The sequence below is a fragment of the Rhinoderma darwinii genome, chromosome 9 (genome assembly GCF_050947455.1).
Source record: "Rhinoderma darwinii isolate aRhiDar2 chromosome 9, aRhiDar2.hap1, whole genome shotgun sequence".
NCBI lineage: Eukaryota > Metazoa > Chordata > Amphibia > Anura > Rhinodermatidae > Rhinoderma > Rhinoderma darwinii.
This window is the reverse complement of record NC_134695.1, coordinates 1,798,671-1,942,849: the sequence shown is the minus strand read 5'-3', so window position 1 is coordinate 1,942,849 and position 144,179 is coordinate 1,798,671. Positions and strand designations below refer to the sequence as shown.

General features: G+C 43.0%; 2 protein-coding genes across 3 annotated transcripts; both read left to right on the top strand.

The window, feature by feature from the left end:
- The first annotated feature begins 30,062 nt into the window (after positions 1–30,062).
- POLA2 (DNA polymerase alpha 2, accessory subunit) lies at positions 30,063–103,306 on the top strand. The gene is made up of 19 exons (XM_075837181.1): positions 30,063–30,583; positions 30,707–30,841; positions 34,698–34,819; positions 37,981–38,066; positions 38,179–38,236; positions 66,072–66,181; positions 68,977–69,173; positions 69,878–69,966; positions 71,543–71,698; positions 73,982–74,044; positions 83,992–84,034; positions 95,005–95,129; positions 95,213–95,251; positions 97,073–97,146; positions 97,819–97,927; positions 99,884–99,990; positions 101,111–101,173; positions 102,005–102,131; positions 102,723–103,306. Exons 2-19 carry the CDS (start codon positions 30,760–30,762, stop codon positions 102,870–102,872), a joined length of 1,800 nt encoding a protein of 599 aa, XP_075693296.1. The 5' UTR covers positions 30,063–30,583; positions 30,707–30,759; the 3' UTR covers positions 102,873–103,306.
- Positions 103,307–106,217: 2,911 nt separating this feature from the next.
- CDC42EP2 (CDC42 effector protein 2) lies at positions 106,218–133,590 on the top strand. 2 transcript variants are annotated; one of them, XM_075837179.1, is made up of 3 exons: positions 106,218–106,407; positions 131,409–131,480; positions 131,583–133,590. In XM_075837179.1, the coding sequence occupies exon 3, from the start codon at positions 131,656–131,658 to the stop codon at positions 132,196–132,198; it is 543 nt and encodes a 180-aa protein (XP_075693294.1). In that variant the 5' UTR covers positions 106,218–106,407; positions 131,409–131,480; positions 131,583–131,655; the 3' UTR covers positions 132,199–133,590. The 2 variants fall into 2 exon arrangements, with proteins under 2 accessions (XP_075693294.1, XP_075693295.1); XM_075837180.1 differs by lacking the exon at positions 106,218–106,407 and adding an exon at positions 106,677–106,864.
- The last annotated feature ends 10,589 nt before the right edge of the window (positions 133,591–144,179 follow it).

Below are 144,179 nucleotides of genomic sequence, written 5' to 3'. Positions count from 1 at the left end.
TTCTTGCTCTTTTAAAGGTTATTGTTGGCTTTATCGGTAAACTAGTACGTAAATAAGGATCGACTTGCAGAATATGCCAGTGTTTATTCATGATGTCTCTGATGCTTTTGTGTGCAGAATTATATTTAGTAACAAAATTAAAAGCAAACTTATTCTCATAATTTCTCTCTAGATACACAAGGACACCAAAAACCCCCCTGGCAGACCTATCATATCGAGCATACAATCGCCCACCTGCCACCTTTCCCATTATCTAGATCTAATCTTTCAAAAATATGTGGTGGAGCTTCCAAGCTACTTAAAGGATTCCACCCAATTGATCAAAGATTTAAATAAAATTTCTGTTAAAGAAAATCTACTATTTATTACACTTGATGTGAGCTCACTTTACAGCAATATTGAACACGAAATAGGTCTAAAAAACGGAAATTGATGTTAGATAGAGATATAGACCTACAATCCCTACAAATTGACTTTCTATGTAAAAGCATGGAATTTATTCTAAAAAATAATATATTTACATTTGATCACAATATACACTACCATTCAAAAGTTGAGGGCCACTTAGAAATTTCCTTATTTTTGAAAGAAAAGCACAGTTTTTTTTTTCAATGAAGATAACATTAAATTAATCAGAAATACACTCTATACATTATTAGGCCCCATGCACACGACCGTAAAAAACCTCCGTTTTTGCGGACTGCAATTGCGGTCCGCAAAAACGGACCCATTTACTTTCATTGAACGCGGACACCTTTCCGTAGCACTACGGAAGGGTGTCCGTGCCGTGGAAATGTTCCGGGAATTATGGAACATGTCCGTTCTTTTGCATTTTGCGAGCCGTGCTCCCATACTTTGTATGGGAGCACGGCCCGAAAATGCGGCTGTCAGTCGGTGGCTGGCCGTGCCCGCAATCGCGGGCCGTGATTGCGGGCACAGTCGTCTGCATGGGGCCTTAATGTGCTAAATGACTGTTCTAGCTGCAAACGTCTGGTTTTTAATGCAATATCTACATAGGTGTATAGAGGCCCATTTCCAGCAACCATCACTCCAGTGTTCTAATGGTACATTATGTTTGCTAACTGTGTTAGAAGGCTAATGGATGATTAGAAAACACTTGAAAACCCTTGTGAAATTATGTTAGCACCGCTGTAAACAGTTTTGCTGTTTAGAGAAGCTATAAAACGGACCTTCCTTTGAGCTAGTTGAGAATCTGGAGCATTACATTTGTGGGTTCGATTAAACTCTCAAAAGGTCTAGAAAAAGAGAGCTTTCATGTGAAACTCGACAGTCTATTCTTGTTCTTAGAAATAAAGGCTATTCTATGCGAGAAATTGCCAAGAAACTAAAGATTTCCTACAACTTGTGTACTACTCCCTTCAGAGGACAGCACACACAGGCTCTAACCAGAGTAGAAAGAGAAGTGGGAGGCCCCGCTGCACAACTGAGCAACAAGACAAGTACATTAGAGTCTCTAGTTTGATAAACAGATGCCTCACAGGTCCTCAACTGGCAGCTTCATTAAATAGTACCCGCAAAACGCCAGTGTCAACGTCTACAGTGTAGAGGCGACTCCGGGATGCTGACCTTCAGGGCAGAGTGGCAAAGAAAAAGCCATATCTGAGACTGGCTAATAAAAGGAAAAGATTAATATGGGCAAAAGCACACAGACATTGGACAGAGGAAGATTGGAAAAAAGTGTTATGGACAGACAAATCGAAGTTTGAGGTATTTGGATAACACAGAAGAACATTTGTGAGATGCAGAACTGAAAAGATGCTGGAAGAGTGCCTGCCGCCATCTGTCAAGCATGGTGGAGGTAATGTGATGGTCTGGGGTTGCTTTGGTGCTGGTAAAGTGGGAAATTTGTACAAGGTAAAAGGGATTTTGAATAAGGAAGGCTATCACTCTATTTTGCAACGCCATGCCATACCCTGTGGACAGCGCTTGATTGGAGCCAATTTCATCCTACAACAGGACAATGACCCAAAGCACACCTCCAAATTATGCAAGAACTATTTAGGGAAGAAGCAGGCAGCTGGTATTCTATCTGTAATGGAGTGGCCAGCGCAGTCACCAGATCTCAACCCCATAGAGCTGTTGTGGGAGCAGCTTGACCGTATGGTACGCAAGAAGTGCCCATCAAGCCAATCCAACTTGTGAGAGGGCCTTCTGGAAGCATGGGGTGAAATTTCTCCCGATTATCTCAGTAAATTAACAGCTAGAATACCAAAGGTCTGCAATGCTGTAATTGCTGCAAATGGAGCATTCTTTGACGAAAGCAAAGTTTGAAGGAGAAAATTATTATTTAAAAAAAAATCATTATTTCTAACCTTGTCAATGTCTTGACTATATTTTCTAGTCATTTTGCAACTCATTTGATAAATATAAGTGTGAGTTTTCATGGAAAACACTAAATTGTCTGTGTGACCCCAAACTTTTGAACGGTAGTGTATATCAAGTGAAGGGTACAGCAATGGCGACCCAAGTGGCACCCAGCTACGCAAACATTTTTATGGGTATGTTTGAAGAAAAATATATTTGGCAACACCCATGGGCAACTACTAACATTATACTTTTTAGAAGATTTATAGACTATTTTTTATTTGGGAAGGGAATATACCAACTGCCACATCCTTTTGTCAATCGTTAAATGACAATACCTGGGGGATTAATTTCACCTTCAATATTCAAACAGACGAGATAGATTTCCTTGCTAGAACAGCAAAATAAATTATTACACGAACACACTTTAAAAAGATGGCCAGCAATAGCTATTTAGATTTTAACAGTGATCATTATTCAAAATGGTTAAAAAAAATATGCCGTACAGCCAGTACAAGAGAATAAGAAAAAATTGCACACTAAATACAGATTTTAAAAAAACAAAGTCGCATCTTTTATAAACGCTTCAAGGAAAAAAAAACTATCCACATACACTTCTATTAGATGCTTATAAAAGAACTGAAGGTTTGAGTGAATTAGATTGTTTATCAATCAATAATGTAGGCGGAAAATAAAACTCAAGAACTAAAATAAAAGAACAAAGTACTCTAAAGAGAAAATATGAGAATAAGTTTGCTTTTGATTTTGTTACTAAATAGAATTCTGCACACAAAAGCATCAGAGACATCTTGAATAAACACTGGCATATTCTACAAGTCGATCCTTATTTACATATTAGTTTACCGATAAAGCCAACAATAACCTTTAAAAGAGCAAGAACTATTAAAAATATTCTAGCTCCTAGTCGTGTAAACTTTCCTAGCAAACAAAAGATAACCAAACAAACTACCTGTGTATATGCACAATTACACAAAAAAGGTAGTTTGAAATGCGGAAAAAAGAGATGTCTATGTTGCTCTACCAACACCGATCCTTTTCAATCACATCAAACTAAAAATAAATACCAAATCGACACCCAATTGAATTGTCAATCAAAATATGTTATTTATCTATTTATCTATTCAACTGTGAGTGTGGTCTTCAATATGTGGGAAGAACAATACAACCCCTACATTGCCGTTTGAACAAACATCAATCGAACTGCAAAAATAAATTTATTTGACATAGTATTTCTAAACAACTGTGTTACGGTTTGTGGGTATGTGGACCCACTAGGCCACACCGTCGTAGCAGGGAGTCAGCTGGCCAAACAGGGAACCCCAGAAATACAAACTCCCGCACAAGGGTACCTGAATAGTCCAGACAGTGGCCACAGCTCTGGCACAGATGGAGGTGGGTGCAGAAGTAAAGCCAGACATGGCAGATGACAGCAGGTGCCGCCCGACGTGGTGAATCCCTCAGGTCGTGGCAGAAGACACTGGACGTGGCAAACGACAGCAGGTGCAGTAGACACGACTCCAAAACTAGAAGGCACAGGAAGAACAACACAGCACGGGCTACAGGAACAGGTAACTGAGCACGGGTAACAACTGGAACGAGAAACACTAAGGGACCATTTGCAAGACAGACTTGGGATATACTGACAGCGCTCAGGCAAGGATCAGACGGGCTGGTGCCCTCTTATAGTCCAGGAAATCATGTGTATTGATGTTGATGATTTCCTACATGTGCGCGCACTGGCTCTTTAAAAGCAGGCACGAGCATGCGTGCGGACCCTACGGGACACAGCGGACTGGAGCGGAAGATGGGGACCAGCGCTAACAGATCCATGGCTGCGGGCATCAGGAGGACCCGATGGCCCGCGGCCATGGACGCTACACACTGTACTCTTGTCCACAATAATATTTTTGAATGTTTTACTATCACACCAATTGAACAAATAGATGAAATTAGAGCAGATCGGTTCGATTCACTGTGTAAACGAGAGATAAATTACAATGGAGACCATAAAAGAAAAATTATATACAAAAAGGCATAATTAAAAAGTTTAAAACCACATTTTTCTTGCAACATAATACACCCCTCTGATATAGGTTTTTGACATAAACGACAAGAATTTATATCAGAAACAGATATATGATTGGATGTATATTTTTAAAAGATCGTATTCCTATAAAGTTTTGGTAGTAAAACTCTTCACCCATTGTTTAGGGTGACCATTAATTTCCATACCAACTAACAAATGTCAAAACAATGATATCTTAAAGAGGCTCTGTCACCAGATTTTGCAACCCCTATCTGCTATTGCAGCAGATAGGCGCTGCAATGTAGATTACAGTAACGTTTTTATTTTTAAAAAACGAGCATTTTTGGCCAAGTTATGACCATTTTTGTAGTTATGCAAATGAGGCTTGCAAAAGTCCAAGTGGGTGTGTTTAAAAGTAAAAGTCCAAGTGGGTGTGTATTATGTGCGTACATCGGGGCGTTTTTAATACTTGTACTAGCTGGGCGCTGTGAAGAGAAGTAACATCCTCTTCTCTTCAGAACGCCCAGCTTCTGACAGTGCAGACCTGTGACGTCACTCACAGGTCCTGCATCGTGACGGCCACATCGGCACCAGAGGCTACAGCTGATTCTGCAGCAGCATCAGCGTTTGCAGGTAAGATCGACTTACCTGCAAACGCTGATGCTGCTGCAGAATCAGCTGTAGCCTCTGGTGCCGATGTGGCCGTCACGATGCAGGACCTGTGAGTGACGTCACAGATCTGCACTGTCACAAGCTGGGCGTTCTGAAGAGAAGAGGATGTTACTTCTCATCAGAGCGCCCAGCTAGTGAAAGTAGTAAAAACGCCCCGATGTACGCACATAATACACACCCACTTGGACTTGTACTTTTAAACACACCCACTTGGACTTTTGCAAGCCTCATTTGCATAACTACAAAAATGGTCATAACTTGGCCAAAAATGCTCGTTTTTTTAAAATAAAAACGTTACTGTAATCTACATTGCAGCGCCTATCTGCTGCAATAGCAGATAGGGGTTGCAAAATCTGGTGACAGAGCCTCTTTAACTTGACTATATTAGTATTAGCAAAGAATGCGCGAGGAAAAATCACGAATACGAATTTAGCGGTATATTACCATGACGCTATACAGTGAAGATTGAAATTGCAGTCACATTTTCCCAACACCTTTCAGCTTTTAAATATATTTTAATCCAGTCTTTACTACACAGAATTTTTTATTATACAGTTTTTATTACAGAAATATTTTATTACTGTTAATAGGGACACTATAAACCGATCTTTAATGTATTGTATAATATATTTTTTAGATCATTTTTGTCTACGTATCCTAGTGTAGACATGACCTGTAAGCTTGACCCGGTAGCTTTTAGCCTAACCGACCTCACGTTCGGTTATTTAACCTGCACTTCACCTACCTTTGTCATTTGTACGCTACCTGAGGAAGAAACCAGTTCGGTTTTTAAACACTTTGTTGTTGTTCTTTGTACTAAATAAAATCCTTTTATACTTAACTTGTCTACATGACTGGGATAAATGAATAATTCTGACCGTGGATCATCCAAAAACCAGCTGCGCCAGAGAAGTATCTGCCTGTTTCTTCGTTACTCCTGCTGTCCAAATATAGAGGCTTCTTTTAGCTCTCAAACCGGATCTCAGGCTGCAACCGGACCCAAGTAACTACATCCCAGATGAATTTTGGAAAATGCTACACTGGATGTTATGCTCCTAGCATAACTTTACAAGGTCAGCACAACTTGAACCCAGTACACACTAAACCTCTTTATCGTTTCATCCACTATTTGTACTTTGTTGCTTTTTATCTCCTTTGTCTAGGGCCAATTTGATGGCCAGTAACTCCCGAACCCCAATTGAGTAGTTGCGTTCTGCTGAAGAGAAGAGCTCAGAGAAATATCGACATACCATTGACTCGCCCTTGGAACCTCTCTGGAACAGGAGTGCACCAGCACCGACAGAGAATGCGTCCAGCTCTAACGAGAACTGTAGAGAAACAACTGGATGATGGAGGATAGAGGCTGACATAAAGGCACTCTTCAGGCTATTGCATGCGGACTCTGCCTCAGGAGTCCACACCTTGGCATTCATGCCCTTCTTAGTGAGGTTAGAGATAGGAGATGTCAGTGAGAAGTTTGGAATGAACTGTCTGTAAAAATTGGCGAATCCCAGAAAGCGCTGTATGGCCCTCAAGGCTTGAGTGCGTGGCCATTCCAGGACTGACTTTACCTTTTCAGGATCCATCTTGGGACCTTGATTCAAGACGATGTAGACCAGGAATGGTAGAGCATCTTTTTCAAACACGCACTTCTCAAACTTGGCGTACAGACGATTCTCCCTTAACTGCAGCAAAACTTGACGGACATGTCTCTGATGCGTAATAGGATATGGAGAAAAAAAAAATCAAGATGTCATCAAGATTGACAACACTACAAACAGAGGAGGTCACAGAAAATGTCTATAACGAACTCCTGGAAGACCGCGGGAGCATTACACAGCCCAAAGGGAATTACTAGATATTCACAGTGTCCATCACGGGTGTTAAATGCAGTCTTCCATTCGTTACCCCGGCGAATCCAGATGAGGTTATAAGCCCCACGCAGGTCTAGTTTGGAAATCTTGGCACCACGTATACGATCAAACAGTTCTGAGATCAGTGGCAACGGATACTTATTCTTCACCGTGATCTGGTTGAGACCCCGGTAGTCAATACAAGGACGCAGGGAGCCATCCTTCTTGACGAAGAAGAACCTGGCTCCTACCGGGGAGGAAGCCCCTCTCTAAGTTCTCTTTAACATAGGCGGACATGGACAGAATCTCTGGCAATGAGAGAGGATATACCCTACCACAGGGAAGGGATGCACCAGGAATCAGGTCGATAGGAGAGTCATACGCCCGGTGTGAGGGCAGTGTCTCCGCCTCCCTTTTGTTAAAGACATCTGAAAATGCAGCATAATGACCAGGCAATCCTGCCAATGACCGAGGCAGAGGAGGCTGAGCCGAACGAATCTGCACTAGGCAACGGCTGTGACACTCAGGGCCCCACTGGAGAACCTCCCCAGAGTTCCAGTCCAGGACTGGGGCATGTAGTCGGAGCCAAGGCAGGCCCAGCAGCACGGGCTTAACGGCCTTGGATAAGACATAGAACGATAGAAGCTCGTAGTGGAGAGCCCCTACTTGGAGCCTCAGCTGTTTGGGCACAGCTATAACTGGGTCTGGCAGAGGTAGTCCATTTACCAGAGGAGTAGTGGGTAATTGAAGAAGGTCCACCAGGTCTCTAAAATTGAAATTAGCAGCGGATCCAGAGTCCAGATACCCGATGCGTTTTCTCAGCGGAGACTATGGTCACGGGTATGGACAATTAAGACGGGTGTCCCTCTTTGCCCAAGGTTGTCTCTCCTAGCAACCCTAGGTTTTGGGGACACAGACGCACAAGATGGCCTCCGAGGCAGCAATAAAGACAGAGTCCCGAAGTGCATCTGCGTTGTCTCTCCTGGGTAGATAGCTTACATTAGTTCATCCTCACAGACTCCTTAGGAGGATCAGCATCTAAGGGCAGCAGGGGTTGTTGCAAGGTAGGGCCCGGACTAGGAAGCCCTCCCGACGAGTCTATTGGAGCCGTTCTCGGAGCCTTCAATCAATCCGGCCGGCCAGAAGGATGAGGTGATCCAGGGTAGACGGCAGATCTCGAGCGGCAAGTTCGTCCTTAATTTTAGAAGACAGTCCATGCCAGAATGTAGCCACCAGGGCCTCATTGTTCCACAACAGTTCTCCCGCCAGGGTGCGGAAGTGGATGGCGTACTCGCCCACGGAAATGTCTCCTTGGCGTAGGTTCACCAAGGAAGCCGCTGCAGAGGAGACTCTTCCATGCTCCTCAAACACCGTGCGAAATGTCTGGACGGAGGAACCCCTGGAAGTCAGGGTCTCCGGTCCTGGACTTTCCCAGATAGGGTTCGCCCATGCAAGGGCCTTGCCAGTGAGAAGAGAGATGATGAAAGCGACCCTAGCACCATCAGATGAAAATTCCCTTGAACACAGGCTGAAGTGGATCTGGCACTGGTTCAAAAATCCACGATATGTAGCATTTCCATCACAGTGGTCAGTAAGTGGCAAAGAAAACGAGGATCAGTACTGCCAGGAGGTGTAGTATGAGGGACGGCAGCTTGTGCCTCCTGCCGACGTGCGAGAATGTTCAAGGCCTGGAGGAGTTGGTCCTGTCGAGACCGGAGGTCTAGCATATCCGTCCGCATCTCTTGTGACGTCATCTTTGTCTTGGATCGACCAGCAGGGTCCATGACCTGAGCGTACTGTCACGTTGGGTTCGTGGACCCACTGGGCTGTACCGCCTTGACGGTATGGCAGCTGGCCAACAGGGTGCAGGTCACAATCTATAGTTCATATAGGGTACCTGTGGCAGCTCGCACAGTAGCAAGACAGGCTCGGCTGGGACTAGGCAGCAGGTAGACGTCAGGCGTGGAGTAGCAGGACAGGCGTGAAATACAGAACAGCACGGCACTTGACCAGGATAGCACGGGATACAGGTACTGGGAACTAGAAAACACTAGACCATTTGCATGGACAAACTATGATACGACAAAACGCTCAGGCATGGGATGAAGGGGTTGGGCTCTTCTTATAGCCCAGGGTGCTCTGGGAGCAATCAGCTCAAACTCCCACCTGCGTGCGCTTTGGTTTCTTAGGTCTGGACTGAGCTCATGAGCGCACCCTGGTGGTCACTGTGGAACAAGACGGCCTTATCTGCAGACATCTCTGGATAGAAGGGCGTCGACTGGATGGAAAGAGTTTGTGGTCAGCAACCAGGGACGTTACAACAGGCCAGTGTCTCACTGATAAATGTCTTTCCTTATCCTTTTTTTCCACACTCCACACCTTTGCAGTTTGGGGAATTTTGCTGGGAAAGTGTTGTCCTGGTATAATACGGGCACCCTCACTTCCAGCAGATATATTTGGGCCTGCCCCTTCCTGGTTCCCTAATTTTAGGGCCTTGATAATTTGCCTCTTGAAACAGAAGAAATGTTCCTCTTGGGCCTGCACAACCGCATACTTTTTTCTTTCCTGGCTTATTGGAGCCTCAACTAATTTTATTTTTTGATAGACGTAGTGGTATGAGGACTGTTTTTTCTCGAGACGAGCTGTAGTTTTTATTGATACCATTTTGGGGTACATTCAACCTACTTTTTGGGAGGCCATGTGATCAGAAAACTGCAATTCTGGCATAGTTTTTTAGGGGTTTTTTTTATACACCAGTCACCATGCGTTATAAATTACATGTTAACTTTATTTTGCGGGTCAGTTTGACTCCGGCGATACCTAATTTATAGCACTTTTTTATGTTTTACAACTTTTTGCACAATAAAATTACTTTTGTAAAAAGTAATGTATTTTTTCTGTTGCCAAGTTGTGAGAACTATAACGTTTTAATTTTTTTGCCGACTGAGCTGTATGAGGGCTTGTTTTTTGCGAGACGGTATCCTCGCGTTCTCACAGACATCACCCGCATGCGCCGTTTAACCAGCTTCCATTGGCCGCGAGTAAACCATCTGATTATTTTTGTCCACTATATAAACTGGGTATGGACATAGTAGATGCACCCCTTGAGAAAGCTGTATTTGCGAAACGCGCGTCGGGGTGCTACCTCACCATCTGGGTCACGTGACTACGCCGCATAGTATGGGTAAGATACTAACTAACCACTCCTGAGAGTCTGCATGTGTTCACCTAGTTCTCCACCTCTTATAAATGCACTTGTTATTTTACGACCATTTATTTGTGTCAACAAAGAGGCGTTTTTTTATTTTGATCGGGTTTATGACGCATGTAGATCAACAGTGCTGGTCTTTTGCTCTGGCAACAGAGACCATACAAATAACTTATACATAACATTTGTGTACTGCATTACAATGTGGCTATATTGTTATATATAAAAGGTGGTCCTGATACACATTCTATTTTTTAGATCCTCTGTAGTTCTTAAATGTATTAAATACATTTTCTACTTTTTGATAAATTGTAGTAGTTGACTCCTTTTTTCTCTAGTATAATATATTTGTGTCAGAGTTTCTATTTTTGAAATAAATGGAGGTGGTTGATAGCCTTGTCTACCACCTAGCCAATAACGTGTCCTGTGAGACTCTTTTTGTTAATTATACATTTTCTGTGTGCTTTCCACAGCTTCTGGCTCCAGTCCCATTATGGACTTTCGTATGCGAGATCAATCGTGGCTCTCGCAACGGAATGAGGTTTTTAAAGAGGATCTAAATTTGCTTTTAGATACTAATGGCAGAGACATGAGGGATTCAATTAGTAGGCTCAAAGAGTTATTCAAACAGAGGACCAAGGTGCGGTGGAATAGAGCTTATCTAGACAAATACCTGAGTAAAGGTCTCATTCCTAGGGGGCTTAGAGTCCAAGTTTTTCCCTCTTTCCCAATTGTTGATGATGGTTTTAAAAATAAATGGGAGGAATTGTCCTCCGTATGCTCACGGGGCTATATGTGTTTATTAATCCAATCAAAGCTAAACACTCACTGAATTGGAGAATTAAATTGAGGAGATACAAATAAAAATTAAGAAAGATCTCTCCAGTGAGGCACTGGATAAACTGAACACTGATCTTGATCAGGAGTTCCAGAAATGGGAACAGGAAATATGCTCCACTAAAATAATAAAATTCCAGAGAGACACCAACGATTTTCAACAGGATAGAGTCTATAAATGGGTACATTCCTTATCCCGTTCAAGATCAGGTTCGGTTTCTTCACTGGGTTCTAATGATGAGCTCCTAAGGGATAGACGGAATGGAGACTTATCCCTAAATCTCCAAGAGTCAACCTATCCATGGGGAAATAGGGAAAGGCAAGCGACCAAACGCAAGACTACAACTGCATACCAAGGGAAGAAATACAAAAATAATCTTGAGGTAATCAATTTGTCTTCTCATATCCTCTCTGACACACAGTGTTACATATTAAGTTGATTTTCTCCCCTTGTAACTCCTTTGATATTTTTTTTTACAGCACTGAAGGACCTACATCTGTTCTCACGTAAATTGATATTGATAAATCTCCACAGTAGGGGAGAGGTAGATGTGGGACTAAATAGTGCTATGGAACAAGAAGCTTTACTGGCCTTTGAAGACTTATTACCGGAACAAACTACCGAACAAGGTATTTTCCTACGATCCGTATTGCCCAGATTGACGAGGCTTCCCCCCTTGTCCATTTGCCCGCAAGTTGAGATTTTCACCAAGTTGGTGATTAATGACTTCAAACAAATCTCAATTAATAAGCAATACGATAACTTGACAGCATCTCAACGTATGGCTCTTAAAGGGTTACAATCATACAACATCCTTTACAAAGCAGCGGACAAGGGGGGGTAACATCGTCGTCCGGCCAATAAAGCAATACGAAAGGGAAGCATTTAGACAGCTTAGAGATAGACTTACCCACTCCAAATTGACACATAATCCGGTGGGCACCTTTTCCACTGACTTGGGGAAAATTTTGAATATGGCCCTTGAGAAAGGGAAAATCCCTAAAAAAATGTTGAAGGTTTGACTGAATTATCCCAAAATCCCAACTTTCTACTTACTCCCGAAGATCCACAAAAGCCTTGTGGACCCTCCTGGAAGACCGATTGTTTCTGGTTTAGGAGCATTATGTGATCCTGTGTGCAGATTTATTATTATTTAAAACCGATGGTTAAATGTATGCCCTCCTATGTGAAGGACACGACTGGATGGGATATCCCTTGAGTCTGATATGTTCTTAGTAACAGCCGACATAGAGTCTCTTTACACTAGTATTAGACACAACGATGGCCTTTTCATGGGGATGAGCAACTGGGACAGCCAGGTATGTGACCTTATAGTGGAACTTTTGGAATACATCCGGACTCACAATCGGTTTGTATTCAAGGATGTATTTTACCTGCAGAAGCAGGGCACTGCCATGGGGGCGGCGTGTGCACCATCATATATGAACCTGTTTCTCGGAGCCTGGGAAAGGCAGGTTCTTCATGGTGGCGGTGCTCACGCCGTGGACCATGTGCAGTGCTGGATACGTTACATTGACGATCTATTGATAATTTGGCAGGGGACTGAGACACAGCTTCTGCAGTTTATGCGGGAGTTGAATGTCAATGATCTTAATATCAAACTTACATACATCATTAGCAAACAAAAAGTCGATTTCCTGGACATATCCGTTGAAGTAGACACCGACAGGGTGCTACAGACTGATGTGTTCAGGAGAGAGATATCAACAAATTCCTTGTTACATGCTACGTTGGCACATGTATATTCCACGGTCAAGGCTGTCCCAGTTGGCCAATTTCTCAGGATGAAGTGGATCTGTTCATCGGAAGCTAAATTTGAGAACCAAGCAAGGGACCTAGAACAAAGATTCAGGGAAAGAGGGTACAGTCAAAGATGCATTAAAAATGGATATAGGCGAGCAAAAAATACAGAACGGAAACATCTACATTCTATAGGAGTTAGGAATAGATTGAAGGATAAAAACACCATCAGATTTATATAAACTTTTAATAACCAATGGCAATCTATGCGGTCCGTTCTGAAAAAACACTGGCCAATATTATAGACAGAACCGGCATGGAGGTCCACTCTACCAGATAACCCTCAGAAGACAGCTAGGAGGAGCAAAAATCTCAAGGACATATTAGTCAAAAGCCACTATGTACCCAAACAATTGAGCCCCTTTTCAACTAGGGGCCCTACCCAGGGATGTTACCAATGTTTTGATTGCGCAGCGTGTGCAAATATAATTCGAGCAACCTCTTTCGAACCGGCCTGTGTTGGACGGACATTTAAGATCTTACAATATATTTCATGTAGTACTACCCATGTGATTTATTATGCCACATGCAGTTGCCCCAAAATTTATGTAGGTCTAACATCTAGAATTAGAGTTCGGGAACATGTGAGGGACATAGTGGCTGCAAAAGAAATTAGGGATGTAAATTTGTTAAAAACTATCCCCAAGCACTTCAAATTAAACCTTGGGTGCGACCCAAAAAGTTTCAACGTCATGGGAATAGATAGAGTACACTGTGGTGTCAGAGGAGGAGATGCGAAGAACCTACTGGCCCAAAAGGAATGTAGATGGATTACGACCCTTGGCACCATGACCCCATTGGGTTTAAATGAAAAATTGAGCTTTGCGGCATTCCAATATTGCCTCTGCCCCTTCTTTTAATTTTAACTCTGTTATTCTTTAATTTTTAAAGGACGAGTGTCACAAAAAAAAAAATTTGGATATCAATTTGCATTTAGTGTTTTATTATAAAATCTTTTATTTATGTGTGTGTTTGTGTTTTACTTTTTTCTAACTTTTACTTCACTATGGGGGCTGCCATTTTGTTTTTCATCTCTGTATGTGTCGATTAACGACACATACAGAGATGGAATACGGCAGCTACAGTGCATAGGAGTCAATGAACGGGAGCCGTTCCATTGACTTTGCTCTATGGCTCTGTACTGCGCAGACGCAGGTCAGAGTCACACAGAGCAGAGCAGCTGTTTGCAGGGAGAGAGCAGACGCCATCTTGAAGACCAGCTGCACTGCAGGTAAGATGTGTCCCTGCATGTCCCACTCTCTATCTCACAGACCCCCGCTCTCGTGACCCCCGACGGGCCCCCCACCCCCCCCCCTTGTATGAAGGACACATGATGAAACTGTACTGGGAAAGCCCTGAACGATAAATCTTTAGTTGTGCTGAGACTGTTTGGGGATGTGACTAATGAACCTCTCAGTCTCAGCACAATTAGAGAGATTTATCGTTCAGGGGTCTGGGAAAGCTGGGTGACCACCATTACCCCTCCTACTGGAGTGTGAGAGGTTCATTAGTCACATCCCCAAACACACTCCAGTATGAGGGGTATTGGTGGTCACCCAGCTTTCCCAGACCCCTGAACTATAAATCTCTAATTGTGCGGAGACTGAGAGGTTCATTAGTCACATTTCCAAACAGTCTCAGCACAACTAGAGAGATTTACCGTTCAGGGGTCTGGGAAAGCTGGGTGACCACCATTACCCCTCCTACTGGAGTATGAGAGGTTCATTAGTCACATCCCTAAACACTCCAGTATGAGGGGTAATGGTGGTCACCCAGCTTTCCCAGACGCAGATATAACCAGGAAAGGGCTGGATGGACGGGCTGAGGGTGCACAGGGTTCTTGGTGATCCCCCTCTGTCATGTGATCGGACCTAGGTTACCGGTTCATCAGACGGGGTTCATGTGACTATAAATCTGTCCATAACAAGAGACAGTGCACTCAGGACAAGCCCTGCCCTCATGCCGTAGTTGTGTGGTTCTGTCTGCAGTGATGGCGGTGGGTGGCTGACACCCGCCTCCCCCGTCGTGTCATCTCAGGACAGAAGGGGTGTCCGGATTGGAGACACAGCGCCGCACCTGTCCTCAGGTTGTGTCTGGTATTGCAGTTCACCTCCATTGAAGTGAATAGGACAGAGCTGTAATACCACACACGACCTGAGGACAGGTGCGGCACCATGTTTTCCTGGACGACCCCTTTAAGTCTTTTCCCGTGTGTGTGTGTCAGAGCGGAGTGTGCACGGGCGCCGCTGATACTTCATAGCCGCTTATCAGCTGTTTTGAAGAATCAGCGGCGAGCACCACACACACGTGTAATTAAGCGTTTTTTATGTGTTTTTTTGCACGTAAAATGTGCAAAAAAAAAAACTTGTCAAATACACGGCGTGTGAACCGGTCGACTGAAAAGTCATTCACTTCACTTTCATCATTGTAAGGCTGGGTTCACACGACCTATTTTCAGGTGTAAACGAGGCGTTTTACGCCTCGATTTACGCCTGAAAAGACGGCTCCAGTACGTCGGCAAACATCTGCCCATTCATTTGAATGGGTTTGTCGACGTACTGTGCCGACGACCTGTAATTTACGCGTCGCTGTCAAAAGACGGCGCGTAAAATAACAGCCTCGTCAAAGAACACTTCTTGGGACGTAATTGGAGCAGTTTTTCATTGAATTCAATGAAGAACAGCTCCAAATTACGGCCATAATTGACGCCTCGCAAAACGCGAGTACGAGCAATTACGTCTGAAATGACGGAGCTGTTTTCTCCTGAAAACAGGTCCGTCATTTCAGACGTAAATGCAGTTAGCGTGTGCACATACCCTAAGGGTATGTTCACACACAATGTTTTCAGCTGAAAAATTAGAAGCAGAACTCCTACAAGCATCTGCCCATTGGTTTCAATGGGAAACACGGCGTTCTGTTCCGACAGGGCGTTTTTTACGTGGTAGTTTTCCAAAAACGGCACGTAAAAAGACGCCCGACCAAAATGAAGTGCGCATCACTTCTTGGGACGTTTTTGGAGCCGTTTTTCATTGACTTTATAGAAAAACAGCTCCAAAAACAGCTCCAAAAACGGCCGTTAAAAAAAAACCGCGAGTTTGATTAAAAAATGGGTGAAAATCATGAGCTGTTTTCCCTTTGTTTAGTAAGCGTGTGAACATACACTTAGCCTTTTGGTGTGTCCTATAACTTCTTCCAGCTGCAGAATCACACCCAATATGGCTGCCGGACACTGCTTAGCAATTTGATGACACCTTTACCTGGCTTGTGAGAGAGGGGGGTGAGGTTCCCTCCCACATTTACAGCAGCTGTGAGTCAGGTTGCTTTGCCTTATTCACCTTGCTGTAATTCTGGGAAGTGCTCCCCCTGGTGGCCAACATAGGAAAACATGTCAAATTATTATTTAATTTTTAATACTTTCCACCATACGGAAAAAAAATAAAATAAAAATACAGCAAAAAACTTAAAAAATATAATAGAAATAAGTAACGACACTTAAAAAAAAAAGGTTTAATTTGCGACACATTCCCTTTAAATACATTTCTTAATGCTTTACTTTATGCTCAGATCTGGGCTCCATACTTACAATGCCTTTTCGGTCTTTACGATGAATATATGATTATGCTATCATTGGGAAGGATGTCGGAACAAAATCATAGAAGAAACTCACAAATAAACTAATTATTTGTCCTTTTAACCATTTGTTTCTTTAATCGGCATGAATCTGCAACTTATAGATTGTTGTAGTGGTTTCTGATCCACCAACTGATATATTGGAGAGTAATATATATAAGGGTCACTTTAAGTGGAATGTAATGATATTATTATATTATTTTTCATTTATATCCGTTTTTATTTTCTTACTCTATTTTTTTTTGGTTTCTCCTCTATTGTGCTTTTTTGGCACCTTAAGGCCTCATGCACACGACCGTAAAAACTCCCGTTATTACGGGTCGTAATTACGACCCGTAATAACGAGCTCATAGACTTCTATTGGCGACGGGTGCCTTCCCGTTTTCTCACGGGAAGGTGCCCGTGCCGTTGAAAAAGATAGAACATGTCCTATTTCAGGCCGTAATAACGGCACGGACAGTCCATAGAAGTCTATGGAGCTCTCGTAATGACGGGTGGCTACATGTGTGCACCCGTCATTACGGCAGCGTTGCTAAGCGACGTCAGTAAATAGTCACTGTCCAGGGAGCTGAAAGAGTTAACTGATCGGCAGTAACTCTTTCAGCACCCTGGACAGTGACTACCGATCAGTATAAACCTGTAAAAAATAAAAATAAAAGACGTTCATACTTACCGACAACTTCCTGCTTCCTCCAGTCCGGTCTCCCGCACGTTGCCTTGGTGACGCGTCCCTCTCGACATCCGGCCCGACGTCCTGGATGACGTTTCAGGCCATGTGACCGCTGCAGCCAATCACAGGCCAATCACAGGCTGCAGCGGTCACATGGACTGCCGCGTCATCCAGGGATGTCGGGCTGGATGTGAAGAGAGGGACGCGTCACCAAGACAACGGCCGGGTAAGTATGAATTTCTTTAACTTTTATTACAGAAAAGGCTGTCCCTTCTCTCTATCCTGCACTGATAGAGAGAAGGGGCTGCCGATTAGTGCAGTTCTATTTTGCCGCCAAAAACATGCTCGTAAATACGGGTGGAATACGTGTGACACCGGACCCATATTTACGGGCACGGGTTCGTAAATACTGGTGCAAAACGGGTGGAATACGTGACACCGGACCCGTATTTACGGGTGGGAAAAAATACGGTCGTGTGCATGAGGCCTAATACCGTTTGCTTTATCCGCGATTAAGTTATCGCCTTATTCACCTTATTTTAATAATTACACATGTATTTTTACTGTATTATTGTATACTTTTTTCACTATTGCATACCTGTTATTGTTTTATCTTATATTTTGCACTAACTTTCTACCTGTGTTTTGGCTAACACCATATACTTTATTTCTTTGCCCACTGTATGTATATTTTAATAATTTTTTGGGTAGTTCCTAAAAACACTTTTTCAATTTGTTTTGGTATGTTTAATTATGCCCATTATTGGTCATAGATATACAACCTGACCCTATATCTAACTACTGGAACACAATTCATGCTGATCTGATACTTCCTACCAATTAAGACATCACAATATACTCACGTTCCGATCCAAGGCTGGGGTTTGCGCATGAGCGGTGATGTGAGGCGCTGGCTCCCTACGATCGTCACTTCGCACTCCCTGTGCTTGCATGGTCTCCCTAGTGACGCGTCCTGGGACACACGCATGCGCAGTGAGTTGAGACGCTCGATGGCGATATTCTTGCATTCTCACGCAAATCACGCGCATGCACCGTGTGACCAGCTCCCATTGGCCGTGAGTAAACCATCTGATTATTTTTGTCCACTATATAAACTGGGTATGTACATAGTAGATGCACCCCTTGAGAAAGCTGTATTTGCGAAACGCGTGTCAGGGCGCTACCTCACCATCTGGGTCACGTGACTACACCGCATAATATGGGTAAGATACTAACTAACTAACCACTCCTGAGAGTCTGCATGTGTTCACCTAGTTCTCCACCTCTTATTAATGCACTTTATTTGTGTCATGTGTCAACATAAGAGGCATTTTTTTACTTTGAAAGGGCTTATGACGCATGTAGATCAACAGTGCTTGTCTTTTGCTCTGGCAACAGAGACCATACAAATAACTTATACCATATACATTACATTTGTGTACTGCATTACAATGTGGCTATATTGTTATATATAAAAGGTGGTCCAGATACACATTCTATTGTTTAGATCCTCTGTAGTTCTTAAATGTATTAAATACATTTTCTACTTTTTGATAAATTGTAGTAGTTGACTCTTTTTGTTAATTATAGTTTATATAGGTACCATTTTTGGATACCTGCGACATTTTGATCACTTTTTATTCCAATATTTATAGTGCAAAATGAAGAAAAAACAGAAATTCTGGTTGTTTTTTACGTTTTCTTTTTATGCCGTTTACCACGTGGAATAAATAACATAATATTTTTATAGTTCAGGCCGTTACGGTCACAGCTATACCAAATGTGTATGGTGTATTTATTTTTTCCAATAATAAAAGGACTTGATAAGGGAAAATGGCGATTGTATTTAATCTTATTACTTGAAACTTTTATTATGTTTTCCAACTTTTATTTTTTTTAAGTTTTTGAATGTGTTCGATTGGTCAGTCAAGGTACAATGCACACTAAAAAGTCATTATCCAAAGATAGATTTTTAATATTCGTAATTATGCCAGTTTAAGTGTGACGTTTCGGTCATCTCTGACCTTCATCAGGCCCTGTAATATCCTGGGTCCTGCGTAATGGCGCTTAATGTATGGCGGCTTGCCGCATGTGTAGGTGCATTAAAAATCTATATTTGGATAACGACTTTTTGGTGTGCATTGTACCTTTCTTATACTACACGGGTTGGGCCCCTACGCATGCACCCATACGAAACATAGTGCGGCCTGAACACCTTCAAATTCAGATCGGTCAGTCATTCACCGTCAGCAAGCAGACTAGGCTTCGCCTCCCGGCGGGGTCTAATCGGCTTCCATAATGGCAGAGCAGGAGGCCATTGTTAGGCCTCCTGTTGCCATAGCATCTGCTAGCAACATCTAAGATGCAGCGATCGCTGCATCTAAGCGGTTAATGGCAGGGATCAGAGCTAGCTCCGGTTCCTGCCGTTACAGCTGGATTTCAGCCTTAACATACAGCTGCCCTCCACCACTGACAACGGCGGCTAATCACTTGAGCCGGCGCCATCTTGCCGTTTGCTAAGGAAGGCTTTCAGGCCCGCCTCTGGGCTGGCCTAAACGACTTCTGAGCTAGGCAGACAGGGAGGCCAGTATTAGGCCTCCAGTTGCCATTGCATTGCTGGGGTGCCGATGAGAGGCAAACATCTTAAATACAGCGATTGCTTTTGATCGCTGCATTTAAGGGGTTAATGGCGGGGATCGAAGCTAATTTCGGTCCCCATTACAGCCGGATGTCAGCTGTAATACACCGCTGACATCCGGCGATGATGGCACCGACTTCTGAGCCGGTGCCATCCATTTGTCGTATGGATACGGCAAAATGCGGGAAGCACTAGCTTTCCATGACATATCCATACGACAAATTTCGGGAAGGGGTTAAAGAGTTATATTTTTCCACCATAGGCATATTTTCAATGTTACAACTATAATGTTACATATAGTATTGTATCATGCCCAATGATAAATGACCGATTTTGTTAAGTGCTTGAGACTTTCATGATCTTATGCATATTTATGGTCATGTGTCTTCTACTTGCTGCTCGGCCTCCATTCTACCATATTTGTGGTTATCATCTCTACTTTTTATGTATGTTTTTAGATTGATATTCAATAAAATGTATACTTTTTATATTGGTGGATTTAGACTCATTCATCTATACTGGAGGTTGTCTAAACACGGGACACAAGCCTAAGGTTAGGTTCACACAACAGGTGTGTGAAGCAGAAAAATACAGGGCTGATTTCATAATAAATCAGCCTCTGAAAACCAGACATTTTCTAAGCAGATTGGCCAAGTGTTTTAAGTGTTTTGGTTTTTTTTAAGCGTTTTTGTCATTGTCCATTAAAAATGTTAAACATCTGCTTCAAAAACATCCCAAATTCTGGTGGGGATGGGAAAAAGACTCTAGGGGTTTCAGCAAAGGCAAGCTTTTTTTTTTTGTTATATGTCATGCACATTTTTCCATTGTTTCTGTGTTTGTTAACTACAACAAAACTATTTTTAAAAAAACGTCTCAAGAAGTGACATGTCACTTCTTTTTTACGAGGCATAATTGTATGCTGCATTTTTAAAAAAAAAAAACATCAGCGTAAAAGTACGCCTCGTATGAACTTCACAGTTTTTCACCATTCAAAAAAAAAAAATAGAAAGCTGTTTGCAGATGTTTTTGAGGTGTATTTCGGAGGATTATGTGATAAAATACACCGGATAATAAGCAATGTGAACATGTCCTAAGGGTGGTTTCACACTCAGCATTTTTTTTTTAAATTTTGCCGTTTTTTGAGCCAAAGCCAGAAGTGGTTTCAAAAGGAATGGAAAACATAACGGACAAAATTATACTTCTCCTTCCTGCTGAATCCATTTCTGGCTTTGGCTAAAAAAAACTGCAATGGCGTTTCTGAGCGTGAAACCGGCCTAAGTTCTTTCCACATTTAGAATGCCCACATTGAATCTGACGAAAACAGAACCACAGTTTGTGTCTTTTGGATTCTGTTATATTAAGGCTAGGGCTCCAGGTGATCTTTTTTTTATATCTGGTGCATGACACTGGGTAAACACACCTGAATACATATACTATATACACGCTGGGCGCAAGGCGGAGCAATTTTTCAAAGCGATCTTTGTGCATGTGACCAGTGTCGCGGCCAAAGTCGCCGTGTGTAGCCCCAGCCTAAAACTGTACAATACATAAATATATATGATATGAAAGATATAGATAAAGAGATAGGTATATTTGAAGAAATCCTGCAGCACTCCAGTGTAGCAAAAATAATGTGGTTTATTCAAATCAACATAAAGATACAACGTTTCTGTCCCACCTTGGGACCTTTCTCAAGCATGAAGGTTCACCAATCTGATGAAGGGATCTGTCCGATTCTGAAACGCGTAGTCCTGCAATAAATGTTTACAAAGAGAAAAAACACATCTATGTGAAATATTTACCTGCCATGCGCCATGAGTCAAAAAGCTGCAAATATTTACTGCCTTCTTCTGAATGTTTCATTCTCCCCGGGAACAAGGGATTCTACCAGTGATAGCAACGGGTGGCAGCCGTCATCCAGACAAACTTTGCAACCGAGAGCAACGCCAAGCAGTAGCGTTGTGCCTATACATGCACAACTCGACTAGAGGAGCGCCGTTTCCTCGTCGCTCTCTTCTGCGTTTAACCCCTTCAGGACCAAGCTCATTTTGGCCTTCAGGACCAGACCCATTATTTCAAATCTGACATATTTCACTTTATGTGGTAATAACTCCGGAATGCTTTTACCTATCAAAGAGATTCTGAGATTGTTTTCTCGCGACACATTGGACTTTATGATAGTGGAAAAATGTGGTCGATAAATTCAATATTTACCAGTGAAAAACACCAAACTTTTGTGAAAAATTGCAAAAATTAGCATTTTTCTAAATGTATCTGCTTGTAAGACAGGCAGTTATACCACTCAAAATTGTTGCTAATTAACATCCCCCCATATGTCTACTTTAGATTGGCATCGTTTTTTGAACATCCTTTTATTTTTCTATGACGTCACAAGGCTTAGAACTTTAGCAGCAATTTCTCACATTTTCAAGAAAATTTCAAAAGGCTATTTATTATACAGTGGGCAGTTCAGTTGTGAAGCGGCTTTTAGGGCCTTATATATTAGAAACCCAAAAAAAGTCACCCCATTTTAAAAACTTCACCCCTCAAAGTATTCAAAACAGCATTTAGAAAGTTTCTTAACCCTTTAAACGTTTCACAGGAATTAAAGCAACGTAGAGGTGACATTTTCAAATTTCATTTTTTTTTGCAGAAATTCATATTTAATCTATTTTTTTTGTAACACAGAAGTTTTTACCAGAGAAACGCAACTCAATATTTATTGCCCAGATTCTGCAGTTTTTAGAAATATCCCACATGTGGCCCTAGTGCGGTAATGGACTGAAGCACCGGCCTCGGAAGCAAAGGAGCACCTTGTGGATTTTGGGCCTCCTTTTTAGAAAATATTTTAGGCACCATGTCAGGTTTCAAGGGCTCTTTCGGTGCCAAAACAGTGGAAATCCACCAAAAGTGACCCCATTTGGGAAACTACACCCCTTGAGGAAATTATCTAGGGGTATAGTGAGCATTTTGACCCGGCAGTTTTTTTGCATAAATTATTGGAATTAGGCCGAGAAAATGAAAATCGGCATTCTTTCAAAGATAATGTAGGTTTAGCTAATTTTTTCTAATTTCCACGAGGACTAAAGGAGAAAAAGCACCACAACATTTGTAAATCAATTTCTCCCGAGTAAAACAATACCCCACATGTGGTTATAAACGGATGTTTGGACACACGGCGGAGCTTAGAAGGGAAAGAGCGCTATTTGGCTTTTGGAGTGACCAAAAAAAACAGTAATTATGGCAGGGTTTGAGGTTTTTTTTTTACGGCGTTCACTGCGCTGGATAAATAACATAATATTTTTATAGTTCAGGTCGTTACGGTCGCTGCGATACCAAATATGTATGGCTTTATTATTTTTTTCTATAATAAATGACTTGATAAGTGAAAAAGGGCGATTGTGTTTTGTGTTATTATTTGAAACTTTTATTGTATGTTTTACAACTTTTATTTTTACTTTTTTTACACTTTTCTTTAGTCCCACTAGGGGACTTGAATGTCCAACTGTTTGTTTGATGTTCTAATACATTGCACTACCTATGTAGTGCAATGTATTGGAACTGTCAGTTGTTCACTGACAGCAAGCCGATCAGGCTCCGCCTAATCAGCTTACGTAATGGCAGACAGGAGTCCATTGTTAGGGCGCCTGTTGCCATAGTAACAGTCGCCAGCCTTGCCATCGCATGGCAAGGCTGCTGATTTTCTACAAATCTCTAGGATGGAGCGATCACAATGGATCGCTGCATCGAAGTGGTTAATGCCAGGAATCGGAGCTAGCTGCGGTTCCTGGCGATAGATCGGGGTGTCCGTTGTAACATACTGCGGACACCCACTGCTGATGATGACGGCTCAGCTCCTGAGCCGGAAGCTGAGCCGGCGCCATCTTGCCGATGGTACCGGTAGCCTCCTGGGCCCCGCCGACGACGGGGCATAGGAGGATTCCGTTACTGGCGGACGGGGAGGTAAGCATTAGCCCTCCGATCGCCTTTGCAGCCACCGGCAACCCAGCGATCACGTTGGTGGGGCGCCAGTGGCTATAAACTCCTCACATGCTGCGATCTCTATTGAACGCAGCATATGAGGGTTTAAATCGGTCGGATCGGAGGCTAGCTCCGGTCCTGCCCGATATCTCAGGGTGCCAGCTGTAACATACCCGGCGGTGATGTCGCTGGCTCAGCTCCTGAGCCAGCTTCATCTCCATGACGTACAGTAACGTGAAAATGCGGTAAGACACCAGTTTTCTTGACGTTACTGTACGTGATCCGGCGAGAAGGGGTTAATATCAAGAGGGCACTGTGGCAATATCTACAGGGGCACTGTGGCACTATCTAAGAAGGGGCTGCCCAATCTTGACATTCTTGTGTCTGCCAAACGCTGCCAATTGAGCCATCAGACTGCATTTAGCGACACTTGTTTGAACAGCAAATTCCAGCAAAATGTGTATACAAAATCACTGAACAGGCCATACTTACTCACGAGGGCAGGTACACACACCATCTCCCAGCAGGATGCAGACAAACCACAATGCTACATAGAGGGAGATTACACAGGTGCAATATACTGATGAACACCCACTCACACACCTACTATTCGTGAGGGGGGGGGGGGGTGGCTGCGTAGTATGATCATTGCACACAAATATAGCTTTTATAATAGTGACAGTCAAATGGGTGCATGTAGTGCACCATGCTGGCGTACAGCCTATTAGTTACGCCCATAATATTAGACAAGGCGGGCTGACCAGTACCTTCCAATTGTCACGGCGCGGGGTGTGGACCCACTAGACCGTACCGCGTAGCAGCTGGCCAACTAGGTACAAAACAATGTGTATAGTCCAGAACGGTTACCTGAGGCAATGCAGACAGTAGCGGAAACACAACTTGACTTTCACTGTAGATGGCTAGTAGATGCAGCAGAAGACACGACTTGACTCACTGTAGATATGATAGCATGGGATACAGGCAGCAGGAACGGGTAACACTGGGAGCTGGAAACCACTGGGAGACCATTTGCAAGACAAACTTAGGTATACAACAACGCTCAGGCAAGGATCAAGTGGGAGAGCGCTTTTTATAGCCCAGCAGCCATTTGGGCTAATTATTGAGTAATGACAGCTGGACGCATACTGGCCCTTTAAGGCCGTGCTCCCGGAAGTGAGTGCCGGCGTCTCCCTGGAGGAAGATGTCGCCGAGGACACAGATATCCATGGACGGGACAGTCAGAGGATAAGTCTGAACGATGGCCATAGACATTAGACCAATATACTGACACACCATTCTCCCACATCACTAGGCATGGCTGCATCCTGAAAAGATATCCATGATACACAATAAATATCAATAATAAACATGAGGTATTAGTTAATATTTTGTTCAAAATACGCAAGCTCGCAACCCACATCAAGGTTCCCCGTCGCATTGCGAGTCCCTACCCTTCTACGACAAACAAATCACTGAAAAAGAACTATATTAATATAAAATCACTGAACAGGCCATACTTACTCATGAGCGCAGGTACACACCATCTCCCAGCAGGACTAATATTATGGGCGTGACTAATAGGCTGTATGCCAGCATGGTGCACTACATGCACCCATGTGACTGACACACTTATAAAAGCTATATTTGTGTGCAATGATAATACTAAACAGCCACCCCTTCATGAACAGTAGGTTTGTGAGTGGGTGTTCATCAGTATATTGCACCTTTGTAATCTCCTTATATGCAGCATTGTGGTTTGTCTGCATCCATTGGTTTAATGCTGGTTCCTACCATCCCCAGATATATGTAGGTTTAGTCCCAGTTCTGGGTGTATGTGCAGCGTAGTTTCCCACCTCAGAGGTCGCCTTGTCGTGGCAGGTGGGCTCACACAATTTGATCAAAATGTGCGCTTAGAACCTTACTATTGTAAGTAGATTTAGCAGTAATGCATATTTATTTATATTTAGTGGTTGAAGTGGCATTAGTGTGTGCAGTCGCCATTTTCTGGTGTGCTGTATAAATTTGCAGTCACAGGCGTTCTTGCACCTGTATACCTGCTTTAATTCATTTTGCTGGAATGTGTTGTTCAAGCGTTTGTGTTTTTTTTAATGTATTAGATAGATAGTGAAGGAAATAAGTATTTGATCCCTTGCTGATTTTGTAAGTTTGCCCACTGTCAAAGACATGAACAGTCTAGAATTTTTAGGCTAGGTTAATTTTACCAGTGAGAGATAGATTATATAAAAAAAAAAAAACAGAAGATCACATTGTCAAAATTATATATATTTATTTGCATTGTGCACAGAGAAATAAGTATTTGATCCCTTTGGCAAACAAGACTTAATACTTGGTGGCAAAACCCTTGTTGGCAAGCACAGCAGTCAGATGTTTTTTGTAGTTGATGATGAGGTTTGCACACATGTTAGATGGAATTTTGGCCCACTCCTCTTTGCAGATCATCTGTAAATCATTAAGATTTTGAGGCTGTCGCTTGGCAACTCGGATCTTCAGCTCCCTCCATACGTTTTCGATGGGATTAAGGTCTGGAGACTGGCTAGGCCACTCCATGACCTTAATGTGCTTCTTTTTGAGCCACTCCTTTGTTGCCCTGGCTGTATGTTTCGGGTCATTGTCGTGCTGGAAGACCCAGCCACGAGCCATTTTTAATGTCCTGGTGGAGGGAAGGAGGTTGTCACTCAGGATTTGACGGTACATGGCTCCATCCATTCTCCCATTGATGCGGTGAAGTAGTCCTGTGCCATTAGCAGAGAAACACCCCCAATGTCCCCAGTGGGGACGGTGTTCTTTGGGTCATAAGCAGCATTTCTCTTCCTCCAAAAACGGCGAGTTGAGTTAATGCCAAAAAGCTCCATTTTAGTCTCATCTGACCACAGCACCTTCTCCCAATCACTCTCAGAATGTTCATTTGCAAACTTCAGACGGGCCTGTACATGTGCCTTCTTGAGCAGGGGGACCTTGCGGGCACTGCAGGATTTTTATCCATTACGGCGTAATATGTTACCAATGGTTTTCTTGGTGACTGTGGTCCCAGCTGCCTTGAGATCATTAACAAGTTCCCCCGTGTAGTTTTCGGCTGAGCTCTCACCTTCCTCAGGATCAAGGATACCCCACGAGGTGAGATTTTGCATGGAGCCCCAGATCGATGTCGATTGACAGTCATTTTGTATGTCTTCCATTTTCTTACTATTGCACCAACAGTTGTCTCCTTCTCACCCAGTGTCTTACTTATGGTTTTGTAGCCCATTCCAGCCTTGTGCAGGTCTATGATCTTGTCCCTGACATCCTTAGAAAGCTCTTTGGTCTTGCCCATGTTGTAGAGGTTAGAGTCAGACTGATTAATTGAGTCTGTGGACAGGAGTCTTTTATACAGGTGACCATGTAAGACAGCTGTCTTTAATGCAGGCACCAAGTTGATTTGGAGCGTGTAACTGGTCTGGAGGAGGCTGAACTCTTAATGGTTGGTAGGGGATCAAATACTTATTTATCTGTGCACAATGCAAATAAATATATATAATTTTGACTATGTGATTTTCTTTTTTTTTTTTTTTATATATATAATCTATCTCTCACTGGTAAAATTAACCTAGCTTAAAAATTCTAGACTGTTCATGACTTTCACAGTGGGCAAACTTACAAAATCAGCAAGGGATCAAATACTTATTTCCTCCACTGTAGATAGATAGATACTAAAAAATGTGTAATATCTTTATTATGGACTAGATACAGTGGCGTAACTATAGGGGTCACAATTGCAACCGTGCCCTGAAGCTGGCGACGATATGCGCTGCGCACAACATCCCGACCCTGGATGGAGTCAGGACCTCCGCTGCGGCCAAAGAGGAGGGTAAGTTTAATACCAGTGTCTGCTGAAGCTGATGGGTCGGGGTCCAGCTCCCAGGGCCCCTGCCAATCAGCTGTTTTGAAGGGGGTGCAGCCAATCATACGAGCGCTACTTCCCCTTCATTCCGGTCACTTTGTCACACTGTGAATCGCCGACACGGACGTGTCAGCGATTCAGTGTGAGCAACTAAGGAAAATGAAGGGGAAGAAGCTCTCGTACGAGCTCTGCACCCCTTTCAAAACAGCTGATTGACAGGGGTCCCGGGAGTCGGACGCTGACCCATCAGCTATTGATGGCCTATCCTGAGGATAGGCCATCAATGTTTAGGGACTGGACAAGCCCTTTTAAGCCTACCATGTGTTAGGCTTAGATACATGGTCCAACAAACAGTATCTCACATGCACATGGGCCCTGTTCACATCACCGCTGCCCTTCCGTCGGGTTAACCCCTTAACGGAAAGGCAAACTGAAAACTTAGCTTCTGTTTGCATCACCATTGATCTCAATGGTGATGGAAACCTTGCTAATGGTTTCCGTTTGTCACCGTTGTGAACTGTTTCCGTTGTTTTGGCAGAATCAATAGCGCAGTCGACAATGCAAAACAACCGAATCCTGCCACAGCGGTGACAAACAGAAACCTTTAACAACGTTTCCGTCACCATTGAAATCAATGGTGAAGGAGACGGAAGCTGAGATTTCAGTTTGCCTTTCTGTTGAGGGATTACCCGACAGAAACCTCAGACAGAACCCTTCAAGAGAAGGGCTGCGGTGATGTGAACAGGCCCTTACTAATTTTTTTGTGTGTTTTTTTACAGGTTCGGTCGTTGGACTACGCCGGATGCGAGGACTACTAAGATGACGGCTTTTTTTATTCTCAATAAAATGGTTAACGAGGGTTGTGTGCGGGTTTTTTATTTCAATAAATCTATTTTTTTCTATATCCTTGTATATTTTTTAAACTGTATCGCTACCGCCTTAGTAATGGCCGCTGACTGATTGACAGCGTCCATTACTAAGGCGGGGCTTAGTGTTAGCCGGTGCAGAAGCTAACACTAACCCCCACTATTACCCTGTACCCACAGTCACCAGGGGTGCTGGGAACGATCCAGTACCCAACCATTTGTAGTGATGGCCGGGTACTGGGGCGGCCGCAGGCGGGTATTATTAGGCTGGGAAAGGCCAAAAACAGTGGCCCTTCCCGCCCTGGTAATGCTAGCCTGCTGTTGCTGTGTTGTATCTGGCAGGTAATGAAAAATGGAGGTTTTGCCACATCATTTAAAAAAATAAATATATATATATATATATTTGAAAGCACAACAATTTACATACAGAAAAACCCTTCAAAGTGCCGATGAGATTTGAAATGCCATTTATTTTACTGGTACCTTGGTACAAATGGCTGACTATGTAGTACATTGATGGACTTGCGGCTCTCATCGCAGGGATGCAGTGCAGGACCCCCCTCCCCACAATGTCCAAGTTACATTTAACCTTAGGTCATAGTCCAGGTCCCTTTTATTCCATGTTTATAAACCAAAACAGAAACGGGTCAATGTTTTACAAGACAGTGCGTACATTTTCACATACCACCTAATTTTTGGGTTTTAGGCCCTGTTCACACAGAGTATTTTTGCATGTAGAATTTTACCCGCCTATACACCGTTTGCTGCGTTTTTTGCCCGCAGCCATTGAGTGCCGCGGGCAAAAGACGCTTTCTCTGTGTCCCATTGATGTCAATGGGAGGTCAAAGACGTAAACACCCAAAGATAGGGCATGTCGCTTTTTCCCGTGAGCGGTTTTTGACCTTCAATGGGAAAAAAAACCGCCTCCGACCCCCCATTGAATTCAGAGGCGTTTTCAGACTTTTTTGGCGCATTTTCCGACAGTATCCACTTCGAAAAACTGTGTGAACTCCCCCTAATTTAAAGGGTTATTAGGGCTTATCCATGGGATATGCCATGTCTGATAGATGTTGGTCCATCCATTATAGCGAAGTATTGAAACAGCAAAACACAATCCTTAGGCTGTGTTCACACTGAGTTTTTTTTACGCGGAAACCGCACCAAAAAACTCCTCAAAAACCGCCTGAAATACCGCGAGTAAAAAAACTGCGTCACGGTAAAAAGAAGCGTAATGACCCATCTTGAGGCGGTTTCTGACTCCAAAACCCCATTTCAATCAGTCAGAAAGAGGAAAAAAAAAACCTTGACGCGGTTTTTGTCAAACCACTGTGCAAAAACCTACTGGAGCTTTCTCTGAGGGAGGAATTTTCCTCCTGCAAAAAACTCAGTGTGAACACAGCCTAAAACGGGGTTCCCACGGGTCAGCGAGTATGTAGCGTATTCAACCCAGAACCTGCAGCAAATTCCGCACTAAATTGTGGTGAAGGTTTTTGTGTGGAAACCAGCACTTGGGAAAAAAAAAAAAAAAAAGCCTATACTTACCCCGGGCGACACTTCCCGGTCGTCCGTGCAGTCCTGGGATAACACATGCAGCAGTCACATGGGATGAAAGGTCATCCCAGGAGGGCGGGCTGAGAACAGAAGAAAGCGTCACTAACAACAACACCTGGGTGGTCATTTTACGCAAAATAGGCTTTTATTTTTTCCGCTAAATTCAATCTAAAAATATGTATATATCTTTCCAATAGCTCAAGACCACTGCTACTGCTCTCTAGCTTCCTCACCATTCACACAACTCTTCCCGCGCTCCCGTCCTCATGTGTGCGATTCATAAAAATACGTCAGCTGGAAGTTCAGTAACAACGCCCATAGAGCCCTTAGCAACGCAAAGCTGATTGGCTGTCTGTCAGGACAACGAGACTTGCTACCGTTCGCGCCAATGCTTAGACTGCTTGAGCGCGGGAAATTCCTTTCGGTCAGTACCGAGTAAAGCTCACTACCGTATTGTTGGCTGTATGAGCGCAGTTACCGGGCATCGGATGTTAGAGGCGCTTTGATTATAACCGGATCTCTGTATTTGGGCCTGATTTCCCGTCTACCGCCGGGCCCTCCGTGGACACTGAGGCTTTTCTTCAGGTATTGTAATTCGCTAGCTTGATCATTGATCTGTGTGTTTACAAGGAGCGTGTCTGAGCTGACGGAGAGACTGAGGTAATATCTTGCATCCTAAAAGAATAATATTATGACTTTATTTTTCAGCGTTAAGTGATATCTGCCGGTGTCTGGATTGCATAGATTTCTGTGGTGGCAGGATGCCCGTGTCACTGGAGAGAATCAGAGAAGAGCTCACTGTCTTCGATGTAAATTTTGAGGATGATGACGTATCAGAAAAATGTAAGGATGACGTCATACCATGTGGTGACATTTTATGCCCCCTGCACAACCCCTTTCTTTATAAGTCTCTGTTCACATTGAAGTTGGAGACTACGCTATAGACGCCATCAGATTTGATGGGACGAATAGCGCTGCATGTATCTATCTTCCCATCAAAACGATGGCAACCACGACGGATCCCGTTAGTAAAAGAGGGTGATACCCATCGTACAACAGATATGGCACTGCGGTGTGGTTATTGTTTTCTATAAGGGAGATGTGTTTTTGTTTTTTTAATTTACAATGAAAGTGAATGACGGATGTAAGTGTTACGTTTGCATTTGTTTGTGTGGTCTCAGTTTATCTCCATCAGAAAAGAGACAAAGATAGTTTCACTTCCGTTTAAAGTAAACGCATCGCTTAAAGTAGGGCTGGGCGATTTAATCAAATTAATTTGACCTTTTTAATGCGCCACGAGTTTGATTCCTTCAAATGCCCCTCCCTCCCACACGGAAACTGCTTCTTCTCCGCTGCTACCAATTACATATGGATGTGACTGTCGGCCAAGGGTAAGCAGAGGCAGCCGTAAGGCCTTATTCACACGAACGTGTATCTCGTTTGTCGCACGGACCTATGTTAGTGAATGGGGCAGTTCAGACAGTCCGTGATTTTCACGCAGCGTATGTGTGCTGTGTAAAATTCACGACATGTCCTATACTTGGCCATTTTTTTTTAAGTCAATGGGTGCGTGAAAATCGTGCACGGCACACGGAAGCACTTCCGTGTGCCGCTCGTGATTCGCGCTACAGTAGTAAAATAAATTAATGGAAAAAAAAGCACCTCCTGCTGTTATATTTTTTAAACCTAAAAACAGAGTGCCATATGCGCAGAAATCACGCAGGCACGCACCAAATACTCATTCCACATGGAACTTTTGCTCGCGCAAAGCGCAGTGTTTATTTGCGCGTGCAAAACGGACACGTTCGTGTGAATAAGGCCTAATACTGACTTTTCCTATGTTTACACAGTATACAGAGCGCTCGGACCGTTGGGCCGTATCAGTTAATGACCCCGTGTGTGACATACAAGGCTACACGGTGACTTTGGCCACGACACGGGTCGCGTGGTAAAATATTGCTGTGTCACTCTGCAGGTTTGGCTTTCTTGCAGGGTTGCAATGTGGCCACGTTGACTTTGAGGCAGCCAGCGATCTTTTGCTGCGCGACCAGTGACGCGGCCAAAGTCGCCATGTTGCCCTAGGCTAAATCTAGTGCCTATCGGTCTCTGTGTGAACATAGGAACCGTCAGTATTACTCCATGTCCGCTGCCTCTGCTTACCCCTGGATGCCAACAGTCACATCTGTAAGTAATTGATTGGTGGCAGCAGACAGGACAGTGACTGTGGCGGCTGTTGCTGCTATTAAAGAAAATAAACATTAATATTAGATGCCGTGCCCTGTATGATGGCGCTTGATTCAAAAGGAACTGCCCAAAAAGGTGGAAAAAAAAAATCTCTCCCTCCGTTGCACTTCTTCACCATAAGGAAAGAGGTAAGCGATCATTATATGTCTGTCTGATGGTACAGATATAAAGTGTGTACATAGGTGTGATATTTGACTGTATGTAATGAGTGCGCACATCTAAATAGCGAGTGTTCATATGTGCGTGTTTGTAAAGAGGCTCTGTCACCAGATTTTGCAACCCCTATCTGCTATTGCAGCAGATCGGCGCTGCAATGTAGATAAGAGTAACGTTTTTATTTTTAAAAAACGAGCATTTTTGGCCAAGTTATGACCATTTTCGTATTTATGCAAATGAGGCTTGCAAAAGTACAACTGGGCGTGTTGAAAAGTAAAAGTCCAAGTGGGCGTGTATTATGTGCGTACATCGGGGCGTGTTTACAACTTTTACTAGCTGGGCTTTCTGACGAGAAGTATCATCCACTTCTCTTCAGAACGCCCAGCTTCTGGCAGTGCAGATCTGTGACGTCACTCACAGGTCCTGCATCGTGTCGGCACCAGAGGCTACAGATGATTCTGCAGCAGCATCGGCGTTTGCAGGTAAGTCGATGTAGCTACTTACCTGCAAATGCAAGCCTTTTGCAAGCCTCATTTGCATAAATACGAAAATGGTCATAACTTGGCCAAAAATGCTCGGTTTTTAAAAATAAAAACGTTACTGTAATCTACATTGCAGCGCCGATCTGCTGCAATAGCAGATAGGGGCTGCAAAATCTGGTGACAGAGCCTCTTAAGTAGTGAATGTGTTTCTCTGTGCACGTCTGTATATAGTGAGCGTGCGCGCGTGCGCATGTATGCAGTAAATGAAAAACGTACGTTTGTTTGACTGTATGTGGTTAGCACGTGGTAGTGAGAATGTTTGTGTTGGTACATCCTGGTGACCCTTGGCATTACTTTTGATAATAAGTTTATCATGTGTGCGTGCGTTTTATGTAGGGCACATTCCGTGATGGACGGAACGTATTTCGGGCGCAAGTCCCGGACCGAACACACTGCAGGGAGCCGGGCTCCTAGCATCATAGTTATGTACGACGCTAGGAGTCCCTGCCTCTCCGTGGAACTACTGTCCTGTACTGAAAACATGATTATAGTACGGGACAGTTGTCCTGCAGAGAGGCAGGGACTCCTAGCGTCGTACATAACTATGATGGTAGGAGCACGGCTCCCTGCACTGTGTTCGGTCCGGGACATGCGGCCTAAATACGTTCCGTCCTTTACGGACGTAACATGGTTGTGTGAATCCAGCCTTAGGGTGCAGTCACACAGTAGATTTTGTTGCAGAAATCCATGCATGTGCCACAGAACAACCCCAGTCAGATGAATGGAAGTGATTTTCATTTGCAGACATTTTGTCAACAAAATCTGCTGCATGTGACTGCACCCCAATGCTACTTGCACACGGTCGCAGGTAAAAACCGCACCTTGAACACATACACTACACATAGGCAAATAAATAAATATGGCCCTGTTTCCGGTCCCATGTAAAGAATGTGAGGGAATTCTGTTGAGATTTTATTTTTAGACCATATCGCCCAGGCCTATTCTTGATCTGTATTATAGTTCATTTAGCAAGAAAAAAATTGAGGTTATAATAAAAAATCGTCCATAAAGTTGAAAAGATATAAACATTTTCAAGATCTCTGCTTGCTGTCATTCAAAAAGAACCTTCGTAGTTTACTTGCAGTGGATAAAATCTGTCCTGGTCATGTGATGGACACACAGGTACAGGAGGATTACAGTTACAGTTATCAGAGCTGTTTCTTGTAACGAGCCGTCTGTCACATGACCAGAACGGATTTCTATCCACTGGCAGTAAACTATAAAAGTTCCTACTGAATGGCTACAAGCGGAGATCTTGAAAAACATGAAGAATTGATTCAGAAAGCTTATGGAAAACCTTAATAACTTCTTATTATACACAGAATAACTTATTTGCTCTAACCGTAATGCCTCTTGAAAGCGGACACTATGCCGGACAGATACATTATGCAGTGTGAATGCCTCTCTATTTGAGCGCTGCACTGAAATGTATCGCCAGGTTGTAAGCGGTGTATGTATGCTTTAGGCCAGTGATTCCCAACCTTATGACTATGGGGAACACCTAAAAAATGCTTCCACTCCTACCTCTAAGTAGCATGGTGTAGGAGCGGATAAAGCATTTTATAATTTTATGTTCTATTCCAATCATAATTAATTTTTTTTTGTTCTAGTATTGGTTGCCGCCTTCTGGGGAACCCTATCTATGAATCGCTGCTGTATTAGATTTTAGTAGTGCTGTAAATGAAAGAAAAGGTGATGGGGAACCAAAAACTGGACCTTGTTTGGTTAACACAAGCCTCCTTTTATTTTCACTACAGTGGTGGAGCTTTGTACTGTTCATCGGCTCACTGAAGAAGAGATGGTCCATGAATGGATGGCTTTCAGTACTACTAGGAATTTACCACTCGTTGTGGGCAATCTCTGTATTTTGGAGCATGAAGTAAGTGGAGATTTGCTTGACTACATGTTTTTCTTCTTTTTTTTTTTACTCACGGCCTGACACATTTGCTATAATTAATGCCAAAAGATGATCTATAATTTTAGGGAAAGCTACGTAGATTTCCCTAAAGCTTCACCTTCCTCCTGCAGGATATATCATAAATAAGCAAGTATTCATAAATCTGCCCGATGTGGTAGTGGAGCAGATCTGCAATACCCATTAATCTGCTGATACACATTAGATTAATGCTTTTGCAGCAATCCACAATCTAATCTGTATGGGTGTCTCCTGGATGTCCCACAATGGCAAACGTTGAGGGAAACCAGGATATAGCATGTCTGATTCTTTGTGTCTTCCCGCAGATGGGCCACTGGCAACTGCTTGAGTCCCTCGACCTAACTCAGTCGAGTGTGTATTTTTAGTGTTCATTCACACGTGGCAGTTTTGTTGCAGATATTTCTGCGATTGTTCCATTTATCTGAATGGGGCCTGCAGAAATTCATGTGTATGCTGCAGAAATGACCCTATTCATACGTATAGAACAGATTTTCGGACGCATAAATTTCTGAAACAAATCTGCGTGTGAATGTACCCTTAGGCTTCCTTCATGGGTTCCGTCTGAGGTTTCCGTCAGGGGAACCAATGAACAGAATCTAAACTGATACAAACGGAAACCTATATCCCCTGACGCAAAGCTCTGACGAAACCCATGAACGGAGTCCTGACACAGATGTGAACGAATCCTTGTAGAAAAGAGAAAAGCCCCAAATAGCTGTCGGGTAGAACTATATAATAAACAACAAATGGCCAAAATAGGCACAAAAGCCCTTTTCCCAGCTATCTAATAAATTCTAAGTGTATAAATAAAATGTAACTTTTATTGGATACAAGTTCAATATAATGACAAACCGCACCCATTTAAAACTTACAATGCGATCTGATTGTAGGAATAGTCATTCTGTTTGTTTGTTGCACTACCGATGCAGTGTAGACATTGAGCTCTATCTGAGCCTGCGGCTGCAGTCCGCTAGTGACAGATATATCCGCTATCAGATAAGCACATTGAATTAACATTTTTCCTTCCCTTTTCCCTTCCCTTGGTTGAACTTGATGGACATGTGTCTTTTTTCAGCCGTACTAACTATGTAACATTCAATCCTCAGTGGTAATGGGACCTGACAAGTTTATTGTATCTGAGAAGTTTATAAAAAAGCGCACCAAAATACGCAGCATAAAATCTGCATCTGTTTCCGCATCAAAATGATAAAAATGCACCATTCAGTGCAGATTTTACCTGCGCTTATCTGCGGGTTTGATGCCGATTTTCTGCACCAAATTATTCAACGTGTGCATGTAGGCTGAATCTGCAGTAAATTGCTCACGTAATGCATGTGGATGTTGCTGCGGAAAATCTGCAACAAATCCGCTACGATTGTAGTTACCCTTATAGGGTGGCCGGGGGACATGGCTGTCTGATAAACAAGTGTTGTTCTGATAGTATGTGTAAGGCCAGCTTAGGGGCTGCATAAAGTTGTTCATTTTATGTGGATTTGAGTTTCGCAATTTTCGTTTCCTTTGAGCCTTCAAGTCTCTTCTGTCCCTCGGCCTTTTCAGTAGTTAAACATGCTGGAACGTCCAGTTCTACAGCAACGGAAAATTTGACAAGTCATTCCGATATTGATTTACATATAAGTATGTGACTATTTTCCTTGTCCTGATTTCTGTGAGCATTGGATGATCCATTCTGTCATTTCCATATCATATGAACGTTTGGCATACCTGGGAGCGCAGATGTACTTATTAATTTTTGTTTCTATTGTTTATTCAGCCCTTATACCCTTCTTCACAGATCACCACCTTCACATAATCCTGTTGGTCTTTTATGTAAATTGTATAACGGTTTTGTTTATGTTTCTCTATATCAATAACCATTTTGGAATGTTTCAGCTTTTAAATTAACCAATATGTTCTTGAACTTGTCTGTGTGTTTTCTTTAGGTTTTTGACATGGACTTGCATAACTACTAGTTACTCTCTTACAATGTGGCCTCAGAATTTACTGTATGTCTGAGAGAAAATATTTCATTGAACCTTGGTGTATTTTTATTTATTTATAAAACCCCTATTAAAATAAAGACCTATGTATAAAGCCCCACTAGAGTTCTACTAGTGGGTAAAATTACACCCTTTAGGCTTCGTTCACATCTGCATCGGGACTCCGTTCATGGATTCCATCTGACTTTTTCGTCAGGGAAACCCATGAACGGAATCCAAAATGAAACAAACGCAAGCCATAGGTTTCTGTTTTGCATCACCATTTATTTCAATGTTGACGGATGCGGTGCAAATGGTTTCCATTTTTCATCGTTGTGTAAGAATTCAGTTATTTTAACGGAATCGATAGCGCAGTCGACTACGGTATTGATTCCCTAAAAACAATAGAACCTTTACACAACGGTGACAAACGGAAACCATTTGCTCCGGATCCGTCACCATTGAAATAAATGGTGTTGCAATTGGAAACCTAGTTTGGATTCCGTTAATCCGTTCCCCTGATGGAAAGGTCAGACTGAACCCATGAACAGAGTCCCAACGCAGATGTGATCGAAGCCTCAACAGTGCCCCCAAAGTGCTTAAAGGGGTTGTGCCACAAAAAGTTGATCACCGCAGCTCCGGCTTCTCTAACCCTCAGTTATCACCAGGGGACGGCACATCTGGCCATACGTTTTCCCTGCGTCAGCTGCTGCAAATGAATGACCACCCATGTAATGCATACATTACATAGCAGCCCCCCATACTGGCGGGACCTCCTGAGAAAGACAATTCTTGGTTCTGTAGTTACCGTGTCACGTGACTTTTCGTGAGGTTCTGTATACAAAGCCTTTGCTTTTTTGGCGTTAACGAGAAGAACGCATCATTCTTCTCAACCAATCAGCTAAAAAGAACTACCTCTACGTAATACTGGTTGTTTTAGGGTTATAAATAAAAAAATACGAATTATTCAGCAGAGTCTTGGGTTTTCAGGAGATCTCTAGGCTGGTAAGGGAGTTCTGGAGGGCCACATCCATCTACAATGAGACATTGGTGGATTTAGTTTATTTGGGGTTTACGTGTCCACAATGCAGTAATGATATATTTTCACTTTCAACGGTTTTCGTTTAGGTTCTTAATAGAAAAAACTCAAAACGTCCAAATTTGAAAAAAGAAAAACATTGTGGCAATAGGGATTTTAACAGCATTCAAGAGCTGTATCCTTTTTATTTTCTGCTATTCCAGATTGTACCATCTTTGCTGCTTTAATAAACATTGCAGCATGCATTCAACCATCACTGACTGTTTCATGTCCTTAACTTATTCAAGTATCGAAGTAGAGACGGAAGAGGAAAACCTACTAGATTCATATTCCACTCCTGCAAAAGTGAGTACAAGGGGTAGCTGCAATGTTGGTTTACACTGTTTCAATAAAGACCTTTTCATACAGGTGCAGAATAGTTGCCATCAAGTATACGTTTCCGGAGGTCTATACATTGTAGGCAGTGTAAATGAGGGACGCCTGTCACAGAAGATCACAATAAACAAATGCAAAAATGTTGGGAACATTGATGTTTATTATGCGTACACTTAGTGTGTGTTTTTGTAACCTTAAAGGCTTTATTGTATAATGGTATTGTATATCCTACAAAATGTGCCCAGGGTTGCTTGCCACTACTTTCCACCACATTGGTGTCACTCAAGTAAACACCATTCTGCTTCAGAACTGTACCAAGGTCCATGACATTTTCACAACCGGTATATAAGAAACTTATAATTCCATGTGAAGTTGTGGTGCAGAATGAGTGACCTTTACCTGCACTGACTAATGCAGTAGAAAGTTTCAAAATATACGCACTTCTATTAGCGCTGCACATACACCCAGAACTGGGACTAAACCTACATATATCTGGGGATGGTAGGAACCAGTATTAAACTAATTAAAATCACCCAGGGCAGAATGCGAGGAGTGCAAGATCAAAAAATGGAGGCAGTCACTAACCCCACATATATGTGATACATTAAAAACACAGAAGTTTGAACAGCACATTGCAGCAAAATGAAACGCCTGTGACTGCAAATTTATACAGGACACAAGAAAATGGCGACTGCACACTGCGAACACTAGTGCCACCATAGCCGCTATATATAAATAAATATGCATTACTGCTAAATCTACTTACAATAGGGAGTTTCTTAACGTACATTTTGATCAAATTATGTGAGCCCACCCGCCACGACAAGGCGCCCTCTATATGGTGGCTAACTACGCTGCACATGTTACAGCTGACCTCCACCTGTAATGGCAGGAACCGGAGCTAGCTCCTATCCCTTCCATTAACCCCTTAGATGTATTTTAGTGGTTGTCAACAGATCGGCAGCTCTGCCTTCAATCACAGGACTGCCGACTGCTGCTATGGCAACAGGAGGCCAAACAATGGCCTCCTGCTCTGCCATAACGGAAGCCGATTAGGCCCCGCCTGGAGGTGAAGCCTAATCTGCTTGCGGTCAGTGAATGACTGACAGATCTAAGACATTGCACTACATAGCTAGTCCAATGTATTAGAGAAAAAATTAAATCTGACAGTTGGACCTTCAAGTCCCCTAGTGGGACTAAAAGAAAAGCGAAAAAAAAAGTTGTAAAAAAATAATAAAAGTTTTAAGTCCTAAAATAAAACACAATCTCCCTTTTTCCCTTATCAAGTCCTTTTATTATTGAAAAAAAATAAACCATCATATTTCGCATCGCCGCGACCGTAACGGCCTGAACTATAAAAGCATTGTTATTTATTCCACACGGTGAACCGTGCATAAAAAAATAAATTAATTTAACCTTTTACATTGCTTTAATTCCTGTGAAACATTTAAAGGGTTAAGAAACTTTCTAAATGCTGTTTTGAATACTTTGAGGGGTGACGTTTTTTAAAACGGGGTGAATTATTGGGGGTTTCTAATATATAAGGCCTTAAAATCCACTTCACAACTGAACTGGCCCCTGTAAAAATAGCCTTTTGACATTTTCTTGAAAATGTGAGAAATTGCTTCTAAAGTTCTAAGCCTTGTGACGTCATAGAAAAATAAAAGGATGTTCAAAAAACGATGCCAATCTAAAGTAGACATATGGGGGATGTTAATTGGCAACAAAAAAAAGATACATTTTAAATTTAGAAAAATGCTACATTTTGGTGTTTTTAACAATGCAATATTAACCCCTTTCCTCTTTAGCCACTTTTGACCTTCCTGACAGCCTCATTTTTCAAATCTGACGTGTCACTTTATGTGGTAATAACTCCGGAATGCTTTCACCTATCCAAGCGATTCTGAGATTGTTTTCTCGTGACACATTGGACTTTATGTTACTGGCAAAATTTGCTCGATATGTTCAGTATTTAATTGTGAAAAACACCAAAAATTAGCGAAAAATTGCAAAAATTAGCATTTTTCTCAATTTAAATGTATCTGCTTGTAAGACAGGCAGTTATACCACACAAAATTGTTGCTAATTAACATCACCCATATGTCTACTTTAGATTGGCATCGTTTTTTGAACATCCTTTTATTTTTCTATGACATCACAAGGCTTAGAACTTTAGCAGTAATTTCTCACATTTTCAAGAAAATTTCAAAAGGCTATTTTTACAGGGGCCAGTTCAGTTGTGAAGTGGCTTTGAGGGCCTTATATATTAGAAAACCCCAAAAAGTCACCCCATTTTAAAAACTTCACCCCTCAAAGTATTCAAAACAGCATTTAGAAAATGTCTTAACCCTTTACACATTTCACAGGAATTAAAGCAAAGTAGAGGTGAAATTTACAAATTTCATATTTTTCTGCAGAAATAAATTTTTAATACAATTTTTTTTTTTATAACACAGAAGGTTTTACCAGAGAAATGCAACTCAATATTTGTTGCCCAGTTTCTGCAGTTTTAGGAAATATCCCACATGTGGCCGTAGCGTGCTACTGGAATGAAGCACCGGCCTCAGAAGCAAAGGAGCACCTAGTGGATTTTGGGGCCTTATTTTTGTTAGAATATATTTTAGGCACCATGTCAGGTTTGAAGGGCTCTTGCAGTGACAAAACAGTACAAATCCCCCAAAAGTGACCCCATCTGGGAAACTAGACACCTCAAGGAAATTATCTAGGGTTGTAGTGAGCATTTTGACCGCACAGGTTTTTTACAGAAATTATTGGAAGTAGGCCGTGAAAATTAAAATCAACATTTCTTCAAAGAAAATGTATGTTTAGCGATTTTTTTTTTTTTCTCATTTCCACAAGGACTAAAGGAGAAAAAGCACCGCAAAATTTGTAAAGCAATTTCTCCCGAGTAAAACAATACCTCACATGTGGTAATAAACGGTTGTTTGGAGACACGGCGTGGCTGAGAAGGGAAAGAGCACTATTTGGCTTTTGGAGTTCACATTTAGCAGGAATGGTTTGTGGAGGCCATGTCACATTTACAAAGCCCCTGAGGGAATAAAACAGTGGAAACCCCCCACAAGTGACCCCATTTTGGAAACTACACCCATTGAGGAAATTATCTAGGGGTATAGTGAGCGTTTTGACGCAACAGGTTTTTTTGCATAAATTATTGGAAGTAGGCCCTGAAAATGACAATCGAAATTTTTTTCAAAGAAAATGTAGGTTTAGCTAATTTTTTATAATTTCCACAAGGACTGAAGGAGAAAAAGCACCGCAAAATTTGTAAAGCAATTTCTCCCGAGTAAAACAATACCCCACATGTAACGGCTGTTTGGACACACGGCAGGGCTTAGAAGGGAAAGAGCATTATTTGGCTTTTTGAGATCACATTTAGCAGGAATGATTTGCGGAGGCCAGGTCACATTTGCAAAGCCCCTGAGGGGACAAAACAATGAAAACGCCCAAAAAGGGACTCCATTTAGGAAGCTACACCTCTTGAGGAATTCATCTAGGGGTGTAGTGAGCATTTTGACCCCACAGATGTTTCATAGAATTTATTAGAATTGGGCAGTGAAAATAAAAACAGTCCTTTTTCTTCAATAAGACGTAGCTTTAGCGCAAATTTTTTCATTTTCTCAACAAATAAAGGAAAAAAAGAACCCAACATTTGTAAAGCAATTTCTCCCGAGTACGGCAATACCCCATATGTGGTCATAAACTGCTGTTTGGGCAAACGGCAGGGCTCAGAAGGGAAGGACCGCCATTTGGAGTGCAGATGTTGCTGGATTGGTTTCTGGGCGCCTGTGGGCCCAAAACAGTGGAAACCCCCCAGAAGTGACCCCATTTTGGAAACTACACCCCTCAATGCATTTACCAAGGGGTGTAGTAAGCATTTTAACCCTGCAGGTGTTTTGTAGAAATTAGTGTTCACTCGATGTTGCAGAGTGAAAATGGGATTTTTTTTCCATAGATATGCCAATATGTGGTGCCCGGCTTGTGCCACCATAACAAGACAGCTCTCTAATTATTATGCGGAGTTTCCCGGTTTTAGAAACACCCTACATGTGGCCCTAATCTTGTCTGGACATATGACAGGGCTCAGAAGTGAAGAGTACCATGCGGAGTGGAGGCCTAATTTGGCGATTTACAAAGTATTGGTTAAAAAGAAACCCCTGATAAGTGACCCCCACTATGGAAACTGCTCCCCTCAAGGCATTTATTAATGGGTGTAGTGAGCATTTTCACCCCACAGGTCTTTTCCATAAATGAATGCGCTGCGGATGGTGCAAATTAAAAATTTATATTTTTCTCTAGATATGCCATTCAGTGGCAAATATGTCATGCCCAGCTTATGACGCTGGAGACACACACCCCAAAAATTGTTAAAAGGGTTCTCCCGGGTATGACGATGCCATATATGTTGAAGGAAACTGCTGTTTGGGGACGCTGTAGGGTTCAGAGCCGAGGGAGCACCATTTGGCTTTTGGAGAGCGGATTTTGCTTGGTACTATATTTGTTTGAGTATTGCTGGTGTTTTATAATGTGGGGGTACATGTAAGCGGGGCGGAGTATATAAGGGGCATAGTCAGGTGGTATATAAAAAAAAATAATCCATAGATGTGTTACGCTGTGAAGCAATCCTTTCCGCACAGGCCAGTGTCGCACTGATAAATGGTGTCATTTCTTATCCCCCTTTTGGTCCACACTCCGCACCTTTTGTAGTTTGGGGAATTTTGCTGGGAAAGTGTTGTCCTGGTATAATACGGGCACCGTCTCTTCCAGCGGATGTGTTTGGGCTCTCCCCTTCCTTGTTCCTTAATTTTAGGTCCTTGATAAATCGCCTCTTGAAACAGAAGAAATGTTCCCCTCGGGCACAACTGCATATTTTTTTATTTCCTGACTTATTGGAGCATTAACTAATTTTATTTTTCATAGACGTAGCGGTATGAGGGCTGGTTTGTTGCGGGACGAGCTGTAGTTATTATTGGTACCATTTTGGGGTACATCTGACTTTTTGATCACCTTTTATCCTATTTTTTGGGATGCCAGGTAAACAAAAAAACGCAATTCTGGCACAGCTTTTTTCGTTTTTTTTATACAGCGTTCACCATGCGTTATAAATTACATGTCAACTTTATTCTGTGGGTCAGTACGATTCTGGCGATACCTAATTTATAGCACTTTTTTTTGTTTTACAACTTTTTGCACAATAAAATTACTTTTGTATAAAGAATGTATTTTTTCTGTCGCCAAGTTGTGAGAACCATAACTTTTTATTTTTTTTGTCGACAGAGGTGTATGAGAGCTTGTTTTTTGCGGGACGAGCTATAGTTTTTATAGGTACCATTTTTGGATACGTGCGACTTTTTGATCACTTTTTATTCTAATATTTGTAGGGCAAAGTGATCAAAAAACAGAAACTGGTAAAGTTTTTTAAGTTTTTTTTTTTTTTACACTGTTCACCGCGTGCAATAAATAATATAATATTTTGATACCTCAGGTCGTTGCGGTCGTGGCGATACCAAAAACATATGGTTTATTATTATTTTTCAATAATAAAGGACTTGATAAGAGTAAAAGGGGGATTGTGTTTTATTTGATTACTTGAAACTTTTATTGGTTTCAAACTTTTATTTTTTGCACTTTTTTTTACACTTTTTTATACTTTTTTTTACACTTTTCTTCAAGTCCCACTAGGGGACTTGAAGGTCCAACGGTCAGATTTTTTTTTTTCTAATACATTGCACTACCTATGTAGTGCAATGTATTAGATCTGTCAGTCATTCACTGACAGCAAGCCGATTAGGTTTCGCCTCCCGGCGGGGCCTAAATCGGCTTCCGTAATGGCAGAGCAGGAGACCATTGTGTCTCCTGTTGCCATAACAGCAGTCGCCAGTCCTGATTGCCTGTCAGGGCTGGCGATCTGCTAGTAACCGCTACGATGCAGCAATCGCTTTCGATTGCTGCATCGAAGGGGTTAATGGCAGGGATCGGAGCTAGCTCCGGTTCCTGCCGTTACAGGTGGATGTCAGCTGTACAGTACAGCTGACTTCCACCGCTGATGACGCCGGATCAGCTCCTGACCCGGCGCCATCTTGCCGGCAGCTACGGAAGCCGATCAGGCTCCGCCGGCGGGCGAATCTTGACCGGCTTCGGTGCTAGGCAGACCGGGAGGCCAGTATTAGGCCTCCGGTTGCCATTGCAGCCACCGGAACCCCGGCAATTTCATTGCTGGGGCTCCGATGAGCTGCAAACACCTTAAGTGCAGCGATCGCGTTTGAGCGCTGCACTTAAGGGGTTAATGGCGGGGATCGAAGCTAATTTCGGTCCCTGCCGTTAGTCGGATGTCAGCTGTAAGATACAGCTGAGATTCGACGATGATGGCACCGACTCAGCTTCTGAGCCGGTGCCAAACATTTGACGTAAATGTACGCCATTTTGCGGGAAGTCAATGCTTTCCATGACGTACATTTACGTCAAATGTCGGGAAGGGGTTAAATGTATTGAGCAAATTTTGTCAGTAACATGAAGTCCAATGTGTCACGAGAAAACAATCACAGAATCGCTTGGATAGTTAAAAGCATTACGAAGTTATTACCACATAAAGTGAAACATGTCAGATTTGAAAAATGAGGCTCTGTCAGGAATGTCAAAAGAGGCCAAAGCGGGAAGGGGTTAAAAGCCCTATATTTAATATCAGGCCGCAAAATCTGCTGCAACTATGGGGGTCCATCTGTGGGACTGGGCATAAAATAATGTGGGGTTTTGGTTAATAAACTGCTATTCATACAAATTACACCGGGACACTATTAGCTCATTAATCAGTGAAAAAGTGCTTAACCCCTTCCTGCTCCTGGACGTACTATTAGGTCATGGTAATCATAGTACGTCTCGGGAGTAACGGCCATTTCAGCCGTCCTCCCGACACATGCAGGAGCTGTGACAGCTGCTGTCTCGTACAGCAGCTGTCACAGCTCCTACAGCGGGGACCGATCGCTGTGTCCCCGCTGATTAACCCCTGAAAAGCCGTGTTCAATAGCGATCACGGCTTTTTAGGGGTTAAGCTACAATCGCCAGCCTGCTATACGATAGCGGCTGGCGATGGTGACTATGGCAACCGGAACCAAACAATGGCGTCCGGCTATGCCATAGACGGAAGCCTAGTGGGTCCAGACGAAGTCAGGACCCACTATGCTTGCTGTCAGTGAGTAGCTGACAGTTCTAATACACTGCACTACCTATGTAGTGCAGTGTATTAGAATAGCGATCAGGGCCTCCTGCCCTCAAGTCCCCTAGTGGGACAAAGTAATAAAGTAAAAAAGATGTATAAAAATAAAAGATTTAAAAGTAAAAATCCCCCCTTTTACCTTATCAGTCCTTTATTATTAATAAAAATATATAATCGCCGCGTCCGTAACGGCCTACACTACAAAATAATTTCGTTATTTATCCCGCGCGGTGAATGCCGTAAAAGAAAATAATAATAAACCGTGCCAGAATAACAATTGTTTGGTCACTTCACCTCCCAAAAAATGGAATAAAAAGAGATCAAAAAGTCGCATTTACCTAAAAATGGTAATGATTGAAACTACAGTTCGTTACGCAAAAAATAAGTCCTCGCACGGCTTTATTGATGGAAAAATAAAAAAGTTCTGGCTCTTAGAATAAGGTAACACGAAAAGTTAATGATTTTTTACAAAACGTATTTTATTGTGCAAACGCCATAAGACATAAAAAAAAAAAATATAAACATATGGTATCGCCGTAATCGTATCGCCCCGCAGAATAAAGTGAATGTCATTTATAGCGCACGGTGAACGCTGTAAAAAAAAATAGAATAAAAAAACAATAGTAGAATTGCTGTTTTTTAGTCACCACGCCACCTAAAAATAGAATAAAAACTGATCAAAAAGCCACAATGTATTTCTCAAGGGGTCTAGTTTCCAAAATGGGGTCACTGTTGGGGGGGTTTCCACTGTTTTGGCACCACAAGACCTCTTCAAACCGGACATGGTGCCTAATAAAAAGGAGGGCTCATAATCCACTAGGTGTGCCTTTGCTTGGGAGGCCCGTGCATCAGTCCATTACCGCACGAGGGCCATGTGTGGGATTTTTCTCAAAACTACAGAATCTGGGAAATAAGTATTGAGTTGCGTTTCTCTGGTAAAACCTTTTGTGTTAGAAAAAAATGGTATAAAAAGGATTTTCTGACCAAAAAAAAAATGTAAATTTCACCTCTACTTTGCTCTAAGTTCCTGTGAAACACCTAAAGGGTTCATAAACTTTCTAAATGCTGTAGCAAAAACGTTGAGGGGTCTAGTTTCTAAAATGGGGTGTTTGATAGCGGTGTCTAATATATAGGCCCTTCAAAGCAACTTCAGAACTGAACTGGAACCTAAAAAAATAAATAAATTATTCGCTTCTTACATTATACTGATAATGAGCCGTGCCCACCACGAGATGACCCCAGTTTTGACCGTTTGTATAAACAGAGACCCCTATTAGACCATTTCAGTGCCCGGTTTTCCCAAGCATTCACCCCCGAGACGTGTATTTCTATTGATAAGTCCTTGGTACATTTTAAAGGGAGGGTTCACTTTCGCGAGTACCTGCCGGGTAAGAGGGCAAGGTATGGCGTGAAGATGTATAAGCTGTGCGAGAGTGCATCAGGGTATACCTACAAATTTAGGATATATGAAGGGAAAGACAGCAGTATTCAGCCCCCAGAATGCACCCCCCCCCCTTACTGGGAGTTAATGCAAAAATTGTGTGGGATTTTGTGCACCCACTGCTGGACCAGGCTCACCACCTCTACCTGGATAATTTTTATACCAGCGTCCCACTCTTCAACTGCCTCGCTTCCAGTCCTGCGGCATGCGGCACTGCTAGAAGAAATCTGAGAGGCCTCCCTAAGACTCTGCTTGGGCAAACAAGAAGGGGTGAGAGCAGGGCACAATCTAGCAGCAACATATTGTGTGTCAAGGACAAGAGATGTCCTTGAATTGACAACAATACATGGCCACACCAGTACCCATGTACCTGTACGAGGTACCAGTACAGAGACCCCTAAACCAGACTGCATCCTGGACTACAATAGGTACATGGGAGGGATGGACTTGTCAGATCAAGTCCTGAAGCCCTACAGCGCCATGCGGTTTGGTATAAGAAGCTGGCCGTGCACATCATACAGATGGCTTTGTACAATGTGTACGTGCTACGTCGATGTGCAGGCCAGACGGGAACTTTCCTGGAATTTCAAGAGGTGGTTATCAAGAACCTAATCTTTAGGGACCAAGAAGAGGGAGCACCCAGTACTTCTGGAAGCGAGGCCACACGCATCGTACCAGGGCAACACTTTCCAGGAGAAGTTCCCCAAACTGGCAAGAAGGGAAAAAGTCAAAAGAGGTGCAAAGTCTGATATATTGTGTCCTCCCTTATAACAATGTGACACGTGTCCCGAAAAACCAGAGCTCTGTATGAAAGTGTTTTAAAATTTATCATACATCCCTTGGTTTATAATTTACCCCAATTTTACTTACCCTGATGTACTCCGCACAGCTTATCCCCCCTCGTCTTTCCCCTCTGGGCCCTGCTGTGTGCCCAGGCAGCTGATAACAGCCACATGTAGGGTATTGCCGTACCCAGGAGAACCCACATTACAGTTTATGGGGTGTATGTCTCCGGTCAAAATGCTCACTACACCTCTAGATGAATGCCTTAAGGGTGTAGTTTTTAAAACGGGGTCACTTCTTGCGGGTTTCAACTGTACTCGTACCTCAGGGGCTTCTGCAACATGACTACGCACCAGAAAATCCCCAGTAGGCTAAATGGTGGTCCTTTCCTTCTGAGCCCTCCCATGGACCCAAACCGCAGTTTATCACCACAAATGGGGTATTGCGGAACTCAGAACAAATTGCACAACAGAATGGAGTATTTTGTTTCTTGTGAAAATAAGAAATTTTCAGCCAAAACTACATATTATTGGGAAAAATTAATTTTGTTTTCATTCCCAGCCCAATTCAAATAAGTTCTGTGAAAAAACTATGCGGTCAAAATGGTCACAACACCCATAAATGAATTCCTTGAGGGGTGTAGTTCCCAAAATGGGGTCACTTATGGTGGGTTTCCATTGCTTTGATACCTCTGGGGCTCTGCAAATGCGACATGGTACCCGAAAACCAATCCAGCAAAATCTGGACTCCAACAAACACATAGCGCTCCTTTCCTTCTGAGCCCTCCCATGGGCCCAAACGGCAGTTTATCACCACAAATGGGGTATTGCCGCACTAAGGACAAATTGGGCAACAAAATGGGGTATTTTGTTCCCTGTGAAAATAAGAAATTTTGATCACAAATGACATCTTATTGGAAAAAATGGCATTTTTTAATTTCACACCCCAATTCAAATAGGTGCTGGGAAAAAACTGTGCGGTCAAAATGGTAACAACACCCATAAATGAATTCCTTGAGGGGTGTAGTTTCCAAAATGGGGTCACAGTTGGGGTATTCCTACTGTTTTGGCACCTCAAAACCTCTTCAAAACTGCAGAATCTGGACAATACATATTTAGTAGTGTTTCTCTGGTAAAACCTTCTATGTTACAGAAATTTTTTTTAAGAAAATTGAAATTCAGCAAGAAAAATGAAATTTGCAAATTTCACCTCCACTTTGCTTTAATTCCTGTGAAATGCCTGAAGGGTTAAAAAACGTTAAAAATGCTGTTTTGAATACTTTGAGGGGTCTAGTTTTTAAAATGGGGTGTTTTATCAGGGTTTCTAATATGTAGGCCCCTAAAAGCCACTTCAGAACTGAAGAGGTACCTTAAAAAAAAGGCTTTTGAAATTTTCTTAAAAATATGAGAAATTGCTGTTTATGTTCTAAGCCTTGTAACGTCCAAGAAAAATAAAAGAATGTTCAAAAAACTATGCCAATCTAAAGTAGACATATGGGAAATGTGAACTAGTACGGTAACTATTTTGGGTGGTATAACCGTCTGTTTTATAAGCAGATGCATTTAAATTCAGAAAAATGCTATTTTTTTCAAAATTTTCTCTAAATTTTGCAATTTTTCACCAATAAACACTGAATATATCGACCAAATTTTACCACGAACATGAAGCCCAATGTGTCACGAGAAAACAATCTCAGAATCGCTTGGAAAGGTTTAAGCATTCAGACGTTATTACCACATAAAGCGAAATATGTCAGATTTGAAAAATGGGCTCTGAGCCTTAAGGCCCAAACTAGGCTGCGTTCTTAAGGGGTTAAAAAAGCCTCTCTCACTGAGCCCAGCCATGTCAAACTGATCCATGAGCTGCCAGTGTATTCAGGGGTCTGATTCTAATAAATTTCTGATGGGGGTCCTTATGGGGTTCCTTATCTTGGGGGCTTCAACTGTGGTTGACTTTGGGCGCCTTCTTGGGGGTACGTCCTCATCGCTGGATGACTACCAGAAGAACGGGGCATCCTCATCACTTGCTGATTCCGTGTCGGAGCCGGAGCCAACCATTTAATATGCATTTTTCGGACATATTTTATTAGTGAGTTTGGTTCCTAGGCGATTAGCTGTGATAGGCTGCTGTCTAGGACAGCAGCCATTACAGCTCTATTGCAATAAGTGTGCTGATTAATGAGCGTTTTTTGTGGTCGCATAATATTACGTTGCTTTCCGCTAATATAGTTCACACCACAACATAATAGGACTTACCTTTTTTTTGTCTACTCTTCCATAAAGCCCTACTCTGTGGAGTGGATGGCTAATAGTGGTTTTATAAACACATCCTTCCATCTCCACTGTGGCCAGTCTGTGCGTTTTGCTGGGCTGCCTTCTCTTGGCAGGTTTGTAGTTGTGCCATATTCTTGCCATCTTGTTATGATAGATTTAATGTTGCTCCGTGGGATGTTGAAAGCTTAGGATATTTTATGTTTTATAACACAACTGTGATCTAGACTTCTCCACAACTTTGTCTCTGACCTGTTTGGAGAGCTCCTTGGTCTTCATGTTGCTCGTAATGTTGTAGGCAGAGGCCTTTCAGTACTGGTGTATTTTTACTGACATCATGTGACACTTTGCATACAGGGGGGCTTATTCAACTAATTATGGGACTGAGGTTAATTGGTTTATCCAGACCTTATTTAGGGGTTTTGTAGAAAAGGGGATGAATACTTATTCACCCACAAATTTTCAATTTTTATAACTATTATGTTTAATTGTCCAATTTTTTTTTTTTTACATTTTTTTTTATACCACTGTAGCAATTTTTTAATTATTTTATCAGGTCCATTACATTAAAATCAAATTTTCAATTTACTTTAATACCAGGTTGTATGGCAGAAAAAACGGAAAAATACCAAGGAAAGTTAAACATTCACAAGGCACTGTGGCCCATTGGCTGCACAATATACGTATACTGCATGGAATTCTTTTTATTTTACAGGTTGCTTTTCAATACAGTAAAATAAAAGGTATGTTGACACATACGTATGAATGCATGCCATTATTGTGGCATACGTCGCATGCATTCTAGCCTATGGACACATTTGGTATATACATTGGTAGAGCCGATGGGTCACTATATGTGTGGTGTAAACACCGCTTTATCCACTGAATGAACAGCTTGGATAACAGGTTCCCAGGCTAATAAGAAGCTGCTATGTTAGATGTTTGTTGCCATCAGTCTTCCCCCTAAACAGAAGTGCAGGGGGAGTGAATTTGCCAAAGTAGGAAACACTTGCATTCGGCACCTTACCAAATTGCATTTTGCCCAGTTGCCATCAATTCTGCAAGTATTAAACAACACTGGGAAGTCCCAAGCATTCAGGAATATGGACATAGCCTTTTGTTGGAGGGGCTTGAATTTCTTCCTTTTTATATTCACTTTGAACTAAAAGTTATGTATGTTTCAAATGCATCTGAGGATCGTGTTTGGCAATCAATGACTTTTTGGCTTTCTTATAAATGTTACTGATTGTCACAGTGACTGCGATGCGTACAATACATTTCTTAACCCCTTCAGGACTGAGCCTGTTTTGGCCTTGAGGACGCAGCCAATTTTTTCAGATCTGACGCGTCCCTTTACGTGGTAATAACTTGGGAATGCTTTTACCTATCCAAGCGATTCTGAGATTGGTTTCTCGTGACATATTGTACTGTATGTTAGTGGAAAAATTTGATCAATAAATTCAGTATTTGTTTGTGAAAATCACCAAACTTTAGAGAAAATGTGCAAACATGGCCAAGGATAGTAAAACAAATCCTAAAAAATTCTTCAAGCATATAAATGCAAAAAAGCCAAGGTCTGAACATGTAGGACCCCTAGATAATGGTAATGGGGAGTTGATCACAGGGGATCAAGAGAAGGCAGAGTGACTAAATGGGTTCTTTAGTTCTGTATATACAACAGAAGAAAGAGCAGCTGATGTAGCCGGTGCCAGTGCTGTTAATATATCAGTTGATATACTGAATTGGATGAATGTAGAGATGGTCCAAGCTAAATTAAATAAAATGTGCACAAGGCTCCGGGACCAGATGGGTTACACCCTAGAATTCTTAAAGAGCTTAGTTCAGTTATTTCTGTCCCCCTTTTCATAATATTCAGAGAATCTCTAGTGACTGGTATAGTGCCAAGGGACTGGCGCAGGGCAAATGTGGTGCCTATTTTCAAATAGGGCTCTAGGTCTTCCCCGGGTAATTATAGACCAGTAAGCTTAACATCCATCGTGGGGAAAATGTTTGAGGGGCTATTGAGGGACTATATACAGGATTATGTGACAATAAATAGCATTATAAGTGACAGCCAGCACGGTTTTACTAAGGACAGAAGTTGTCAAACTAACCTAATCTGTTTTTATGAAGAGGTGAGCAGAAGTCTAGACAAAGGGGCCGCTGTGGATTTAGTGTTTTTGGACTTTGCAAAGGCATTTGACACTGTCCCCCATAGACGCCTAATGGGTAAATTTAAGGACTATAGGTTTAGAAAATATAGTTTGTAATTGGATTGAGAATTGGCTCAAGGACCGTATCCAGAGGGTTGTGGTCAATGATTCCTTCTCTGAATGGTCCCCGGTTATAAGTGGTGTACCCCAGGGTTCAGTGCTGGGACCACTATTATTCAACTTATTTATTAATGATATAGAGGAAGGGATTAATAGCACTATTTCTATTTTTGCAGATGACACCAAGCTATGTAATATAGTTCAGACTATGGAAGATGTTTGTGAATTGCAGGCAGATTTAAACAAACTAAGTGTTTGGGCGTCCACTTGGCAGATGAAGTTTAATGTAGATAAATGTAAAGTTATGCATCTGGGTACCAACAACCTGCATGCATCATATGTCCTAGGGGGCGCTACACTGGCGGATTCACTTGTTGAGAAGGATCTGGGTGTTCTTGTAAATCATAAACTCAATAACAGCATGCAGTGTCAATCAGCTGCTTCAAAGGCCAGCAGGATATTGTCGTGTATTAATAGAGGCATGGACTCGCGGGACAGGGATGTAATATTGCCACTTTACAAAGCATTAGTGAGGCCTCATCTAGAATATGCAGTTCAGTTCTGGGCTCCAGTTCATAGAAAGGATGCCCTGGAGTTGGAAAAAATACAAAGAAGAGCAACGAAGCTAATAAGGGGCATGGAGAATTTAAGTTATGAGGAAAGATTGAAAGAATTAAACCTATTTAGCCTTGAAAAAAGACGACTAAGGGGGGACATGATTAACTTATATAAATATATTAATGGCACATACAAAAAATATGGTGATATCCTGTTCCTTGTAAAACCCCCTCAAAAAACAAGGGGGCACTCCCTCCGTCTGGAGAAAAAAAGGTTCAAGCTGCAGAGGCGACAAGGCTTCTTTACAGTGAGAACTGTGAATTTATGGAATAGCCTACCGCAGGAGCTGGTCACAGCAGGGACAGTAGATGGCTTTAAAAAAGGGTTAGATAATTTCCTAGAACAAAAAAATATTAGCTCCTATGTGTAGAAATTTTTCCTTCCCTTTTCCCTTCCCTTGGTTGAACTTGATGGACATGTGTCTTTTTTCAGCCGTACTAACTATGTAACTATGTAACTATGTGCATTTTTCTAAATTTAAATGTATCTGCTTGTAAGACAGATAGTAATACCACACACAATAATTACTAATTAACATTTCCCATATGTCTACTTTATGTTGGCATCGTTTTTTGAACATCCTTTTATTTTTCCCTATAAGTCACCCAATTTTAAAAAAGTTTCTTAACCCTTAAAGGTGTTTCACAGAAATTAAATCAAAGTAGAGGGGAAATGTATTTTTTGTTGGAAAATACATTTTAATCAATTTTTCTTCTGTAATACAAAAGGTTTTACCAGAGAAACGCAACTCAATATTTATTGCCCAGATTCTGCGATTTTTAGAAATGTCCCACATGTGGCTCTAGTGCGGTAATGGACTGAAGAACCGGCCTCCAAAGCAAAGGCGCACCTAGAGGATTTTGGGGTCTCCTTTTTATTAGAATATATTTTAGGGGACTTCCGGAGGCGGGGCATTCTGAGTGGCCGCATCTTACCTCGGCTCCGTGTGCTGAGCAGGGAATCCAGCTGCAATCGCTGCCATCGGAGGCTCGCTGTCCTCCTTCTTGTGGTGGGTTCGCAGGACACCCTCCCCTGCACCGTCGGAGCTGCGCATTTGCTCCGGGAGTCATCTGTGTCTCCAGTGAGACGCGCCGCCCTAGTGATCGTCTGCCATCTTGGGGCCTACTGCTCTGCCACGAGTGGGGTCGGCCGGGTGGTTGCGCCGGAGCTGCTGCCTTCCATCTCCCCTCGGGGAGGGTCTCGGAGCCCCTGTACTGCCTCCCGGGGACGTTTTCTTGCCAGTGAGGACTGCTGGCGTCGCGCACCTGTCCTCCACGTGGAGTCGTCGGTCATCTTGGGACCTGCCATCCTGCCTCATCCGGAGCCGGCTGGCCACTGCTGCTGGCCTTGAGGCTGTTGAAGGGTCTCCCCACTGCACCTGGGATCCCCGGCTGCCTCGCGGAGGGGGACTGTGAGGTGAACATCATCCCCACTCACAGGGGACGCTGGAGGGAGCTGAAAAACCCTTGCCTGGCTCTCTAAGGGGGAAGATCTGAGTGACCTGGCCCCTACCTAATCATCAGGAGGTTGGCTGCCATTTTGAGTGCTTTTCGTCTTCATCTTTCAAAGTAAAGCACCCAGACCGGAGATGTCTCCTGGTACTGAGTGAGTACAGTGTATCCCCTTTCAAGGACTGAGTATAATCTTCTGCTGAGTACAGGGGCCACGTAGAGACCTGTTGCGTGCACATTTTGAACTCTGCTTGTTTCAATCCTGGGCTGCACGCTTGTAATCTGGCATAAATGCGGTCTGGATAACTACATTGCCTGTTGTACTGGCCTGACTGCTCATACTTCACTATCATCTGGCTTCAGTAATAGTTGAATGCTTGTGATGTTGCTGCCATCTAGTGGTCGTCCTAGTCCTATTTGTTGCACCATTTATTTATTTTTGTTCTATAAATTGCAGATTCTGATAAAATGCTAATGCCGTAACCCTGAAATGTAGGAGACGACCCGCCTGACCTAATCCCAGCCCTTCCATCTCTCTTCCTGTCTTGATAATGGACAAATTTCTTCATAGACACGCTCAGCCTCCACGTCTTACTAGGCAATCTCAAGGGACCAACTCTAAAATAGAAGCAATGACGAAGGGAAAAGCCGGTAAAGACAAACAGGGGCCTAGACCTCCTCAGACTCCGTCTGCATCACTGTCCGGTCCTCATTCACCGGAACTTCTCCAAAACTGGAGACCTCACTCCACCAAACCTATCGCCAGCTGACAGAAGAGGTGTCTCGCTTAATGATGCCTTTATTTGACAAGAGACTGGATCTGATCCATATCTCCATTAACTGCGCAAGATTACCGCAAACGCACGCACGCACGCACAAATATAGCAGATCTGCAAAATCGTGTGCTGGCATGCGACACTACGGCTCAACATCAAAGTGCAGGAGAGAGAGAGAGAGAGAGAGAGAGAGAGAGAGATCTCTGTCTGTAGTGCTTCTAGACAGGCCAGGAACTTGCAGGTCAGGGGATCTAAACTCGTTATTTTCCAGGACGTCTTAGCAGTCTCGTTGAAACGAAAGGCTTTCACGCCTATATGCCGTCATCTACACGAGAAGGGAATACGTTTCCAACTTCTGTACGCAGTTAAACTCAAGGTGACTGAAAATGGCCAAACCAACACTACAAGGATCCTAGAGCAGCCCGACGTCAATTCTTCAGAGATGTCCCTGCCTGACCTGTCAAATTTGGGGACTCTTCTACCTCATGTTTTTCAGTGCCTTTCCGCATGTTGCGTACTTGCACTGTAGCGCTGCTATTGTTTTCTTTTACTATGCCTTGCATTGCTAATTTTTGTTATGTGGTGCACATATTGTTCACTTTATTTACCTATGTTTTTTCCTTAACTCAGGTTTTTTCCTACCCCCTTCTTCCCTGGACATGTGTTTATCCTCCTAGGTCGCTACACCGTGGGATCTACTGCTTGCTGGGACAGTGGATCACGATTTTTGTAACGCTTCACACTTCTAACTCTAAGATCCTCCCTACTGGGATAGGATGAGTACCATTTACAGCACTATAGACACACCAGTCGCCAGGCCTACGAATGGTCAGCTGGAATGTTGGCGGCCTAAATACTGTGGTCAAGCGTAAAAAGGTCGTAACGCACTTAAAGCGACTGAGACCCCATGTCATTTTCTTACAGGAGACACACTGGCGCGAGGGCGCTGGGGGTTCACTGAAGGCCCCATGGTTGGGTTACTGTTACACGGCCTCCAACACTTCTAAATCTAGGGGGGTGGCGACTCTCTTTCATAAATCTTTGGGCCTGACTGTTCACGATACATTCTCAGACCCGGGGGGACATTTCCTGTACATCGACGCTACTATTAACACGTACAGATGTAGCTTGGTTAACATATATGCACCCGTGTACCCTAACGCAAACTTTTACTCCTCTCTCTTCACTTTTCTACTACAGAGACAAACACACACTCTGATCTTGGGAGGCGACTTTAATCTCACCTTGAACTCAGACATTGACCGGTCCAAACCGACCACACAGGACCGCACGGGGGCCTCTGTACTCCTTACACTCATGGAACACTCATCCTTGTGTGATTCCTGGCGTGTAACCCACACCTCCTCTCGAGAATATACATATTTTTCGCATGTTCACAACACTCACTCTAGAATTTATTATTTTCTTATACCGGATTCCCTCTTTCCATCACTCACCTCGGTAGACCTGACGCCCATATGTATATCAGATCACGCTCCAGTATGCATGGAATTTACCACGGGCACACCAAAGTCCTATAGTTGTAACTGCCGGTTCCCTTCCTATCCGTTGACCTCTGAGGATTTCCGCAAATATCTGACAGTCCACTGGTCTCATTACGTAGATGACAATATTGCCCACTTAGATTATACGGCCCTTTTTTGGTCCACATCTAAGGCGGTTATGAGAGGACACATCATTCCTTATGTTAATTTTAAACTAAGGGAATATCGTAAGAAATTTCACTCCTTGAATACAGACCTTATCAAGGCTCATAAATTATTGGTGGAATCTTGTACTCCTGAAGCTAAAACAGCATATCTAGCAACTAAGTCTCTATTGGAGACCTACCTACAGGGTCAGGCTAGATGGGGTGTGGATCTGACTAGTAACAGATATTTCAGATGGGGTAATAGTGTCGGCTCTCTGCTGGCAAAGATTCACAGACCTAAGCGCTTGAATCACAACATTGTGAAATTAGTGGATCCAGAGTCTCGCTCTGAGATTCTGGACTCTGATCTTGTCCGACGGGAGTTCGTGAACTATTTTGCTGACTTTTATCGAACGACAACATATGATCAGGAGGAAACTAAATCCTTTCTATCCAAGCTTCATCTGCCCAAACTGACTGAAGACCATAGAACAGTGTTAAATAATGATATCACGGAGGCGGAGGTTGCTTTAGCAATCTCTAACCTACCCAATAATAAAATGCCGGGTCCTGACGGCCTATTGGCGGAATATTACAAACTTTTGCCAGAAATTGTACCGACCCTGACGAGGACCTTACAAACCATATGTAGTGGGTAGATCGACATGCCTAACTTTCATGAGTTCAGGACTATATTGCTATTAGACAAGACAGTCTCATATGAATGTCAGGGTGGGAAACGAGTAACAACCACCCACTACATTTATGGAGATAAAGACTCCAAATCATTAATATATAAACAAGAGAAACAAAAAGTCCATAATTATCAAAAGATGTTTGGAAACGTGTAGAAAATCTTTATTATAAGTCAAAAACATGAGAATCTAAAACAAGTCTTTATAACTGGATCACAGTATGATACAATATATCAAAAATACATGTAAACAATATATAGTATACCAAGAAACACATCTATGTTTTATCTTAAACCAGGGAGATATGTAAAATAGAAAGTATATGTCAGGTGAAGTAAGCGATGAAGTGAGAGCTTACACCCAATAAGCATATCCAACGTAGTGGGTATCTAAATAACCTGACATGACCTCCATGGTGTGCTTACCCATATCTCCGTAGTGTAGTGGTATGACCCAGAAGATAAGGTAGCGCCCCGACGCGCGTTTCGCGTGTAGCTTTTTCAAGGGGTGCCATTCTTATGTCCGTGCCTAGTTTAAGTAGTAAACCCTGGTAATCATGTGGTCTGTTGTGAGCCGGTCCGTGCCGGTCATCTCGGCGCATGTGCGTGATTTTGAAAGACAGAGCGAGATCCCCATCGTCGGGCGTCATCGCCCATCAGCGCATGCACGAATCCCAGGACGCGTCACCACGGAGACAGCGCATGCGCATAGAGCGGTAATTGACGGCCGACGGAGGAAGTCTGCATCCCTCGTCACTGCTCAAGCGCAGGACGTGAGTATAAGTCAAATGTATCCCTATTTAGTTAGATAATAGTTTGAAGAAGTATGTCAAAGAATGAAAATAAATAAAAACTTGCAATGTAATATGTGAATTTTTAATGGACTGTGTATAGGTGCTCTCTTGTGGATATTTTTGAGAATGACCCACGACAAAAATGAATTATAATAAATATATTAATTCATTAAATACAGTGACGGGTATAGAAAAAAATAATTTTCTTGTACATATATATGACAATACAATACGGTGCTTCCACATAAATATACAAATTTATTTATCAATATAAATAAAAATATACATGAATATAAATATACAAATAAAAAATAAAAATAAAGTGATTAAGGCGTACGTTAGTACGCAGTAAACAATAATGTATGATAAAGTGTTAAGGTGCCAAAAAAAAAAGGAAGGCACTAAAAAAGAATAGAGTATATTGATAAAAAATATTTTAAGAAAAATGTTTAGCATAAAAATAATCAAGTGTATTATATAAAATAATATCCACAATAATGAATTACAGCCACTATTATAAATAACATATTTAACAAAATCAGAATATTCATGATATAGTAAGGAATACTCAATAGAAAAACGAGAATACAATATAATCATCGTCCTGTTCTTTTATGACTCCTCCATGAATCAATATTAGTTGTTAGCATATGTTCATGAAGGCCAGACAAAGATATAAAGATATCATGTCGGGAAAAAGATCCAAATCTAGGCATAGACATAAATAAAAACAAAAGCACTTTATTATCACTATAAAAAGACAATTAAAAGAATAAAAAAGGTAGAGACATTAAAGGAATGCCGCAAAGCTTAATTTCTCGTTTAGACCCCATGGGGCCATAGAACCCAAAGTCGTGATCCATCTACATTCCCTTTGGGCTAATAGTGTCTTTGCATCTCCACCTCTGACACCACAGTGCACCCTATCAATTCCTCTAACTCTGAAGCTTTTGGGGTCTCCCCCCTGGCATAATTTAAAATGTTTGCGAATAGTTTTTATAAGAGTTAGGTCCTCGATTCCTTTAGCAGCCTTTATGTCCCTAACGTGTTCCCGAACTCGAATTCTTAGTTGTCTACTTGTTAGACCAACATAGATCTTGGAACTACAACAAGTGGCATAGTACACCACAAACGTGGTGCTACATGATATGTATTCCAAGATCTTAAAAGTTCGTTCACCTCCTGCCGATTCGAAAGTCGTTGCTCGAACAATGTTGGCACAGGCCACACAATCACCACAGGGATAGCAGCCCTGGGTGGGGCCTCTGGATGAAAAGGGACCGATTTGCTTTGGGACGTAGTGACTTTTAATTAGGATATCTTTTAGATTCTTGCATCTCCTTGCTGTCATCTGGGGATTTACTGATAGAGTTTTCGCAAACGCCTGTTCTGTTTGTAATATAGGCCAATGCTTTTTCAGGATTGCCCTCATCGCTTGCCATTGAGTATTAAAAGTTGATATGAATCTAACCACATTGTTATCATTCAGTTACCTCTCAGCCTTTGCTGGATGTAACAGGACTTTCCTACCAGTATTTTTGGCTCGTCTGTAGCCATTTTTAATACTTCTTTGACTGTACCCTCTTTCCTGAAATCTAGATTGTAGGTCTCTAGCTTGAGTCTCAAATTTTGCGTCTGATGAACAGATCCGCCTCATCCTAAGGAACTATCCAACTGGGACAGCCTTAAAAGTAGAATGTATGTGTGCCGACGTAGCATGTAACAACGAATTCGTAGATGTCTCCTTTCTAAACACATCCGTCTGTAGCACCCCATCGGTATCTACTTCGATGGATATGTCCAGAAAGTTGACTTTGTGTTTGTCGGCAACATACGTGAGTTTAATATTGCGTTCATTGATATTTAATTCCTGCATGAACTGCGAAAGTTGTATCTCAGTCCCCTGCCAGATAATCAATAGATCGTCAATATAACGTAACCAACACTGCACATGGTCCACGGCATGGGCGCCGTCACCATGCAGAACCTGCCTCTACCAAGCTCCGAGAAACAGATTCGCCTATGACAGCGCGCACGCCGCCCCCATGGCAGTGCCTTGTTTCTGCAAATAAAACACATCCCTAAGCACAAACAAATTGTGAGTCAGAATGTATTCCAGCAGTTCCACAAGTAAATTATATTGCTTCCCAAACCTGATAGGAGGAAAGGAGAGTTGGATCCCTATCGCCCGATTTTCCCTTTTAAACCAAGACAACAAAGATTCTGGCCGACCGTCTCGAAACCATGCTTGGACCAATTATTGCCCCAACCCAGTTGGGTTTCTTGAGGAATAGACATTCCACTAAAGGTATTCGCCAGGCGGTAGCAGCCACGGTGCCTGCCCTAGACCCCTCCTCCCCAGTGACCATGGTGTTGGGACTTGATGCGGAAAAGGCGTTTGACTCTGTCTCATGGCCATTTCTCACAGCGGTGTTGCAGTCCCGGGACTTCGGAGACCGCTTTCTAATTTTCGTTTCACACTTACAGGCCTGCTCTATCACATCCCTTACCATTAATGGGCTTAACTCGCCCCCTATCTCCATTTTCAGGGGTACGCGTCAGGGGTGCCCTCTCTCACCGTTACTTTTTAACTTGTCCCTAGATCCCTTTCTCCGTCATCTCCAGTCCCTAGCATGTTTTCAAGCATACACATTGGAGATTCTCACATTAAATTATCGGCATTTGCAGATGATATTTTGCTGTTCATATCTAACCCTGCCTCTACATTACAACCAATCCTCCAGGATATCTCAATTTATGGCACCTTGTCAGGTTTTAAGATCAATCTACAAAAATCAGAAGCCCTAATTCTCAAGGGTCCCTCCTGGCCACTCTGGTCTTCGACGCATGCATTTAAATGGAACTCTGATTACATTCCCTATTTGGGGGTACGCATCACGAGACAACATTCACGTTTATATCAACGATACCTTAATTCCTTTGTTGCATGTTTGGAATCCCAACTCGTGGCTTGGAGGCACTTTGGCCCTACCCAAAAATGAGAGCGTAATTTATTAAAAATGGTTGTCTTCCCTAAATTGTTATACTTACTACAATCCTTGCCTATATACTTGAGACCAGTGGACGTTAGGCGGCTGAATACTCTCTTTCGAGGCTTCATTTGGAACCAGAAGAGACCAAGAGTGAGTTTATGCATATTGCAACAACGCCATGAACATGGTGGGGTTAATTTTCCCCAGATTCACGTATACAATATGGCAGCTCAACTGTGAGTGATTGGGAATTGGATAACCGGTAGCTCCTGCTTTTCTGATTCGACATTAGCTCTACAATTTTCCAGACCCATTTCCTTAACATGCCTTCTACACACTCCCTACTCTGCTCTATCGCCTGATCAACGGTCTAATCCCCTAATCATGTCCTCCTGGAAGAGATGGACCAAGGTCAGACAGCATTTAGGATTAAATCCTAGATTTTCCCTACTCCTTCCTTGGATCCATAACTTTGACTTCCAAAATGCCAATCCCCATATGGTCTTTCGTGGATGGGCTCGGAGGGGGTTGACCTGTATTAGTGATAATTAACATGCTCACTCGTTGTCCCTACTCATTTAATGAACTACGTATTCAATTTGATTTTTTGGGCCAACACCCATTTTACTACATGCAGGCCTGTAGCTATGTTCATAAGGTCATTAGACATTTACAAGATCAAGACTGGGATGACTTCTTCTGTCACTTAACTCCATCTCACCAATGCCGAAAGAGACTAATCACTACCTACTATAATGTTTTAAGACTGCCATTGGACTACACTATATCGCGATCGAGTGTATCTTACTGGGTTGAACACTTAGATCACATCACTCATGACGATATCCTATCATCTGTAACTACGGCTGCCAAAAACCTCCCGTCAGCCATGTACTGGGTGATGTCTTTTAAGATAGCTCGTAGGTCTTACGTGTCCCCATTATAGGGGCTTTCTCATGGGTAACTCCTCTGACCATTCGTGTTTAAAGTGTGGAGCACCGCACGCAGACTTATTACATTGCCTCTGGTTATGCCCAACTATTGTTGACTTTTGGCGAAAGATTCAATATTTTGTGTCAAACACCCTGTCCATACAATGCCCCTCAACCCAAAAGTGGGGTCTCTTTGGGATCCTACCACCCTCCATGCTCTTTATCCCGAAACATCACAAAAAACTGTAATACTATGTCTCTGCGGCTGCTAGGAAGGCGATTCTCCAGGTTTGGATAACTAACACCCCCCCCCCCCCCACATACATCGTATTTTCCTAGAAAATCTATCTTACCTTTTCCGAATGGATTGGGTGGAAACCTCCCTTCGGAAAGAGCACAAAACTGAGGGTTTTTTTTAAGTTGTGGGAGAATTTTATACCTCTCTTACCACTTCACATTAAACAAAAGCTAACCGCATGCACGCACAACTTGGTATCTGGAGCATCAGCTGTCTGGTGTGACACCAATCATGATATGATTCCTCAAGCATCCGCGTGGAACCGTGGTACTGCTGGGGGATACACGTGTCCATCCCTTCCCCCCCCCCCCCTCCCCCTTCTATCCTTCCCTTCCCCTTTTCTTTTATGGTTTGTCTAATGTGTTACATGTCCTGTGATTTGATACTTTTTCCCTTTTGTCTTTGGAGTAAAATCTCTGATTCTGTCCCTGTTCCAACGAGGACCCTTTGAAATAATTTATATGACTTGAAGGTTATATTTTATGCAACATAATGATATTAGTGTTCAGAGATGCTATTGCCATGGGACATGTTGTTGAATTGTTGAATTTTTGTTCATTTGTCTGTAATGATTGGAAAAATAAAAATACATATATTTAAAAAAAAAGAATCTATTTTAGGCACCATAACAGGTTTGAAGAGGTCTTTTGGTGCCAAAATAGTGGAAACACCCCTAAAAAGACACAATTTGGCAAACTACACCCCTCAAGGAATTCATCAAGGGCTATAGTGAACATTTTAACCCCACAGGTTTTTTGCTGAAGTTAGTAGAATTGGTCCGTAAAAATGAAAATCTAAATTTTTCCCAATAAAACTTAGAAATGATCAATTTATACGAGGAATAAAGAAGAAAAAGCACCCCAAGATTTGTAAAGCAATTTCTCCTCATTACGACAATACTTCATACCCCATATGTGGTAATAAACGGCTGTTTGGACACATAGCGGGGCTCAGAAGGGAAGGAGCAATATTTGGCTTTTGGAGCTTAAGTTTACTCAATTGGTTTTCGGGTGTCATGTCGCATTTGCAAAGCCCCTGAGGGACCAAAACAGCCCTAAAAAGAATTTGTCTAGTGGTATAGTGAGCATTTTGATCCCATAGGTTTTTTTGCTGAATTTAGCGTAGTTAGGCCATCAAAACTTCTATTGTTTTTATTGTGTGTTTTTTTTTTTAATGTTTTACGGTGTTTGCACAATGAAATTGCGGTTTTAAAAAAATTATTTCGTTTTTGTGTCGCCAAATTCTAAGAGCCACAACTTTTTTTTTTTTTTCTATCAGGAAAGCTGTGTGAGGGCTTGTTTTTTGTGGAACAAACTAGTTTTTATTGGTCCAAATTTTGGGTACATGCAACTTTTTGATCCCTATTGATGCAATTATTTTGGAGCTGAAGTGACTAAAAGTAGCGATTCTGGTATAAATGTTTTTTGTTTTTTTTTTATGTCGGTCACCGTGCGGGATAAATGACATTATATTTTTATAGTTCAGGCTGTTAGGGACTCGGCGATACAAATTATGCATAGTTTTTTTTTTTTTTCTAATAATAAAGGACTTTACAAGAGAAAAAGGGCGATTTTTTTTTTTTTTTTTTTTTTTTTTTTTTTTTTTTTTATTATTTTGACATTTTAGTTTTGTACGTTTTTTTTTTAAATTTATTTTTTTAAGTCCCACTAGGGACTTGAAGATCCAATTGTTGGATCGTTGTTATAATACTTATGTATTGCAGGGTATTATACCTGTCCGTTTCACACTGGCAGGACCTAATCGCCTACCATAGATGCCATAGCAATCGGCCCCCGCAATCGCGTAGCGGGGGGCCGATGTTGCTATAACAACTTAAATGCGGTGGTCACTATTGACTGCCACATTTAAGGGGTTAATCGGTTCAGATCACCACTGTGATCCGACCCGATGTTTTCCCCCATTACTAAGGCTGTTAGTAGCAGCCTGTACTGGGAGATGCCGGGCTGAGGGGAGCGCCTGTGTGCTCGGTTAGGAGCACACGTAGATTAATGGGCTGCAGGCACAAGGACCAGTGCTGCAGCCCGTTAATCTACGTGGGATGGTCGGGAAGGGGTTAAAGTAGGTCAACACATTTTTCTTTACTTTTGCAGAACACTAAACCCACTCTTGTTACTAGCAATATTGCCTGTTAAGTAAGGTCTTCTGTGAATTAACCCGTTAGTGACCGGCCCATAGTTTTTCTACGTCGGTCACTAACGGGCCTTATTCCGATGCAATAGACTTTTTACGTCGCGGCATCGGAATAAGTAAACAGAGCAGGGAGCTGTCAAATCTCCCTGCTCTCAGCTGCCAGAGGCAGCTGAGGGCTGGGGGCGTCCCTGCTCGACCGGGTGAGATCGATATAAGTATCGATCTCACCCGTTTAACCCCTCAGATGCGGTGCTGTATTCACCGTGCACCGCATCGGAGTGGTTTTGGAGAAAGGGAGGGAGCTCCCTCTCATCAAACGGACACCCAGCGATAAGATCGCCGAGTGTCTGTTTCTCCATGGCAGCCGGGGGCCTAATAAAGGCCCCCAGGTCTGCCTGTGGTGAATGCCTGCTATGTCATGCCGGAGGCATGACCTAGCAGATGGCTGTCCGTTTTACACGGACAGGCATAATACACTGCAATACAGAAGTATTGCAGTGTATTATAAATGCGATCGGAGGATCGCATAGTGAAGTCCCCTAGTGGGACTAGTAAAAAAGTTTAATAAAAAGTGGAAAATAAAAAATGAAAAACCCACTTTTTCCCCTTACAAACTGCTTTATTATTAACAAACAAAATAAAGTAAAAAAGTTACACATTTGGTATCGCTGCGTCCGTAACGACCCCGACTATAAACTTATTACATCATTTAACCCGCACGGTGAACGTTGTAAAAAAAAATAAACATGCAAAAATTGCTGTTTTCTTTGAATCCAGCCTTAAAAAAAAATATGATAAAAAGTGATCAAAAAGTCGCATCTACTCCAAAATGGTACCGATAAAAACTACAAGTCGTCCCGCAAAAAAAAAGCCCTTCTACAATTGCATCGGCGAAAAAATAATTTCGTTACGGCTCTTCAAATATGGAGACACAAAAACAAATAATTTTGAAAAACATACAAAATCTATACTAAATTGGTATCGTTGCAATCGCAACAACCCGTTGAATAAAGTTATTGTGTTATTAATACCACACGGTAAACGGCGTAAATTTAGGATGCAAAAAACTGTGGCGAAATTGCTGTTTTTTTTTTCTAAAAAAAAAAAGTTTATAAATTCTATGTACCCCAAAATGGTGCTATTAAAAATTACAACTTGTCCCGCAAAAAACAAGACCTTATACAGCTATGTCGACGCAAAAATAAAAAGTGTATAGCTCTTTGAATGAGACGATGGAAAAATGTAAAAAATGGCTTGGTCATTAACGTCTAAAATAGGCTGGTCATTAAGGGGTTAATGTTTTCATATTTCTAGTGTTTTGTTTGGTTTTGTTTTTTATTTTTCTTCATGTACTTTTGCTGGGTGTTTTTAAAAAAAATAAAATAAAATTTGCTCTGATAGAACAAATTTCAGTCATAGACCTTAAATTGTCTTCATTGTTTCCCCTAGGGATCCCAGAAACGGAATTTATCAACGCCTGAGAATCCACAGTCTAAGCGCGTTCCTTCCATAAACCGAAGCCCCCATCTTCTCTTTTCCCCAGCCAGCTTCTCACCCAGGTATATCTTTTTATTGTTTAAACCTGACAAGTCTGAGAACTGTCCCTTTTTTACAGTAAGAATGGCTCAAGAATTTCATTTGCTGCAAAGATGTTTGGCATGGGGCAGCCAAAGCAGTCAACTTATCTTGGTCAGAATAAAGATTATAGAATGCTTTATCCACTCCTATGCCAAGTTTCTTTGACTTGCCTTCTATTTTTAAAGGGTTTCATAGAATTAAAGTTGGGAAGTTGGTGAAGTCTATAATGTTGAACTTGTACTGCTTTCTAGAAAGGTGTCCCCCCCCCCCCCCCCCCCAAGTGGCCATTAACATTCACATAGGCAAGAAGCCAAGCATACCATCGCTGCCTTGCGTTTTTTGTTTTTTTTGTTCTCGTGTTTGTATAATGGTTAGAAGATATTTTTGAGAAGATAAGAAATAAGATCTTGGAGAATATCCTAAGCCACTCCAAAAAAAATCCAACTGCGTTTCTGTTCATCCTTCCACGGAGAAGACCACTCGATGCTATAGGTCTGGAATGATAAGCTGACCGATCAAGACCCTTTGCTCTTAACCCCTAGACACACCACGACGCAACTGTACGTCCGTGTGGCAGTGTCTTAGCGCACAGGGACGTACAGTTACTGCGTAGTTCCCGGTGCACACTGTCGGCGAAGCGGGAGGCCAGCTGTCCCTGACATCTGACACTCCACTGTATGCCGATCAGCGGCTTATTTCCGCTGATTTCGGCAATTAACCCCTTAATTGCGGTGATCGATTGCAATCACCGCATTCAGGGGTTTCTAGCACATCGGCAGACCTTTTCTAGCACATCGGCAGACCTCACAATGAAATCGTGAGGTTTGCAGATGGCTAGCATGGTGTCTGTGACAGTGTCGGTGACCGTGTGCATCGGGAACCGGGAGGACAGCTGACACTCCACTGTTGCCGATCAGCGGCTCATTGCCGCTGATTTTGGCAATTAACCCGTTACATGCGGGGCTCGATTGCGATCTCCGCATGTAGGGGGTTTGTAGCACATCAGCAGCCCCCATGCAATTGTGGGGGTTGCTGATGCTTGTGATGGCACCCGGGGGCCAGACAACGGCCCCCGGGTCTGCCATGTATTCAAGCCTATGAGGATCAGCCTCTGGCTGGTCCTCGTAGACTAACTGTCAGAGTGACTGTGACGTCACAGTGACAGTTGGAATACGTTACACTACTTAGGCAATGTAATGTATTCTAGCAGCGATCAAAGCTGCAGGTAAAAGAAGAAAGTGTAAAGAAAAAAGTTAAAAAAAAGTTTGTTCAAAATGTTTTACAAAAGTGTAAAAAGAAAAGATTTTTTTTCCCTATAATAAGTCTCTTATTATAGGGAAAAAATAAAACCGTTAAAAAACAGTACACATATTTGGCATCACCACGTTCATAACGACCTAATCTATAAAACGATAATGTTATTTTAACCGCACGGTGAACGCCGCAAAAAAAACAAACTAAAAACAGTGCCAGAATCACTATTTTTTAGTCACCACCCCTCCCAAAATATAGAATAAAAAGTGATAAAAAATTCACATGTACCCGAAAATAGTACCAATAAAAACTACAACCCGTCCCGCAAAAAACAAGCCCTTACACCGCTTTTTGACTGAAAAATAAAAAAGTTACGGCTCAGAATATGGTGACAGAAAATACATTATTTTATAAAGAAGTGTTTTTATTGCGCAAACGCTGCAAAACATAAAAAAACTATATACATATGGTATCGCCGTAATCGTACCGACCCGCAGAATAAAGTAAAATTGTCATTTATAGCGCATTATGAACGCCGTAAGAAATAAAGAATTTAAAACGCCAAAATCACTGTTTTTGGTCACCAAAGCTCTAAATAAAATATAATAAAAAGCTTACATGTACCAATAAAAACTACAGCTCGTCCTGCCAAACATAAGCCCTCACACCGCTCAATTCATGGAAAAATAAAAAAGTTATGGCGTTTGGAAGGCGAAAGTAATTAGTAGTGATATTTTGCAACAAAGTTTTTTTTAAAGTGGCGCATGTGCTGTAATAAATTTGTCTCAACATATGCCAACAAATTAGCTTCAACTTAGACGGTAACTAAAATTATATTCCTTTCGATACAAGTTAAAGCTGGACTAATTTATTAAAACGTTTTGTGACAAATATATGACAGCATGTGCCGTGTTTTGATACATTTGTCGCAACATACAATGCTACCACTGACGTTCACACTTTTTCACCGTTTTGCCTTGACTTTCGAGAGACGTCGTGGGGCCCTAGCCTTGTGATGCATCGTTTCTAATGGAGATGTTTTATTTTACACACAGGTCTAAAAAAAACGCCAATTCGAAATATTTGTAAATGTTTGCCCCATGACTTTCACTATTATCACTATAGTTAGGTATTCATTCTTCATAATCTGCTAAGTGTGTCAGTTCTTAGGGGTGGTCATACAATTTTCACAAGAAATCTCTCACTCCTAATGCCATTGTCACAGCACAAGGGTGTGTTTCAAAAATATATCGCCTTAAACCTAGTCTTTATATTTAATGGTGAGTGTTTCTGTAGGTAGGCAGAAGCTATAGACCCGGTTTCCTGACTGCAGCTGCTATTGGGTAGAAATGAACGCTTAAGACATTAAAATATGTAATATCATGGAGGAGTTTTATCAGGGGTGTCGGATGCATGAATTTATGAGTCAGCAATTTCCCAAAAATGTATTGAGCAGCATAAAATATCTGGTACAACTTGCTACACGTGTTAGAGACACTTCTAATTGCCCTTACTGCATTAGTGCCACCCCATCACAGAAGTATATCTCTCGCTCAAACCGTGGTGAAGTGGTAACTTCTTTTGGAGAAGTACAAGGAACATCATGGAGTGGTGGAAATGGCAAGTATAGTAAAGTTGAACCCATAACCCTACAAGAGGAGGAATCACTGAGTAAATCGTACAAGTACATGTTTCAGAAGTTGACAGACATCCGAGATGGTAAGTGTTAAGAGTTGGGAATAAGTTATTCATTTCCACAAATCAAGAGTCTGCATCTTGGTCTATTCACTTCTAAGTTGGAGGCTCTATTAGGAGCCTCCGTCGCATATTCGGTCATATTTGTTAAAAAGAATAACGCAACATGTCGCGCTTTTTTTTCCTGTCAAAACGACGGACACCATGACGGAACCCATTTCATTGTTTTGCTCCTATGACGGAGCAGAGCAACGGAATTCAAGAGCGGGATGTGAACGAGGCCTTATAGTTTGGTATGAGCCTTGCTGTAGACTTTAGATTGTCTGCAGACATTGGTCTGTCACAACAGCATGTTATTTTAGTGTGCGGAGATCTGCATTGGCAGAAGTGCAGTAATGTGGCATCCATGTGGATCCCTACTTTATCTCTGTATGACTGATTTCAAAGCGAGGGTTTTTTTTTCTGTCGAGTGTATAAGCACAGATAAAAAAATAATTGTCGTGTCTCATCAGACACTGTATTATAGAGAGATTCTCACCTAGAAGCATTGCTTCTAACTTCATAACACGGCACTATGAGGCAGCACACGGCGTGCCTAGATCTCTGTAGTACGACGCCCCAGGGTACTCAATGTATCACCGCACAGCGTCCTGCACACCGTTCTGCCATGTACATTAGGCATTCCATATAAGTAAAGATCTGTCACTCACCATCTTTCTCCAATCTAGCTGTAGGCAGTAAAATAGAAGAGCTCGGTGAAGCCCTAAAGAATCATTTTCATATTGAAGAATTTACATCTGTCTCTTTTCCAGCTCAAGTAAGTTCGTCTGGCTGCATTACATACCGAATACAACTAAACCATTTCAAGTTTGCTAATCTGCACACAGCTGAGTTTCGCGTACTAGAAAGTAGAGTTGCACGATGCATCGAAAATTTTTATACTGTTTCTATGTCTTGCACCCTCAAACAGTTCAATGCTGTTAATTTATGTATTTCGATACTAAGCTGTACTAACTCGGCTACATCGGCTTTCCGAAAAAAGCTGAACAAACGAAGCGGCTAAGCGATTGGTGGGGGTTTCAGTGCTCGGACCCCCTCCAATCAAATTTATGACATTTCAGAAGTTTGTTGAGCGTTTAGTTACACTTTAAAGTTTAAAAATAAAAAATGTTAAATAAAAGCAACAAATTAAAATAAGTCTCAATACATAAAATACACCCATTCTGTATCGTCGCGACCGTAATAACAAATTTATAGCATCATTTATATTGTTTTACGCTGTTAAAAAATAAAATCTGCTTTTTCACTTATTAATGTGAGGCACGTGGTGTTATGAATTTAGTGCCTCACATTAATAGTAATTAACCCCATCATGTACATCACACATTAACCCAATGTTGTCCATTATGACTGAGGAACATGATGGGGTTAATTACTATTAATGTGAGGCACATGGAGGTATAAAATTCATCACACCTCGCGCCTCACATCAGAAAGTGGAAGAACTTTTTTTAAATTATTAGGGTATGTTTACACAGCCTATTTTCGGGCTGTAAACGCCCGAAAAACTGATGAAAAATCGGAAGCGGAACGCCTCCAAACATCTGCCCACTGATTGCAATGGGAAAACGGCGTTCTGTTCCGACGGGCCGTTTTTTTACACGGCCGTCATTAAAAACGGCCACGAAAAAGCAGTGCATGTTACTACTTCAGCCGTTTTTGGAGCCGTTTTTCATAGACTCTATAGAAAAAGCTCCAAAAACGGCTGTAAAAACCGCGAGTGGCTTAAAAAACAGCTGAAAAACAGGAGCTGTTTTCCCTTGAAAACAGCTCCTGTATTTTCAGACGTTTTCGAGTTTGTGTGTGTGCGCACATACCCTTTTTGTAGGCAAAGTTGCTGAGGCTTTTGGTGCATTTTTTTTGTAAATTTATCAGTTATAATTTACTAGCGGAAACTCAAGATAAATTGACATGCTGTGGATTCGAAAATATGCACCGTGGATCAATTTACGTGCGGAAAAATTCTGCAATTTGTAGATGAAAATCTGCACGTAATACGCATCGTGTGCATTTGGCCTAAGGTGCAAGTTTAGAGGTTTCAATAGTAAAGGTAAGCTGTGTCTGACTTTCTATTCTTTTTTACTTGGGCTCTTGGGTTTTTGACATGAAGAAAAAAACTGCAGTGAACAGATATTCGATTAAAAAAAACGAAATGTATTGTTTTTTTTTTTGTATATTTAATATACATTTGTGGCTTTGAGCTGCATCACAATGCTAATTTTTTAACCGTACTAGCCTTGATGTTAGTGAGATGTACAATGCCTTTGCTACCTAATGTAATGTGTTTTCTAACTTTATAAACAATTAGCCTGGGTGTTTTTTGTTTCTGTTAGGAGATGGTGACCGTGCTTGGGCAGGTTGGCTGTGACAGCAATGGGAGGTTGAACTCCAAATCTGTTGTTCTTGAGGGAGAACGGGAGTATTCATCAGGAATGCAGGTTCCAGTGGACTTGTCAGAGTTGAAAGAATATTCACTGTTTCCTGGACAGGTATTGATCTAAAATTCTGCAATCGTGACGCTGTAAAAACTTGTTATCAGCAGTCCAATCTGTAAATTGAAATGCTGTTCTTTGCAACATTTGCACAAGACCTTGCTGCCTACTGCAGGACTCTTGCGAGAGCCATCGGTAAGCAACAGTGACACTCATCGTTGGGTGGATGATCCCGATGCAAATATCCATCCTCAGGGACAACTGTTTTCAACCACTAATCGTTTGTTGGTGGTTTAAAAAGTTCCATGAAAAGGGCGCCTTAATAATGGAATATGCATTCTTCCTCTAGGCCCTGCATATGTGCCAACATGGCAATCTCGCTAGTCTGCCCTATGATGACTGTAGTGGATTCTGTCCTTTTCTTAATCTGCTCTCTGAAGGTATATTTCTGATTTAAACAGATTACACCCCAAAAATTGGTGATATATATATTTTGATAGACACCCTTAGGGCTTAGGCTTATTCAGACAAACGTGATATACGTCCATGCAACGCGCGTGATTTTCACGCGCCTCACACGGATCTATATTAGTCTATGGGGCAGTGCAGACTCTCAGTGATTTTTGCGCAGCGTGAGTCCGCTGCGGAAAACTCACGACATGTCCGTTCTTTGTGCATATTTCGCGTATCACGCACCCATTGAAGTCAATGGGTGCGTGAAAATCACACGCACCACACGGAAGCACTTCCGTGGGAGGTGCGTGATTCGCACAACAGCAGTAAAACTATGAATGTAAACCGAAAAGCACCAGGTGCTTTTCTGTTTACAAACATCCAAACGGAGTGTCATAATGATGGCGGCTGCGCGAAAATCACATAGCCACGCATCATACGGTGATGACACACGGAGCTGTTGTTAAGTACCTTTTGCGCGCACAAAACACACACGCTCGTGTAAATCCAGCCTTAAGGAAATTCAGGTAAATGAGAGTTGTTACTTTGTTATAGTCTCTTAAAGGGCTTTTCCCATCAGACATTTATGACATATCCACAGCCCCTCTAAACACCGTTCTACCTCTTTCTGCTCCCTCTGACCCCCCGGTCACTTCCTGACTAAATGGTCGGGAGTTCCGAAAACAGCGTAGTTCAGCGAGCTACGCTGTTTTCGTAACTACCGTTCAGTTTTATGGGACTTACGGAAAAAGCGTAGCTCAGCGAGCTATCCCGATTTCTTCTTCATGGTCGGAAATCTCCTCCTTCAGCCGCAACGCAGAACAGTTCTTAGGGGGCTCCGTTCTAGAGATAGGTGTGGGTCCCACCTCTGGGACCCGCACCTATCTGAGATTTATGACATATCCTGTGGATATGTCATAAATGTCTGGGAAAACCCTTTTAATGTAAATTTTCCATAACTTTCACTTCCAGGCGTAGTGGGGGTTCAGAACAATCAGATTCAGCTTAGTCAGGTAGCCGTATCATCTGCTTTAAAGGAGGATTGAACAATGGTGGAACCCCTAATAAATATTCATGAACAGCCATTTTGTCAAGATGCAGAGAGAAAATTCAGGACAGCTGCAGTGTAAGGACGCTTTTACAAAGGAAGATTTTCTTCCCGGTAAACAAGCGCCGATCGACACTACAGCATGTCAATCGGCACTCCATTGCTCCATATAAATGGAGCAATAATCGGAATGTATGGGGACGAACAATCGTTAATAAGTAATGGGTAATAATCAGGAGCGAGCATTTTAAAGTATGTTCAGTCGCCTGATCATTGGCCCATGTAAAAGGCATTAAGTTTCTGTAAGATAATTAGTCACATTGAATATATTTACCATATGATTTTACAATTGCTTCAAAGACATAGAAAAGGAGCATTTTGGTGCCAGACACTCTGTAAGGAAAATCTTTCTGTAATGATGAACTTGGGATGGCAACGTATAAGATGCCTGTGCATACTAAGACAATTGGTATCTGACACAAATAAGACAAATTCGTACAATATTCTTAGTTTACAAAGTCCGTAGAAAATGAATTTCACCCATTGTTCTATAAATCAATAAACCTGCAGTTTAATCATGTTGACCCAACATACCTGTAGAAAGCTAGAGATCATATAATGCTTTCCTACTTTACGTAAGCAGGACAGTAAATGTTAAACATTGGCCACTTTTGTTTGTTTGCAGACAAATAGAGAAATTTCTGGGTCATTTTTATCTATTAATATATTTGTTTACAACCCCATTCAGAAAGTCAAATGGCAAATAATACGACTGTTCTTCATCATCCATGCATTCGTCTGGACTGGCAGCATCTGTAGGCCTGTTTTCTCTGTTTCAGGTTGTAGTAATGGAAGGGACCAACAGCACTGGAAGAAAATTTGTTGCTTCAAAACTGTATGAGGTTTGTACATACAATGATTTTCATATTTGTAGATTTACTGTTGCCCTGACTGTATTTTTTTTATTTTTATACTTTGGTCTGGAAATTGGGATTGCTGACACTAAAAAGAATTTTAGTGGCTAATTGATCATGAATTATCTGACTCCTGCAGTATATACCCCTCTTACATGCATTGCGTCGGTCAGTCTTAGCTGAGTGTCTGTAGGAGGCAGACCCACCTACTGGTACAACAGGCTGTCTTTGCTTTCTTTGTATTAGTTTATTTTTTTTCTCTTTTAATTCTTCCTACGGGGAAACGGGCGAAGCTGTCCTCCCCTACTTTCCCCAACATCTGGCGGTTGCTAGACTAGAGCGCAAGCTCCTCTGTCGCCCACCAGCCAAAAAGGTTGTTCCTTTTTTATCCTTACCTGTGTCCCACCTCACCACAGCTAATGCAAAGGGGGAACTACCCTAATGGTCCTACATTTTTGTGGATCAAGTGGACTTCAGGACATGTATTACCTCTTCACAGTCCCCTCTTCCTTCCATCCCTCTAACTGGGCTCCTCCTCATTTGTTACTGAGGAACGTGGTGACCCTTATGCTGATAGGTCAGACACCAGAGGAGAATCCTCCCGACAGGTACCTTATTTAGTTCACTTTGCCTATTTCATATGTGGCCAACCTACTCCTCTGTGCGATGCATGCCGGCCTTCAGGACAAGCATCTGTGGATGCCCACCCTGTTGCCTGACCATTTCAGCCACCCCCAACATTTCCCATGCCTATTGCTGAACAGTTTTTACCGTAATGGGCTCATTCCCTTTCCGGGGTAGTCTGAGACCTCTCTAATGTCACCCAGTGCATGATGGGTGTCTTGGTCCGCACTGTCTCACGCGTCTGTATCCCCAGCCTCGTGAGTCCCACTCCCCCCAGAGGAGCAATCTGCAGCTTCTTCCCCTCATAGGGAGCCTTTGTCTGAGGGAGAAATTTCGGATTCCAATTCAGAACTGGATAAAGAGCAATCCTCTACGTTGGACAGTCTCATCACTGCGATCAGAGACACCTTTACATTATACGCATGCTGACCAGTCTCCCCAATGGAGACTGTCACTTTTCTCCATCCCAAACGATTTTACAAGTCTTTCCCCTCTCACATGGAGTTTGAAAAGGTAGTCTCCAAGGAATGGAAACACCCTGAAAGGAATTTTGGCCAGACCTGTCGCCTGGGTCTGATGTATGCTTTTCTGGAGGATATTTCCTCTAACTGGACAATATCTCTCTGTGGAACCTCCTGTCTCTCGTGGCCAAAACCACTATTCCTATGGCTGATTGCCTCATTCCGCGATCCCTTGGACCGCAGCTTAGAGTCCTTCTTTTAGGTCCTCTTTTTTGAAGGCTTGGCCTTGCGGCCGATCTTTCTTCTGCATGCGTCAGCAGAGCCTCTACTGAATGGGCTCACGAACACGGCCTCCCTTCTGCGGTGCCCTCTAAAATATGGTGGCTTTCCCTCAACAGCTGTCTAATGCTACAAAAGACCTGTGCGAAGTCTCCCTGAATGCAGGTCGCCTTGAGGTTCGCACCTCTCCCTCCATTATTGCCGGACGGCAAGGCTTAAATGCTGGTCTGCCGACACTGCTTCTAAACACTCCTTGACTGGCTTTCCTTTCGCTAGCTCCCGTACTCTTTGGAGCCCACCCGGATGAAATTCTCATGGAAGCAACATGTGGAATTATTCCCAGATATGTGACATTTGGATGTAGATTTGACACATTATGGTGCCTTGGTGCTACATCCCCCCCCCCCTTTTCCTTTTGTGCATATCACGCAACCATGTAGTGTGACAATCACTCAACTCTGTTTTCATGTGGATGTGCACTCCACCTCAAAGTAGTTTCCCCAACTGATCCACAGGTGTCACTACAACAAACTGCTCTTTCCCTGTTCACATTATGCAGTTTTTGGTTGCGGCATTTGCTGACAAACATTATATTGATTTTATATTACTAAGCTTTAACCAGCTATAGGTGTTTTATTCAATGTACTATTTCTACAGCTGTAATATCCCTGTAATATGTATTTAGATTTTATAAAATTACTTTATAAGTTCATATTATAGCTGTTGGCAGGGATGTAAGGGATTAATAGTGGAATGTTCACATATACCCTCCCCCCACACACCTTGCTCCAACTCTCTTTACATGTGCTCTTGTTTTTTACACTGGGATTGGTGCTGATCCACTTGAAACGGTAAGTTTCTCTGACCAGGTGCTATGACTAAGAACGCAGTTGGTGTTTGAAACGCATAAGCGTACTGGTCCTCTTATCTTTATGTGCTGGGTGAATTTTTTGTGTTTATACAATAAAGTCCTCAGATTTCTTCATGAAGTGCTGGATCCAAATTTTTTTTATTTTTTATTTTTGCTGGAAAAAGAGCTCACCTGCATCAAACTAAGGCTCATCGTGCTCCCAGAAAACCTGGACTTTGTTTTCATTCCTTTCACAGATTCCTCGTAGCACAGGCATCCCACTAGGACTGCGCTGACTGACCTTCACTCAAGCACCTGCCCTCAAGCCACAGCCTGCAGTGGGTAAGACGAGTTCCACCTAAAGGTGCACCCTCCCGTTCGTCCTGTTGACGGCCCTGCAGGTTTTCACAAAAATAATTTCTGTGGTGATGACGCGTTTTTCCAGGAAGATTTCAGTTGTCCCCTATCTGGATTATATGGTCATGTCCCTGTCCTGGGAGGACAATCTGGCCAATCTAGCTATCTCGGATGGATTGTCAGCCAGTCCAAGTCCTGTCTGACTCCATGTTGGAGACTTATTTTTCTGGGGATGGTATACGACACCCGATTCAGCTCTGATGTCTTTTCCTCTGGAGAAACTGTCCACCCTGCAGGAGCACTCCTACCAACGCTTTTGTATGAAGGGTTTGGGCACCATGTTGGCTACCATCGAAGTCATTCCCTTTGCCTAGTTTGAGAATCGTCTGCTTCAGTGGACCCTTTCTCCGGATTCTTTGTACCGCCAAATCTTGCTTCACGCGACCGTCCATCGGGCTCTCCTCCCCGGCAATCCCTCTGGGGGCCTCTCTCTTCTTCCTCTCTGCTGGCAGGTCTTCTCATGGACACCAGCCTTCTGGAATTTCATAGCCCAAGGACTCTGGTCCCGCCAGAAAGACAGTCTTCCCATCAACATTCTGGAACTGAGGAGGGCCCCCACCCCATTCTAGAGATATCCTGTCCTTAGATGCCGCCAAAGCCTTTGATAGTCTGGTGTTTGGGGTACCTGTAGGCAGTGCTAGGGAGGTTTGGGTCTGGGCAGAATTTCATTAAATGGGTGCAACTATTATATCATGAACGGTTTGCTAGAATACGGGCTGAGTGCTATCTGAGTCATTCCCATTGGCAGGAGGGACACCTCAGGGGTGCCCACTTTCCCCCGCTGCTGATCGCTTTGGCGATAGAGCCTCTGGCGAATATGATGAAACATCACCCATTCGTACATGGTTTTAGATATGGAACTGTGGATGAACGTATAGCCGTATACGTGGATGATGTTCATAGGAAATGTTGAGCGGTCTCTGCCTGAGATTCTAGATACTCTTGGAAGTTTTGGCAGATCTTCGGGGCTGACTATTAATTGGACGAAGTCTATGCCGTTAACCACGTTACCGGTACCGGTGGTACTGGCAATCCCTTGTGTGCAAGAATTTATGTATCTAGGAATTAGGGAGTCCGCTAGAGTGCAAGATTTCATAACTCCTAAATGTTCAACCCCTGCTGGATAAAATAAAAACTGAAATACAAGTTTTGCTTTAGCTACCCTCGTCGGTCCTGGGACGTGCGAATCTGATAAAAATGGTCCTTATGCCTCAGATTCTCTACGTTATACATAAAGCCCTGGTGTGGTTACCTAAATACTGGTTTAGGAGGATTCGTAATTTGTTTAGAGATTTAGTATGGAAAAGGGGGATCCCTAGAATTACACAGGAAAAATTGCAGTTGCCTAAAGAACAAGACGGGCTTGCATTGCCGAATGCATGGGTGTAATTTTTGGCGGCCCATTTACAGCACTTCAGAGGATGGAAAGATAGAGATCGCTGGGACTGTAGTGGGCGGTTGCTATACTATTTAGGTCAACAAACTGGTATGATGGAGGTGCTGGAATCCTATAAATTCAAAAGAGGCTGGGGGTAAACTGACTTTGCTACTCATGCATACAATTTGGTGGGAAAGTGAAATGTTCCTGGGATTGAAGGATGCTCAAACTATATACCCACATGGAACAACCTGTACCTCTGGGAATTTAACACCTTTTGAGGGCTTTCAGGATTGGGAGCAGGATGGAGTTAGGTATGTGAGTCACTTGTATAATGATGGTGACTTCAAATCCTTCCAAAAACTGAAAGACGACTTTGATATTCGTAACTGATCGTTCTATCAATATTTACAAATGCGGCCCAAGCACAGGTTAGAATGGTAGATCTGAGATGTCCCAGCTCGGGCATGCTGGAATATGTTTTGGGAGCAGAAACTACTAAAGGTCTTATCTCACTTGTATACACACAAATGCTCTCGGTGCACCTGGGGTTTCCAATGGGGAACATAAAAGGCAAATGGGAACGAGATGTGGGGCCTCACTCCTGAAGAATGGGAGGCGGCAACTGCCTCTCTGCAGTTGGTATCTCTCAATGTAGCGCACTGGTGCTCGCAATTGTTCTTGATACATAGAGGGCACCGAAGCTGCTTTTGGCAAATGCATATCAGACAGTCTGGAGTGCCCTAGGTGCTCCACTAAAATCACGCTAAAACACATGTTCTGGGATTTTGCGGTGCTAGATGGTTATTGGCTAGCAGTAAGAGACTTAATTAAGAGGGCATTTGGGATAACTATACCGATGTGTGGGAGGAGCAGGTGGAGACATGGCTGAAACTCAGGCTATTGGTAAAGCTTTGTATCATGTGCTAAAATTGATAGCTAAATATTGGATACAGCGAGATCCCCGTGGACTACCCGAACTTATATGAATAATACAATCTCCTTGGAAAGGCGAGTATACCTCAAACGTGGGGCGACCAAAAGTTTGAGTGGCAGTGGGGGAAGTGGCTGAATTATCCTGGGCTGGCTCCACAGGAACTAACGAAACATCGGCTGGTGATAGGCACTTCATAACTGGCATTTGATAGGAGTGGTATACGGATGTAATAGGGTCATAGAACTGCGGTTGGTCGAGAGGGATGGGTTGGGGTGGATAGTTGGAGGAATGGAAAATGTTTTACCTGTAACAGTTTGTACATGTATGGCTTCTTGTTTACATGCCTTACTGTATTAGAGGACTGTGGATGTATTAGCTGTACTATTTCCAGTGGTAATTGAATAAAAGTTGACAGAAAAAAAACCACAAAACATTCTGGAACGAAGGGCTATATTCCTCTGTCTGTCACTGGAAGCTTCTTCTGGCCACCACCCCAGTCCGAGTCCAGACTTAACCCTTTAATTGTGGAAGGTGTAATACAAAATTTACATGTGGCCAGTCTTCCCCATTCTGCCCTCAGTGCCTGAAACCAAGGACCTCACATGATGCGCACCCCCTGAAGGTCAGGTCTTATGTGACATTTCCAGACTCCCAAACCATTCGAGTAGGCTGTAATACTGTCAACCGCTGCTACAAGTGTGTCAACAGTACCAAGCAGTGAAAAGAATGAAGGGAAGCAGCGCTCAGCTGATTGGCAGGGATGCCGAAAGTTGGACCCCCACCGACAAGATATTTCTAGCTTATCCTGAGGACATGCCATCCATTGTCTCTCTGGATAACTTCTTTAATTCTCCTGCCTTCTCTGATTCGTCAGGAGTTGATCTAGTGGGAGACCTCAACGGCATCACGCGAGGATGGTTCTTCCTTCTCCTCCTGTGGCTTGTCTTCTCAATGGTTTCCATTTTGTCTGGATTGGTTGCTGTTTTTGGCCTCCCATGATCCAGGGCATCTGGTCGACGGAGTCATCCCTACAGATCAATTGTCTGGAACTAAGGGCAATCTTCCTACACACCTCGCAATTAACCCTCCTTCTCCAAGCCCACCCGGATCAGGTCAGGATTCAGATTGACGACTCCAACGCGGTTGCCTATCTGAGCCACCAGGAGTTAATCAGCTCTGTGACAGTCCTTTTGGATTCTCCCTTGGTCAGAGGGTCATGTACCAGGAGTGGAAAACTCGGCCACAGATTTAGTCAGTTATTAAAGACTGGACCCAGGTGAGTGGTCACTTCACCCAGACTTATTCCATCTCCTTTGCAAGTAGTGGGGCACACTGGACATGGATCACTTCATATTAAATCTCAACCACAAGGTTCCAACTTACGTGGCTGGGGCAAGGGATCTCGGGGCCATTGCGGTCAACGCCTTGGTCACTCTGTGAGACGAGTCCTCCTTACTGTATCTTTACCCTCCTTTTTACTCTTGCCCAGAGTGCTCAAGAGAGAAGGCATTCCCACAATCCTAGCGGTGCCTTTCTGGCCTTGACAGGCCTGGTATGCCGACCTAGTCTACCTGCTAGTGGACGCACCTTCGCGTCTTCTAAATCTACCTTTTTTTTTTCCATGGTCTGCTATTCCACCCCACTTTACATCAGATGCATCTAATGGCTTGGCTGTTGTAGCCGAGGTCCCTCTGAGGGTCATCTCGACGATGTTGAATGCCAGGAAGCTTCAATCAGCCAAGGTGCACCACCGTATCTGGAAGTCTTAGGGTATGTTCTCACGGCTTATTTTCGGCCATTTTTCAGGCCGACGGGCCATTTTGAAAAACGGCCGCATACAAAAAGCACCAGTGAGAAAGTGCATGTCTTTTCTTGAGCCGTTTTTTGAGCCGTTTTTCTTTGACGCTATAGAAAAACAGCTCCAAAAATGGCTGTGAAAAACGCGAGTTGCTAAAAAAAAACGTCTGAAAGTTAGGAGCTGTTTTCCCTTGAAAACAGCTCTGTATTTTAAGATGTTTTTGATTGTATGTGCACATACCCTTATTTTTCCTCTAGTGAACAGGGTAGTTTCCATTCTATGGTATGTTACACACCTAGAATTCTGTCTTTCTGGCAATCAGGCCTTGATCTCAGACTTGGATTGCTTTAGCTTAAGGCCTTATTCACGGGAGCGTGTGCGTTTTGTGCGCGTTGCAGTTCGATGTGGCATCAGTAAATGGTGCGTGGCTGCGTGATTTTCACGCATATGCCATGCTTATGACACGCGGTTTTGAAGTTTAGAAAAAGGTTTTGGCTTTATCCATTCTTTTTCAAATAAAAAAAAATAACTTTACCTTGAAAAACTTGATGTTAACAATAGATACTTTTCTAACTATAGATTCCCTTTAAAGGGAATCTGCCACAAGACAGACAAGCGATGAATGGCCCTTTTAACTCTGTACATCGGTTCATTATGTTCATGCAGAACGGAAATTGGGTGAATGAGGTGAAAAGATATGTCCATATTTATTTCTAGAAGTATAAAATAATAACATTGTATAAGTTCTCCTGTAACTGATTTTTCATGTGATTGTCTTTTAGGGAGTCTCACTACTGCCATTGTCAAATGACAAAAGTTTTCAGTTAAAAAGGTTTATCTTTGCGCTAAACAACAATGTTCCTTCCCTTATGTGAATCACCTTAGCACTGTTTATTGCTTTCACTGTGAGCTTGAGTTGCAGTAACAAATTGTGACCTCCCACTAGTTTCAGTATATGCTAGAAAATAAATTTATATGGTTTGTTTAAAGGGTTATTCTTATCTCATAAATTGCTGGTATATTGCTAGGATTTTTGATCTGATCCTAAAAATAAAGTGATAAAATAAGTGCTATGACCAGGGGTGCACCTAGCCCTTCTGCTGCCTCAGGCGAACTGTGAAACTGCACCCCTGCACACCCTATAGTTTAATAGAGGACAGATAGCAAAGAAAAAAAAACAATATAATTTTTATGTTCACATGTTATGGAAATCTGTGACATACCTATCTACCCAGGGGCGTAACTAGGAAAGACTGGGCCCCATAGCAAACTTTTGATTGGGGCCCCCCTCCCCTGGGTATCACACAACCCCCCCTTGTAGATAGTGACTCCCTGTAGATTACGCCATACAGCCCCCCCCTGTAGATAACGCCATACAGCCCCCAACACCCCCCCCCCCCCCCAAAAAAAAACTGCCCATAGTTTGTACCACAAAAGAGATGTATCCACAGGATAGGGGATACATGTGTGATCGCTGGCAGCGATGAGAACGGGGGACCGAAAGTCCCCCGAAGTTCTCCATGACAAACCTCGGACTTCCGGAGTCTGCCCAGTTCAGTAAACATGAAAGGAGCGCTGGTCACGCATGCGCACAGGCACGAACGGTGCACAATTAATTTCTATAGAGCTGCCGACAGACCCCGGAAGTCCGAGGTTTGTCATGGAGAACGTCAGGGGACTTTCGGTCCACCGTTCTCCTTTATCGCTGCCAGCGATCACGCATGTATCCCCTATCATGCGGATAGGGGATGCATGTCTTTTGTAGGAACAAACCCTTCAGTGGCGTCGCGCTTTAGCAGCCATAGCGGCTGTTAGCGGAGCCTTCGGCCATGTGGGGGGGGACCATGCCGGCGGGCGACGCGAGCCCCCTCATGCTGCAGGACCCGTAGCAGCCGCTACGCCTACTACCGCGGTAGTTACGCCACTGTATCTACCTGCACTCACTATATTACACTGATTTGTGCACATTCCGCATCATAGTCAAGAATATTCACTGTGTGCACTGGAAGAAGCACCGTAATGAATATGGTACCAGAACCAAGCTCTGAACATAAATACAGCCGCAGAACCATGTTCACTACCTATATACAGCAGCAGAACCAAGCTCTGAACATAAATATAGTCGCAGAACCATGTTCGCTACCTATATACAGCAGCAGAACCAAGCTCTGAACATAAATACAGCCGCAGAACCATGTTCACTACCTATATACAGCAGCAGAACCAAGCTCTGAACATAAATACAGCCGCAGAACCATGTTCACTACCTATATACAGCAGCAGAACCAAGCTCTGAACATAAATACAGCCGCAGAACCATGTTCACTACCTATATACAGCAGCAGAACCAAGCTCTGAACATAAATACAGCCGCAGAACCATGTTCACTACCTATATACAGCAGCAGAACCAAGCTCTGAACATAAATACAGCCGCAGAACCATGTTCACTACCTATATACAGCAGCAGAACCAAGCTCTGAACATAAATACAGCCGCAGAACCATGTTCACTACCTATATACAGCAGCAGAACCAAGCTCTGAACATAAATACAGCCGCAGAACCATGTTCACTACCTATATACAGCAGCAGAACCAAGCTCTGAACATAAATACAGCCGCAGAACCATGTTCACTACCTATATACAGCAGCAGAACCAAGCTCTGAACATAAATACAGCCGCAGAACCATGTTCACTACCTAGATACAGCAGCAGAACCAAGCTCTGAACATAAATACAGCCGCAGAACCATGTTCACTACCTATATACAGCAGCAGAACCAAGCTCTGAACATAAATACAGCCGCAGAACCATGTTCACTACCTATATACAGCAGCAGAACCAAGCTCTGAACATAAATACAGCCGCAGAACCATGTTCACTACCTATATACAGCAGCAGAACCAAGCTCTGAACATAAATACAGCCGCAGAACCATGTTCACTACCTATATACAGCAGCAGAACCAAGCTCTGAACATAAATACAGCCGCAGAACCATGTTCACTACCTATATACAGCAGCAGAACCAAGCTCTGAACATAAATACAGCCGCAGAACCATGTTCACTACCTAGATACAGCAGCAGAACCAAGCTCTGAACATAAATACAGCCGCAGAACCAAGCTCACTACCTATGTACATTGTAGAAGTTCTCTATAACTGATTTTTCATGTCATTTGTCTTTTAGGGAGTCCCACTACCTTTCTACCAACCAAACAGTGATTCTGAAGGTATGTGTGAAGGATTGTACGCCATAAAATTTGTAACTGCTCACATCTGTACCTGCCTTACAATGTAATTTTCCTACTTCAGATACACACTAGAGTTTTTCATAGGAAAATTAAATTACAGGCAGTCACTGATGAAAAAACGGCTTCTCTCCTGTAGGAACAGAGGATCCTTCTCCCCCCCCCCCCCCCCGACATCTGTTGAGAAGAGTCGGGAGGCCCCCATACACATAAGGTGGTTGGCCAATCCCGCCAAAATCGGTGGGTATTGCAGAGTTTCGTCAAAGGTGTATACGCACCCTTAGGCCTTTTTTGCACAGTTTTTTTGTCGCGGAAACCGTGGCAAAAAGCGGCCGAAATTGCCTTCCATTGATTTTAATGGGATATGGTGTGGAAAAAAACGCTCATGGGAAAAGGAGCGACATGCCCATATTGAGCTGTTTTCCGCCTCAAAAACCCCATTGAATTCAATGGGAGACTGAAAAAACTGCCATGAATGACTGTGGCATTCTTTGACGCGTTTTATGGCAAAAAAACGCTCCCAGTTTTTTCCTTTGCCTGTTGAAGAAATAGGTAGAAAATACGCTGCAAAAAAGCGCAACAAAATTCACAGCAGAAAACGCCTGTGGTGCAAAACCCCTTCCAAAAAACCGGAGCTGATTTTTACAGGCAGAATTTCCTGCCTGCAAAAAACTGTGAACAGGGCCTTACCTCGAGTTCTTCTGATGGAAAATTGCATTGTGGTATAAACGGTGCAATAAAAAGTTAAAAGGAATGTAAGTTTTAAGTAAGTTACTTCTATTATATTTTTAACAAATTTTTTTTTTCTTCCACATGGTGGAAAGCATTAAAAGCTAAATAATAATTTGACAGGTTTTCCTATGTTGGCCACCAGAGGGAGCACTTGCCAGAATTACAGCAAGGTGAATAGGGCAAAGCAACCTGACACTGCTGCCGTAAATGTGGGGGGGAATCTCACCCCCCCCCCCCCCTGCCTATTTTTGGCTACAAATTTCTAAGCATTGTCCAGCTGCTATTTTAGGAGTGATTGTACAAATGGCCGCTGGCAGAAGCTATAGGGCACACGCTAAGGCTATGTTCACACGCTTACTAAAAAATAAGTCTGAAAATACGGAACTGTTTTCAAGGGAAAACAGCTCCTGATTTTCAGCCGTTTTTTAATCCAACTCGCGTTTTTTACGGCCGTTTTTGTAACTGTTTTTCTATAGTCAATGAAAAACTGCTCCAAAAACATCCCAAGAAGTGACATGCACTTCTTTTTCGCGGGCGTCTTCTTATGTGCCGTTTTTTTGAAAATTAGGTGTAAAAAAAAAGCCCCTCGGAACAGAAATGCTTCCGATTTTTCGGGACGTGGAGTTGCTAGTCGGGAGAGATGGGGGGTCCCCACTCCATCCACACAGTCCTGGTCTTGGGCTGTCTAGCTATTAATCAGGGGTCAGGTGTGATAGCCCTTTAAAAAGACTGCAGTTCAGTCACACTCTCAGCCTTGGGAGAGGAGCTTGTTAGAGCAAACTGACTGCATTCATAACAGGTTGTATGGCCTGCGTGGTTTATGGTGCCAGGCATTAGGCCTGCACTGTGTTAGTTAGGATACCTACTGTATAGTTCGTGCCGGACAGGCATAGAGTTTTCTTTTTTATTTCATGTACAACCTGTAAATAAAACTAGCTGAGGCCAGTAGTATCACATCTTTGCTGTGCGGACTGAAATTTAAAAGAGAACAAACAAAAGAAAACTATGCCTGTCCGGCACTAACTATACAGTAGGTATCCTAACTAACACAGTGCAGGCCTAATGCCTGGCACCATAAACCACGCAGGCCATACAACCTGTTATGAATGCAGTCAGTTTGCTCTAACAAGCTCCTCTCCCAAGGCTGAGAGTGTGACTGAACTGCAGTCTTTTTAAAGGGCTATCACACCTGACCCCTGATTAATAGCTAGACAGCCCAAGACCAGGACTGTGTGGATGGAGTGGGGACCCCCCATCTCTCCCGACTCCAACAACCAGGCCCTTTTCCAGGTTTTAGATAAAACCTATTGCAGAGGGAGAACCACATTCTCTGCTGAATTTATTCCCTGGTTGTTTTCAGATAGCAGAAGACAGAAATCTTGGGGAAATATAGACCCCATCCACAACCTCTCCACATGGTTTGTCACAACGGCTATGAAAAATCAGCGGTGCCCGTGCATACTCTGCTGCACAAAAATAGGAACACACGGCGCTCTGAGTGACAGAGGGGGGCAGACAGAGACGCACACACACACACCTTACCTGCAGTGCGGATGGTCTTCATAATGGCGCCAACTTTCCTCCTACAAACCAGCTTCTATGCTGGGTCGCTCTGAACTGTGCTTTCGCAGTACAGAGCCAAATGGCAGATGCAATGGTCGGGAGCCATTCATTGTGTCCTATGTACTGTGCTGCCGTATTCCTTCTGTGTATGTGTCGATAAGAGACACATACACAGATTAAATAAAACATGGCAGCCCCAAGTACAGTAAGAAAGTGTTAATAAAAAAAAACATTGTGTGTGTGAAAAAATAAATAAAATCCATATAATATTTTATTAAATAAAAACACAAATGAATAAAAAAAAAAAAAAAATCATGACACTGTCCCTTTAAAGCTTGCCTATCCTCCAGTATTCATTACAGGCGGTGTGAGATATAATACAGGCATCATATCCTTAGGCTAAACCACCAAAGAAATGACACAAAGAGAATAAGAGGAGCTAACAATAGGTGGCAATCCTGATCAAAGCTCCGCAGGTGAGAGACTTGTATTGTGTGAGCACAGAGCAGGTGAAATAGAGAGGAAATGCTCTGTCAATTCTGCCACAACATAACATAACATTTTTGTCTCCTGCCTCAACTAAAAAGGTTCAATCAGGAGGATTCACTGCAAGGATTTCATGGCTAAGGCCCCAATCACACCACCATATTTTTTTCCCTCCCGTAAATATTGGCTGTAAATACGGGTCCTTTGTCACACGTTTTTAACCCGTATTTACGGACCCGTAAAAAATAAGGGGGGCTGGAAATGTCACAATGTCCAAACCCCTTAAAAGGGTCACGTGATCGCTCAGACGCCATTTTTTTCTACTTCTCTTGATTCAAAAATTTAAATCCCCTGACGTCGCATAGAAACGCTCCCGTAATTACGGGTGCACACACACGTAGCCACCCCTAATTACGGGAGACCCATAGACTTCTAATTACAGCCTGAAATAGGACATGTTCTATATTTTTCAACGGGAAGGTACCCGTGGCCAATAGAAGTCTATGGGACCGTAATTACGGACGTTTTTACGGTCGTGTGCATGGGGCCTAAGGGAGTCAACAATTTGCACAGAGAGGGTTAGAATATCCATGTTTTAGATGTACAGTTAAATCGGAGCTGGGAAAGCGTTCACGGGCTGAGCTCCCTCTATATTCAGGGGGTGTATGTTACAGCTACCGCCTCACTGCAATGGCCGGGATCGGAGACAACTCAGATCCTGGACATTCAACCACTTAGATGCCACAGGAAATAGTGACCGTATCCTCTAAGCTGTTGGAAAGAGGCCCACTGTCTCCCCCTCCCCACACGATCACGGGGTGCTGATGGTTATCATGGCAGGTGAAAAACTGTTAAAAAAATAATAATGTGTAATGATGTAATAACAAAACTATTAAAACACTTTTCTCATTTTCCCCTAAAGTAATGTAGAAAATATAAAAAGTAAACTCCATTCGTGTTGACACGTCCGTAAAAGTCTAAACTATTAAAATATCTTTTTTTTTATTTTTTATTTTTTAACACACCAAATGAATACTGTAGGAAAAAAATATTCACAATGCCAGAACTGCTTTATTTTAGTCACATAAATTCCCCAAAAAATTGGAATCGGAACCGATCAAAGAGTTGAATGTATCCCAAAATGGTACCAATAGAAAAAAAATACAGTTCGCCTCACCAAAAAACAAGTTTTCATACAGCTCAATCGATGGAAAAATAAAAAAAGTTAGGGCTCTCAGAATAGGGCAGCACAATTTTATTTATGTTTTTCAAATATAGTCTTTTTTCTTTGCAAAAGTTTATAAATAAACTATATAAATTTTGGTATCACTGTAATCGTACTGACCCGCAGAATAAGAGTATGTTCACACGCAGAGTCAAAAATGTCTCAAAATACGGAGCTGTTTTTTGTGCCACTCGTGATTTTCGCTGCGTTTTCTATGGCCCTTTTTTTAGCTTTTTTCAATAGTCTATGGAAAACCGCTCCAAAAACATCCCAAAAAGTGTCCTGCACTTCTTTTTTGCAGCCGTTTTTTACGCCTAAAAAAAATGCTCCGTCGGAACAGAACGCCGTTTTCCCATTGAAATCAATGGGCAGATGTTTGGAGGTGTTCTGCTTCAGATTTTTCGCGCGTTTACGGGCCGAAAAACAACTGAAAATAGGTCGTGTGAACATACCCTAAGGCTGTCTTCACACTGAGTTTTTTGCAGGAGGAAAATTCCTCCTGCAAAAACTGCTCCAGTAGGTTTTTGCACAGTGGTTTGACAAAAACTCGTCAAAACACTCGTCGAGCTTTTTTCTTCCTCTTTCTGACTCATTGAAATGGGGTTTTGGAGGCGGAAACAGCCTCAAGATGGGTCATGTTGCTTCTTTTTACCACGACAAGTTTTTTTTACTCGTCGAAAAAAAACTCGTCTGCATCCCATTGAAATCAAAGGGAGGCATTTTCGGACGGTTTTTGAGGAGTTTTTTGGCGCGGTTTCTGCCCGAAAAAACTCGTCAAAAAACTCAGTGTGAACAGGGCCTAGGTAACATGTCGTTTTTACTGCAACAAAATCCAAAAAATAATGGGCGAATCACAGCTCCACCCTACAAAGAATTTTGTCTTCTGTTTCCCAGTACGTTTTACATGGTACTTTAAATGGTGACATTCAAAATGACAACTCGTTTTTTGCAAAAAACAAGTCCTGTTACAGCTATGTCAGCAGCAGCACCAAGGGGATAATAAAGTGACATGTAACAGTGGTTTTCAGAAAACGAACATTTGCATATTTAACCCGTTTTGTTTCCAGAAGCCACAATCCTGTAGTCAGCTGGAGTAATGGGATTAACACTAGAAGTGAAAGGAAGCGAATTATGCAAATCTATACGAGTACTCAAAAAAGCAGACGGGTTCTGAGACGTGGCACTCACCAATGTGATATCTGTTGGCAGATCAAGTCGGTTTTAGCACTAGTAAACTGTGTGCAAATGTTGGAAGAAACTTCTATCTGGGAAGTTGGATTTCAACATGCCTAATCCTTTGTTCTGCCGGGAGATAAGACACTGTCGGAATTGTCTGGCAAAGTTATTTATTTCCCTCTCCCCATTGAAAAAATGGGGTTGAACGTGCATATACATTTTTATAGGGTAGCTGGGAAAAAACCCTTGTCAGACGTTCTGCTAACCTGTATCTTTTGTGTATGGCCGACTTTAGGATATGCCATTGATCTGGTGTAGGTCTTCTGGGACTTGCACAAATCATGAGAATGAACAGTCTGCAGTGCTCCGTTGTGAAAAGGTCTATTTAGCCTATTCCCCCAAAGGGGTTGGCACCCAGCTTTCCCAGAGTCCTAAATGGCAAAATAAGGGAAAATATTTCAATGCATAAAGAGGTATTTCTAGTAACTAGGTAGAAGAGGACATCTGAAGGACTTATTTGTATGGTCCCATCTATAGTATTTACAGATGAGACTTACATTTTATGAAGAAATGTCCTTAACTGGCAACTACACACAAATGGGAGATTGATGCATTGGTTCGTCTTTGTTGGGTGTATAATGTACCCCAGGATATAGATCACATTAGGGGGCTTGGAGCCCACAGGTATGACAAGAACAGATTAGATATTACAAGGGCTATTAAGTTAGCTGCAGGAAAGCGAAGCTCCAGGCAACAAGCCGTTTCCCGATAATTGGGATATTCTGACCCGCTGGTCGCTGCTTGTGCCTGCGAGTCAAACACCTGGTGTGGTAGAGTTTCACTGGGGATCCCGTCAAGAACCAGCTTGTGAGTGTTTTGAAGTATACTTGCCGTTCTGGTAACAGGTTAAAATGTATGTGATTTCACGTGGAGTCTCAAGCTTGATAGTAAATTTCTGGTATTCTGCCTTTTAGCCCTTCCATCAATAGACAAATTACACTGGAGTTAAAAGTGGCCATAGATAAACCCCCTCCAATAGGACCAATGTCCAAATATTTTTTCATTATTAAAATGATTATCATTTCCCATGCAATTATTCATGAATCCTAAAAAACACACTAACAAATCATTTTTCTTCTGCACGCACTGCATATTTAAAGAGGACCTGCCAGCTCTCCTGACATGTCTAAGTAAATACTTGCATTCTTCATAAAGTAGCAATTTTGGAGCATCTTTTCTTAGAACTTGTGTTGTGCTGTTCCTCAGTTATTCCTCTTGGGAATGAATGAAAAGAATGACAACTGGGTGTGATCAATAGGGCGTGTTCCTATAAACTGACACTGTTCAATCAGGGCTGACCGTGTCAGACTGTGTAGAGAAACACTCTATTGACAAGGTGTATGGTAATGCCTGTTTGTCAATTTTATTTATACATTTCCAGGAGGAATAACTGATTAACAGCACAATGCAAAGTTCCAAAAAAATGATATTGTATAATAGGTTTTTTTGTTATATGGGGAATACAAGTATTTTGTAAAACAGGCAAGCGAACAGGTCCACAGTCGGCCACTGCTAAGCAATACAAGATTCTGCCTTCTAGTGACGGCAACATCTCCACGCTGTTGTAGAGATTTGTCGTGACCACTCATATCGACTAGACATGAAAGTAGCGTGTAGTCATATGTGCCAGGAAGAGGAAGGTGGCGGGCGGAACTCATTGCTGAACTGTGGATAGCCGCGGGATCTCCTATATCAATATAACCGTAACTTAGAGGAGAGGCCATACTAAAACTTTGGTTTAGCACAATTTTATACAAACAAGGGCTATCGCTGCCATAAGAAATGGGAACTAAAGCGCAGATGTGAACAGAGCTGGACTCCGATGTTACTGTACAGTGACATGTATTTTCTCCAGCATTGATAACAAAGTTTTACTAAATGAATTACACTGTATAGACTGACTCAAGGAACGATAAGTTGCTTGAGCCCGTCTATAAGGTCAATGTAATTACAATGGGAAACCTAATCACTAAATTAGATACTTTTACTAGAGCTTTGTGGTTGTGTATCAAAGATGGAACAAACGTCTACAATCTGGTGAAAGAGGTGAGAACACAAAGCGTAGAAGAATACATTAGGTTAAATGACTTTTTACTAATGTTTGTTACTATATTAATCAGACAGTGAAACCTATTGTTCATGTCTGGTAAATGGGGAGAATCGTCACACTACAATGGTCCCATGGTAACTTTCCATGTTCGCATTCTTGATTAAATCCAACACTAGACAGAACATAATTGACCTAATTTATTAAATCTATCTTAGGGCTTATTCAGACGAACGGGATATACGTCCGTGCAACGCGCGTGATTTTCACGCGCCTCGCACGGACCTATATTAGTCTATGGGGCCGTGCAGACAGTCCGTGATTTTTACGCAGCGTGAGTCCGCTGCGTAAAACTCACGACATGTCCGTTCTTTGTGCGTTTTTCGCGCATCACACACCCATTGAAGTCAATGGGTGCGTGAAAATCATGCGCAGCACACGGAAGCACTTCCGTGGGACGCGCGTGATTCACGCAACAGCAGTAAAACTATGAATGTAAACCGAAAAGCACCACGTGCTTTTCTGTTTACAAACATCCAAATGGAGTGTCATAATGATGGCGGATGCATGAAAAGCACGCAGCCGCGCATCATATGGTGATGACACACGGAGCTGTTAAGTGCCTTTTGCGCACCTAAAACGCCGCTTTTTTTGCGTGCGCAAAACACACACGCTCGTGTGAATCCGGCGTAAGTCCCAGTTCACACGGCATATGTTTAAGACCGAAAATACAAGGCTGAGAAAACAGCCCCTGAATCCAGGCATTTTTGGAGCGTTTTTTCAGTGTTTTTGATTTGCAAGCATTTTTAAGACATATTTTCAAAGCTTTTTTTGTAGTGTCAATGGAAAATCTGCTTGTAAAACGTTTCCAGAAGTGACATGTTACTACTTTTTTTTAGGGAGCGTATTTTTACGAGGCGTTTTTTAATTTGGCCTAAAATTTTGCCTCATATGAACTATTCAGTGTATTTTCCATTTAAATCAATGGGAAGCGGTTTGCAGGCATATTTTAAGTGTATTTCGGAGGGTAATGCGTGCATTTTATGCTCTGAATTACGGCTAAAAATAAGCCGTGTAAACCTACCCTTACAGTAAAAAATTAACTTGTCCAAAGCGGCATATCACAGTGTAGCTTTCATTTTTGCAGAACCCTTTATGAAATAAAATCTGAGCTCTGATTGGTTGCTATGAACTACCAGGCCAGTTTTTGTGTTTTAATTCATAATGTCTCTTGTCGTTTTTATTGATCAGTATAGATCGAGAGGTAATATAGAGACATGACACTGGGAGTCTCTCTTTTTGGTGGTTTTTGAATCCCTGACACATGCATTGCTCACTCAGGTCCTGCTAGGGCATTATCACTGGCGAGCAGTACACCAGTATGTGATTTGATTTTGCATGTTTTCCTCAATGCTGCACGCAACGTTCGAGGAATAAAGCACAGTTGCTGAGCTATTATTGGTCTTACTCTTTCGTACAGAAAAGGGGCAAAGTGTAACTACTGCTTGTACATAGATTCCAGTGGAGCTGGTTACATGATGCAGAGTTGTAGCGTCCTAAAAGAAGGCTGTGCAAGTAGACTTCTGGTCCCCCGGCAGCGATGTGACAATCTCCTAATCCGTGTGACGGGGGACTGGAATGTATATTAGAGAATGTACTCGCATACTGCAGTCATTACGCTGCTAATAATTTTTGGTCCCCACATAGCCCCTTTAATGTAGTAGCCGGTAGTCTAAATATTATATTTGTTTCCAGTACAGATCTGCATAATAATAAGAAATCTTTGCCTTCATGCACATGACCGTGTTGCGGATCTGTGTGGTATGGATCCGTAATATGGTGCCCATAGTCTGCTTGGAGCCCATACTGTACCTCAGTTTTCCATATGAATCCTTGAGGGGATAAAAAAAAGAATGTGGCATGCATCACCGGTCATATTATGGTGGTATTGTTCTCCAGGGGCACTGCCATGTAAAGGCACCACACTCCAGCATACAATGTGTGTGCTACCAACCCATATACACACACGGGCCAATTATCTGGCAAACGCTAGTTCACAGAACGCTCATTCCCAATAATTGTCCTGTGTAAACAGAGCAGCGATCAGCGAAGAATGAGCAAACGCTAGTTCATCTCTTGATCGTATCGTTTTAAATGCTCAAAAATATTATCGTTGTCGGCAGCACGATAATATTTGTAAACCGGGAGTCGCGCTGCCGACACGATAGAAATGTATGGGGATGTGCGATCATAGTAATGAGTGCTCGTCCCCATACCAGCTGCTAGTGAAAGGAGCAAACGAGCGCCGATCAACAAGCTGTCTGATTGATCGGCACTCGTTGCACCGGCCTATTGTCGCCCGGCGTAAAAGGTCTTTTAGCCAAGCTAACTAATGATGAGACTCCTCCAGTTCAGCAAAAGTAGCATATTGTCTGTCAGCTTGTTATTGGAGGCTGCCTCCCTGGAGGCTCTCAACCTGTACAGATCATTTTTACTTTCTATGATAATCCAGCACACTCTGCCTGGGTTAAGGGGTTGAAGATTTTATTGGAAAGTATAGAGTTTTTTTGGGCTTGGTGGTCGTGGGATCCTCCTATAGAACTTATGGAATTTCATATTACTTGGTACTCTATGGCTGCTTTCAGGTTTGGGGTGGGGATTTGTCTAGGTGTGTGCCGTTATAAGGCAATTGACGGTTCAGACATTTGATAATTCTTCGAGGATGATCTGTCCTATATATTGTGGGTTGCAAAGATCCCTATGTATAGCCGATTGTAACATTTTGCACTATTATGTATTGCCATGGAATGTACCATTGCCATATAAGACTTTTGTATTTGGGGAAGGATTTGGGAGCGTGGGGAGGAATGTATGTTTTGTAATGTAATTTAAAATGCAAATAAAAAATTACTGAATATAAAAAAAAAAATGTATAAAGTTTTCTGTAATACTAAAGCATTAGGTGTCTGAATTGATCACTGGGACATTATAGCAGTTATCAACTTGACTAATGCATAACCTGTCCATTCAAGTGACTCATCAGTCACACACCTTATCCGGGGCCACTTTGTGTTGCCTCCCAGACTGGTGGATGACCGCTCTACCTGTGGAAGTGACCGAAAAGGTTGTGTCCAAAAGCTGATTGTTAAGCCCATACACATTACATCACAGTCTGCTTAACCTGCTGATCTCGGCGGGACCGGTCAACTAATGTATATGGAGTGTCCCGACTATTCCCCAAAAGCAGATATCGGGGGAGAGAAGAATCAGTCATGTTGGAGCTGGGAATAATAGATGCCACCGGATGAGAACTTGGCCGACAGCTGTCTAAATTGTGTGGCCATCTTTTAACTTCAGTGCCTCTTGTGGATAAATTGTCATTCTAGAGTGCTGTCTACCTGTATGGTATTGTTTTCCCTATAAGCCAGCAGGATTGTTTCACTTGTGTACCTGAACATAATTTACACTACAAATACTGGATGGTAGTCTCAAATTGGAAATAATATTATTCATTAAATTGTTCAGGTTGCAAACATAATGTAGCTGGTATGTTTGTAGGTGGTTTTAGACAATGTAACAGTCGATGCCCTCCTTAGAGATGTCCCAGATATTGTGCCCCCCTCGACAATCCTCTTCTATATAATCTTTTTGTCTTCTCTGCAGACTGCCCCCAGCAGATGATAATTGCAGCCTGTGGACCATTCACCACATCGGACACCATCACTTATGATGCCCTAAAGGACCTGGTGGATGTTATTAATAGAGACTGTCCAGATGTCTGCATTCTGGTTAGATCAAAGAACTGGCAATTACATTACATATAAACCTATGTGTATGTGACGTCTTACACGCTTTCTGTATGTCTTTTCAGCTTGGTCCCTTTTTGGATTCGAAGCATGAGCAGGTTGAGGTAAAATCTTTACTATTACTAATAGTATTACTAGCGTTATTTGTAGCATTATGCAAACAATATACTAATTCAGTATGGAAGTTTAAAGAGGCTCTGTCACCAGATTTTGCAGCCCCTATCTGCTACTGCAGCAGATCGGCGCTGCAATGTAGATTACAGTAACGTTTTTATTTTTTAAAAACGAGCATTTTTGGCCAAGTTATGACCATTTTTGTATTTATGCAAATGAGGCTTGCAAAAGTACAACTGGGCGTGTTGAAAAGTAAAAGTACAACTGGGCGTGTATTATGTGCGTACATCGGGGCGTGTTTACTACTTTTACTAGCTGGGTGTTGTGTATAGAAGTGTCATCCACTTCTCTTCACAACGCCCAGCTTCTGGCAGTGCAGCACTGTGACGTCACTCACAGGTCCTGCATCGTGTCGGCACCAGAGGCTACACTTGATTCTGCAGCAGCATCAGCATTTGCAGGTAAGTAGCTACATCGACTTACCTGCAAACGCCGATGCTGCTGCAGAATCATCTGTAGCCTCTGGTGCCGACACGATGCAGGACCTGTGAGTGACGTCACAGTGCTGCACTGCCAGAAGCTGGGCGTTGTGAAGAGAAGTGGATGACACTTCTATACACAACGCCCAGCTAGTAATAGTAGTAAACACGCCCCGATGTACGCACATAATACACGCCCAGTTGTACTTTTACTTTTCAACACGCCCAGTTGTACTTTTGCAAGCCTCATTTGCATAAATACGAAAATGGTCATAACTTGGCCAAAAATGCTCGTTTTTTAAAAATAAAAACGTTACTGTAATCTACATTGCAGCGCCGATCTGCTGCAATAGCAGATAGGGGTTGCAAAATCTGGTGACAGAGCCTCTTTAAAGACCTTGCGCCAAGACGCCTATTGGTAACAGGGTCACATGATATCAAATATAACGCTACTTCCAGTGGTCATTGGAGGATACGAGCTTGTGGCCACAGAGGGTGACTACATATTAAACCGTACATGCCTACATGGTGCCTAACAAATAAAATTGTTTCTGTGGGAAGGACATTTTGCTTGAGAAAGCAAATTGTGCTCCTCTCAGAAACCCCTTAAGTTTGATTTATGGCATGGATGGCTGCGGTGTCATCCGCGGGCCGTCCGCAAATCACGGACTGTGCACACAGTGATTTCAGTGAGTATAATAACATGTCCTATTTTTCTGCGGTCCGGGCTCCCAGCCAATGCACAGACCATGGAAACCACGGTCGTGTGCATGGGTCCATAGAAATGAATGGGTCTGCAAATGCGGATGAATTGCGGACGCAAAAACACGTTTGTGTGCATGAGGCCTAGAGCTTGGTCCTACAAAAAGCCGGTTTAGAACATTTTCTGCCAAATGGCGGTGACTTTTTGTGATCCGAACGAGTGTGACAGAAACTGACTGAAGCTGTGAAGTCGATCTGCTGTGTTTCTTTGTTGGATGCAGTCCTTGGAGAGCATCCCATTGATAGAAGGCAAGGCCACAGATCAAGGCAGAGATCGAATGATTTGTCATTTAACTTTATGGCATTAGCTTCCAAAACAACAACTTTTACAGACCAACCATAAATGACAAGTGGTTCAGATAAACGCCGTCAGAAAAGCCTAATGTATGGCCAGCGTTGGAGAACCTATAATAAAACCGTTTTTTTCTTTGTTATGTTGGTATCTGGAGCAGCTGACTTTTGAAACTTGTGGGGACTTGTAGGCTTATGAATAACAGAAAGGTCTGCATAGTCGAAATGTGAAAGCAGTTTATATAACTAAACAATTTTCCTTGATTTTTCTCTTTTTAGAACTTGCAGCTGACGGTGACATTTGAAGAGGTGTTTAAATCTTGCCTAAAAATGATAATTGAAGGCACACGGCTGTAAGTGATGCTAGAAACTACATACTGTGTGAATAAAGATGTTCTCAAATGGGTTGTCACGTCAGGGAACTCCTCTTTAGGCCCTGTTCACACTGAGGTTTTTTTGCCATGGAAACCGCGGCAAAAAATAGCCTAAATTGCCTCCCATTGTTCTCAATGGGAGGTGGAGGCATTTTTTCCCTGCTAGCAGAAAAAAATGCTTGCGGGACAAATAAGCGACATGCCCTATCTTGAGGCGTTTTCCACCTCAAAACCCCCATTGAAAACAATGGGAGACGGAAAGAGCGGACGATGCGTTTTATGTCAATATTCTGGGAACGGTTACATTGCCGGTTTCTTTTACTACACTGTTGATGGTTTTGTTACCGTAGTAAACACTGATATTTCACACACAAACTTATGATAAGTAATATAAGCCCATTTGTGGTCAACTTCAGGTCAAGATCACACACACCCAGTGTTTGGCTCAGCTTTTTTTTTTAGCGAAAGCCAGAAGTGGATCCAAATGGAAGCAAATGTATAAATAAAAGACTGATGCATCTCATTCTACTGTGGCCACTCCTGTGTTTGGCTCAAAAGTGTGTGTGTGTGTGTGTGTGTGTGTGTGTGTGTGTGTGTGTGTGTGTGTGTTAATCTCTTAATTTTTTTTTCATGCTTTATATTTTTGCCTAGATCTGGTTCCCATTTGGTTATTGTCCCCTCTGTCAGAGATGTTCACCATGATTCTGTCTACCCTCAGCCTCCTTTTAGCTGCTATGAGACTGCCAAAGAAGATAAGCAGGTAGTTCCTATAGTATTGTCTTAAAAATGTGTATGCCAACTAACATTTACAGAGCCCTGATGGTGCACAGTAAAGGGGGTTTTACACTGGACGATTATCAGGCGGACGAGCGTTCATAGAACGCTCGTTACTAATAATTGCCCAGCAATCAACAGATAATTATCAGCAGATGAACAAGCAAACACTCGATAATCTGCTGGTCGTATCGTTTTACAAAAGTTAAATATTAACATTGTCGACAGCTCCTCTCCCTAAACATGGAGACGCGCTGCCGACATGATGATAATGTATGGTGACGAGCGATCGGAGTAACGACCGCTCGTACCCATCCATAGCTCCGCGTGACAGGAGCAAGCGAGTGCCAATCAACGATGTCTCGTTGTCCGGCGCTCGCTGCACTGGCCGCTTATCGGCCGTTGTAATAGGGCCTTAAAGAGGCTCTGTCACCAGATTATAAATGCTCTATCTCCTACATAATCTGATTGGCGCTGGAATGTAGATAACAGCAGTGGTTTTTATTTTGAAAAACGATCATTTTTGAGCAAGTTATGAGCTAGTTTAGATTTAGGCTAATGAGTTTCTCAATGGACAACTGGGCGTGTTTTTACTTTTTACCAACTGGGTGTTGTACAGAGGAGTGTATAAGGCTGACCAATCAGTGACCAATCAGTGTCCTGCACTTCTCATTGTTCCAGCCCAGCTTCTTTCACTGCACAATCTCACTGTGCTGTGGATCATGCTGGGCTGGAACAATGAGAAGTGCAGGACACTGATTGGTCACTGATTGGTCAGCCTTATACACTCCTCTGTACAACACCCAGTTGGTAAAAAGTAAAAACACGCCCAGTTGTCCATTGAGAAACTCATTAGCATAAATCTAAACTAGCTTGGTTTTGCGTCTGCAATTTATCTACAAAAATGCAGATGAATTGCGGCCCCGTTCATTTCTATGGGCCCATGCACACGACCGTGGTTTTCAAGGTCCGTGCATTGGTCGGGTCGATTTGAGGTCTGGGCACATTCATAATTGATGCAAATAATTTTATATCTCCATTCAGAAGAGATATCGGTCTGTATCTTCCCGTCAATATAAGATCCTTACCTGTTTGTTTTTTTTTTATATATATATGTCACAATCCTAGCAGCCATCATTTCTCTAGGAGGAAGTACTTCTGTTCCAAATTAAATAAAGAGGGCAACCGTGTGCATGAGGCCTTAATGGTACGCATTTAAAGGGTTTTTTATTCACCATGACAACCCACTCTGAAAAAGAGGCCAGCGTGACTATTAACCGATGACCATGTGTCCTGCTGCTGAAAGCCCAGCTCCAAATGTTTCGGAAAATATAGTATTACATGACTGCAATTCAATGGCTGTCATATAATACATGGATGGTCCGCAAGAGCAGAAGCCACTGATACTCCTCTCTGTGGACCACACTCCATGTGTCCTAATAGGGCATAATGACAGCGGTTATCCTGTTGGGACAACCCCTTTCATGTTTCATTTACACAATTGAGTGCTAATACCCAATAGATTCTGAGAAGGCAAAATGGTTTGGAACCACAGGAATGTTTTTGTGCAATATGACAACTGAGATGTATCATTTTAACCTGAAGAAGAAACCCACTCATTGGATGCATCTTTTTGCTATTTTCGAAGCTATTCTCTTACATGATGCTGTCATGGTCTTTGCAGCTGGTACATACGGAAGTGTGTGATTTTTAGATGCGTAAAGAGAAACCACAAGCAGATATATATGTACAAGTAATGTAGACTGAAAAGGATGTTATATCTGTGTCAAATGCAACATAAACTACTAACCTCAGATGGTGAGGAGTGAAACGGCAGGACTTCCTGACTATGGTTTTTAGCCTTCAGTTTTAGCTTTTGTTTATTTGGAAAGACAAAGGTTTATTTTATTAACCAGTTTATTTATTTATTTTGCTCCCCCAGAGAGTGCACTTTGTGGCAGATCCTTGTACCTTATCGGTCAATGGTGTAGCAGTGGGATTTACATCCACAGACTTGCTCTTTCACATGGGTGCAGAGGAGATCAGCAGGTACTCTTTCAACACACCACCTTGCTCGATAGCAGTCAGCCAAGTGATCAGTGCGCCTGACCAATATCGCCCCGAATTCCTCCATTAACATGCATGATATTTTAGTAGAAACGGGGATGCTTCTGGTGACCCGTCTCTGCGTTAAGCAAAAGATGTACCATAGACATTTGATTCAATGGCATTTTCTGACAAATCTAGTGTTTATGGGCAGCTGTTGACTGTGATATACTTAACTGCTATAATGCAGTGTGTTACAGTTGCATATATACTGGCAACTTAATACAAAGGATGATATCCATTAATAGATGAGGTAAAAATGGTGAAGGTTACCTCTAACAAGATGTTTTCAGGCAAATAGCCCCTTCTTTGCTTTTAAGGAAATCCACCTATAAATCCTGCATGCAGTAGAGCCATAGTGGAGCAGCAGGCGCTCTATGTGCATCCGAATGGTGCCTCTCTACTATTGCGGTGGAACATGGCGCGATGTTGATTTATACAGATTTTAACTTAAACTCTGTATGCCTCTATATGAAAATTGAGGCATATGGAGGTGCATTTAGGCCCCATATAAGTCGTTTTACAGCTCCTTGCAACTCCGAGGTTGTACAGAGACGTAATTTGGTCGTGTGCATGAGCCCTAAGTAAAATATTTTTTTATGGTCTGTGCCAATAACGGACATGTGAATGAGTAAGTGCCCTGCATCATTTTAGGTCTTGTGTACAAAGCTGCATTTCACCATTTTAGCCTCCCTCTTGATTAGGAATTAAGAAGTAGATGTTAAAGGGGTTATTGGGATTTTTAAAATTGATGGCCTATCAATGGGACAGTTGTACAATACCCTGCACAACCGCTACAAATGTAATGGCACGTGCAAAGTACGAACGAGTAGGAGAACCATGTAGAGAATAAAAAGGCTGCGGCGCTTGTATGTGCACCACGGCCCTTTAAAACAGCTGAAAGAGTCTGACCCCCACCGATCTAAAATAGATGGCCTATCCCAAGGATAGGCCATAGATTTCTAAAACCTGGATAACCCCTTTTTAATTGTCAATATGTTTTGTGTCTCTGGAATTTTTTTTATTACATTTTTTTTTCTTTTCTTATTTTTGATCATTACAGTGGTATTGCAGGAGCTCCAGACCGATTTAGCCGGATACTCAAACATATCCTGACTCAGCGGAGGTAAGTCAATTCCTGTTTTCCACTGCACCAAACTGCAATAAGTGATTACACCTTTAAATTGTGAACCTTTGTGCTAATTGAAAGAAGAGCAACCCCAAAGGTGGCCATACACATTAAACTAACGACTGCCAAACTCTGTGTTCGGCCATCTACTGTGTATTAGATGTTCGGTCGACATTTGTTCAGCAGCAGTCAAGTTCAACATGCCCCATCCTTTGTTCTCAAGGAATATTAGCGGGTGCCAGAGGTCTCTGGCAGTGGCTTATTCCCATCTCCCTATTAAGAACATATGCATGCTCGGCTGAACAGCAGGTCCATGTGTTATGGTGGGTTGGGCGGAATGGCTGTCTTGGCCGGCAGCTATTGAAAGTATGTGGCCACTATTGGATACATTGAGAAGCGGACAATGTGGGAAATGTATTAACTTTTTGATGCCAGTTTTCTGGCGTCAAAGTCGCACATGGCACAAAAGTTGCATAAAAATGTTACTTCTTGTTTCTGCCACTTTTAAGCCGAGCTTAGCGGAAGGGGGCGGGGCGGCATGCAGCCCGACAAATTTATCATTTACACCGTGGCTGCTGTAGCTTTCATTTTCTGGCGTACTGACGGCCATATATGTGCCTAATTTATTAAAAGATGTGCTCATCATAATAAACTAGGTGCATTTTACGTCACCTTTCTTTATATTAAGATTGGCGTATGAAACCGCAGTCTTAAACTCCCCCCAATGTATAGAATACCCCCTCCCCCAACTACAACATGATTTCATCTGAGTTTTGATGTGTCTGGATCGGAGTCTTCCTTACTACTAACAACGTTTCTGTTTTTCAGCTACTATCCTTTGTATCCACCACACGAGGAGATTAATATTGACTATGAAGCACACTATAACTATGCAATAATGCCAGCCACTCCCGATGTCTTTATCATACCATCAGAACTTCGTTTTTTTATCAAGGTTCGTTTCAGTGTTGAATGTTCACATTCTGTAGTTCTGTTCTTATTTTTCAAGTGAGACTTTAACTTTGGATTTAGGCTTTGCGCATTTCAAGGTTTTGGCCTACGTTTAAAGTATACCTGTGACATATGCCAAACAGTAGCATACATCCCCCATAGAGTCCCGTGTTAAAAAAAAATAGTGTATACTTCACGCGATGAAATTCATTATAAATAAATATTTAATAGGCTATTTTCATTTGGACCTTTCATTACACTTATGCCAGATTCACATGAACGATTGCAAACTCTGACGTGAAAAACTGAAGATTTCACGTCCGATGTTGTATTCGTGCGGGTCCCGTTTTCACGGCTCCTCCTAGACCAGTCTATCGAGGAATCCGTGAAAACGGAGGAAAATAGGACATGTTCTATTTTTCAACGGACCCTTCACATTGTCCGTTGAAACAACGGCCGCGTGAACGGCCCCATTGAAATACATGCGTTCGTGTGACGGTCGTTGTTTTAACAGCCGTCACACGGATGTTTAATACGGTCGTCTGAATTCAGCCTTATTCTCAACTTTCACAATCTTTGTCTCAATGTACCATAGGATATCTCAGGATGCATCTGCATTAATCCAGGCCGTCTAACAAAAGGAATGGTAGGAGGAACATACGCCCGCTTTTTGGTCAAGAGAGAGAACACTAGCACAGCTGAAAGGAAATCCCCTTGCATATCCGCTCAAGTTGTTAAAATTTAATGGAAAATACAGACTTTAAATTGCTTAAAGTGGACTGAGCTGGACAAATGAAACCAAGAATAAAACATGTGAACAGCCAAAAGAGAAGCACTGGATTGTGTGAGGTTCTCCGTCTGCCACTCATCACACCAGACAAGGTGACCACATGATCTTAACCGGAAAACGTGTGGGTCCTTATAAGAAATAAGACTACATTATAGTGTTAAATGCAAGAGATATGCCACATATTGGCCCAGAGCTAGACGGTACCACGCAGGAGCTCCCATGCTGTTTTCCACGCGTCATAGAGGAGATTGCCCATAGCGACAAACTACAAAAAGGAAAGATGGAATCCGGTTGCTATGGGATTTCCCTTTTTGCAGTAGTTTTGATAAATCTGAAATGTTGGGACCGCATGTATTAAAACTCATCCGGAGAAATGTCGGCCATAGGGACCAGAGCTTGTCTATTTTTCTAAATGGCACTAGGTTATTATTTCACTTTAGCCTCCGGACTCCCATAGATACTTTAAGGGTATGTTCACACGGAGTGTTTTCGGGCCGTAAACGTCCCGAAAAATGGCTGACAAAATCAGAAGCAGAACGCTTTCAAACATCTGCCCGTTGATTTCAATGGAAAAAACTGTGTTCTTTTCCGACGGGGTGTTTTTTACGCGGCCGTCTTTCAAAACGGCCACGTAAAAAAATTGGCCGGGAATGAAGTGCATGTCACTTCTTCAGCTATTTTTGGAGCCGTTTTTCATAGACTATAGAAAAACAGCTCCAAAAACGCGAGTGGCATAAAAAACGTCTGAAAATGAGTTTGTGTGTGCACATATCTTAAAGGGAATGTGTTGCCAGAAAAACATGTTTTTTTTTAAAAAATTAAACATTTAGTGTGTGGGTGATTAAACATTGTTCAAATTTTTTTTATTTTTTTCACGAGTCAGGAAATCGTCAGGAAATATTATAAATTAATTCTAATTTATAATACTACCCATTTTTGGTCACTAGATGGAGCTATTCCCAAAATTGCAGCATTGCAACATTGGGTTAAAAGCCCTCGCTCTAGTGAGCTCTCAGCATCCCCCCCTCCTTTATCCTGGCTAGTGCCGGGATAAACGAGGGGTTTGAACGGTGTAACCTCCTACACTGTGTGTCGCCATTTTTTGAGCTAACACACTGTAGTAGGTTTACATACAGTAGTAAACACACACAAACACGAACATACATTGAAATCTCTTACCTGCTCCTGCCGCCGCGGCTCCCTCCGGCCCGTCCGCTCCGTTTGCTGCCGCTGGTCCAAGTGCACAAATCCGGAAGCCGCGACCGGAAGTAGTAATATTACTGTCCGGCCGCGACTTCCGGTCCACAGGAAAATGGCGCCGGACGGCGCCAATTTCGAATTGGACTGTGTGGGAGCGGCGCATGCGCAGTTCCCACACAGACGCCGTACACTGAAGTCAATGGGACGGGAGCCGTTCGCAGTCCCTATGGGACTGTGGCTGCCGTATTCCATGTCTGTATGTGTCGTTAATCGACACAGACAGAAATGGAACAAAAAATGGCAGCCCCCATAGGGAAGAAAAAGTGTAAAAATAAGAAAAAGTAAAACACAAACACACAAATAAATATAAACGTTTTTAATAAAGCACTAACATCTTGAACATATGAAAATTTTTTTGGGTGATGACACTGTTCCTTTAAGGGGTATTCCCACAATAGACATTTATCCCCTATCCACTGGATAGGTTAAAAAGTGTCTGATTGCTGGGACCCCACCGATCACTAGAGTGAGGGTCCAGAACCCTTTGCTCCTCCTCCCTGTACATCCTCAGTATATGAATGTACAGTTGGAAGTCCATGAGCGTGGGGTGGAATTCGAAATGTCAGTCTAAAAAGAGAGTTGGAGTAAAATGCGACACATTTATTAGGAGCCAAACGCCTCTTAATAAATGTGTTGAATCTTTCAGCCAACTATACGCCGCGATTATGGCGCAACGACTGCAGCCATGTGCCATCCAATCAGCCATAAAATGAAGAGACGTACCTCACCGCTCCTCCTCATCTCCGCGTCCCCCCTGTGTGCGCTATATTATAGCTCTGTACAATGCAGAGGTTTTCCCAAGCTGTAAAATGCTCGTGTGCATGATGCCTCAGCTAGTTTTTCTCCAGAGCTTCCTCATCATCTGCCATCTCTTCGCCCTTCATACAAATGAAAGCCCAACTTCCCCCCTAATTTAAAAGTGTTTTCCCATTTTGGACATTTATGGCATATCCACAGGATATGCCATAAATGTCTGATAGGTGCGGGTCCCAGAGGCGGCACCTACATCTCTGTCTACCTTGCTCGGCTCCCGCTGTTTACCGGCCACTTCCTGATTAGGTGGACGGCCGTTAATGAAGCAGCCATGCTCGCTGATCTACGCTATTTTCGTAATTCCTATTCACTTCTATGGGAGTTATGAAAACAGCGTAGCTCAGCCATGGCCTATCCTTAGCCTAATGTGGCGTGGCAAGGTTGCGGCCCCTTTGTTCGGTTGCTTTGTGGTGGTCAAGGGTCTCCCAGAAAACTTCTTCAAAAACATCCACGTATTATTGAGTTAGAACAGCGGTAGATACCGGCTAAGAAGCTGCTGCAAACGTGACAATCCATAAAGTTGTGGTTCCAGTTGTCACTTTCTCTTCCATCACTGGTTGCTGCAACAGAAAAGAAAAAGGCAACTATCGGTGGGGAACTATTAGGGCTCATACAAACGACCGTTGTTTTCTTCAGTGTCCTATCTGTATGTTTTTGTAGATCGCATACTGAGCCATTTGCCTCTATGGGGCCATGCACATACCCTTCTTTTTTTTTTTAAATATATACTGATCCATGTGTCCATTCTGCAAACTATAGACCGTTCCTGTTGTCCATTTCTGCGGCTCATCTCACCCATTCCAGTGTATGGGCCTGAAAAAAACAGCACGCAGAAGCCACTCAGAGCCATACACTATCCTGCTGAAATCAGGTGCGGACACATTCTGTCTAATGTGTATGGGCTGCTTTAATAAACTTTGGCTATTGCTTTTTACTATTATGTTGCTAATTTAATCTTTAGGGTAGACCTGCAATAATCAGATGATCTGAACATGTGACCACTGATTACATATCCGGTGCGCAGACGCTGCTTTACGGCCATTCACAGTCCTGTACTGTCCTGATTAGGGTGAGATAAGGTCCTGCTGCTTCGTGTTTTACAAACAAAGTATATTACAAAAGAAAAAAACGCGAATATCTGATTGGTTCTCACACTACCCGCCGTCTCTTCCTGTAACTTTCTCCTGGCGGTGGTAGAGCAGTGATTGGCTGGCTTCACTACTGGGCGTTACTATGCTCTGAATGTCTCACTCCCATATCAGTGTTTCTGGAGCTGTGGCAGCAGATACAAGGGGCTGCGCGTCTCCTGTTGTATAACGCCTGTGATGCGGGTTACTTGGCGACTGTGGACCGGAAGCTCTGACCACTCCCAACCACGTCCGCATCTGCCTGGAGCCAGCATTCCCGTCCAGCACAGGTCAGTGTACGAGTGTGGCTGCTAGAGTATACGCAAGTGTGTGTACGCGGCAAATAGTTAGCGGCGTGTCCTGACAGGACGTGCTGAGAGTTGGAGGAGCGCCGTTCCCACTTGGCGCTTCCCCCCCCCACTGTGCTCGCATGCTGTGTATGTATCACATTATTATTGGTGTACAGCCGCTCCACACCCTGTCAGTTCATGGCGGTCACGTGATGAGAGGTGTGGCGCCGCTTATTTGTATTACGTTTTTAGAGGAATGGATTTGTCCGCCGTGCCGGAGAGATGGGCACAGACGGGGCATGGGTAGTGTGTCATTGTGGCGGTGATGTCATCTCTGATACAGTATAATGCTATGTACTTCTCCTATACTGGACCTGGGGTTTTATAAGCTCTGCTGTTCGTGATTGGCTCGCCATGGACACCCCTATATTATGGCAGAACCCACCAATAAGTAGGGGTAAGATTGATAATCCACGCTATGACATAATGGGGATCTCTTTTTTTTTTTTTTTTCCAGTACTTTGCTGGTGCTATATATGGTGCAGATTTGCCACAGGAAAATCTGCACGTATTACGCATATACGCGGATTTGATGTGGATATCCCCCTTTGCATTGCAAAAGGCAAAATCTGCGTTGTGTGAACGAAGTTTTACTGAATCCGTTCTATATATGAGCGGGTGTAATAGTTATTGGCTCCATTAACAGAACACATGAGAGGTCCCCTTATATCTGGGAGAGAAGGCACTGCCCCTTCCCCTATATTGCATATATACCCCCATCCTCCAGTGAATGTGCTATGGAAATGCTGTATGTGTTTTAAAGGGATACTAAACTTTTAAAAAAATTGAACTTCAAAATGATATGTCAGAAGTTTTGATCGGTGGTTCTCTGAGCACAGTGAACCCCAGTGATCACTAAAACGAAGCTGCAGAAGTGCTGGCGTGAGCGCTGTTCTGCTTTATTTCTGATATTCTTTCCTCAGAGCAGTGTACAGGCTTTATGGAAAGTCTGAGTCCGTACACCGCTTGCTCAGCCTTTCGAGGAAAGAAAGCGGCACAGCGCTCACTTGATCTCTTCTGACGCTTCGTTATAGTGACCACACCGATCAAAACTTCACTACGACATGTTAAAGAGGCTCTGTCACCAGATTTTGCAACCCCTATCTGCTATTGCAGCAGATCGGCGCTGCAATGTAGATTACAGTAACGTTTTTATTTTAAAAAAACAAGCATTTTTGGCCAAGTTATGACCATTTTTGTATTTATGCAAATGAGGCTTGCAAAAGTCCAACTGGGCGTGTTTACAGTAAAAGTCCAACTGGGCATGTATTGTGTGTGTTACATCGGGGCGTTTTTACTACTTTTACTAGCTGGGCGTTCTGACTAGAAGTATCATCCACTTCTCGTCACAACGCCCAGCTTCTGGCAGATCACGCTGTGACGTCACTTCCCCAGGTCCTGAATCGTGTCAGACGAGCGAGGACACATCGGCACCAGAGGCTACAGTTGATTCTGCAGCAGCATCAGCATTTGCAGGTAAGTAGCTACATCGACTTACCTACAAACGCCGATGCTGCTGCAGAATCATCTGTAGCCTCTGGTGCCGATGTGTCCTCGCTCGTCTGACACGATGCAGGACCTGTGAGTGACGACACAGCGTGATCTCTCGAGAACACGGTTGTGTCTGCACTGCCAGAAGCTGGGCGTTCTGAAGAGAAGTGGATGATACTTCTCGTCAGAACGCCCAGCTAGTAAAAAGTAAAAACGCCCCGATGTACGCACATAATACACGCCCACTTGGACTTTTACTGTAAACACGCCCACTTGGACTTTTGCAAGCCTCGTTTGCATAAATACAAAAATGGTCATAACTTGGCCAAAAATGCTCGTTTTTTAAAAATAAAAACGTTACTGTAATCTACATTGCAGCGCCTATCTGCTGCAATAGCAGATAGGGGTTGCAAAATCTGGTGACAGAGCCTCTTTAAGGTCAGTACACACACACACACTTTTTTGACGCAGAAATTTTTTTCCCGGTTAGGTTAGCTTTTGGCCGCACGAGGGGAAAAAAAGCGGCATGTCCTTTCTTGCTGCAGTTTCTCTGCCTCTGACCTCCCATTGAAATTAATGGTAGGCAGAAAAAACCAGCGTCGCTTTTTGCAGCGGTTTTTTGCCTGTGGTCCACCTTACGTTAGCTTCAAAGGCTACGGGGGGGGAGGGGGGGGGGGGCGAAGGCAGTTAAAAATTTCTGAATATATACTGAGGCAGATTTTTTCTGCCTGCAAAATACTCTGCGTGAATAGGGCCCTAAGAAGGTTTTACACTGACAGATTATCGGGCAGACGAGCGTTCATTTAATGCTCGTTGCTGATAATTGCGCTGTGTAAACGGGGGAACGATCAGCAGGTGAATGAGCAAACGCCTGATCGTCTGCTGGTCGTATAGTTTTAAAGTAAAATATTGTCGGCAGCACATCTCCCTGTGTAAACAGGGAGACACGCTGCCGACATGATAATGTATGAGGACGAGCGATCGGAGTAACGACCGCTCGTCCCCATCCATAGCTCAGTGTGACAGGAGCAAGCGAGCACCAATCAATGATTTCTATCTGCCGGTGTAAAAGTCCCTTTAGACCAGGGGTCTCAAGCATGCGGCCCCTGGGGCTGTCATCTGCGGCCCGCGGGACACAGAGCCGCTAGTATCGGCTCTGCTCCGAGACTCTGGAATTCCCTGACATCGCTGTCCACATATGAACAGCGATGTCTGGGGCTTCCCCAGAGCCGGAGTCCCGAGCAGAGCGCTGGTGTCGGCTCTGCTCCGGGACTGTGGAATTCCCTGACATCGCTGCCCATATATGGACAGTGTGTCAGGGTCTTGCCCAGAGCGGAGCAGAGCGCTGGTGTCGGCTCTGCTACTGGACTCTGTGGAATTCCCTGACATCGCTGTCCACGTATGAACAGCGATGTCTGGGGCTTCCCCAGAGCCGGAGTCCCGAGCAGAGCGCTGGTGTCTGCTCTGCTCCGGGACTGTGGAATTCCCTGACATCGCTGCCCATATATGGACAGTGTGTCAGGGTCTTGCCCAGAGCGGAGCAGAGCGCTGGTGTCGGCTCTGCTACTGGACTCTGTGGAATTCCCTGACATCGCTGTCCACGTATGAACAGCGATGTCTGGGGCTTCCCCAGAGCCGGAGTCCCGAGCAGAGCGCTGGTGTCGGCTCTGCTCCGGGACTCTGTGGAATTCCCTGACATCGCTGCCCATATATGGACAGTGTGTCAGGGTCTTCCCCAGAGCGGAGTCCCGGGCAGAGCGCTATTATCGGCTCTGCTCCGGGACTCTGGGGAAGCCTCTGACATCGCTGTCCATACATCGACAATGATGTCAGGGGCTTCCCCAGAGCAGGAGTCCCAGTGATGTCAGGAGCACAGCTCTGGGCAAGCCCCTGACATCACTGGGGCAGCCTCTACAGAGGGCACTGGGGCAGCCTCTACAGAGGGCACTGGGGCAGCCTCTACAGAGGGCACTGGGGCAGCCTCTACAGAGGGCACTGGGGCAGCCTCTACAGAGGGCACTGGGGCAGCCTCTACAGAGGGCACTGGGGCAGCCTCTACAGAGGGCACTGGGGCAGCCTCTACAGAGGGCACTGGGGCAGCCTCTACAGAGGGCACTGGGGCAGCCTCTACAGAGGGCACTGGGGCAGCCTCTACAGAGGGCACTGGGGCAGCCTCTACAGAGGGCACTGTGGCGTTATCTACAAGTGGGTGTGTGACAGTATCTGAAGAGGACACTGGCATTATCTAGGGGTGTGTTGCATTATCTACAGCGGGCACTGTGGCCTTATCTACAGCGGGCACTGTGGCCTTATCTACAGCGGGCACTGTGGCCTTATCTACAGCGGGCACTGTAGCCTTATCTAGGGGTGTGTTGCATTATCCACAGAGGGCACTGCGGCAGCATCCACAGAGGGCACTGCGGCACTATCTAAAAAGGGGCTGCCCAATCTTGATATGTGTGCTAACTGAGCCGCCGGACTGCATTTAGCGACACTTAAACTGGAAAGCTGGATTGTTGAAAAAAGTTTGAAAGTAATGCGGCCCATCAACTTCCCATTTTTTCTATATGTGGCCCACTTACCCGGCCGAGTTTGAGACCCCTGCTTTAGACTATTCTCATGACCGGGTGTAAAACGGCCTTTTTTCACGGCCAATTTCCACCCGTGTGGGAAAGCAGGCAAAAATAGAACATGTCCTAAAACAATAGTCTCACAAGGTCGACTTTCCCTGTCTTGTGAATAAGGCCTTGGACGTTTTTTAAAAAAAAAAAGTTTAGTTGCCCTTTAGCTATAGGGGGTGCAGGGGATGCTATTACTCCCTGGACCTGGTGCCTAAGGGGGGCCTAAATATTGTGGCCCATGGAAACCCGTACTATAAAGGATGTGTGATATTTGGGGCCCTGTTACAGCTTTTGCATTGGGGCCCAGTGGCTTCATGTTATGTCTCTGGGTTTCCTTATTCCTTTGATAAACTTTCCTTTGGCCTATATTCTCCATGTTATCACTACCGCCATAGTGTTACCAGTAAGGACAGGGTTACTCTGCGACATTTTGTAGTGCTGCTCATTGAGTTTTAACTATTGAGCTACAGCTTAAAGGGGTTGTCCGAGATCCCAACATTTTTTCAAAAACTGTCATACATACATTACCCCTTATCATACATGTCATACATTACCCCTTATACAGACAACCTAAATAAAGCATTATTTAAAAAAAAAATTCTACTTAAGGCCTCATGCACACGACCGTATTTTTTCCCACCCGTAAATACTGGCGTAAATACGGGTCCGGTGTCACACGTATTCCACCCGTTTTGCACCAGTATTTACGAACCCGTGCCCGTAAATATGGGTCCGGTGTCACACGTATTCCACCCGTATTTACGAGCACGTTTTTGGCGGCAAAATAGCACTGCACTAATCGGCAGCCCCTTCTCTCTATCAGTGCAGGATAGAGAGAAGGGACAGCCTTTTCTGTAATAAAAGTTAAAGAAATTCATACTTACCCGGCCGTTGTCTTGGTGACGCGTCCCTCTCTTCACATCCAGCCCGACATCCCTGGATGACGCGGCAGTCCATGTGACCGCTGCAGCCTGTGATTGACCTGTGATTGGCTGCAGCGATCACATGGCCTGAAACGTCATCCAGGACGTCGGGCCGGATGTCGAGAGGGACGCGTCACCAAGGCAACGGGCGGGAGACCGGACTGGAGGAAGCAGGAAGTTGTCGGTAAGTATGAAAGTCTTTTATTTTTAGTTTTTACAGGTTTATACTGATCGGTAGTCACTGTCCAGGGTGCTGAAAGAGTTACTGCCGATCAGTTAACTCTTTCAGCTCCCTGGACAGTGACTATTTACTGACGTCGCTTAGCAACGCTGCCGTAATGATGGGTGCACACATGTAGCCACCCGTTATTACGAGAGCTCCATAGACTTCTATGGACTGTCCGTGCCGTTATTACGGCCAGAAATAGGACATGTTCTATCTTTTTCAACGGCACGGGCACCTTCCCGTGAGAAAACGGGAAGGCACCCGTCGCCAATAGAAGTCTATGAGCCCGTTATTACGGGTCGTGATTACGACCCGTAATAACGGGAGTTTTTACGGTCGTGTGCATGAGGCCTAACACATTTCTTCTTTGAATTCAGCACAGTTTGTTTACATGCAGTTCAGCTCTGGTTTGTTGATCTTTCCTTGTGATGAAACTTTTTTCACGTGCATGCTCATTGCAGGCTGCAATGAGCGTGCACGTACCTTCCAAGAGTTCACGTGAGCTGTCCTTGCTCCTCCCGCTGACCTCCTTCACTGGACATTGTCTCCTTGCTGACATTCTTGAAGGATGATGAGCAAATGTTCTCCCCCCATTATGTTTTTCACATTTATGTTTTATTTCTCTTTTCAGGTCTATAAACCTCTTCGTGTCTACCCTAAGGGTATGTTCACACGCACTAATTACGGACATAAATCGGGCGTTTTTGCCCCGAATTACGTCTGAAAATAGCGCCTCAATAGCGTTGACAAACATCTGCCCATTGAAAGCAATGGGCAGACGTTTGTCTGTTCACACGAGGCGTATATTTACGCGCCGCTGTCAAATGACGGCGCGTAAATAGACGCCCGCGTCAAAGAAGTGACCTGTCACTTCTTTGGGCATAATTGGAGCCGTTACTCATTGACTCCAATGAATAGCAGCGCCAATTACGCCCGTAATTGACGTGGCGTTCAAGCGCCTGCACATGCCGTTACGGCTGAAATTACGGTGATGTTTTCAGGCTGAAACATCCCCGTAATTTCAACCGTTACGGACGCCCTCGTGTGAACATACCCTAACCCTTGTCCGCCCTCCTCTATCTCATGTCTCTCTCCACTAAGGCTATGTTCACACAGAGTTTTTTGGCAGGAACAATATCTGCCTCAAAATTCCGTCTTGAAGTTTGCGGCAGATTTACCTCTCCCTGCACGTTGTTTTTTGCGTCGTTTTTCCCGGCGTTTTTTGTGCGCTGTTTGCGTTTTTCTTTGCCGATTTTTTTTTCAGGGCGTTTTTCGCTTACTTTATCTTGGCGTTTTTTGCTTGTTTGTTTGCGTCTTTTTTTGCGATGTTTTTTGAATGTGTTTTCCGTTTCGTTTATCGTTTCTTTTTTTGCGTCGTTGTTCTCGGAAATTTTTTATGCGTTTTTCGTTGCGTCTTTCGTGTCTTTTTCCCCGTTTTTTTTCGCAGCCTTCTTTGCCTCTTTGTTTGCGGCTTTTTTCGCGTCATTTTCCACAATATTTTTTTCGTAGTTTTGCGACACGTTTATCATAGCCTTTTTTTCTACGCTTTTCGCGTATTTTTTGGGGGGGTTTTTTTTCTGCGTTTTTCGTTGCGTCTTTCGTGGCGTTTTTCGTGGCGTTCTTTGCCTCTTTGTTTGCTGTTTTTTTCACGTTTTTTTTTGTAATGTTTTTCCCCGCGTTTATCGTAGCCTTTTTGGCGTTGTTTTTTTATTGTTTTTTGCGGCGTTGTTTGCGGCTTTTTTTGCGTTCGTCCAGCCCCGTCTTATGCCTCATGCACACTTGCGTGTAAGATTGACGCCCGTGAGAAACGCATATGAATCGGGTCAGTTTGTGTGCGTTATGCATCAGTGTGCTTATCAAGTGGCATGCGTTATTCACGCACTCAGAAAGGCCATTTTTTTTTACACCAAATTGCAGCATAAATCACGCACCAAACACGCTTGTTTGGTGCATGGTTTTCACGCACGCACTGACTTCAATGTGAGTGTAGGTGCATGATAACGCGCCAATAGAGGACATGCAGTATGTTTCACGCAGCGGACTCTCGCTGCGTGAAAACAGGCCAATTTAAAATAATGGGTCGCGTGTGCTGTGCGTGGTTTTCACGATCAGCACACGGGCGAGATTCACCCTGTTGAGAATGGGGCCTTAGGCACGATTTACACAAGCGTGAATCACGTCCGTGTGCTGTGCTTTGAAAAAACCCATTTATTTCAATGGGGCCGTTGACACATGCGTGACTTTTCACGCAGCGAGAGTCCGCTGCGTGAAACATACTGCATGTCCTCTATTGGTGCGTTATCCTGCACCTACACTCACATTGAAGTCAATGCATGCGTGAAAACCACGCACCGCACACACGTGTTTGGTGCGTGATTTACACAATTTGTTAGATGAAAAAAATGGGCTGGCTTTGTGAGTGCGTGAATAACACATGACAATCGAAAAGCACACTGATGCATAAGGGCGGATTTACACGAGCGTGTGCGTTTTGCGCACGCAAATACAGTGGCGTTTTGCGTGCACAAAATGCACTTGACAGCTCCGTGTCATGTTCATATGGTGCGCAGCTGCGTGCTTTTCGCGCAGCCACCATCATTATGACACTACGTTTGGATGTTTGTAAACAGAAAAGCATGTGGTGCTTTCCTGTTTACATTCATACTTTTTACTGCTGTTGCGCGAATCACGCACGTCCCACGGAAGTGCTTCTGTGTGGTGCGCGTGATTTTTACGCACCCATTGACTTCAATGGGTGCGTGATGCTCGAAAAACGCAGAAATATAGAACATGTCGCGAGTTTTACGCAGCGTACTTACGCTGGGCAAAACTCACGGACAGTCTGCATGCCCCCATAGACTTGCATAGGTCCGTGCGACCCGCGTAAAAACCACGCGGGTTGCACGGACGTATAGGACGTTCGTGTAAATCCGCCGTAACGCACACACACAGACATGATTGACGCAAGTTTTTCACGCGTGTAAAATACACACGCTCGTGTGCATGAAGCTTTACTAATGGACGCTGTTAGACAGACAGTAATGAACTAGTAATAAATTTTAAAATAAATGAGTACATAGAAAAAATATTGTAATGAAATAACACACATAACACTGGTTAACGATTTTATTAAAAATAAAAAAGGGTGTCATTGAAGTAGTCCTTGAACTTGATGTAGTACCAAGGACCCAACCTGTAAAAAACACATAACTAAGAAAAAAAAAAGTGATGCTTAGATACACTGCTCATGTGTGATACTGTCTGTTTGACCATGTATCTAAGCCTACCACAAGGTAGCCTTAGATACATTACCCAAGCAGACAGTGTCACACATGGGCCATGTATCTAAGAATACATGTTAGGCTTAGATACAGGGCCCCAAAACACAAATCTTATACAGGAATAAAAAGAATGTCATCTGGGGTCCTGTATCTAAGCATACATTGTGTTAGGCTTAGATACAGGCTCCATGTGTGACAATTTTTTTTAGCCACTGTATCTAAGCCTAACAATGTAGGCTTAGATACAGGACCCCAGAAGATCTTTTACAGTTTAATATTATACGCTCTGCTCCGGGACTCCTGACATCGTAGCAGAGCCTATAATAGCGTAGTGCGGCTCCTCCTTGGGCCTGCTCGGTGCTACGGCGCAACGGTGTCCCGCGGGCCGCAGATAACAGCCTCAAGGGCTGCATGCGACCCGTGTGCTGCATCGTGTTGTCTGATCCCCTATCAAAGCCTACTATGTGTAGGCTTTGATAGGGGAAGAACTAAAAGTACAGAGGTCACTGTACCTCTCTAGTCCGCGGGTGCCGTCCCTCTTCTTCACTTTTTTCACTGTGAACACGCATAGGCGTGCTCACAGTGAAAAAAAGCTGCATAGGCTGGGCGGGCACCCGCAGAAACGACACATCTCCAGTGACGTGTCGTGTCCCATCCGAGGTCTCGCTGGGGCGAGACCATGTGATCGGGACACGACACGACAGTGGAGGAGGAAGAAAACGTGACGTCAGAAGACAGGTGATCTGAAGAAAAGAGCTGCCAGAACGGAGAACAGAAGCAAGATTGCACAGGTAAGTATATTAGGGAATAGTTAATGTGTGTATTGTGTGTTTAACTTTTAAATAAAAATATATCTCGGACAACCCCTTTAAGTCCAAGTGAGCACATTGAGTTGCATAGTCTTGAGCATTGCCGATGTCCTTTAAGAGTTCAAATCAAACAGCAGCACCACAAAGAGTCTAGGTGTAGACCTGGCCTAAGAATCGTTCCTGTCTGGGGACGCGGACCATGCTGCAGGTCATCCGCATGTCTGAAGTCCGATTCTACTGCACTTATGAATTCCAGATAAAATGATTGAATACGATCTGATGAACTCCAGCGCCAAAGTTAGAGACACTGAATCAGTATCATGAGATGTAATATGACCTGCAAGGTGCGGTGCGTAACTGGAGAACATGACTACTCCATACTGGGGCCTATAGTTTATAAAGGACTGTAAAATACCAGTATACTATGAAATACAGGAGATGACCATTGTGATCAATCAGACTCCCACCTGCACCAATTCTGAAGACTTTGCCCAAATATGTTGACGTTGTTTTGCACGAGATGATGTGGCTGGTTTGGCACTGTCTGAGAACTTTCAGTCCTGGCTGCCAAGGACAGGATGATGCTGGCTATGGGGGGCTGACCGGTTCTTTAAAGAGGACTTGGCAGCACTTCAGGCACGTCTGTATTAGTGAATACTGGTATTCCCCATAAAATCACAATTTCTTTTCTTAGAACTTTGCATTGTGCCCTTCCTCTGCTATTCCTCCTAAACGCCTCGAAATACGCCTCAAGAAACTATAGCTGAACGCCTCCAAACATCTGCCCATTGAAATTAATGGGAAAAACTGTGTTATGTTCAGACGGGGCGTTTTTTTACGCCGCTGTTTTAAAAAAAACGCTGCGTAAAAAAGGAGTATGTCACTACTTGAGCCGATTTTGGAGCTGTTTTTCACAGTGTCAATAGAAAAACTGATTCAAAAATGTCTAGAAAAAATGTTTTCTACTTCAAAAACGTTTTTAAGGCTATGTTCACACGCTTAACAAAAAACGTCTGAAAAGACTGAGCTGTTTTCAAGGGAAAGAAACGGCTTAAGAAGTGACATGCACTTCTTTTTACGAGGCGGTTTTAAAAATGGCCGGGTAGAAAATGCCTGTGGGAACGGAACACCGTTTTTCCCATTGAATGGGCAGATGTTTGGAGGCGGTCAGCCCCTGCATTTTTAGCAGTTTTTCGTGGTGTTTACGGCTTAAAATAGGTTGTGTGAACATACCCTTAGTGGTAACACCCAGTTGTCAATTTGGGCTGGGACTACACAGCAACTTTGGCCGCAATACAGGTCATGCCGTGTTCGCAACCTGTAAGTTACCACTACTGCACAGTTGCAAGAAGTCCAAATCCACTGGACATCTTGCGAGTGGTGTCACAGGCGCGGTAACTTGCGGGTCGCAAAGCGATCACATTTTCTTTTGTGCAATGTACGTATCAAAACACGTTGATCTTTGGACACGTAACCAGTGTCGTGGCCAAAGTAGCCCAACCCTCCTTCATACATTTCTAAAAGGAGTAACAGAGGAAAGGCACAAAGCAAAGCTCTAAGAAAAGAAGCTGCAGATCTGTTTGGGTATGTGCACACACAAAATAAAAAAATGTCTGAAAATTCTGATTTTCAGAAGTTTTTTTACGGCCGTTTTTGGAGCTGTTTTTCTATAGAGTCTATGAAAAACTGCTCCAAAAACGTCTGAAGAAGTGACATGCACTTCTTTTTCGCGGCCATTTGGAAAAACGGCCACATAAAGAACGCCGTTTTTCCCATTGAAATCAATGGGCAGACGTTTGGAGGCTTTCTGCTTCCGATTTTTCAGACGTTTTTCGGGACATTTATGATCCGAAAAACGGCTGAAAATACTCTGTGAACATGCCCTTAGGGCATGTTCACGCGCAGTTTTCTGGCATATTTCGGGGGGCGTAAATGCATCGAAATACGCCTGGAAAAACGATAGCTAAACGCCTACAAACCTCTTCCCATTAAATTCAATGGGAAAAAAATAACGTTTAGTTCAGACTTTTTTTTTTTTTTTTTATGCCGCTGTTTTAAATAAAATCTGCACGTAAAAAGACGCCCTGTAAAAAGGAGCATGTCACTTCTTGAGCTGTTTTTCAGTGTCAATGGAAAAAAGCTACAAAAAAAAGTTTTCTGCTACAAAAACAGATAAAATTCAGATGCTCTTTCCCTTTAAAACAGCTCCATCACTTTCAGTCGTTTTTGATTTTGCGTGTGAACATACCCTGATTATAGGGAATACAAGTATTTACTAAACCAGACATGTCAGGAGAGGTGACGGGTCCTATTCAAATGTCAGGTTTATTTCCATGTGTCCATCCATAGATCAGGATTTGGTTTCAGTAAGTTTAATGTAGTACGGTAGGGAAGTACTTAGCACTCCGATTGTGACGCCTTAAATACCCTGGAAGCACTTCTGGAAGAACTGTAGTTAGAATGCATTGAGTATTATTAATCTTAAAGAGGCTCTGTCACCAGATTATAAATGCTCTATCTCCTACATAATCTGATTGGCGCTGTAATGTAGATAACAGCAGTGGTTTTTATTTTGAAAAACGATCATTTTTTAGCAAGTTATAAACTATTTTAGATTTATGCTAATTAGTTTCTTAATAGACAACTGGGCGTGTTTTTACCTTTTTACCAACTGGGCGTTGTAAAGAGAAGTGTATGACGCTGACCAATCAGCATCATACACTTCTCTTCATTCATGTCCATTTGTACTCGGCACAGCGTGATCTCGCGAGATCACGCTGTGCTGTCACATACTCCCACATTAACTTTACCGGTAAAGTTAATGTGGGAATATGTGACAGCACAGCTAAAAATGAATGAAGAGAAGTGTATGATGCTGATTGGTCAGCGTCATACACTTCTCCTTACAACGCCCACTTGTTAAAAAACGCCCAGTTGTCTATTAAACTAATCAGCATCAATCTAGAATTGTTCATAACTTGCTTAAAAATGATCGTTTTTCAAAATAAAAACCACTGTTCTCTACATTACAGCACCGATCTCATTATGTAGGAGATAGGGCACTTATATTCTGGTGACAGAGCCTCTTTAAAGAGGCTCTGTCACCAGATTATAAATTCCCTATATTGTACATGATGTGATCAGCGCTGTAATGTAGAGAACAGCAGTGTTTTTTTATTTAGAAAAACAATAATTTTTGACGGAGTTATGACCTATTTTAGCTTTATGCTAATGACTTTCTTAATGGACAACTGGGCGTGTTTTACTTTTTGGCCAAGTGGGCGTTGTACAGAGGAGTGTATGACGCGGCATACACTTCTCTCCATTAATTTACACTGCACATAGCGATATAGCTGAGATTACGCTTGCCTTGCTGTAAATATCATATGCTGTAGAGTCTGATATTTACAGCAAGGCAAGCGTAATCTCGTTTTAAATGACAGGTTACATAGTATTCTCTACAGCATATGATATTTACAGCAAGGCAAGCGTAAACTCACGAGATTACGAGCGAGGACACATCGGCACCAGAGGCTACAGTTGATTCTGCAGCAGCATCAGTGTTTGCAGGTAAGTAGCTACATCGACTTACCTGCAAACGCCGATGCTGCTGCAGAATCAACTGAAGCCTCTGGTGCCGATGTGTCCTCGCTCGTCTGACACGATGCAGGACCTGTGAGTGACGACACAGCGTGATCTGCCAGAAGCTGGGCGTTCTGAAGAGAAGTGGATGATACTTCTCGTCAGAACGCCCAGCTAGTAAAAGTAGTAAACACGCCCCGATGTACGCACATAATACACGCCCAGTTGGACTTTTACTTTTCAACACGCCCAGTTGTACTTTTGCAAGCCTCATTTGCATAAATACAAAAATGGTCATAACTTGGCCAAAAATGCTCGTTTTTAAAAAATAAAAACGTTACTGTAATCTACATTGCAGCGCCTATCTGCTGCAATAGCAGATAGGGGTTGCAAAATCTGGTGACAGAGCCTCTTTAAAGGAACAGTGTCATCACAATTTTTTTTTTCATATGTTAAAGATGTTAGTGCTTTATTAAAAACGTTTATATTTATTTGTGTGTTTGTGTTTTACTTTTTCTTATTTTTACACTTTTTCTTCCCTATGGGGGCTGCCATTTTTTGTTCCATTTCTGTATGTGTCGATTAACGACACATACAGACATGGAATACGGCAGCCACAGTCCCATAGGGACTGCGAACGGCTCCCGTCCCATCCACTTCTGTGTACGCCGTCTGTGTGGGAACTGCGCATGCGCCGCTCACACACAGTCCAATTTGAAATTGGCGCCGTCGGCGCCATTTTCCTGTGGACCGGAAGTCGCGGCCGGACAGTAAGATTACTACTTCCGGTCGCGGCTTCCGGACTTGTGCACTTGGACCAGCGGCAGCAGACGGAGCGGACGGGCCGGAGGGAGCCGCGGCGGCAGGAGCAGGTAAGAGATTTCAATGTATGTTCGTGTTTGTGTACGTTTACTACTGTATGTAAACCTACTACACTGTGTGTTAGCTCAAAAAATGGCGACACACAGTGTAGGAGTATACACCGTTCAAACCCCTCGTTTATCCCGGCACTAGCCAGGATAAAGGAGGGGGGGATGCTGAGAGCTCACTAGAGCGAGGGCTTTTTACCCAATTTTGCAATGCTGCAATTTTGGGAATAGCTCCATCTAGTGACCAGCAATGGGAAATATTATAAATTAGAATCTAATTTATAATATTTCCTGACTCGTGAAAAAAATTTGAACAATGTTTAATCACCTACACACTAAATGTTTAATTAAAAAAAAAACAAACATGTTTTTCTGGCAACACATTCCCTTTAAAACGAGATTACGCTTGCCTTGCTGTAAATATCATATGCTGTAGAGTCTGATATTTACAGCAAGGCAAGCGTAATCTCGTGAGATTACTATGTAACCTGTCATTTAAAACGAGATTACGCTTGCCTTGCTGTAAATATCACACAGATGCTACAGAAGTGACAGGATTCTGAATACACATCATGTCCTGGCTGGATGTAATGTCTATTCATTGTCAGGACACTGCAATAATGTTATAGTGTGTGTATGTGGCTGCACATAGTGATGTAACAAGATCACTATGTGCTGTGTAATGAATGGGGAGAAGTGTATGACGCTGATTGGTCAGCGTCAGACACTCCTCTGTACAACGCCCACTTGGCCAAAAAGTAAGACACGCCCAGTTGTCCATTAAGAAACTCATCAGCACAAAGCTAATATAGGTCATAACGCCGTCAAAAATGATCGTTTTTCTAAATAAAAAACACTGCTGTAATCTACATTACAGCGCCGATCACATCATGTACAATATAGCGCACTTATAATGTGGTGACAGAGCCTCTTTAACCCCTTCAGGACGCAGCCACTTTTGGACCTTATGACAGCCTCATTTTTTAAATCTGACGTGTCACTTTATGTGGTAATAACTCTGGAATGCTTTTACCTATCCAAGCAATTCTGAGATTGTTTTCTCGTGACATATTGTACTTTAAGTTAGTGAAAAAATTTGGTCGATATATTCAATATTTTTGTGTGAAAAACACCAAAATTTAGAGAGCATTTGCAAAAAATTAGCATTTTCTAAATTCAAATGTATCTGCTTGTAAGACAGATAGTTATACCACACAAAATAGTTACTAGCTAACATTTCCCATATGTCTACTTTAGATTGGCATCGGTTTTTGAACATCCTTTTATTTTTTTAGGACGTTAGAAGGCTTATAAGTTTAGCAGCAATTTCTCAAATTTTCAAGAAAATTTCAAAAGCCTATTTTTTTAGGGACCAGTTCAGTTCTGAAGTGACTTTGTGGGCCTTATATATTAGGAACCCCCACAAATCACCCCATTTTAAAAACTTCACCCCTTAAAGTACTCAAAACAGCATTTAGAAAGTTTCTTAACCCTTTATGTGTTTCACAGGAATTAAAGCAAAGTGGAAGGGAAATTTGCCAATTTAATTTTTTTTTTTTGCAGAAATTCAATTTTTCCTGTAATAAATACTGAAGGTTTTTACCAGAGAAACACAACTGCATATTTGTTGCCCTGATTCTGAAGTTTTTAGAAATATCCCACATGTGGCCCTAGTGCGCTACTGAACTGAAACAAAAGCCCCAGAAGCAAAGGAGCACCTAGAGGATTTTAGGGCCTTCCTTTTCTTAAATTATATTTCAGGCACCATGTCAGGTTAGAAGAGGTCTTGTGGTGCCGAAACAAAGCAAACCCCACAAAAGTGACTCCATTTGGGAAACTACACCGCTTGAGGAATTCATCTAGGGGTGTAGTGAGCATTTTGACCCCACAGGTGTTTCATAGATTTCATTAGAATTGGGCAATGAAAAATTACATTATTTTCCAATAAGATGTAGCTTTACCTCAGAATTATTTTTTTTTTTCAACAAATTAAATGAGGAAAAGCACCCCAACATTTGTAAAGCAACTTCTCCAGAGTACGGAAATACCAAACATGTGTTCATAAACTGCTGTTTGGGCAAGCGGCAGGACTCGGAAGGGAAAGCACGCCATTTAGCTTTTGGAGCGCTGATTTTTCTGGATTCATTTCTCTGCACCATGTCGCATTTGTAAAGCTCCTAAGGTACCAGTACAGTGGAAACCCCCCAAAAGTGACTCCATTTAGGAAACTACACCCCTTGAGGAATTCATCTAGGGGTGTAGTGAGCATTTTGACCCCCCAGGTGTTTCATAGATTTCATTAGAATTGGGCAGTAAACCTGAAAAATGTAATTTTTTTTCCACTAAGACGTAGCTTTAAGTAAAAATGTTTCATTTTCTCATCAAATAAAGGAGAAAAATCACCGTAACATTTGTAAAGCAACTTCTCCAGAGTACGGAAATACCCCATATGTGGTAATAAAGTACTGTGTGAATACACATCAGGGCTCAGAAGGGAAGGAGCGCCATTTGGCTTTTGGAGAGCAGATTTTTCTGGATTGGTTTTTCTGCACCATGTCGCTTTTGCAAAGCCCCTTAGGTAGCCGTACAGTGGAAACTACCCAAAAGTGACTCCATTTGGCAAACTTTTGACACCATGTTGCATTGAGCTATAGTACCAGTACAGTGGTTCCCAACCCCCCCCCCCGCCCCCCCCCCCCCCCCCCCCCCCGAAAAATTACCCCATTTTGGAAACTAGAATCCTCAAAGAATCGATCTAGGGGTGTAGTGAGCATTTTGACCGCACAAGTGTTTTGCAAAAATGAGTAAACAATAGATGTTGCAGATTGAAAATTGCTGTTTTCCACAGATATGCCATTTCAGTGCCCAATGTGTTGTGCCCAGCTTGTACCACTGTAGACACACATCCTATAAATTGTTAAGCGGGCTCTCCAGAATACCCCATATGTGGTCATAAATTTGGCTTTTGAAGCGCAGATTTTGCTTGGTGTATTAGTGGTATTTCAGTTTATAATGTGGGGGCATATGTGAGCTGGGCGGAGTACATCAGGGTATATGTAATATGTGCGAGTACATCAGGGTATATGTAATATGTGCGAGTACATCAGGGTATATGTAATATGTGCGAGTACATCAGGGTATATGTAATATGTGCGAGTACATCAGGGTATATGTAAGCTGTGCAGAGTACATCAGGGTATATGTAAGCTGGGCGGAGTACATCAGGGTATATGTAAGCTGTGAGGAGTACATCAGGGTATATGTAAGCTGTGAGGAGTACATCAGGGTATATGTAAGCTGTGCAGGGTACATCAGGGTATATGTAAGCTGTGCGGAGTACATCAGGGTATATGTGAGCTGGGCGGAGTACATCAGGGTATATGTAATATGTGCGAGTACATCAGGGTATATGTAATATGTGCGAGTACATCAGGGTATATGTAATATGTGCGAGTACATCAGGGTATATGTAATATGTGCGAGTACATCAGGGTATATGTAATATGTGCGAGTACATCAGGGTATATGTAATATGTGCGAGTACATCAGGGTATATGTAATATGTGCGAGTACATCAGGGTATATGTAAGCTGTGCGGAGTACATCAGGGTATATGTAAGCTGTGCAGAGTACATCAGGGTATATGTAAGCTGGGCGGAGTACATCAGGGTATATGTAAGCTGTGAGGAGTACATCAGGGTATATGTAAGCTGTGAGGAGTACATCAGGGTATATGTAAGCTGTGCAGGGTACATCAGGGTATATGTAAGCTGTGCGGAGTACATCAGGGTATATGTGAGCTGGGCGGAGTACATCAGGGTATATGTGAGCTGGGCGGAGTACATCAGGGTATATGTGAGCTGGGCGGAGTACATCAGGGTATATGTAAGCTGTGCGGAGTACATCAGGGTATATGTAAGCTGTGCAGAGTACATCAGGGTATATGTAAGCTGGGCGGAGTACATCAGGGTATATGTAAGCTGTGAGGAGTACATCAGGGTATATGTAAGCTGTGAGGAGTACATCAGGGTATATGTAAGCTGTGAGGAGTACATCAGGGTATATGTAAGCTGTGCAGGGTACATCAGGGTATATGTAAGCTGTGCGGAGTACATCAGGGTATATGTGAGCTGGGCGGAGTACATCAGGGTATATGTGAGCTGGGCGGAGTACATCAGGGTATATGTGAGCTGGGCGGAGTACATCAGGGTATATGTGAGCTGGGCGGAGTACATCAGGGTATATGTAAGCTGTGCGGAGTACATCAGGGTATATGTAAGCTGTGCGGAGTACATCAGGGTATATGTAAGCTGTGCGTAGTACATCAGGATATATGTACTCCACGGAGTACATCAGGGTATATGTAAGCTGGGCGGAGTACATCAGGGTATATGTAAGCTGGGCGGAGTACATCAGGTCATAATAGGATGATGTAATAATGGGGAGAATGAATAATCCATGGATTGGTGTGTTGCGCTTTGAACCAATCCTTTATGCACAGGCCGGGTTTATTGGGTATTATACAAAATATCTGCGCTCCAGTGTTGCCTTATCTTTGACTTCTTCACTAGCCATATAAGCCGCACAAGGCCCTAAAGTGTCCTCATCTCCGCTGCATCTACGGGGTCCACCTGTGGGGTCCAGCAAATGACGATGTGGGGTATTTAGTGAAATTCTACTGGACCTAAAAATTAGTCTGGGCCGTGATTTAGAATCAATTTGCATCATTGCGTTTTGAGAGTCATAACGTGTTATTTTTCCGTTGACGGAGCTTTGTGAGTGCGCGTTTTTTGTGGAACGAGCTGTCATTCTTATTGGTTCCATTTTGGGGTACATGCGTTTTTTTTGTTTTTTTGTTTTTTTTTTTTTTTTTTTTTACAGTGTTCACCGTGCAGTATAAACAACATGTTAACTTTATTCTGCGGGGCGATACGATTACATCGACACCAAATTTATATCGGTTTTTTTACGTTTCACTACGTTCCCACAGTAAAAATACACTTTTCTAAAAAAAATCATGTTTTAGTATCTGTCAGCCATAACTTTTTTTATTTTTTAGTTGATATCGCTGCGGGAGGGCTTGTTTTATGCGTGACGAACTGTAGTTTCTATTGGTACCATTTTGCGTTGCTTGCAACTTTTTGCTCACTTTTTATTAAAACATTTTTGAGACAAGATGACCAAAAAATAAAATGCGGTCGTTGTTTTTTATTAAAATTTTTTACGGTGTTCACCGTCCGGTAAAAATAATGTGATATTTTTTATAGATCAGGCCGTTCCGAACGTGGCGATACCTATTATGTATAGTTTTTTTTCATATTTTCATTTTTTTTTTCTAATAATAAAGGAGTTTGGAAAAAGGGCAAGTGTTGTTTTTATTATATATTAACTTTTATTTATTTATTTTTCTTTCACATTTTTTTTTACATTTTTTACTTTTTCTTTTACACTGACCTGGGGACTTGAAGATCTGATCTTCTGATCCCCACTACGATGCATTGCACTACTTATGTAGTGAAGTGCATCGTAACTGTCATTCTTCATTTGACAGTTAGCGTATTAGGTCCTGCCTCGGGCAGGACCTAATAGGCTTCCGTACCTTGGCAACCAGGAAGCCTAGTAATGGCTTCCTGGTTGCCATAGCAACAATCGCCACCCGCGGTCCATCGCGGGGGGGGCCCGGGGGTTACAGAGGGAGCTCCCTCCCTCTGTCAACCACTTCAATGCGGCGGACGTCATTGGCAGCCGCATTGAAGGGGTTAAATGGCTGCGATCGGCGGTAACAGCCATCGCAGCTGCATGTCAGCTGTGTATAACCGCTGACAGCCGCTGAAGATAAAGCGTGCACAGCTCCTGTGATCGCTTTATCTGCAGGGCGTAACTGTACGCCCAAATGCGGTAACTCACTCATATTTGGACGTACAGTTACGCCCAAATGCGGGAAGGGGTTAAGTGATCCACGTGGTTTTGATGTAGACATTGTAGTGTCTTTACCATGAAATGCTTTGAACTCCCACATTTATGATAACTGGTACTTGTTTGGTCATGGTGTAATGGCTGTGATTCATGGAAAATGATTAGGAAAGGATCAGTCATGGGAGAACAAGAAAAGGTTTGAGCTTGACTGATTCATCATTTCTGTTCTAGATTTTCTGTTCCTATGACAGAACAGAAAACCGGAATTAACTACGCACATGTGAACATACGATACAAGTACCAAACCATAGACCAAACCACTCCATCCAAGTAGTTCTGACTGTCCACCATCATCTCTGCTTAGTTAGGGGTGCTCAAATGTATCCTTTGAACAGATTTTGAATATTCAGCAGGTTCTCTTTTTTTACATCTTTGCCAGGTTAGTGTAGACCATTGCTAGTGTGAGGGTATGAACGTCCTATGAATTCTTGTTCACGATCATTGCCCTGTGTAATCAGGGCAACAATCAGCCGCTGAACGATCAAACGCTCGTTTATTGGATGATCTGCTCTTTTATGCAGAATTAAAGAGGCTCTGTCACCAGATTTTGCAACCCCTATCTGCTATTGCAGCAGATCGGCGCTGCAATGTAGATTACAGTAACGCTTTTGTTTTTTTTGTTTTTTTTTGTTTTTTAAAACGAGCATTTTTTACCAAGTTATGACCATTTTTATATTTATGCAAATGAAGCTTTCTAAAGTACAACGGGGCTTGTTTAAAGTTCTGTACAAGTGGGCGTGTATTGTGTATGTACATCTGGGCGGTTTTACTTGTTTTACTAGCTGGGCGTTGTGAATAGAAGTGTATGATGCTGACGAATCAGCATCATCCACTTCTCTTCACAACGCCCAGCTTCTGGCAGTGCACAGACACACAGCGTGTTCTCGAGAGATCACGCTGTGATGTCACTTCCCCAGGTCCTGCATCGTGTCGGACGAGCGAGGACACATCGGCACCAGAGGCTACATTTGATTCTGCAGCAGAATCGGCGTTTGCAGGTAAGTCTATGTAGCTACTTACCTGCAAACGCTGATGCTGCTGCTGAATCAACTGTAGCCTCTGGTGCCGATGTGTCCTCGCTCGTCCGACACGATGCAGGACCTGGGGCAGGAAGTGAGTGACGTCACAGCGAGATCTCTCGAAGACGCTGTGTGTCTGTGCACTGCCAGAAGCTGGGCGTTGTGAAGAGAAGTGGATGATGCCGATTCGTCAGCATCATACACTTCTAGTCACAACGCCCAGCTAGTAAAAGAAGTAAAAACGCCCAGATGTACGCACACAATACACGCCCACTTGTACATAACTTTAAATACGCCCAGTTGTACTTTAGAAAGCCTCATTTGCATAAATATAAAAATGGTCATAACTTGGCCAAAAATGCTAGTTTTAAAAAAAAACTAAAAAAAACGTTACTGTAATCTACATTGCAGCGCCGATCTGCTGCAATAGGAGATGGGGGTTGCAAAATCTGGTGACAGAGCCTCTTTAAAATCGTTGTTGGCAGCACATCTCCCTCTGGAATCAGGGAGATGTGCTGCCGACATGATGAAATCGTATGGGGACGAGCTATCGGAGTAACGAGCGCATGTCCCTATCAATAAGCAATCGTTGTTTCGTGTGAAAGGAGCAAACGAGCGCCAATCAACGAGCTGTCTTGGTGATCGGCGCTTGTTTACACGGCCCATGTCGTGCCGTGTATTAGGACCCTGAGACTATATGAAATGATAATCATTGTTCTATCGTTCTTATCGTACCATTCCTTGTCTTTCTTTTCAGTGGATTGTAAATCGTGAATAACTTTAAAATTAGCCATTGAATTCCTAAGCGGCACATGCAAAGCCATCTTCATGCTGCATTCACGGCACGGTTATCAGCTGCTATTTGTAAGAGTGGCTAAAGTAAACCAATGCTTTGTACTGAGGGCTGTAACCTTAAAGAGGCTCTGTCACCAGATTATAAATGCTCTATTTCCTACATAATCTGATTGGCGCTGTAATGTAGATAATAGCAGTGGTTTTTATTTTGAAAAACGATCATTTTTGAGCAAGTTATGAGCTAGTTTAAATTTATGCTAATGAGTTTCTCAATGGACAACTGGGCGTGTTTTTACTTTTTACTAACTGGGTGTTGTACAGAGGAGTGTAGGACGCTGACCAATCAGTGACTAATCAGTGTCCTACACTTCTCATTGTTCCAGCCCAGCATGATCCACAGCACAGTGTGATTGTGCAGTGAAAGAAGCTGGGCTGGAACAATGAGAAATGTATGTCACTGATTAGTCACTGATTGGTCAGCCTTATACACTCCTCTGTACAACGCCCACTTGGTAAAAAGTAAAAACACGCCCAGTTGTCCATTGAGAAACTCATTAGCATAAATCACAACTTGCTCAAAAATGATCGTTTTTCAAAATAAAAACCACTGCTGTTATCTACATTACAGCGCCAAATCAGGTTATGTAGGAGATAGAGCATTTATAATCTGGTGACAGAGCCTCTTTAAGTCTTCTCCACCCAGTATGTTTACTTGAACATTTAATAGTCTAGACATGTCCTTAATTTAGGGTGAACTGATATCTGTATCCTTTTAATGTTACGACATTTATAAGAATCCCTAACAAACAAAGGTTAGTGGGTGCAATGAGACTAGGATGTTACCACCATAATCAAATCTCCCGAATCGGTGAAGGCTCCATTAGAGGGGTTGTCTCATGCCCTATTAGGCTGGGTTCACACAACCTATTTTCAGGCGTAAACAAGGCGTATTATGCCTCGATTTCCGCCTGACAATACGGCTCCAATACGTCGGCAAACATCTGCCCATTCATTTGAATGGGTTTGCCGACGTACTGTGCCAACGACCTGTAATTTACGCGTCGTCGTTTGACAGCTGTCAAACGACGACGTGTAAAATGACTGCCTCGTCAAAGAAGTGCAGGACACTTCTTTGGACGTAATTTGAGCCGTTTTTCATTGAATTCAATGAAGAACAGCTCAAATTTCCGGCCGTCAAAGACGCCTCGCATAATGCGTGGAGGAGCAATTACGTCTGAAACGACTGAGCTGTTTTCTCCTGAAAACAGTCTGTAGTTTCAGATGTAAAAGGCCGCTATCGTGTGCACATACCCTTATGGCTTATGGATGTCATAGAGCTAACCAAGAGCGGATCTTGCTCTGCTGGACCGGGCCCATCCATCTATTACGTGGTCGGCCATTCATATGATAAGTGATCATGTCCACAGGATAGGTGGTAAATGTCTGATTGCTGGTCCGACCACTAGGACCTCCAGCGAGCACAGGTCCCCTGTGTGGATGGAGCAGTAGTGCGCATGCGCGGCCACCGCTCCATTTATTGTCTATCATGCTAACAGAGGTATCACAGCTCTGTAGTGGGCTATCTCTGTCAATCCCATAGAAAGTCAGAGCCTCTGAAGCCCCTACAATTTAACATTTCTCACCTATCCTATAGAGTCAGCCCATGGGATCTTTTATTTCATTACCTAAAATATGTGGGTACTTCATGGTAAAATGTTTTTGCACAAACTGTTGCCAAGATGAATATTCCTCTCATTGGAATAAAACGTGCTCGGGCAGCGGCTCTAGAAGGGGCTGTTCCCAGAATTCTTTATATTTGGCTGACTGTCAATGGCCCCCACCAAAACTCTCCCTGAGTCGGCAGAACGCCTGCGAAACAAAAACAGTGCTGTGTTGTGCTGTAACACTGCTTGTATGCTTTCATTGTGTACGAACTAGGTAACTGCATAGTATGAGGTAAAATATAGCCGCAGGACGTTCTGCAATGCATGTCCATTTATAACTTGGCTAGTGCATGGAATTATTTATTGTAAATTTATATTAAAATGTAACTTAGGTCAACAACTTAAAATTCCGCCTTTAGCTCACATTTCTGGCCTCCTACGTCACTCCTGCCATTTGACTTTCATAAGGGGCACTTGTAGGCTGGAGCCTGTGCCTGGTAATCGCTCTCTAAAGGCATTGTCATGAGCTGAACAGGAGTCTGTGTAGGAAATATTTATACTTGGAAATCCTATATGGTGATTTAGGGGCTATAACTGAGCAGAAGCTACGTTTTCTGTACCATTTTTTTAATTGTCACTATCATTTGAAGGAACTACTGACATGTCACTAAAACATGTGATAAGTTTTCATCTGTAGGGGTTCGGGTGCTGAGACCCCAACACCAATTCCTAGAACCATAGAGACCAAGCCATCGGCTGAGCTCCTTCATCTCTGAGAAGCTTTTCTGGCTCTCCTCATAGAGAAACGCACGAACCAATAGAGCGTATATATAGCCTTACTTGGCTAACCCCCCCCCCCCCCCAATTAAGGCTAAGAAAAACCTGATCAGACTTGCAGAGGCACAACATTCATGACCCTAAGGGTATGTGCACACACACTAATTACGTCCGTAATTGACGGACGTATTTCGGCCGCAAGTCCCGGACCGAACACAGTGCAGGGAGCCGGGCTCCTAGCATCATAGTTATATACGATGCTAGGAGTCCCTGCCTCTCTGCAGGACAACTGTCCCGTACTGTAATCATGTTTTCAGTACAGGACAGTAGTTCCACGGAGAGGCAGGGACTCCTAGCATCGTACATAACTATGATGCTAGGAGGCCGGCTCCCTGCACTGTGTTCAGTCCGGGACTTGCGGCCGAAATACGTCCGTCAATTACGGACGTAATTAGTGTGTGTGCACATACCCTAAAAGTGGCCATACACATTAGATATGTCGGCAGGACTGGCCAACCAGTTAATGTGTATGGTGGCATCCGAAATCTCCCCGGCTGCAGATGTTGGGAGAGAAGAGGGTCGGGCATGTTGAGTTTCAACGTGCCCGATCCTTTTGTACGTTATTAGATATGCCACTGGCAGTGTTTTTCTCTGAGAACACATGACACTCGGGCCAAGCGTGCAGGTGTATGAGGAAGTTGGGAGGAATAGCTGTCTCTGCCATCAGCTGTCTAAAATGTACGGCCAGACTTATGTGTCACTTTTTTAAACAGTGACCGTCTAAAATTATGTTTGAAATACAGGAATGTTGCTTCACCTGTAGCTGTCACTTCGGCATGGTATGTGTACTATATTGTCTTTATTGCTCTGGGTAACTATTCAATTTTTTTTTTTTTTTTTTCTTTTAGGTGTGGCAGCCTGGTAAAGCCTTGACTTCGGTTTTTTAAAGAATAAACCGTGAACCAGAGCAAACGTTTAAAGTATGTATTATTTAATGCCAGCTACAGACACGTGCATTATACAAATGTGTGTTTTGTGTTAACTTATATAATTAACTGTATTGTCTGTTCTTCTTGGATCAGAGACTAGATGTTTCATATGAAGTGGACTCCTCACGATTCAGCTCTTAACGTCCAAGACTGAAGGACTGCAAATATGTCAACGAAAGCTCCCATCTACCTGAAGAGAAGATCCCGCAAAGGAAAGCTGAGAGATGTCTTATCTCCCGACATGATAAGCCCTCCACTTGGAGACTTCAGACACACCATACATATTGGCAGCGGGGAAGGAGATATTTTTGGAGACATTTCTTTTCTACAAGGCAAATTCCACCTTCTTCCACGACTAAATACTAGCTCTTCTACGTCTTTGTCACCTGATGGCACCCCACCTCTGTCACGTTCAGAGTTGCCATCACCTGTCTTAAAGAATGCCATCTCACTTCCTACAATAAGTGAGCCGCAAGCTCTCTCGCTGCTTCAGGCCCCGCCACCGAAACCACCTCGGCTTCACCTGGATGACAAGAATAAAAGCCCAGTAAAAGAAACAGCCAAGCCCCTTCAAATGATGGATAATGGCTTTTCATCTGATGTAAAAGAAGAGCGGTTTCTCGCTCACGCTGGATCTCTTCTTTCCCTTCATGTGGATTTGGGACCTTCAATATTGGATGATGTGCTACAAATAATGAACAAAGAGTAGCCTTCTTGTTGAGTCGGGACTAAGGGACCAAAGTTCTCAGACTGTTTTTATTCATCTGTATTTTAAACACTACAAATGTTTTATGAGCTTTTGGTTTGGGCAGTGGCCATAAATGATTCCATTCTGCCTTATGATCACTTCATATAGTCTATATATGACATATAGCATTGAGCATCAGCCTGCTTTGGGGCCTGTACTGGAAATGAACAATCTGGAATGTGTTTGTGCATACGCTATGCAATAATGCAGAATCTCCACGGAGCCAAAGCATCTCTAATTCTTTTAAAAGTGCTTGTCATAAAGACTTCTAGTGCCTTCTTGCCAGATAAATGACAACTTTTTATTTTTTTTTCTGCCTGGAATTTTTTTATGACCAAATTTGTAAGGTTCTTAAGATGCAATACAGAAAATTATTTTCGATTTGTCATTGATTTGCTTTATACTGTTTATAATAATCTTAATACTCTATGGAAAATGTTAACTAATCTCCATAGTTATGTCCAATCTTTTTTTCCTCTAAAACCAACTGCACTGGAAAAGTAGTCATACAAATAGATCCTGAAATAGAATTTCCAGCTAATGTCAAGTTGTCAAAAATTCTATTCAAATCGTTTTTGGCTATATTAGTTTCTGGGAAAACTTAAAGGGGCTATCCCACTACAACAACTCACCACCTATCCACATTATAAGTGACAAATGTTTCATCACTGAGGGTCCCATCAATCAAGAGAACAGGGGTCTTGAGTCCCCTGAATGAACAGATGCTGCTCCTTTCATTCTCTATGGAGTTTCTGGAGATAGCGTGGCTATTTCCAGCAGTCCCGTAGAAAATAAATGGAGCAGCAGTGGACATGCGTGACTGTCGCTCCGTTCTGTCAGGGAACTTGGGACCACCGTTCTCTTAATCTGTGGGATCCCCAACGATGAAACACTTATTACCTATCCTGTAGACAGGTGATACGTTTTTATGTGACAAAAAAATATAGCTGCCTTTACAGCTTTCTCAGCTGGTTACTCCGCTTTCACACAGGCCTGAATGGTAAGTCGTCCCCTGCCTCTTTAGTGTTGCATAACAAGGCAGATTTGCCATTCAGGTTTGTAAAAGCTGGGTGACCTCCTATGTGGGAGCTGCAGTTGCAGCCATTAATAGTTGGTTAGAAAACAAATCAAAAACGTACAGTATTTTTATTTTGGTAACAATGCTCCTCCGTACTGAGTGAAATATAGTGTGCCTAGCTTTTTCTAAGGTGACGGGTCTAGTTTGTTGGGGACTTGTACATTGCACCTAACAACTTAGACCAAATAATTCATCAACTATAGAATTACTACAATGGTGTAAATCCAATACGTGACCCAGTAGACGTTGAGAATGATCGGTTTGGGGGGGGGGGGGGGGGTACACTGAATTTGCCTACTGACCGTAATTGCACAGCTGAGTGGGACAGGGTAATGACAGCCTTCCCTATCTGTTGTTTTTAGCCAATCAACAACATCTTGGAGGCTCGAAGTCCTGACGGTTAACTCTTTATGGAGACGTTTACATACTACTGAAGTGTAGCTGCCACATGACCAATGCACAAGTGGGATATGCCCATTTTTATTTAAAGAAAAGCAAACCTGGGCATAGTATTAAAAGGGTGCCTGTCGCTAAAATGCTTTCTTTCTATTTGTTTAGACTAGTATAATAAATATATTCTATACTATGTGAGGGTTATTGTCTTCGTATAACTTGATAACTGTAAAGCCCTGTTCACACTGAGTTTTTTTTGTAGGCAGAAAAAAAATGTACCTTCGAATTTTGAGGGAGAATTTTAACTGCCTGCGCTTTTTTTACGCGGCTTTCACTGTGTTTTGCTTTTGAAGCTAATGCAAGGACCAAAAGCTAAAAATGTTGGCAAAAAAAAAAAACACTCAAACGAGCGCCGCAGGTTTTTTTACTGACTCCCATTGATTTCAATGTGAGGTCAGACGTGGAAACCTTGGCCAGAAAGGACATGCTGCTGGTTTTTTCCCCGTGAGCAGCAAAAAGCCGCTGTGGAAAAAAAACACCTGCCTCCCACTGAAATCAATGCTCATGAATATTCATAAGGTGCCCCTGTTCCGCCCTCTTAGGGTAAGTTCACGCATAGACTAAATACTGCAGATTTTCCGCAACGGATTTCATAGTGAAAAATCCACAGCATAATACAGTCGCAGCAAAGTGAATGCGAAAGTGAGATTTTAACAAATTGCTGGGTGGAAAAAAAACATAACATGTATTTGCATAATATTATTATTATTTGTTTTCCCCTTTGCTATTTTTTTAGCGTTTTCCCTCCCATTGAAGTCAGACATTGCGTTTTTTTGCAGCCGAAAAGCAGGGATTCCACGTCCATAAACGCAATTTAGAAAAAGAAAAAAAATACCCAGAATTCTGTGTTTCTTAGTCTAGGCTGGCCTCTTCGGATGACTTTTCATCCCAGGCTGCAGCGGGCACCTGGGATGAAACATCATCCCAAAACTGCAGGACGTTAGTGGGACGCATCGCCTCGGTATGTACACTTTTTTTTTTTATTTTTATTTTTTTTTAAGTGCAGAATTTCTGCTGTGGACAATCGGGACGAAAAACTGCACCACAATTTTTGGTCCGATTTTTCGGCCAAATGCCCTGCTGCGCACAGGGTGGATACGCTGTGTGCTTTTACGCATAGTATCCGCCCTGTGTGAACATAGCCTTAGAGTACAACATTCAGCACCTCTACATACTGATAGTCCCGTTATGTGATCTCACATAGGAGCAACAATCTTCTGTTAGAACGGGGATGGGGAACGTCTGGCCCGTGGGCCATATAAGGCCCACGAGATAATTTTGTCCGACCCCACCTCGCTCAGTCCGCGCTGCCGCCACATCATTCGCTACTTGGTTCCGTCCACCCTACTCAAATTTAGGAGCAGGAGAAGTATGGTGACGGCAGTCGGAGTGAGGTCGGTGCGTGCCGGCCCGGGAGTGGACCGGTCCAGTCACCTGACCTGAGTTGCCTGGCTTCAGGTCAGATGACTGGACTGGTCCACTCCTGACCTAGAATGTAGAAGCTTAGCTGAGGCCCAAATGTAGAAACTTAGCTGTAGTGTAAACATAGGATAGGACCTGTCCTAAAAGCATGAAATGAGGTTAGGTGACTTTAAGGTGTTTTTTTTTTTTTTCCATCAAGGACGTTCATTATATATCCACAGGATATGTCCGATAGATGCGGGTCCCACCTCTGCGACCCACACCTATCTAGAACGGTACCCCTTAAACCCCGTTCTACCTCTGCTCCAGCTGACTCGTGTGATTTCCGTAAGTCCCATAGAACGTAATAGTTTTTAAGGAAACCCCGTAACTCGCGTGCTATTCTGCTTCCGTAACTGGCATTCACTACTATGGGAGTTACGGAAACCACGTAGCTCAGCAAGCTACGCTGTTTTCTTCAAGGTTGGAAATCGGCCGGAACACAGAGAGCTAGAACAGGGATTAGGGGGCCCCGTTCTAGAGATCCGTGCGGGTCCCAGAGGTGGGACCCACATCTATATGACCTGACATATCCAGTGGACATGTCATAAATGTCCCATCAGGGACAACCCCTTTAACCCCTTAAGGCTCAGAGCTTATTTTTCAAATCTGACATATTTCACTTTGTGGTAATAATGTCTGAATGCTTAAACCTATCCAAGCGATTCTGAGATTGTTTTCTCGTGACACATTGGGCTTCATGTTCGTGGTAAAATTTGGTCGATATATTCAGTGTTTATTGGTGAAAAATTGCAAAATTTAGAGAAAACTTAGAAAAAAAGAATTTAATTTAACTGGTTCCCGACCGCTGGCTGTATTTTTACGGCCAGCGGTCAGGGTCCTTAAAACCCGAGCCATAGACCTTTTACGGCTCGGGTTTTAACTTGCTGCCCGAGCGATCGGGCAGCTGAATGTCGGGTCTCCGGCTGTCAGTGACTGCCGGGGACCCTGAGGAGAAGATAGAAGCTGCTTCTGTCTTCTCCAATCTCTTTTACACAGCACTCAATGAACGCTGTGTATAGGATTAGAGACAGCAGCAGCGGCGCTGTCTCTTTTCCTCCCAGTGATCATGTGACTGGTCACATGATCGCCAGGTGCCATTACTGACAGACTGCTGCTGGGTTTTACTAGACCTAGCACAGCCCTATTAGTGACAATCGTCACTATGAGAGGGCTGATTTCCCCTGTAATTGGGGCTTTTTTGACCTTTTGAGGGACCGACCATAGTAATAAAAAAAATAGTAAAGTGCAAAAAAAAATTAAATAATAAATACACATAAAATACCCACCCCCCAAAAAAAAACGTTTCCCCCCCCCCCCCCTGCCAATCATTGTTTTAACACTAGCGCTGACCCAATTACCCTAATATAGACATGTAATATATTAAAATTTACGGTAAACAATGACGATTACAAATAAAAGGTCTATTTTAGGGTAAAACTATGTTATTACCAAAAAAATATAGCTAAAACGTAAAAAAGCTTATTTTTCTACTATTTTAAAACTTTATGAATAAAAATTCTAAAATAGCAAAAAAGGTGTGTATAAAAAAAGAATCCTGCATTGTCTACGGAAAAAACGTCGCAAAAATCACGTCGTTAGCCCAACAAATAAAAAAGTTATAGCCATTTAACGAACGTGCTAAAAATGGCTAAACGGTGTCTGGTCATGAAGGCTCAAAATAGCCCGGTCCTGAACTGGTTAAATGCATCTGCTTGTAAAACAGATAGTTATACCACCCAAAATAGTTACTAATTCACATTTCCCATATGTCTACTTTAGATTGGCATCGTTTTTTGAACATTTTTTATTTTTCTTGGACGTTACAAGGCTTAGAACATAAACAGCAATTTCACATTTTTAAGAAAATTTCAAAAGCCTTTTTTTTAAGGTACCTGTTCAGTTCTGAAGTGGCTTAGAGGGGCCTATGTATTAGAAACCCCCATAAAACACCCCATTTTAAAAACTAGACCCCTCAAAGTATTCAAAACAGCATTTAGAAAGTTTTTATAACCCCGTCAGGCATTTCACAGGAATTAAAGCAAAGTGCGGGTGAAATTTGCAAATTTCATTTTTCTTGCTGAATTTCAATTTTATTCAATTTTTTTCTGTAACACAGAAGGTTTTACCAGAGAAATACTACTAAATATGTATTGTCCAGATTCTGCAGTTTTTAGAAATGTCCCACATGTGTGCATTTTGAGGCCGCTTTTTTTTTTTTTTTTTTTTTTTTTTTTTTTTTTGTTGTTAGACTATATTTTAGGCAGCATACCAGGTTTGAAGAGCTGTTGAGGTATCAAAGCAATGGAAACCCACCAGAAGTTACCCCATTTTGGAAACTACACCCCTCAAGGAATTCATTTATGGTTGTTGTTATCATTTTGACCGCACAGGTTTTTCACAGCACCTATAGCAATACCCGACATGTGGCTGTTATCAGCTGCCTGGGCACACGGCAGGGCTCCGAAGGGAAAGATGAGGGGGATAAGCTGTGAGGAGTGTATTAGGGTAAATTAAAAATTAAGGGATGTATGATGAATTCGAAAACAATCTTTCATACAGAGCCCTGGTTTTTCGGGACGTGTCGTATTGGTATATTGTTTCCCGCCTTATCCCCCTCTTTGAGCAGACTCTGCACCTCTTTTGACTTTTTCCCTTCTTGCCAGTTTGGAGAACTTTTCCTGGAAAGTGTTGCCCTGGTACGATGCGTGTGGACTCGCTTCCAGAAGTACTGGGTGCTTCCTCTTCTTGGTCCCTAAAGATTAGGTTCTTGATAACCACCTCTTAAAATTCCAGGAAAGTTCCCCTCTGGCCTGCACATCGACGTAGCACGTACGCATTGTACAATGCCATCTGTATGATGTGCACGGCCAGCTTCTTATACCACACCCTCGATTTCCGCATGGTGCTGTAGGGCTTCAGGACTTGATCTGACAAGGCCACCCCTCCCATGTACCTATTGTAGTCCAGGATGCAGTCTGGTTTGGGGGTCTCTGTACTGGCAACTCGTACAGGTACGTGGGTACTGGTGTGGCCATGTATTGTCAATACAAGGACATTTCTCTTGTACTTGACACAATATGTTGCTGCTAGAATGTGCTCTCGCCCCTTCTGAGTGTTTGCCCAAGCAGAGTCTTAGGGAAGCCTCTCAGATTTTTTTCTAGCAGTGCCGCATGCCAATGTACTTCTGGAAGCGAGGCACTTGAAGAGTTGGACGCTGGTATAAAAATTATCCAGGTAGAGGTGGTAGCCCTGGTCCAGCAGTGGGTGCACCAAATCACACACAATTTTTGCATTGATTCCCAGTAAGGGGGCGGGGGTGCATTCTGGGGGCTGAATACTGCTGTCCTTCCCTTTTCTATATCCTAAATTTGTACGTATACCCTGATGCACTCTCGCACAGCTTATACATCTTCACGCCATACCTTGCCCTCTTACTCAGCAGGTACTGGCGGAATTGAAGCCTCTCTTTAAGATGTACCATGGACTCATCAATAGAAATACACTTCTTGGGGGTGTATGCTTGGGCAAACCGGGCACTGAAATGGTCTAATAGGGGTCTCAGCTTGTACAAACGGTCAAAACTTGGGTCATCTCGGGGTGGGCACTGCTCATTATCCATATAATGTAAGAAGCGAAGTATTGCCTCATAACGCATCCTGGACGTGGCCATACGGTACATCGGGGTGTGGTATAAGATGTCCGTGCTCCTGTAGGTCCTAATGGGCGGCTTTTTCAGAAGCCCCATGTTCAAGTGTAGTCTCCAGAACTAGCCCAACTCTGCTGCATCTACATTGGTATATAAATTTGTCTGGGAGACCATAAGATCTATAAAGTCATCAGTGAAGAACTTGAAAAAGTCCATTTCACTGAATCCTGCCGTATTAAATTTTATCCCTGAGCTGCCAGTGTACTCTGGGATTCGGGGCTCATAAATGTCTGGTGTGGGGGTCCAAATGGGGTCACTTCGCTCGGGGGCTTGAACTGCGGCGGGGTCATTTCGCTCGTGGGCTTCAACTGTAGTGGTGGATCTGGGGCGTCTCCTAGGGGGTTCCTCTTCTTCATCACTGGATGAGGAGGTGGATAAATAAAACCGTCTCACCATCCCACGACTCTGTGTCGGAGGCAAGAAATTAATATGCCTCTTCGGCACTAAATGTCCGTTGGGAAATGTTTGATTGCTTCCCTAACTAGGAGCAATAGGCTGCTACCTAAACCAGCCCAAAAAATTGGTGTTTTTATAGAACGAATGGGCTTCCCTGAGACTAAACCTAACTAGAGCGAGGGTTCCTAAAACTAAATCTAACTAGATTTTATTTGAACTTCCCTGAGACTAAATCTAACTACTGCGACTATTCCCTGACACTAAACCTAACTAGATTATTCCGAGCTTCCCTAACACTAAACCTAACTACTGTGATGGGTGCCTGACACTAAACCTATCTAGATTATTCCGAGCTTCCCTGACGCTAAACCTAACTACGTTGATGGACCCCTAACGCTAGATCTAACTACGGTGACAGATTCCTGACCCTAAATTCCCTGACGCTATACCTAACTACGCTTTCTGACTGTTCCCTGACACTAACTAACCCTAATACTAAACTAACCAGTTATTTATTGCCTAAAATAAAAAATTTTTTTTTTTTTATATCATTTTTTTTTGTTTTATATGTTTTATAAAGAATAAAATTATCCCCAGGGACTAAGAAATTGGTCCTGAAGACTAAGAAGTGGTCAGTGATAGGAGATCACTGACCAAAAACTGGGGAACACAAGGAGGGAGGGTACAGGACTCGGTAGTGGATGGGAGAGGTGGGATGCCGAAAAAAGTTGTTTTTTAGACATTTTTTTTTTACTTGCTCTTCTTCTCACAACCGCTCTGAACGCCTCGCTATCTCCAACAGAGGCGTTCAGGGCGGGTGCTGCAGGATGTGATGTCAGGGAGAGGAAGTTTAGACGTCGATCGCCACTATTGGACAGTTACTCACTCACTCACTCACTGACTGACCAATAGTGGCGATCGTGGAGGTGGGACCATCGCGACAGGTCGTATTGATCTGTGATAGCCTGCTGTCGGAAACAGCAGCTATTACAGCTCGTGAACGTGCCGGTGGAAAATGGTGATGCATTTTACCTGAGCGCGTACGGGGCGGTCAGCGCAATGGAATATTACGTCGCTGAGCGTTAAGAGGTTAAGTAAGTCGTAACAGCTTACTGCTGCGAGTTATTTTCAAAACTTACCATTGCAAAGTGACTTTGCTCCAGACTGACTGACGCAGTAGAAACATCATTAATACCGGCGAACATCACACACCTCACCAAAGAGAAGCAGTTCCAGCCATTACATTAAGGGTGAGTTAATTAAATGTTTGAGCAAATATAGCAGGCTAATTTTTAAGTTGATAATTCTGTATTGGCCGCGAATGATGTTATAAGTAACCAAATGGCCCTTGGCAGAAAAAAAGGTTGCCCACACCTGTGGTAGAATATATTGTAACATAACCTTGATTTTATGTAAAAAAAAATGGTGAACACTGATCTTTAAAAAAAAAAATTAAAAAAAATCTCTCTCTATATATATATATATATATATATATATATATATATATATATATATATATATATACACACACACTACCTTTCAAAAGTTTAGGGTCACTTAGAAATTTCCTTATTTTTGAAAGAAAGCACAGTTTTTTTTCAATGAAGATAACATTAAATTAATCAGAAATACACTCTATACCCCCCTGGTATAGGGGACACAGTGCCGCTAGACTCTGGAATTCCCTGACATCGCTGTCCACATATGAGCAGCGATGTCTGGGGCTTCCCCAGAGCCAGAGTCCCGTGCAGAGCGCTAGTATCGGCTCTGCTTCGGGACTCTGTGGAATTCCTTGACATCGCTGTCCATATATGGACAGTGCGTCAGGGTCTTCCCCAGAGCGGAGTCCCAAGCAGAGCGCTAGTCCAGGCTCTGCTCCGGGACTCTGTGGAATTCCCTGACATTGCTGTCCATATATGGACAGTGTGTCAGGGTCTTCCCCAGAGCGGAGTCCCGAGCAGAGCGCTAGTACAGGCTCTGCTTCGGGACTCTGTGGAATTCCCTGACATCGCTGTCCATATATGGACAGTGTGTCAGGGTCTTCCCCAGAGCGGAGTCCCGGGCAGAGCGTTAGTAGAGGCTCTGCTCCAGGACTCTGTTGAATTCCCTGACATAGCTGTCCGTATATGGACAGTGTGTCAGGGTCTTCCCCAGAGCGGAGTCCCGAGCAGAGAGCTAGTATCAGCTCTGATCCGGGACTCTGTGGAATTCCCTGACATCGCTGTCCATATATGGACAGTGTGTCAGGGTCTTCCCCAGAGAGGAGTCCCGAGCAGAGCACAGGCTCTGCTCCGGGACTCTGTGGAATTCCCCAGAGCAGGAGTCCCAGTGATGTCAGGACCACAGCAGGAGTCCCAGGAAGAGCCTACTAGCGCTCTGCCAGGTACTCCAGCTCTGGGGTTGCCCCTGACATCTCTGTCCATGTATGGACAGTGATGTCAGGAGCAGAGCTGGAATCCCAGGCAGAGTGCTAGAAGCGGCTCTGCTCCGGGACTCCAGCTCTGGGCAAGCCCCTGACATCACTGCGGCAGCATCCGCGGAGGGCACTGCGGCAGCATCCGCGGAGTGCACAGTGGCACTATCTAAAAAGGGGCTGCCCAATCTTGACATGTGTGTCTGCCAAACGCTGCCAACTGAGCCGCCGAATTGCATTTAGGGACACTTAAACTGGAAAACTGGATTGTTGAAATAAACACGTGGAGAAATATCTCAAATTTTAAACCTAGCGGTATTATTAGAATAATGTAGTATTAATTTTATAGTAATGTAGTATTATTATTATTATAGTAATATAGTGTTATAGTAGTTCAAATAAGTAATTTATTAAAAATAATTATGTGTTGTATCAAATTTGAAAGTAATGCGGCCCGTCAACTTCGTATTTTTTCTATATGTGGCCCACTTACCCTGCCGAGTTTGAGACCTCTGCTCTATACATTGTTAATGTGCTAAATGACTATTCTAGATGCAAACGTCTGGTTTTTAATGCAATATCTACATAGGTTTATAGAGGCCCATTTCCAGCAACCATCACTCCAGTGTTCTAACGGTACATTGTGTTTTCTAACTGTGTTAGGAGGCTAATAGATGATTAGAAAACACTTGAAAACCCTTGTGCAATTATGTTAGCACCGCTGTAAACAGTTTTGCTGTTTAGAGGAGCTATAAAACTGAGCTTCCTTTGAGCTAGTTGAGAATCTGGAGCGTTACATTTGTGGTTTCGATTAAACTCTCAAAATGGCTAGAAAAAGAGAGCTTTCATGTGAAACTCGACAGTCTATTCTTGTTCTTAGAAATTAAGGCTATTCCATGCGAGAAATTGCTAAGAAACTGAAGATTTCCTACAACGGTGTATACTACTCCCTGCAGAGGACAGCGCACACACAGGCTCTAACCAGAGTAGAAAGAGAAGTGGGAGGCCCCGCTGCACAATTGAGCAACAAGACAAGTACATTAGAGTCTCTAGTTTGAGAAATAGACGCCTCACAGGTCCTCAACTGGCAGCTTCATTAAATAGTACCCGCAAAACGCCAGTGTCAACGTCTAAAGTGAAGAGGCGACTCTGGAATGCTGTCCTTCAGGGCAGAGGGGCAAAGAAAAAGCCATATCTGAGACTGGCTAATAAAAGGAAAAGATTAATATGGGCAAAAGCACACAGACACAGAGGAAGATTGGAAAAAAGTGTTATGGGCAGACGAATCGAAGTTTGAGGTGTTTGGATCACACAGAAGAACATTTGTGAGACGCAGAACAACTGAAAAGATGCTGGAAGAGTGCCTGATGCCATCTGTCAAGCATGGTGGAGGTAATGTGATGGTCTGGGTTTGCTTTGGTGCTGGTAAAGTGGGAGATTTGTACAAGGTAAAATGGATTTTGAATAAGGAAGGCTATCACTCCATTTTGCAACGCCATGCCATACCCTGTGGACAGCGCTTGTTGGAGCCAATTTCATCCTACAACAGGACAATGACCCAAAGCACACCTCCAAATTATGCAAGAACTATTTAGGGAAGAAGCAGGCAGCTGGTATTCTATCTGTAATGGAGTGGCCAGCACAGTCACCAGATCTTAACCCCATAGAGCTGTTGTGGGAGCAGCTTGACCGTATGGTACGCAAGAAGTGCCCATCAAGCCAATCCAACTTGTGGGAGGGGCTTCTGGAAGCATGGGGTTAAATTTATCCCAATTACCTCAGCAAATTAACAGCTAGAATGCCAAAGGTCTGCAATGCTGCAAATGGAGCATTCTTTGACGAAAGCAAAGTTTGAAGGAGAAAATTATTATTTCAAATAAAAATCATTATTTCTAACCTTGTCAATGTCTTGACTATATTTTCTAGTCATTTTGCAACTAATTTGATAAATATAAGGGCGGATTCACACGAACGTGATTTGCGTCCGTGCAGCCCGTATGGTTTTCGCGCGGGTCGCACGGGCCTATGCAAGTCTATGGGGCAGTGCAGACTGTCCGTGAGTTTTGCGCAGTGTGAGTCCGCTGCGTAAAACTCGCGAAATGTTCTATATTTCTGCGTTTTTCGCGCATCACGCACCCATTGAAGTCAATGGGTGCGTGAAAATTACGCATGCCCCACGGAAGCACTTCCGTGGGACAAGCGTTATTCGCGCAACAGCAGTAAAAGAATGAATGTAAACAGAAAAGCACCACGTGCTTTTCTGTTTACAAACATCCAAACGGAGTGTCATAATGATGGCGGCTGCACGAAAAGCACGCAGCCGCGCATCCATATGAACAGGGCACACGGAGCTGTCAAGTGCCTTTTGCGCGCGCAAAACGCAGCGTATTTTGTGCGCGCAAAACGCACACGTTCGTCTGAATCTGGCCTAA

Excerpts from the sequence above, each read along its gene's own strand:
- POLA2 (XM_075837181.1), top strand. The coding sequence starts at position 30,760 with ATGCCCGTGTCACTGGAGAGAATCAGAGAAGAGCTCACTGTCTTCGAT. Across the intron at positions 30,842-34,697 it reads TGATGACGTATCAGAAAAAT|TGGTGGAGCTTTGTACTGTT; the intron begins GTAAGGATGACG and ends TTTTCACTACAG. Across the intron at positions 66,182-68,976 it reads CCAGCCAGCTTCTCACCCAG|TGCCACCCCATCACAGAAGT; the intron begins GTATATCTTTTT and ends TTACTGCATTAG.
- CDC42EP2 (XM_075837179.1), top strand. The coding sequence starts at position 131,656 with ATGTCAACGAAAGCTCCCATCTACCTGAAGAGAAGATCCCGCAAAGGA.